The following is a 144,179-nucleotide window of genomic DNA, read 5'->3' as shown; positions in this document are numbered from 1 at the left end:
TTATGAACACTGTCATCAACTTCTATTTTTCTTCCCAAAGAATAGTCTGAATGCCCCATTTCAACCTTGCTGCACATCAGGAGAGATGCTTCTGCAGAGTTTGCCCTTACGTTCTTGTCCAGGTGTGCAGCCACGTGTAGGTGAGACAGAGAAGGTAGATCCATTGCATTGCAGAGGATCAAGTATTAGCAGCTAAGATTTTTGTTTAACACACTGTTGGTAACTGCCTTGTGCCGCTCAGCATCTCGCTAACTCTCCATGATAATCGCTGAGGGAGAAAGAGCAGTTCCCATGCTGCACCAATGCAAAATGCAAGCTCAATTAGGCAACCTACTTCCAGCTACTGCCTCCAGACCTCTCCTTTGGGGCAAGTTATTTCTGTGCCTGAAAGGGGAAGCTGAGTCATGGTGCCTTTGATCTGCTTTTGACCAGGGCAGCTGGATTGCCAGTCACATTTTAAAGACAATGGCAGAGGATAAAGTCCTGCTTCAGACTCAGAAATCTCTTTTCTGCACTGCAGGGAGTGCAGAAAGCTGGTAGGTTCCTGATGAAGGAAGAATCAGTGCAAGAGAGGAAAATAATTTCAGATCATTGTTCTGTCTCAGCCGTCCCCCTGTTTTACAAAATCTGCTGCTTTAAAATGGGATGTGTCACAATCCAAGCTCTGTTTCTTTGTCTCCCAATCTAAGGTTCTGGTGAGACAGACCAAATTTCACAGACTACTTTGATTTTCATGGAAGCTCCTGTCAAATACCAGATGTCCAAATTACCCCGCCTTATTCTACTTTAGGACTGGGACATGAGAGTTACACGTTGTGCTTTTCAGCAGTTGTGTACAGGGTCCTGCGTTTTGTTTGAATTGGCCTTGAAAAAATCCTGACTCTTATAAATATTTTGACCTGCTGCTGGCCTATAGAAATCTATTCTTAGCAGCAAATGGTGCTATAGCAACTGTCCCTGCAATATTACACAGTAGCAAGAATTCTGTCTTCTTTTAATCCAGAACTCCCAAAATACCTTTTGTATATCCCAAACCACTTGGCTTTCCCCACTCTCTTCAGAACTGGGGAAGCAGCTCCTTCCCAGTTTATTTTTCTAGTTCAATCTGAGGTAAAGCTATCTTGAACCAATTTAAGTAGATCTGAAATAACATATTCAGTCCCAGCTGTCATAACCTATATTGCAGGATATTCCCCTTGCTTTCTTATGACAGTCTTATGATTTCTTTTCCCTGCAGGACTTGCTGAATAATTCTTTGACATGGGCTCTATCAGACAGTATATCCTGCCAAAGGTGAGCTCTCAACTTGAAATCTTCTGTTTACACATTTTTAATCAATACAGTATATTATTTATTCAGAGGTTAACATTTCTATACAAAACCTCCTCTGACAAGACAACCTCAGGTTTAATTAATTAAATTATGTCCATTAATATGGCTAGACTTTTGGGAGCCTATATGTGTCAGGAGTGTGTTTTGGTTGGGACCTATATATGCCCGTGCTAAGAGATGGGCTGTGCCTTAAAGAGCTGAAGACTTGTTAATGGAAACAGGCTCAGAATGAGCCTTCACACTTTCAGATCTGTTAGTGATATGCTAACAGAAAAATCTGAAATGTTTCAACTCTCACGATACACTCTGTCTGTTAATTTCTCAAGTACACTCTGGGCTTGTACACAGCATCCTGCTAGTAACCCGGAGCTGCAAGCACTGTTTGCTCGAGTACTGAGCCACATACAAATTTCACAATACTTGGTGAATAACTGAAGGATTTATGTGTTCAGTACATTCCATATGCCATGAATGTCTTCAAGTGGCAACAAAGTGATAGCAACAACACAGTTATTGAAAAGTTCTGCAGATAACAGCTAAATTCATCCCTGATGTGACCCTACGGGCTTCAGCATAGTGACAACCGCCCTACAGGTGCAAAAGCAATGCGCAGGGCTGTAGGATGTAACGTGGCTCTTTCTGCTACCCTGCTCAGGCTCTCCATGTGCTGTTGCCCTGCCAGTGTGCCACTTGTGCGTAAGTGGAACCTGTGTGCTGAGGCATAACTGATAATACCATTTACAGCTCTTCAGCAGGGTCCCACAGGCATTAGAAAAATAAATTGTCATTGCCAGAACGTGAGTATGAATAAAAATACTTGCCCTGGTTTCTCTGCCATAATAATAATGATTTCTAATAAAAATTATGTTAACCTTCTACTCTCATAAAAGATGTTTTAACCCTTAAGTGAGAAAGACTGGTAACAGACTAAGTATAATACATTGTGTTTTAAAATGAAGCACTGCTCCTCAAATTCTTTCTTCTTACTCAGTTTTACTGATCCTGAAAGCACTTTAAGGTGACTATTTTCCTTCTATGAAATGCAATTTACTGAGACTTGTATCTTATCTAACTTTTCCCTACTAGAAGATAAAACCTCTAAAATATATGCTGTTTACACTCTGCATCTTTCTTCCAGCTTCCCAGTCATCTTGCCATTCCACAGGACAAACGATCAAAATGTTGAAGTTTAGAAGGCAAAAGGGAGGGAAGGGTGGGAGGATCACAGTGCAGAGTCCTCCTCTGCCCCAGCTGCAGGATGAGGGACCTGAGCTTCACCCTCAGCCTCTGCAGCAGAGCAGTTTCACTCTTTGTTGGCACCTGTTAATTGGGACACAGGTATGAACTTGATGCTCGTACCTCAGGTGAATGCCCTGAGCCATCCATCTGCCCAGCCTGCCAAGCTGCCCTCCAGCAAGTACTGAATCATCTGTGCAGCAAGGAGCATCTCCAGGAGGAAAAACTATGAGAGCTGAACACACTCAGAGGAAGAATCTGGTCCTTCAGTCCCTGAGGCCAGTGGTCTGTCTGATGGAATCTGGGGCAAGCTTCTTCAGCTGAGCAGCCCTGGGGTTAATCGAGCTATATCTTAATCTAGCTTTTTTAAAAAATAAATAATAATTAAAAAAAGACAAAGCTACTTCCCTGGTAGAAAATGCCCTTCCACGTTAGTGCACCCTGGGCCCATGTTTTCAGCAAAAACCCTGTGGGCAGGCTGCAGCCCCCATGGACATGTCATGGCCATGCCCCGGTAGGTCCCACTCTGACGGCAGTGCTCATGTCATTGCGAAAACTCCCTCCCGCTGCGCCTATATAAATATCTCTTCATTGTGCGTCTGCATTTACGTAGTCAACCTGAGTGTTCTGAAGTCTCTGAAGGTGCGGGGTGGGTGCAGAACTGTAAGCCACACAGGGATTAACCCCTTCTGGCAGTGTACAGCGCTGCCTTCATGTGTTTTCCCAACCTGCTCCTCCTCTGCCTCCTCTCAAGCTCTGGTCTTTTCTCTGTCTCACACCCACCAGCAGACATGAGCTGTCCTGGCCGTGACTAACTGTGTCAGCTCAGTGGCAGGACGGCAGCTCCCTCCCCCACCAGGCACTTTTTGCACTCAAAATTGCAGTTTTTCTGAGTTTTTGTGGTTGGGCTCATGCCTGCCTCCCAGAGTTGCCAGCAGCTGGCTATCCATGCACAGACAGCAGGCAGTGTCCGAGCTCACTGCGGCACCCGAGTGATGATAAATCAGGTGAAAGCTGTGGAGGCAGTCCACATCACCACCTCCCCAGGACTTACGTTTAGTCAATCTGTTGTGCTTTGCATCATGCCTTTTCGTTGTTACTGTCAATCATGCATTTAGCACACATATTTCACTGGGGATTATTTTATCCTTATGCTAAACATATACTCCCGTACCTGTCATTAGCAGCACCACATGTTCAGTTCATGCCACGTAACTTTGATTACTGTATTTGGATGTCTTTGTCATAAAATACCACAGGTGTTTTGTGAAGGCCTCAGATAGTCCTCTGATGGACTCCAGACGTCCTTCTCATTGACCTATTATCTAGTTGTTTACCAGTTGCACTCTCATTCCCACTATTATATTAATTGCAATGTTCTAGTAATTAGGTTTCCTGTTTTTCAGGCCTGTACACTATTATTTCAGTCTGCAACACACCAGACCAGGAGTGAGTGCTGCCAATTTGTATCATGTACCAACAGACACAGCAAACTTCCTGAGAGAGCAGAGATCGATATCTGCGAGGACATCAGGCACTGCAGGGCAGCAGTCTCATTACTTCACCTTTACTGCACAGACTTCCCCACTGAAGGAAAGATTTGGCTTCCAATTCCACTTTAACATGCAAGACTTGAGAATTCCCAAACCACCAGCCAACCACATCATGGACACCACCAGTAGTGGTTTTGTCTCATCTTTAGAACTTTTAGCATTTATTTTCCAAATGCAGGAAAATACTCCTGGAAACTTCATCTGTATTTTTTTTAATTTCAGTAAATCATGCAGTTCAATTATTTGGAGTATAATTTTATTCCTATAGAAATGCATTTATTTCCTATAGGAGCCATTTGCAATAAACACATTTTATACTGCTGCATTCGCCACATTGTCTCTCTCAGGCTTAGGCATTTTCCAGTCCTTGTGCAAATATACATGACCTGGTTCAGGTTCTGAAAATGCTGAAGGATCTGCTTGACACTAAATAAAGACTATCTACTTCCAGACCGCCTCCCTGAACCACATCCTGTCACCCTGCCACCCTCACCCTCTCCATTACAAGGCTTCCCACACCTTGAGTGTTTATGCCAGTTAAGTCAGTGGAGGAATCCTTTCTGCCAAATTAAGTCTTACTCATCAAACAGCAATTTGTTGTTATATTTAGCACTGGTTTCCTCACTGAGCAGACTCTACAATGTATCCGAGAAAGTACCTGTGGTTTCTGAGGGAGCTTCACATTGGTTGCCTATGAAATTCTACCTGTTGCGCGTGTTCTCCACCAAGGACCGAGCTGGAGCAGAGATGTTTCCAGTTAAACTATTGGGTCAGCTGATATTGAGGTTATTTCAGCTCTGGCAAAGAAACAGCAGCATTGGTAGGCAGTCTGGGAACACCAACACAGTTGACACAAGAAAGCACCAGCCCCTAAAACTGACAAGGACACTGCAAGGGGGCCAGAGCCAGGGCGTGCGGGACACTCGCAGAGGTGATGGCGTGCAAAGGCCTGCCCAGCACTGTGAGAGCTAGGACCCTCCAAACCTAGGCAGCTCAGCTGGGGCTAATCATCAGCCTGCCCAGAAAAATCCTTTTTCAGACCTGGTCTGTACTGATTTCTCAAGGCCATGCTGTGCTCTGGCATAAGAGGGAAGGTTTGCACAACACATGCCGGGGTCAGCATGAGGCAGCACTGGGTAAAGGAGGGGTAGGACAGGCTGTGCTGGCACATTGAAGTCACTCTTCGTAGGAGATGCCAGTTTTATAGTTACTTCGCAGTCTTAAGACTTATTCAGTGCTAGCAAGAGTTTAAAAAAAAAAATATTGCAATGATAGTGCCTGCTTTAGTTCTTTTTCAGGGAAAATGAAAGGTTGGATGGATTTTTAGGTTGACTACACTCCCTGTTCTTGTCAAATATGCAGAACGTTTCCTACTCCACATATCTTCTCCAGCATTTTTTAGTTCTTTTTCAAATATTCCTCCTGATGAAGTGCAAAAGAACATCTGATTAATTGTGTCATGGTAACATTCCTCAACAGCTACACAAATAGTTCCTTCTTCTCCTCTTTCTCCTACTTTCCCAGATTAAGTGACATTTACTATATGTGTTGCTGGATTTGAGGCTCAAGTACCACTGAGGACTCAACTGCGATCTAATGCAACATTTTCACTGTTCTGAGAAACTGGGAGCCATAATTCCGTGTTTCTACTTTGTTCCACAAAGGACAACACTGTAAATGGCAGGGAGCTACTGGCCATAAACCACTCCGTCTTGCCTGCAATATGAGTCATGTTCCTGAGGAGTTTTTTTTTCCCCTGGAAAAAGATGATAAAGCAAATCTTCTATGTCAGTAGAAAATCCCATGCATTTCTGTTCTTATTAACCACAGCAAACACTTATCTTTCTCCTGCAGTGCAGCTTGGACACAATATAGCCACACTGTTGAGAGAACACTCAACTGGTGGAATGACAGAAAAGTCACAGCAGAACACAGAAAATTATTACAGCTCCTTGGGAACCAGCTACTAAATGGTTTTCTGAAAAAAATATGTACATCAGTATTGAGCACAGACCAATTCCTTATTTCAAAAAGGCATTAATGTAGAGTCCCAGAATAAACATTTCATGAGTGCATTGCTTTTTAGTATAACAATTATGCAGCCTAAATGTACTTCAGAAGCAATTATCTCTTGTAATTTGAGCTCTGGATATAATGGAGACAGAAAAAATGTATCTGTAGTTAATGACAACTTAAAATCTTCTGCATCAAAAGCCCTTTGCCTGTGAGTCTTTTCACACTTAACTATGTCAGTGGGGATGTGTTTTTCATGTTTTCACATGCTTCAGTGCAGGTTTGGCAAACAGGGTACGTGGCTGCTGACTTCCGAGGCTGAATTCCAGGACCGCCGTGGCAGGGGCTGCGGCTGGGGCATCTCCCCTTCCTGCAGCTCGGATGCTTTTCCATCAGGATCTGTATGCTGGCACAAAACCACTGGTGTCTTTATCCCCAGCAATGGTCTTGAACAGGGAAGCTCTGATTTCAAGCCCTACTCCTGCCCTTCTAGGACAGGAAGGCAGCAAAATTGTGGTTTTGTCGACATGATCTTGTTATTGAACCCTCATCCGACAGAGATCTGAAACTGCAATGGTAAAGCACATGGGGAAACCTAGGCCCTTTGTGGCCAGCTAACTTGGTGTCAAGTATCCAGCCTTCATAACAAGCTTGTTAATAGGGATTAGGACTGTTTCTGCTGCAGTTTCACAGAGCTAATGTGGCTAGAAAAACAAGCCCTTTTTGGCCATCACGGAAAGATGTCTGGGGAAGTTGAGAACCTATGCATATCAACTAAAATTAGGTTTTTATAAAGATTGTGGCTCCCCCTGTGCTAAAAGGGCTAACTTCCTATACACCAGCTTAGAAACACTGATTTTTTTTTTCCCTGTGGATCAGACAAAATGTTTGAATGTTCCTTATGTGACATATGTAGGGCTGCTAAAGTTGCCGATCACCACCAACACTTTTCCAGCTAATGTTCCTGTGTGGAAGCAACATCCATGTCTGCTGCCCAGTACACAGGCCTACCAGAACTCAAAGCCAGAGCACCTGTTTTTTCACCCCATACAACGTCTGAGTAGCTCAGGAATTATACCCAGCCACCCTTGCACTGAGTTCAGTATTTCTTATTTGCACAGAGCATATCTAGCACACACTGGTGTGGTAAACTTTGAGGCTGCACAGAGGCTAAGGCTCTCACACACTGCTTAGCAGGACAGAGAGATGTACCTGTCACACAAGGTGTGCAAAGAGTCATCAGCTAATTTGGAAGAATTTTACATATGCATGTACAAACTTTCTTTCCAGAAGGATAAAACTGGAACTGGTAATTATGGTTTGTTTTTTTTTTTTTCTCACTAAAACTGTTGATTTCAAAGTTATTTTACATAAAACAGTGCACTGAGTCCCTGCTTTTGCAAAAGTATAATGTTATTCTTCACGCTATTTTATGGCTGAGAATTTCTGGTTAACCAAATTAGCGCTTGCAGGCACAAGGGAGGAATGCAATGGGCCTTTGATGTAACAGAGATCCACTGGAGCTGGAACAATCTGTTTTGATCTATAAAATTCCTACAGGGAAGTTCTAAAAGCCATAAAGGTCTCAGAGCTACTTACTGAAGTAAATACTTGGTCACCATATATCTAGCAATGATAACATAAACTGCAGAAATAATGCAGAGTAGGAAAAAACCTTCCTACAAGTTACTATAGAGGGGAAAATAGAAGGAGATTTGCCTAAATGTATTCTCAGTCGCTTCTCTTTGAACAGATAAATAAGTGAATGCCCCGTTGTACTTTCTGTGCTCTAGGAGGTCAGAATGCTCAGAGGAGGTTTACAATTATTTCACTCAATCTTCCCTCTGTGGAGGGAGCTGAAAAACAACTGCAGCAATTGCACTGAAAAGTTCTCTTCTTCTGTCTTCCTCTGCCACCTGGTTGGTGGAATAATACTGTGTGGCTTACAGGCTTCTGCAGCATGGCAAGGTGGTACTCTATAATTAGATGACTGGGCATTTATCTGCTTCAGCAGTGGATCTCATCTCTAATGGTGAGGTGAAATCAGAAAAGATGCCTCTTGGAGATTTTCTTAGGGCTTCTTTGATCTGCTGTACAGTCTCACTTTTGCTGAAGAGCGAAGAAGGTCAAGGCCAGACATGTTCTGAAGACAGATAAATGACTCTGATTGCCAGAGGATGCTACCCTGTACCAAGCAGATGCGAACTTTAGTTACATACATGGAGTAGTTCACAGCTCATGTCTTTGTAGATATTTTCTTATGGTGAAGAGTACTTTAAGTCCTTGGACCCCGAGAGTCAAAAGGTTCAGGCACTTCCATTACATGCTTTCATAAGTAGAGATGATTTCCAGCTGCTTGCCAGGTTGCCCCCTGGGTGCTTTAAAAAGGCTTCTTTTTGGGATAAAAAGATGTCTACCACACAGTATCTAGGCTATGCAGTTTTCTGATATGATTAACTGTGCTGCAGCACTGTAGCAGAGCTCAAGCTCATCTGACAGGTGTGGGTTCTTTTTTCAGTGAAGCCTTTTCCTGATGGCATGCAAGACCTCCTGAAACCCAGCTGGTACTAGTACTGCATCCAGTGACGACAAGAACATCAGAGTTAAATAATAAATGAGCAGAAACCTAGAGATTTTGCAGAGCATCATGGTATGAGCAGGAATACCAGGTATAGACCACCTAAAATCTCCCGCTAGGTGGTGGTTCACCGAAACTGGGGGACAACAAGTGAATTTACATGAAATATGCTGGTCTGGTTTGTCATTATATGTCTCTTGACACCCAGAGCATTGGCGTGTCTCTGTGTCCTGAACAGGTCCTGGCTGAACACAGGAGACATCTGAGCAGATGAAGGTGTTTCCATACTGTGCTGGTCTGGGCTGGGATAGGTTAATCTTTTTCACAGTAGCTGGCATGGAGCTCTGTCTTGGATTTGTGCTGGAAACAGTGATAATAACACCAATGTTTTAGTTATTGCTGAACAGGACTTACACAGAATCAAGGACTTTTCTGCTTCTCACACAACCCCACCAGTGGGTTGGCTGGGGGTGCGGAAGAACCTAGGAAGGGACACAGCTGAGACAGCTGACCCCAACTGACCAAAGACATATTCCATACCATACGGCACCTCACTCATTATATGAAGCTGAGGGAAGAAGGAGGAAGGGGGTAACATTCAGAGTGATGGTGTTTGACTTCCCAAGTAACCATTACATGTGATGCAGCCCAGCTGTCCTGGAGATGGCTGAACACCTGCCTGCCCATGGGAAGGAGTAAAAGAATCCTTTGTTTTGCTTTGCTTGCATGCGCGGCTTTTCACAGTATCACAGTATGTTTTGCTTTACTTATTAAACTCACTTTTACCCTTTCAATTCTTTCCACCATCCCACCAGGGAAGAGTGAGCAAACAGCTGTATGGTGATTTGTTGCTGGCTGGGATTATACCATGGCACTTTTGGATGGTGTTTTTCTGTTTCTCTTCTAAATATTTGGCCTTCCTTAACTATATCACGCTGTTGGAATTGCAATACTCAAGCTTTTCTTAATTTATCTCAGCTACTTGCCAGCTTCTCTGACCAGTACATAGTGTAGATTCATTCTTCTGTGACTCTCCCCAGTTGATCTAATTATAGCTTATTTATTTGTTTGTTTGTTTATTGTGACACAGCACTCCTCTACTACAGAGTCCTCCACACAGCATTGCCATGAGATTTCTTCCATTAGAAGCTCTAGAACTTTTCTCTCACTCTTTTGGTACTTTACCTCTATTGTTCAATCTCATTGGTTCATTGGTTGTTAACATTGCAAGTCATGGCAATGCAGCAATGAAAGCTCTTCCAGCTCTCACATTCTCCTTAGTGGTGACACTTAATGTTTGCATTTTAAATAGCTGTTGTTGTCTTTATCTCATTGCACTGAGCTTGTTATATTGATCTCTTATCACTGTTGCGTCAAAACTTGTCCTAACACTCATACAGTGGAAATCTCTTAGTTATTTCCTTTCAAAGTAGTTGTTTCTTTTTTCAAATTAATTCATTACACTAATATTTTTGCTTACTGTCTGTGTTAACTTCAGCATTCCTCCCTCTTTTTCTGATTGGTGATTTCACTACCTTCTGCACCACCGAAGGCATATTCTGCAGAAAGCAGGAGGTAATGCTTCCTGTCTCACCATCCACTCTCACGCTCAAAACTGCACCTGATGACAAACCATGCCAGTGCTCTCTAACATCCTGTGCTATTCCCTTGGTCTAGTTTTGTAATGAAACTCCAGTGAGTAAACATCTCCCATAAGTGTCCCGTTGCATCTTCAGCAAAACATTGCAATCCTTACTGACTTTGTGCAGTTTGCTCCAGTGTGCAGAGTTTCATCCAAACAACACCAATATAAAAGCATCCGTGAAGATTTGGAAGTTACTTGTTACACAGAGCCTCCCCTGAACACAACGATGACTTGCAAGGAATGGGATGAAAAAAGGGTGAAGAGTTCTTCCACATGGAAAGATACTGTCAAGTTCTGGTTCAGATGGCTACAATGCACACGCTGGGTACTTCTCAAGCAGTCTCTTAATGCGGATGTTCTGCTTCAAGAAGTTTTGTTTCCTTTTGACTGCTGACACATTTCTTTTGCAAGGCGGGATGTTTTCTAGATGCATCGTATTAGGGAGCTGCTGAATTTAAACACTGACCTTTAGCTTTCCTAACGCCTCCACTGATGCACAATTTAGTTTTACTCATAGTGAAATTTGCAGAATTACTCCGGGTAAGAACAGAAAACATTTCCATCAGTCACGAATCTAGCAAACTGCCTGATTTGTTCAGTTTCGCTTGATGTATTTTAACAGGAACAAACCCCACTATGGCCAGCTTGGGGAAAATTTGTCAGCTACTCTTGTTTGCTAAAAGTTACTTCCCAAGAAGCTCTATGAGTTTGAGTTATCACATGTGCTTACTGAGGTTCACATTATTTCTCTTCATATTATGGAAAATATAAATGTTAAGAATGTTAAAACTAAATGTTTTGATCTAGCTTTCTGTGGTTCACAGGAAAAGACATATTTAGGTTTTAACTGAGTAAGTTTAATCTGTATTACACAAAATAGCCAAAAGCAAATAAGCTAGAGGTAAGTTTAACATTTGACTAATTACAATAACGTTCCAGAGATTAGGCAGGACTTTAGTGCTCTGGTATTTCTACTCTGAGAATATGGGTATGAATGATAACTAGAGGTTCAGCTTTGACTCTAATAATTCTTATTAATAGATGGCTGCACAAATCTCCAAGATGTGACAGCAGAGTAAGTCACTGATGCTTTGTCACTAAATGTGATGAGTTTATTTGCTTCATTAACTTAAACCCCCATTATTTGCTTTTTAACAATCCTTTCTTCAAAATACCAGTACTAGTGCATCAGAGAAAGTTTGGGAACTCTGTGCAGTTTTTCACCTCCAGAGTGATGCTGGACTGGTGCTGTCAGCTCTCTGCCAATGCATCCTCCCCTCCTGTGTGGGTTTCAAACTGGAAGTCCCTGAGCACAATCCACAGTGAGCCCTGGGAAGCAACGCCATGGGAAAAGAAATAGCAATAAACCAAAGACACTACTGAAGAGTAGCCTATGGTTTTAATCGGCTTTAATGAATACACCCAGAGAAGAATACCATTAAGGCCTACATTTTGAATCTGAATAACACGTAAATTCATTAGACAAGGCATCAACAAGTAAGACACTCAAATAGGGTCTGTCTATTAGTGGGGAGAAATCTCAGCATCATTATTGTGTCATAGCAGTTCGGAAAGGATTACTTAAATCTGTTCTGCAGATCTCCTGAGCTGCTCTAATACCTGTAATTTTTGTATTTGTTAACATTTTGTTACCTTCCTCCACACAAGGTTAACCCTAGAATCACAGAGCCATTTCAGTTGGAAGAGACCCTCAGGATCATCAAGTCCAGCCATAACCTAACTCTAGCACTAAACCATGTCCCCAAGAACCTTGTCTAAATGCTTTTTAAACACCCCCAGGGATGGTGACTCCACCAGTTCCCTGGGCAGCCTTTTCCAATGCCTGACAACCATTTCCTTGAAGAAATTTTTCCTAATAACCAATCTAAACCTCTCCTGGTGCAACTTGAGGCTATTTCCTCTCATCCTATCACTTGCTACTTGGGAGAAGAGACCAACACCCTCCATGCTACAACCTCCTTTCAGGTAGGTGTAGACAGCAACAAGGGCTCCCCTCAGCCTGCTTTTCTCCAGGGTAAACAGCCCCAGTTCCCTCAGCTGCTCCTCATCAGACTCGTGCTCCAGGCCCCTCACCAGCTTCGTTGCACCCACTGCACTCTCTCCAAACACCTCAATGTCCTTCTTAAGATTAGAGGCCCAAAAGTGAACCCAGTGTTCAAGGTGTGGCCTCACCAGTGCCAAGTGCAGTGGCACAATAGTTTATCTAAGTCCTGCTGGCCACACTATTCCTGATACAAGCCAGGATGGTGCTGGCCTTTTTGACCACCTGAGCACACTTCTGGCTCATATACAGCTGGCTGCCAGTCAACACCCCCAGAACCCTTTCCACCAGGCAGCTTTCCAGCCACTCTTCCCGAGCCTGTAGCGCTGCCTGGGGTTGTTGTGACACAAGTGCAGGACCCGGCACTTGGCCTTGTTGAACCTTATGCAATTGGCCTCAGCCCAGCCATCCAACCAGTCCACATCCCTCTCTCTGTATGGCCTTCCCACTACCCAATAGATCAACACTCCCACCCAATTTGGTGTTATCTACAAGCTTACTAGGGTGCACTCAATTTCCTGATCCAGATAATTGATAAAGAGATTAAACAGAACTGTCCCCAATACTGAGCCCTGGGGAATACCACTTGTGACTAGCCACCAACTGAATTTGGCTCTGTTCATCACAATTCTTTGGGCCCGGCCATCCAGCCAGTTCTTTATCCATTGCAGAGTACACCCATCCAGGCCATGAGCTGCCAGTTTCTCCAGGAGAATGCTGTGGGATATGGTGTCAACCCTAACATCATTAATCCTCTGAATTCTTGATAGTATTGAATGGTTGTTTCTTCATCAACTGCTGAAAAATAAGGATGAGCTATTGTATTAAGTAAATATCTTACTCATAACCAGGAAATACCTGCTGAATTTGTCACAGTTCTGTAATGCTTTTTATCTTGTAGATCAAATCCTTATGGCTGGATCTGACTTTGGCAAGTCTCTAACATCACATGTTTTCCCTCTCAGTTCCTTACACATTCTGGATACTTGAATCTCAAAGTTGTAGAAGCACTTCTTTTCATGTTACAGCAAACTAAAAGCTGGCTGCCTTCCCACTAGGTACACAACTGTGGCACAAAGGTCCATGTTTTTGTGTCCTATGGGCTTGATGCTTGCAATGCCCCACACCTGGAAATGAACCCACGGTCACTGGATGGCGAACTGTGGTGGCACCCTCCAGTCTCAGCTGTCGGGAGCAACATGGGAGTATCAGCCTAGTGCTTTGTTTCTTCGTGCTGTTGAAGGCAAAGTCTGGATTTCCAAGGCCCAAATAGTTTGGCTTCAGGTGTTGGAGGGGCTGAAATTGACAACCATTATGTCTAGCCCCCTGGGTTTGGATAAAAACCTATCCTGGTGCCTTATTCTTTCATGGAAGAGTAATCCCATAAACCAGCTTTTGAGTCTCACAGAAGAGCCAATCTAACTGAGCAGTCTGATGGTTACTTGGCTGGTTGTGAGATGGACCTGCAGTCTTGGGATATGCCACGTATGTGACCTGCCTGTGGCTACAGAACCCTGTCCACTGGGACAGGACTGAAACCTGAGTGCATCCAAATCTCCTCTCTCTGTTGTTTCTTGTGCAGCTTCTGTGCAATGCATCCTTCCGCTTAGACATGTTTGCCGTGCTTTTGGAAGAGTTAGATTTTTCTGGGAACATATTAGCAGGCTAACAGTACATTAAATTTCAAAAACAACAGTCAGCCTATAAATGCAGCTTATAAATAAATAAATAAATAAATCAAGCATGTCTTTGTTGCTGCTTTAGAAGAGCTCTGGGACCACATTAGCCTGGGTGAAACATGAAAGAGCAAACAACAAAGGTAAAAAGCAAGCTGATATATGTAGGTGGCTAAATGGAATTAAACATGTGATTATGTGGCAGGGGGTACAGGTATGAATCACCAACTGTGCTGCCATTTTTAAAATGAGCGCTGCAGTGAAATAGACCACGCTATCATTTTAAATGACATAAATGGGGCCTAACCTTGTTTCTTTCTATCAATCTTGTTTTATTATAACTTTTTAAAGAAGTATTTAATTGTTAGGAATGCATTTTGCTCTGTTTTTCAGAGCATACTGCTGATGAAGTGTATGATGAGTCACCTAATTGAACAGAGATTTGTGTCAGTATGTAAGGAGAAAAACAGATTAAAAGTACCAGCCAAATGCCAATGTGTATTCTGATTTTGATTACAGTAAATAGACTGGGGAATATTTTGTTTTATTATTAATAATAAAAAAATTAAATAGGTTGTAAATTGGTTTAGTCTGGAAGATGAGGAACATTAGTTTAAAAATAAACAAACAAAAAACCACAAAAGATATTCTTGCATCTACTGATCCACTGAAAATTTTTATGTCTTCTGTTACTTCTGGTATGAAAAAGAAGAAAATTCTCCTCTTTTCTGAGCCACTAAAGAATCTGGTATTTCCATAACAACCCCTAGGAAGAAGATGCTTGGAAAGCAAGTGATGTTTCCAGTACAAGTTCCAGACACTAAAGCAGTGGATGGTTTAAAAAATGTGGACTGCAGTCCCAAGATGAAGAGGGAGGCCATGCAAGCGCTTGCATTACGTGACTGGGTCTGGATGCGTCATGGAGTTAGCACTAAAGGCAGTGGCAAACAACAGCCCATTATCCTTTTGGCAGTGATGTCAGAGCCATTAGAGATAATGAGCTGCTCATATCTCACAAAGTGTTTTGGGTAGATGTGAAACCCCTTATGCAGGATTTCCTGGAGAGGCAGGAGGAGCAAGCAAAGCTTTTTCCCTAACACGGGGACCATGTGAACATAGGCACAGGCCCCTGGCGTGGCCTTACTCCTGTGCTGTTAGCTGGTAGCAGACCACTGGTACCGCCAAGGATTTCCTCCTGTGAAGCTGTCCTGACAGAAAGCTCAGCCTGGTGTTACTTAAGTCGGACCTCTTTGTGCTGGACTGCAGTGCCCTGGCATTGCCCAGCACACTACCGGTCTGGTGCAGATGGAAAGCATACAGAGGTTTAGGACAGATCATCACTATGGCTCTACTTGGAGTTAGGTCCATGTATGGTGGGCTCAAACCACCGCTCATGGTGACCTTCCTAACCAAACCTTGCTCAGGGTGACTCCTCAAGACAAAAAAACTGTGTGAAAACTGCAAGTTTTAGCGCATAAGTATTACAGTTATCCCTGCTTCCCACTCCCCAAGCCAGCAGTAACTGCTTTTGTAGGTTGTTGCTGCTGCTTTACACTCTGCTCACACTGGACCGTCCCAGACCTTTTCAGGACCCAGATGAATAAGTGGTGGCACAGTGCCTGGCCAATGGACTATGGTCTGTGCACCAGTGGGGCAAGGAGGTGGGGGAAGGATAAGGGTGGGCAGGAGGGCAGAGGTTAGCAGGGAAGGAGATGTCTCCAGTTGTCACCTGCCATGCCTCTCCTCCAGCCAGAGTCTTGGCTCTGGAGGAGATCCCCAGGTCCCCCAGTCCCACTGGGTGCTTTGCAGGTGACGGCACTTCTGTCCCATGGTGGTACGGGTTGGGTTCCCCCTGCCTCGGGAAGCATCTGCACTGTGGAAGGCCAGCAGAAACAAAAGTAAATGGTGGACAGGGCTGGTGTGTGGGTCCAGCTTTCTGCCTCCTATGGCTGCTTCTCAAGAATTTGTTTTCCTTCTCATAAGAGACTCAGTCCTGCCCCTCCTCCCACCATGCTTTCCCCCATTGGAATAAATGTCCCAGAGAGTTTCCGCTTGCCAGGCTTCAGGAGGACACAGATCTGGTCTAATATAGCTTGGGCTGCTGTAGACCACTTTTCTATTAATATATCTTCAGTTGCTCCAAGACTTATGACTCCTTGTACTTCTCAGTAAGTTATATTTATATGGTACTTCTATGACGCAGCAAGTTTGTAAAAAAAAAAAAACCAGCTGCATAAACAGAGTCTGTTGGGATCAACTGATTGAATTCAACCAAGCTCCTCAGTCTGCTTTCCAATCAGACTGTACTTGTTTACACAGACTATTGTTCTCATGCCATGAAGCAAAACTTACCTTACAGTGTACCACATTTAATAAACAGATAAGGACATCATACAGGGGTTCCTGGGCAAAACTGCACCCATAGCTTGATTTATACCAACATAGGTACTCAAGCACCTGCGAGAAACATTCAGAAAAGACATGAGCTGAAAGCCATACTGAAAAATCCATGCAGTAATCGAGGCTATGTGCAAGTTGGGGTTATATCGGTGTGAGGCATTTGCACACAAGCACTTGCATGCAAACATAGAGGATCAGTTGTGCACAGGCTTCATACAGCTCCTGTAGGGCTCACCTTTTATATTAGCTGGGCTTATACATCTGAAGATCAGGATCTAACTTTTACATTAATGATAAACAGTTGCTTGTTTTAGAATGAGGCTAGATGGATCAGTTAATTAAAAATAATAATAGATTGACAGCTGCTAATTAGGAAATTAATTAGTCACACAGTAAAGTGTCACTTCTTCATGTGAAGGAGCTGACTTCAAGTTGTCTTAGAGGAGACTGGCTTTCTGCCAGCACCAGTAAGTATATTCACAGAAAAAATAAACTCTGATTATTGATGAGTACTTTTCATTTGAATAACAGGAGGTCTGTTATTCAACGAATACCCTCAAGGAAATAATGAAGTGCAGTCACTTCATAAGAGCGTTATCCTCCCTCTTTTGGCAGAAAAGAGCTTTTGTGAGCTTCTAATGATAAATACTAAAAATCAAATACATGAGAATGATATTCTTCAGGGTAAGGAAAGCTAGTCCTTTGTTGATGTAAGGTGTTGGTTTAATCCACTTAGTTTCTGATGTAGTAAATAGTTGCCTGAAACCACTGCTCTTTGGGCCATAAGTGAAACACTAAAATTGAAGACTCTTATAAATAACTTCCCACCTGTATCATCCCAACAGCAAGCTGTATTTAGCAAAAATGTCAACACCCTTAGAGCCTCCTCCTACCAGACTTTGCTCTTCTCCAGCTCCCAAAAAACCACGTTCCTCATAGTATTGTGGGGAAAGCAACCACTATGCTTGCGAGTAGGTTAAAAAATGTGTCTGAAAATGTTCAAAGTTGGGAACAGACTGTCTAAATATCAGTACAATTTTAGGCAGCCTCAAGTTAATTGCCTAGCTAAGAAACAACATAACCTCATAAAAAGCCATGTTACCACAAAGAAAATAGCTCGTAGGAGCTGGGAGTTGCAAGATACCAAGTACAGCCTGTGTGTGACAATAGGTGTCTTAATTACAATATCTGGAACACAAATACAAAGGCCATCATATTGAAGGCCCAGGAAAACAGATGGTCTTGTGATGCCGGAGCTGAAATCATGGTAGATTTATGGGATCTGACTAGAATAAAAGACAGCCTTCAGAATTCAGCTAGGCATATATATTACTCATCTGCATCAGAAGCTCACCACCAGAACGGTGTGCCTCTGTAAGCACACAAGTGTAGTGTGATGCCATAAACCTAAGTCAGCAGGGAGCACACGTGTGTGCAAGCGAGTACCTCAGAAGAACTGCTGTGCCTGCCACAGTACCCACGATCGCCTCTTGTCTGAAATGCTGCAAGTGCCTCTCTGTGGACAGTAAACCTGCTTTAACTACTGGAACAGAGGGAGAGAAATCATACTTAATTAAAACCATGGAAGACAGCATTTAGACAGGCAGAATATAATCTTTCAGTCCGGAATGACGGACGATGGTGATGGTTCATTCGTTATCTTCATGGAAAGTCTCAAGGGATAGCGACGTGGTCAGCATCTCCCACACCACCTCTCACATGAAAACCCATGCTACAGACTTACATGGTGGATGCAGAGCCAGGACTGGATGGGAGGGAAGTACACTTGTCATGCCTGCAGAACTGTTTTTAAAGCACATATCTTTAACAATGTGAACACAGTCCTGACTATGGCTGACACATACCAAATGAGACTATCCATACAGATAGTCACCACTCAGAGTTTTCCACAGATCTATTTAAAAGTCATGTTTCACAAATTTGAAGGGCCTATATGAAAGTACAATTACCATGATAATTCCAGGTCTTATTAGAAGCATGTTGCTTTTAAAATAAAATTTAACAACATTATCTGTGAATAAGTTTCAAAGAACCTCCATATCCTACTGATGTTGTAGGGACTCAAAACCTTCAGAGGTCAGGCAACAAAATATTAATGTTATGAGTATTTTGATATTTGACATTGGTGTATTCCTGTACTTTGAAGATGCAAGCATGTGCTGTGAAAGCACCAGCCAATGCCACCTGCCTTTCTCCTCTTCTCCCAGCATATTCTCTGAAGCAGTGGCAAGGGATTACCCAGTATTTTAGTCACTAGGACAATAATAGAAAATGTTACATCATGGCATTTCAGATAGAAGAGGAGCAGAGGATGTATCCTGTAATTATAATAAAGCAAGAGACATACTGTTGAGCAAAATAAAATTAACCCACTCAATGACTTGTGCTTCTGTAAGGTAACTGTTGTGGACAGAAACATACCCACACAGAGCTGAAAGGAAGTGTTTTATTTCCAAGTTGTTACCTGAGCTGGCACCAGTTTGTTAGGAGACAGGCTAATCTCATGCCCTCATTTGAGACATCCTGTCTTTGACTCTTTAGTAGAAGAGCAAGAGAACCTGTATTAAAAATAACAGGACATCAAATTTCCAGCCGTCCAAGCCAGAAGCAATAGTAGTGGATTGATGACGACAGACAGAGATAACGCCATGACAGGTGTATGTTTGCAGTAGCCTGACACATTCCTGACCTCCAAGGCACGTCACTCCTTGCAGTGGCTGCCAGAGCAGCTTGCTGCAAATTGCTTGTTTTGAGATGAGCATTGCTTTCTTCCTGAAGTGATAACAGTTTAGGTGATTGTACCTATCAGTGGGATGGCAATGGGTGCTTGCTGTGCCAGTCAGGCAAAATGGAGAACTTAGATGTCAGGATGGATGGGTACCAACCTTGAACCCTTTGTGCCAGCTTTGCAAAGCAGGCACAGCCCATACTGATGTAGTAAAAAGGTGACAGGTGGCAGCATGTTGACATTGGAAGATCAAATTGTGGAAATGTAGAGTAATAGAAGTCCCAGGGATGAGAGGATTGCTATATTACTTTTTGTAATTGATTAATTTTTTCATTCTCAGTTGTGACTGAGTCCTGGGAGGCTGTAGAACAGAGTTCAGAGACATTTCTTCTTCTTACAGACAGCATGATGTCTTCACAAGTATGTGTGGTTTTTAGATGGCATGTGAATTTGGATGGACAAAACTGGTGCTAAGGTTCTTCTACAGTCCTTGCCAAGGTAGAGAGAGAAGTTACATTGGTCTCACTATTTCTACCAGGCTTTCTTGGCACCTTATGCAAGTAAAGTCTTCAAAATAATTGTTTTATAGTCTATCTTGGTGTTAATTCCAGGTAAAGTTGTCACTATATACCTCTGAGCACTCTGCTGAGAACAGAGAGGACAATGAAAGGGCTTCTGTAGTCTGTGGTGCAGCCTTGGGATTAGGCTGTGGAGGACACAGGCAACATCTTTCTGTATATAGCTTTTTGTGATCATTTGATGTTATAGTCTCAGCAGATATTCTTTTAACCATGTAGTTCTCCAGTTCCATCCCCAAAACAAGGGAGCTCCAACTCAAACCACTGCCCAAAGCCCATGTTGCACAAGCAAGGCACCCAAGGCAGATGTGTGGGGTCTGTAGTGAAACTCCAGCAGTGCAATGGAGAAAATATGTGCCGTGGTTTCATCCCTTGCTGCTCCAAACTAGTCCACCACACTGGCAGAACTCAGGACTGTTGTGCAACACTAGTAAGGAGGTGGTAAATCTTTACGTGCATACTGCTGGCTGGGATTGAGACATGGATAGGCTTACTGGCAGAGTTAAGTCTGAAGATGATGAAAGGAAATGTTTTAGGTGTTGAAAGTATTGCACGCCTTGCACTAGTGTTCAGGTATGATGGTCCATTCTCATTGTCCAGCAAAAACACATGAAAACTGCATGTACTGCAGGAGTACCACAAGGTCTCTTTTCTCAGTGGATCAGAATGATGTAGAGCTTCCAGCTTCACCCCTCAAAGACCCCTCATACTGCATATAACACATCAGGTCACACAAACATCAAATAGCACATACAAATAACTCTGAATAAAGCCAGAATCATACTGCCAACAAGGCAGCACAGACACAGATGTCCTGTTCCCCAGTTGCACAGCAGCAGGGGTGAGGCCATGCAGGAGCCCTGTGTGTTCACAGCCACACGATGTGCAGAACTTCATTAGCCACCTGGGTGAAACCTGACACAACAGGACCCTACCGATCTTTAAGCAGGGTTGAGCTCCCTTCCAGCCATGGGCTGGCATGCCCTGCAGGGTTATCTGAGGCTACCTTGCCAAGCAGATAGCTTGCAATATATATCTGAGTATGTGGTGCCTGAGATGATAATCAAGTCAGTCCAGATACTCTTCTCCCTTTGCTATAAAGCACTTGCATGCTTTCCAGTTCATCTGATTTTGTTCAATTAATTCTCAGGCAAAACTGGTTGAAGTTTTTCAGGTAGCAGGGTCAGTCCCACAGAGTTAAGTATGTCAGCTCTTGCAGTCATCCTGTATCTTTTGAAAAGGAGCAAAGCTATGACCTTTTTGTGCAGCTGACAAACATACCCAACATACTTCGCCCACCTGGAGCAACACAGATACGGAACCCAACAACTCTGCACCTGAACATGTGTTCTTGTGCCCCATTCACCCTGCCCAAACCGTAATTTCAGGTACTGATTTCCTAATCAGGTCCCTGTGTTGTCACGTAAAGAACAACCATGCTTTGCTTGCATGCTCTCTGTGAGTCACAGTGAGGCACAAATTCTCAAGGTCTGTCTTTCAGCCATGGTAAGGGAGCCAGGGAGAGTTGCCTGTGCATGTTTGAGGTACACTTTCTGCAGGCAGCACAGGATTGGGTATTATTAATGCTGGTCAGAAGATATTTGGCTTCAACAATCAAGTAAATAACTTTTTTTTTTTTGGCAGAAAATTGAATATTTCACATTAGGAGTACTCCCAAATACCTTACAGAAAATGTGTGTTGTGTCCTCCATCCTCCCATTCTTCCTTAGTTTACAAATTCCTAGTAAAACTATATCTCCTATCATGTATTAGCTCTCACTTCCCTTTCCTCTACTTCACACCAAAGGAACACTCAGGCCAGATGGTATTTATCTTATAAATATGCTTTCTTCAGAATAATTTTTTCCATTGAAACTACCAGCCCTATCTTGAGCTTAATAATGGTTTCAAACAACTTTAAGTGCTACTGTGACCTTTTGTTTTTCTGTGGGCAAATAAATTTTCCCCTAAAACCTCATGCTGGCTAGACAAAGACAACTTCATTCCAATATGCCTCCAATGGCTTTTGCTCAGGTTGATATAAGATTATGCTGAATAAGGAATTTCTGATTATGCAAGCTCTCCTACTATGCAGGAACCCAGGGAAATTTCCTCATCACTCTCTCTGTCACAGCAGAAGACAAGAACATCTCCCACATATAAAAAACAACACCACCACCACCAACAAACAAACAAACAAACAAACACCAAGCAAACCAAAACCCCACAACTCTGTAATAATAATATGTAGCAGAACTGAGAGAGATAGACAGGATCTTCTCAGACACGCAACAGTTTCAAGAGCCCCAGATTCCAGCAGTTGAGATGTAGGCAGTGTGCCCCTGGCAGAAGAGCAAGTGCTGCCTCTGGGAAAAACAAAGGATGGAAGCTGGTGACTTCTGGCACCAAGTGGAAGACTCCTGCTCTACCCAAGGACTGTAACTACAACACAGGTTCACTGCCCTCAATGCTGAAGAAACCAATTGTACTTTCAAGTGAATCATCTGGGCCAGCTGACCCTCACCCGTGCAAAGTCACCCTGAGGAAGCACTGAGTGACAGTGGTGAGGTGATTCCCTCCTGCAGGGGACAAAGGCACTCACCTGCTGACCTGACCAGTTGTCTACAGAAGTTTGCTGCTTGCTAGGGTCCCAGATCTGGGATGTTGTGGGGAGACCACCGAGGCTTTCCAACACTCTGACTAGTACCCCATGATGTTCTTACTTGCGGGCACCAATGATACTGCTGGGGCAACATGGGGAGTCTCAAAGGGAACTACAGAGCTCTGGGGGTGACAGTCAGGGGCATGGAGACCAGGTGGTATTCTCAGTCCTGTCAGAGAGGGTAGAGGATGTGAGGGAGAGTACTGGTACTGTCTGTCAACAACTGCTGAGGGAGGTGGTTCCAGCAACAGGGTTTGGTTTCAGACCATGGGACCCTGTCTGGAGATCACTATCTGCTTGGGAGAGATGGGATCCACCGCACTAAGTGGGGAAAATATATCTTTGCCATAATGATGGCTGCCTTAGTAAGGAGAAAAATATTACAATCTTTGGTCAAAGGCATAAATATCTATTTAAATTAACAAATATAATTTCTGAGAAAGAAGGGAGATATATTTTGCAGAACAGGGGGCTGAATGCTAAACAGAACACCTTGAAAATCAAAGTTCACTACTATTAAATCTGGCAGAAGCTCCCCAGACAGTGCTGGCACATATACGCTCTGGTGTGACACAGAGGGCTGATATGATCTGGAGTCTCAAAGTTTAGAGTCCAAGGACCAGAGGAAATGTCCCCAGCTCCCATTCAGATGTTTGCACATGCAGCCCCTGGCACCAGCCCCGGTGGGTGCCCACAGGATTGGGGTGACCCCTGTTTGGGGCAGGCACCTTCTCCCGAGGCGCAGGACATCCTTCTGCCTGAGCAGCAGGTGCCAAGCCAGAGTTTGTCTCCATGTCCTTCTCCCCATTACATAGGTCCTGCACTGAGGGCTTCCAACATGCCCAAAAAAAAGGGAGCTGGAAGACGAAATTACCCCCCATGGGGTACATTGCCAGGATGGCACCCATGTCCAACAGCCTCAGCCCTTAGCCTAAAGCATTTCAACAGGCAAGGACTAAAACCTCCACTTGTGTGATGGCTCCCGACAGCTGCTCTGCCTTTCCACGAAGGGTGCTGGCACTCAGCCTGCTCAAAGACTTGCTGGCATCTCTGGCACGTCCATCACAGTGCAGCAGTGCAGTGGGTTGGGCACACCGAGGAATCCTGCATGTCCCAGGAGCCACCAGCTGTGCCCGCTGGCAGCCTTCTCCCAGCACAGCAGGCCCCCCACGCACCATGGCCCCACTCTTGGCAGCAGAACTGGTTGCTGAGTCCTTAAGAATAAAGGTGGCAGCTAGTGCACACATTACTCTTTTTCACAGGGGTCAGCACTCAGCAATGGTACTTGCAAATTAACTTCTTTGAGAAAACACCAGTTGTCATGCTCTGTTATTCTCCAGCCAGCCTGGGGCTCTTACCTGGTATCTCTATTCCTGCCAAGTTTTCTGCTCCTTCCTGCACCTTTAGTCATGTGTACATTTATGCCTCTACATAAAAGAGGTAAAAAAAAAAAAAAAAAAGTTTATGTGACAAATTACTGTTTGGTGTAATTTTGGTCTAGCGATAAAAAAGAAAATATAATATCACAACTGATATCTAGTATTTTGCATAATATTAATAACACGGCATAACCCAAGTAATGGTGTTGTTACTATCAAGTGTGACTAATTAGATAGGTGAAAACAGCTTTTCTCATCTCTAGAGCACATTTAACTTCCTAAAATGCAAGTTTTATTTAAGATTTTTATTTTTGCCTGCTGAACATGTGACTCAGAGTTTGACAGCTAAAAGGATTGCTTGTCAGTGATGATAATTTTTTGCAGAGCTATGGGTATGACAAGGAGGTAAAGGAGGTATTCTGCAGCCTGAGTCCCCAGTACAGTACTTGTGCAGTGCCTAGGGGATTGAGCCCTCTTGGCATAGGGTTTGTTACCACTGCCAAAATGCAAACATGAAGTCATTAAGCTGCATGACCTCCCCAGGAGCAACAGCACTGCAGAACAGCACTCACTGTACAAGCAGGCAGTGACACCAACACCAAAAGCGATGATCACCCTGGTTAATAGTTAACAGTGGCATCTGTCTCTTTTATTGTGCCTCTGCTTTCAGGGTCTCCCAGGGCAGGCCAGAAAACCCCTGCTCCCTTTTGCTCGCTGTGGGACGTACAAAATGAGATGGTCAGTTCCAGGGGAAAAAAGGCTCAGTAGGTATGAAATGAGACAGGTACATTGATTTCAACAGAACTATGCCAGTTTGTACCAGCAGACCAATTGTCTCACTGTCTCATCCAATTTAGCCTTACAGGGCTGATGCTGTTAACAGTGTTGTTGAAATGTCTGATAACAGACAGAAAAATGTGTTTAGTTTCAAATATGTGTATATATGTCTAGAAAGTGATGGGGGGAGGAATAAACAGACATAGCAAAAACACCCAGGCTTCAAATTCCCTTTCCTTTTTCACTCTGACAGCCTTTTTCTGATGCCTTCTTTTCTTTTTTTTTAAGTGACAGTAAATTATTTCTGGCTGTCACCACAACAGGTAATTGGTATGCGGTATGTGCTGGGGAGTGCAGAAGCGGTGGGTGACATAATTTCAGTGTTGTGCATAATTCTGAACTGGAGCAGAGCACGTTGCTGGAGAGCTGTTGTGGGTCTGAAAATGCCCTGCTCCCTCCCCTGTCCTCCAGCCTTCTTCTAGCCCTCCTGTTATTCTGGGGTTGCTCTGGGCTCGCTTCTGGGCTCTCCCAACCCCTTATCAAACCTCTGTCTAAAAAGTAACTTTCACATCATATCCTTCGCTGTAAAGTCTCCTAAATGAAAAATCTCCTAAACCATGTGCTAAGAGGGGCAATTATTTCCTTGGTGCAGAGTGGTAATTATTACCAATTTAAACCCACTCAGCACTTTGGATAAGCTGGGCACTGGGTATCAATTTCTCTTTTTGCAGCAGGTATGAGCTCTTTCAAACTGCATCTGTTAATTTTTTTCAAGGTATAGTTTTTCACATGCTGTGGCAGAGTCAAAAGTGAATAGGGCCTTTTTTTCCCTCTACCTTCTGGAGATTTGTTTTTCAGTGCAGGTTAAAGTTTTCTTCCCCCAAAAGCACCGCACTCTACTATTGGCTGACTCAGCTGTTACTGATAGCAGCAGCTGTCACAAAGTTTTTAATCCTTTAAAGTTTTTTCAAAGCCATTCAGCGTAATAAATTACTGTAATTTCATATAATAAACGGGAATCTGTTTTGTACATTTCATGAGCACGCTCACCTCCCTCTCAAGACTACAAAAATTGTTTTATTAAATGAGAGGTAGCAAAAGATAATCTAAAATTTAACTTTACCTGTCAGCCTCTTCCTGTATGAGGGTAAAGTTTATTCTTGCGAGGTGTCATGCTGACTCCAGGGATGTTTATTTGCCTGGGCAAAAAGCATCCAGTTCAATAAAGGAGACTGTGTCCGTGTGTTGCTGCCTCTTTGGCTTCTTGTTTTTCCACTGAGGATGAAGTTTCTGAATGTTTGAAGGGCGGACTGCAGGATCAGGAGCTGGCCATTTAATTGTGACACTTTCTTAATTTTCCCACAGTCCTGTGCGAAGTAATGGGACTTATTTTCACTAGGCATATGGCTAAAACGAAGGACCGCCCATGGCTTGGTAGTACAGACCTATAGCATCTGCTGCACTAGGAGGAGTGGATTTAAGCTTTATGCAGTACTTTTCTTTCACACTCTTCACAAAATGATAACAAGTAAGTTCAGTACAATGGCTTTAAAGGCCACTGTGTACCAAATATTGTTTACATGCAGTAGGGTAATGCAGGCTGTTTCAGTGAATGGGGGTAAGGTGGCTGAAAAGAAACATCCTCTTGAAATAAAATAAGAATTATTTGCCTTCATGATCACTTTGGTTGCTGCCCACTGTGACCTCCTTTCCCCAGTACTGTAGTCACTACCAACTGAAGGAATGAGTTCTGTCAGCAATTACTAACCTAAGGATGTGTAGGCAATATGCATCCTGTCAGCAATTGCTAATCTATATAAATGTAAGTAGTGTGGATAAGGTGTGCTAGCTTTGTGGTTTTATCACCTAGCGCCTGACATTGCTCAATCTCCTAATAAAATGATATCTCTACTCTGTGTGTGTATTTGGCTGCTTGCACGCTGGGTAGAAAACCCTGGTTTTGGGACAACAGTGCTGCTTAGCTCATGTACTTGGGAATACCTCTGCCCTGGGAGCGCTGAGAGCTTGTAGGAGGGAATCTAAGCAAGACCCCAGGCCCACTTTCCTTCCATGTGGGCAGCCTGCCTTCCAGAGCTGAAGAAAAAGTGAAGTTTTTTCTGTTTGTACTCAAAATCCTGCTACAATGAAAAAGCTGCACTGCCTTCTTTGCAACACTCGGGCAGGGCTGGGCTGGTCTCTGGGCTTGGACCTGAAGATAGCGCATTCTCCAACTCATGGAGGGTCTCTGGTGCACCCCCTGAAGCTCTGCCCTGCTCTGCAGGCTGCCAGCCAAGCCAGTGCCCAGCGCTGCTCATTTGGAATGCCAGCCTAGGACAAAATGAGCACGTTTACGCAATGGCCTGTTCATTTTTCTTTCCATCATACTGAATTCATCCTCCTCCTGCCTTCAACACAGGTACAGCCTAGTCTTCAGCAGTGATGAGACTTCCTCCATCCTGTAAACTATTTCTTACTGAAAATGCCTTGACAAGTTTTCTTATCATCTGAAAATAGCTATTCCTGCAGCTTTGGGAGCCCCTCTTGCTTAGCTAGCTCCCATCTGCAGCAAACCCTGCATCTGGTTGAACATCTTTGTAAATCCGATTCTGTGACCATTTTTTTCACAAACATCGCTGCCCTGAAACTTTCAGCACAGCATGCTGTCAAGCAGAAAGAGGACACATACATCTTTCTTCGGTGCAGAAACTTCTCTGTCGGACTCAATAATGCCAACCTGCAATGCCAGTAATGCCAGTAAAGCCAGCACTTCTGTCCCTGGGACAGCTGCAGCATGTTACATCAGTGCCTTCTCCACTGCCCCACTCTGCAGAGGAGGGTCCCTACTACATTCTACAGGGTGGTTCAAAAGCCTAAGAAAACACAAATTTCAGTGAAATCCTATAGGACTTCCCTAGGTATACAATTTCTGGAGTGTCTGAAATGTCTCAGTATGGACCCCAACTTGAGGGTAGATAACATCACACAGTGGAACGTGTGGTAGCTTTATTTTTGGTGGCTTTAATCACAACTCTTTAAATATATCAAGCAGCACATAAGAACGATGCTCATACACAAGTACAGTCCTCTTCTGAGTCTGAGAGTAAATTTGCCTCACTACACATCCTAATTGGGTGTCCTTTAATGACAGCGAAACTTTAGTGAAAAAGGTCAGTGAATAGCTGCACAGCTCAGAATATTTACACATCATCATCCCAGTCCTTGAACTTCCCTCTTCCCCATGCTGTGCACTGTTCATCCCCAAACAGGAGAATGTTACAGATTTCCACCTCCTGTTCTCTTCCTGCTGTTCTCAAATAAAAGCAAAACAGTCTCCCTCTTGCTTAATTGAGCTTGGCTCCTACGATGCTGAGTATGTCGCATGCTGTCAGAGTGTTTATAGTTATCGACAATTATTTTATTAGAAAGAAACCTTTGAAACAAAATTAATGCATTATTTGTGCAAGAAACAGTAAAGTTGTTTTGGACAGCATGATGGTTTTGTCTGCAGCCTACACCTCTTTCCAGCTGTGAAAGCCCAGCTGGTTGCTGCAGACTCTGAAAGGTATGGTTAGCGAGAAGATAGGAGAAACAAAGGAACAAATACATCTGCATCAGAAAAGACAAGATGGACAATGTTTCTCTTCCATTATGTGGATAGCCTGTCATCTCAGTTCATGATACCACAGTACAGGTGCTTGGGTTTTTACTTGGAAAGTTGAGGAATTGTAAGAAGGGTTTGAGAGCACAAGTGATAGTGCTCTGCTACAAAGGTGACCCGGCAGACATGGCAAGCAAGAAGGGCATTTCCTACCCCTCTCAGAATTCAATCCTGAATCTCACCTTATTCATGACAAGGCAAGGGATTACATAATGTCAGTGTCATTTTCTTTCTCTTTTTGAAAAACTATTTCTACTCATCATAGATGTGAATAAAAGCTAAAAAATACAACTTGAATGTTCCTCTAAAGGTCTAAAAATGAGACAGCAACCACAAAGAGCCCAACCTTTATTTTAATCTCTTGATATTTTTTCTAGCTAATTGTATTATTCTGCTAGGTCCTGCAATTTTTAAACATCTGGTGACAGCAGTGCTCATTTGCACTAGTCACAAGGCTACACTACCACTCATCCCCCTCCTTCAAGCTTTGCTCAGGGGTCAGCTCCTGAGAAGATGCTCATGTGAGAGCAGAAAGTGAGGCAACCCAGTTCACATGCAGCTTCTAGCTCTACTTGCACCTTTTGGGACACCAGCTGTGGAGAGATGTGGCGAGAAGGATGACACCGAAAGAGTCTTGGCTCCCTGGCTTCATCTCTCCTGATGCCACAGGAACAGTGCCTTGAAGCAGTACCAACGTTGTGTCTTTTCACACTGGAAAGATGCCGCGGTTCCTGCCAGCATCCTCAGAAGCATTTCTGCCTAGTTTTCTTGTGGGTTTCTGTGGTGAACCACTGACAGACAAGCGAAGTCCTTCAGGGGCTGTTGGGTTGCACTTCATACCAAGGTCTCAACACACACCTCAAACCGTGCTGTCAGATGTGGTGGACTGTAGAAATGGATAAATGATGAAACAGTTGAGACCACCCTTCAATTCAGGGCCATTTTTCCTTTCTCCTGGCTGACGAAGTAAGAGAAAGCACTGAACAATGACAAGAAATAGTTGGAAACACCCTGAAATGAGGGAAATCATCTTCAATAGACATCGGGCCTCCTGCTGTATCTATTGAAAGTGTTCTGGGACACAAAAAGCCATCCCCCAGGTCCTGAAACTGCTCACCTGCAGAGGAGTGCCAGAGTGGTCTGATGTCAAATGCACTCCTGTCAGCCACCTCCAGCTGAAGCTGGTGCTCTTCTCAGAAATGAAGAATTTCTTCTCTGCAACACAATTAACATTAACAGGAGTTTCTTGGCCATGCTATTCCTTAGGTACTGTTGTTTCAAAAGTAGAGCTTGGCAGTTTCTCTCACTGAGCACTACACACCCAGGAGCGGAATTGGTCCCAACACAGGATGTTAAAGTGGATTTCCACAACAGGTCATTTTGTGAGTCTTAAGTGATGCAGTGGCTAAGCCAAGCAAATTTCCTTGGGCAACTATTAATCATTTTTGGATAATTTCACATTTTAGTGCAGCTCCTAGGTGTCAGTGTCCACCCCAGCTGCTGGAGCTTGTCACTGGAATGAGTACTGACGAAGGAAGTCCTGGCTTTGCAGTGTGAACCTCTGTTTTATTCTTCTGCAAATCTAGTAGAACATAGCCCAGAGAAGCGAAAATCATCAGACATCTCTGCCTCCCAGAATAATGGGATTCACTCTAATTACAATTGCAAAGGTGTATTCTATCTCCTTGTAAATTCCCACGTCTCAGCAAATGCCTATGTTTATCTCGCACTGGGGAGGTCTAGCAAGTAATTGTTTGGGACTGAAAATATATCTGTGGCAAATGTGAACCATGCAGGCCAAAGTCGGGCACCCGCAGAGCTCACAAGTATGTGCATGCAGTCCCACATGTACAGCGAGTGCATCCTGTGGGCAACACTTTAAAACAAGGAATACAACTCTCTCTTACACTGATTATCATTAAGATTTTGCACTTGTTCTTGTTTCTTTTATTTTCCTAATTCTAAAAATAAACCGTGGAGACTAATACACAGCTTCTTAGCCCCATTTTTTTCCCCTTCCCACTATGCCTAAGGTTTTCTCTGCACTTCGTTGTTCATTGAAATAACAATGCTCGATTATATATAACTATATATCTCTCTATATATATGCATAAATATGCATGCATATATGTAAAGCGAGCAACAGAACAAAAAGCATTAAACAATCTTTGATTGGTTAAACAAAACAGATCAAAAGGAGCCAGTTATCCATACTATTTACCTAAAAGTTTCTTCCCGTTCTTACTCATAATGCAAGCATCCTGCTGCAATGGAAAGGTCCAAACAGAAACATTTTTCCTAGCACTTCCGCAGTTCTCATTTCTGAGTGGCAGCAGATATACTGTAGTGAAAACGCACAGGGACATTTTCCTTTTTTTGTTCTTTTGAGATTACTTCTTAGTATTTCAGTATTTTCACTCCAGGACAGCTCATTTTTTGCCTAAACACCTAATTACAATTTCTTTCTTATTACTAGTAGGCATGAACTAGCAACCTGCAAGAAAATAAGTCCAATCTCAAGCTGTTTGCAATCAATATCTCATCTTGAGATATGATCCAGGTTTTTGGTGACAAATAATGGGTCTGTGATTCATCCTTGTGATTTTAAGAGGCCAAAATTACACCTACAGATGAAAATCCTGTTAAGAACTAGAGCTTGAGACAAGGATCTATATTTTGCAGTGTGGGTTCCATTTTGACATTTTAAATATTCTTACAGTAGCTTATCTGAGTGAGAAAATAAGTCCCTTGGACAAGTAAAACTATATGGATAATTTGGTCTAGCTTTTTACAAGATGAGTTGCCCGTGTGTGTGTTCTCTGTTTCCTTGGATACTAGCGATTTCATGCCACAGTTCAGCCACATGTACATTTTGTGTTCCATTACAGCACTGGGAATATAAATGAAAAATCCTTAGAAATTGTTAAGACATGAACCAGACTGTAGGTGTAACCCCAAGCAGAAACCTCCTAGACAGGGTCCGGTAGGAGTGGACAGGTAAGCAGGACAATCATCATCTGTGTAGGCTTCTCAGTGGTGCTCTCTCTGATTTTCTAAGCAGGTAAGACTTGCATGAGAATATTCTCTTTCCTTCACCATTCTGAAGCTGCAGTTGTTTTTGCTTTTGGCATCCACCTGACTGGCAGACAGCTCAAAATACAATGAATTAGATGATGTGTGTTGTTTGGACTAAAGGCCAGTCCAATGCATTTTCAAACCAGTTTTCATAAGCCCTTGTGCAACCATGATTGTGTGATACAAATCAGAAGCTACATCCTCAAAGCTACACTTCAGTGTGCAGATTGACTTAATAATCTTATGAATCAGTTCACAAACTCACTCTTTCTGTTCCCTTGTGTGATTATTCAATCTCTGAATATTTGCCTAGCACTTTCTAAGTCTTTTGCAGGTCATGAATATCTTCCCCAAAATGGACAGATATAAATGGACCAAGTTATATGATAATAATAACAACAAAGCTGGTTTAAACAGTCTTACAAAATTTTATACCAGAAAACCTTTAGTGAGACTTATTTTTTCTGGGCAGTGAAGACCTAGAAAAATCTGTTGACTACTTTCCAAAGAGTTCTTCCATCTTTATGTGGTGATTTCTTTGTGTTTGGTAAACCTAGATGGACTTTTCTCATTAACTTGTTTGGTTACTTTAAAAACCCAAACAACTTTTATCATTTACAATGTCTTGCAGCAAGGAGTGATGCAACTTCATTGTGTGCTTTTTGAAGAGTCATGTCCATGTCCTTGTCCTTGTCTGGAACCTACCTGTTTATTTTGGTCAATTACCCTGAGGGTTTTTTTTTGTCAGAAGAGCCCATGAAAAACAGTCACCTAAGTCACTCAAGATTTTACAGACCCTTGATTTCCGCTCCTTTCCAGACTGAAGTGTTATAAATTGTTTTATTTTTTTATTGTAGGAAAGTTGTTGTCTAGCTTCACAAATCTTGCCATTCGTCTCTGTAACTTCTGATTTCTTCAACTTTTTCTGAGCTTTTTCAAACCAAATGCAGTGTACAAGATGCAGGTATACCATAGAGTTGATGTTTTCACTGGATGCACCTCAACTTCTACAAGCCCTTCCCTTTTCCTGTTGCCAAAAAAAGAGGAGACACAATTCTTAATTTAACAGCCTCAGTTCAGTCTCTAAATTAACATGATTAATTTGATATTTAAACCTCGTCTGAGAGAACCTGTAAAGAGAATTTTAGGCAGAATATAGCAGAATGTTTACTTTCAAATCCTGCCAAGGCACTGAATATTTGGTGCTGTTCCCTGAACACTTTTGTTTTCTCTTCCAACTGCAAGTTCAGATGCACAAAACTTTCTATCTACCTCTTTGCATTTCCAGCTTTCTTCAGAGGGAGGGGAATGTGCATGAGCTGTGGGATGCCAAGGCTCTGCACTGGTCACTGAATAGGAAGAGCAAAACGCCCTTACAGGTGACACAGGATTTCACTGAAGTGCTGAGGTAAGTCTTATCTCCTTTCTCACATCGGTGATGGTTGATGCTTGATGTCAGTGTTTTCACCAAGAGTCCACTGCTGAGACCTGCTTGTCCCTTATGCCACTCAAAGATATTCCCTGGGATGCAATCTGGCAGATTTGGAGCCACTTTGCAACGGCAACATCTGCCTAATGGGGTAAAGGCCACCGTGAATCAAGCCATCATAGTGAAAGGCCACGGCAAATCTTTCTAGCTGGATTGCCAGTGTGTTCTTGCCCACGATGTAGGAAGGTGGGCTGGGAGGGACCTACCAGCCACTAGGGCAGGCTTCTTGTTTCCAAAAAGCATCTAGGGGTAATACTACTCCAAGGCTCACAGTGTAGCGGTATCCTAGAAAATTTGTTAGGAATCCCTTCATAACGAGCCTTGCAAACTTTATTTTTATCAGTAACACAGCAGAAGTAGTACTAACAAGGATGATGGCACCTGCTGTAATAGAAGAATACAGTCTTGTGGTTAGAGAGGGTTCCTGCATTGGGAAGCCCATTTGAAGGCAGGATCATCATCTCCAGTTCCCTCGCACGAGGGTGGCTTGCTTCATGACTAACGCTCTGCACAGTTAAGTGGCACAGTTATGAGCTCTTGGCAAAGAAATATATGGTGTTTTCAAGCATTGTAGAAGTTTCATTGCTTATGTTTCCCACTTTGTTACCTTGTGACACTTTAGGGCACATCTTGGCTGTTTATCATTGCTGTGCTAGTCCTTTTTACTTTTGTTTTCAAATGTTAATTATTTACAGTATCGACATTAGAAATTCATAATTCTAAGATTATGTATACACAACTTTGGGGGTTTCTTGTAACAGAGATTCCAAACTATGCAAAAACTTTTTGATGCCAGACTGTACCACTACTTTCCATCATATTGTACATGCTACTCATGAGGTGGGAACTCCTTGTGCAAAGCACTGAGGTCTTGGCTTTCTGCCAGCTATAAACTCAATACAGTTTTTGACTGCTTGGCATGTGTCCTTTGGAATAACAGCATTTTCATTTGCACAAGTGGCCTTTACATAAATAAACTTGGTTCTGAGGCAGCCAGAAAGATATGTACACAGAGCAATAAAGCACAGTCATGCCAGGGAGGCTTACCAGTTAGTACAGTGTGTTTATTCAGGGAACCACGTTTGCCTTCTCTGGAAAAGCCATTGTGATATTTTCTTGAGAGTCTAATGAGCCAGTCCCAGAACAATCTTTATGAGTCATCAGTTTCCATTTGCACAAGCCTAGTGTTAAATGAAATGAGAGAGAGGCAGATAATCTGTTTATGTTCACAGGACTGATGACAGAGTGAAATGCAATGCTTCAGAAGGAACCTGCTGGGGGGTGCAAACTGCGCTAGCCTGGGCTGCTGAGAATGGAGGTGGACTCACCAAAGAAGCCAGGTGGCTGTAACTTCAGTTCTCTTCCCAGCTCTGTGTCTTATTTATTTCTTGAGTATACACTAAGGAACAAGGAAGGGTTGTGTTGTTTTTTTTTTTTTTTTTTTTCCTGGGGTCTTCTTGAATCTACCAGACTTTCCATCCCCTGAATATTCAAGGAAACAGTTTGTCATATAAACCAAAGAGGAGTCTATGATAGCAGTGCTAATGTCAAGAGGCACCCTGTCCTGGAGTAAATGAGGACCTTTGTTTTTTTCAACAGGATGTGGCCAAATCATTGACAAGTGATTCATGCACAGTAAGAAATCTGGCATGATAAATGTAAATACATGTAGGGCACCACTCTGTGCTGTCAGCTAGCTGTTCCACCCTGTTTCAGCACTGTCACCCCAGCTCAGAGCAGCAGTGTGGCACCTCATCTGCAGAAAGCCCCAATATTACCTTTGCCACAATGTTCTTGCTCCCTGCAGAGATCATTTCACACACAGGGGCCAGAACCAAGGCACTCTTTTCCCAGAAATCTTCAAGATGCCGAAACTGTCCCAGGATGGCCCTGCTGCCAGCCATAATGCACAGAGACCTTGAGTCTGATGTGCATTTTGGTGGGGTGAGACATAACCTACAGTGAAAAGAAAGCAAAATTTGTCCAGCATAATATTGGTCTCTGAGTTTTATAGCAGGTATCCTGGATATCAAACCTTAAGGCTTCTTGTGAGAGGACAGTAAACCCAGGAGCTCCATGACCTTGTGAAAGTCAGGATAGTGACTGTCTAAGTCTCCACTGCTGTGGCATGCAAGGAGCTGTGGCTCCTCTCTAATCCTTGTAGGGGTCTGGCTGAATAGTACCCCAAACCTGGAGAAGTCTGAGTGGTTTTCAGCCCCTCTTCTGATGACTTTTAAATCTCTCAGAATAAAATAGAGCAAGCAAACACTCACAAATGAGCTAAACTAAACTAAACTAAACTAAACTAAACTAAACTAAACTAAAATAAAATTACCTGTTGTAAAGTGTTGTAATGCATCACCCAAGTCATATATTGACTTCTACAAATGGGAGAACAGCTGACAAGTAAATCAAAGGCAAGTATATCAATTGAATCAAGTGCAGTAAGATAGCACTTTTGCTGATTCAGAGTCAAACTGACCTGTAACTTTAGACTGCTCAAAAAACCCCACACAGGCCTATTTCATTCACACTTCTTCCCTTCTTTGCTGAATTTGCAAATATAGAAAAGGCATAATCTAGATCGCTTAGTCACCACAGTATGTGTTTCTGAAGTTTACGTTTTTTCTTGGTTCATCTTCATGTTTGCAATGGTTTGTGGGTTTAAAAAAATCCTGCTTCTTGATGTGGGTTTGATGTGGACTGCAGCAGTTTGCCACAGAGGAAATAAAAGCTATAAAATTTATTTTACTTTAAGCTGATATGAACAAGTCCAGTGCCTTGCTTGTGTTCCCTGATATTTGACCAAAGTTCATTTACTGATCAGGCAACACTTTGTGTCAACCACTTGCTTCACTCACTTAGATAAACTTGGCAAATGATGTGATATGATCAAAGGAAAGTAAATCGGGCAGTGGCACTGTTCAATGCACATTCTCTCTAATAAACATGTATTTGTACTTCTGTGAAGCCCATTTTCTGCAAATTTGAGCTTGATAGCCTAATGGTACTTCATTCTCCCTCCTCACAGGCTGTCCTGCCTTTATATGCATAAATAAGGAATGCTTATGTGATATAAACAAAATCAAGAATTAGGTCACAAGCATGTTCATTTGGAGCAAATGGTGATCCCTGTTTTGACTTTGGAGTGGGAAACTTAGAGTAGCAGGTCTGCAGGGAATACACCAGCGGTTCAGATTACTCTGGAGCCTATTTCTGGGAAAGATTAGCTGCATATGTGTCCATCTTACGCCATAAATGTGTTAATGGTTTACCCAATAATAATAACAATACCATAATAGTTATAATGATACCACATTAATAATAATACTATGTAATGATAGTAATGCCACATAAATAACTTCTACCCTATTTTAGAAAAGTCCTTTTCTGGATGGAAATGCTGGAAAATACATACTTAAAACACTAAACATGTGCTTCAGATTTTCTCTTGTGGCAAATCCTCATATGTTCCCCATTAGCTGAGAATGTTTCTTCTGCTGGAAAATTAGTTTTTAATTTGTTCATTTTTCAGTAAGAAATAAAAGATCTACTGATGAGTGAATATGTAGTAATATGGGTAGACCCATGAAATGTTATTTATGGAGCTGTAAGCCTCTTCAGAACATGGACAGGCCAGACTGCAGAGCCATACCTACCTACCTCATGGGGACCATCCATGGGGCTCCCAGAGGTAAGCTGTGTGCCACTTTAAAGGTAGATCATGAAAATACCTTTCTCATGAGATTTCAACATTCAACCCTTAGAAATGTTGTAAGACTAAAGTGCCAATGCAGTTATCATAGAGTCACAGAATGGTTGGGGTTGGAAGGGACCTCTGGAGATCATCTAGTCCAACCCACCTGCTAAACCAGGTACACCTGGAGTAGATTGCACGGGAATGCATCCAGCTGGGCTTTGAATGTCTCCAGAGAGTCTCCACAACCTCTCTGGGCAGCCTGTTCCAGGGCTCTGTCACCCTCAAAGTATAGAAGTCTCTCCTCATATTCAGGTGGAACCTCCTGTGCTTCAGTCTGTGTCCCTTGCCCCTCACCCTATTGTTGGGCATGGCTGAAAGGAGTCTGGTCCCATCCTCTTGACACCCACCCTTGAGATATCTATAAACATTGATAAGATCCCCATTCAGCCTTCTCTTCTCCAGGCTGAACAGATCCAGATCTCTCAGTCTCTTCTCATCAGAAAGATGCTCCACATCCCCAATCATCTTTGTAGCTCTCCACTGGACTCCCTCCAGTTATTCCTTATCCCTCTTACACTGGGGAGCCCAGAACCGGACACAGTACTTCAGATGCAGCCTCACCAGGGCAGAGTAGAGGGGGAGGAGAACCTCCTTTGACCTGCTGGCCACACTCTTTCTAATGCACCCCAGGAAACTGTTGACCTTGTTGGCCACAAGGGCACAGTGCTGACTGATGGTCAACCTGTTGTTGACAAGAGCTCCCAAGCCCTTCTCCACAATGCTGCTTTCCAGCAGGTCATCCCCTGACCTGTACTGGTGTCTGGGGTTATCCCTCCCCAGGTGCAGGACCCACACTTGCCCTTGTTGAACTTCATCAGGTTCTTCTCTGCCTAGTCCTCAAGCCTGTCCAGGACTTGCTGAGTGTCAGCCCTTCCTCCCAGTTTGGTATCACAAGCAGACATGCTGAGGCTGCACTCAGTCTGTTCATCCAGGTCATTGATGAACAGGTTAAACAGGACTGGACCCTGTACTGACCCCTGGGGAACCCCACTGACTACAGGCCCCCAACCAGACCCTGCACTGTTGACCACAACCCTCTGAGCTCTGCCATCCAGCCAGTTCATGATCCATCTCACTCTTAGCAATTTGAAATTAACTCACAAGTATTTTCAAAACCATTTTGAACTGTCTTTCCGTTAGAAACAGTATAGAACAGGATGTTGCTTTGCATTTAGGTATCTGAAGGAAAACTTAATTTGTTTTTATGCTGTCTCATCAGACTTCTTGTGAAAAAGAAAGTGAAATCTTCTGATGAGAAAAAGTAATATGCAAAATCAGGAAAGAAACTATCATAACAATACACATGTGCATTGGCAAATATATTTCATTTCAAACTGCTTTACAAATCCCAGCTTCTGTTCAGACTTAGTCTTTGTATGAGCATGTCTAAAGCTCATGTACATATTTCCAATAAGGTTCCATGAACTTCATAGGAGATGCAAAATCACAGGTGTTTTTAGGCAGCACTGAAATCACAACTGTACCTGGAGAAACCTACTGTGAAAAGGAATGGATTATTATTATTGTCAAAGTAATGTTTCTCAAACACCTTCCAGCTATTACTTGTGTCTAAGGATCTGTTGCAGGAAAGCCATGAAATAACCATCACTGAGTCCAGAGCATGCTGGATCAGGCCCTCCTGATATGTTCTCCTGCACCACAACACTTAAAGAAGCATTTGAGTAGCCCTGGCTCTTCTTTCTGTATGTGTGTGTGTCATTGACACTGGATCTGCCTATATAATCATCAGCTCTCTTTGTGGCTGCAGTCTATGATTTCCCAGCTAACATTAAACTAGCTCTAAACTAAGCAGAGAGAAATTAATTAGTGTAACACCTCAGAATTCAGCAGCTCTGTCTTTAAGTAGGGTTTCTGGAAGATTTCTGCTTGCTGGGGATGCATCCTGCTGCAGCTGTGCTGCTGTAGGGAGCAGAGCCCTTAATTGTATTGTTGCTAGCTGGTTGCTACCAGACCAACTGTGTAGAAGTCAGCAGGAGAACAACAGCCAAAAAAGCTGTTGATTAAATTAGAATTAGCTCACTGTGTGCAGGAAAGGCTGGGAGACCAGAGAAGTGGAATGTATACCCAACAATTAAAACTGATATTGGCTGGTCAAGCTGGAGGAAAATACTCAGCACATCTGCAGTTTAGCAGGCCAGTAAAAACTGAGCAGGAGTAAATAATTATGTCTGCTGTGAACTGCACTCAATCCAAGGAAATAAAAATAATCCATATGAACCTAATGGCTTTTTTTTTTTTAATTTGCCATAAGCAATCTATGTTTTACTTAGGAAAGTTAGGTTTGGCCTTTAGCTTTTTACTCTGCTGGCACTCAGGCTCTGAGCTTAAAGAGACAACCTGGGCTGTTGCCACTAGCAGTGGACAGACCCTCTGTGTATGAGTTCCTCTTGATACAAAAATCCATTTCTCCCTGCCACTTCTTTTCAGAAATTGAATTGTCTCTTGATTTAGTTTCTTTTTTTGCTCTTTCTGAGAAACAAAGCAGAAAACCTGCCCACTTTTTCCCTTTCCTTCCAGATGTTTGAAAATCCTCAGTATTTACAAATTCTGGCTTTCACAGTTCCTCTGGTAATGCTCAAAATCGCATAGGAACAAGAAAAACAAGAATTCTTCTTGCTTCCCTTACAACAGTTTTAAATGCATCAGGCCTTTTGTTACTGCAGTGGTGCTACAAGTCACTTGTTAGCTGGTTAGCCAAGTCCTTGTAGAAAGCAAGAGTTAAAAAATATTTGCTGTTTGGAACGGTGTAAAAAATTTTTTTTTTTTATCACAATCTTTTCCCACAGAAGCACTGGTGAAAGAAACACTCTTCGAAGTGCAAAGGGTTTGTTCTGAGTAGATTTGTTATTTTTAAAGTTTCAGAGCTCTGGTTTCCCTTGGTGAAATTGTCATTTTTGCAGATTAACTAACCTGTATACTTCATCTGCAAACTCAGTCCAACCCCCATTGAAGTTTCAAGATTTACTACTAACATTAGAAGACACACGGGATCCAGTGCCTGGGCTGGAGTTGGGTGAGGATAGCCTGAATGTCTCCCTTGGTTTCCCACAGAGAGCACTTGGGACAGCCCTCATATTTTTAGGTTATTTCAAGACCTAAGTTTTGAAGGCTTTCGCTTGTCCAATACCTGTGCCTTGTCTCCCTCAGGAAGTTCCACGATCCAAATGTAACTACTGGCATTTATTTCTCTCTGTTTGCCCAGACGAAGAAATCTGAAAATGTCCTACCAGCAAAAATCCTTCAGACAATCAAGGGTAAGTTGAACAGGGTCTAATTTAAAGAAAAATTCCTATGCAACTACATTTTTTACTGTTTTTATTATTTTGTGCCCACAAAATAAAGTATTGGAAGTAGATGAGGGCATTGACAAGTTTACCCATTTGGAGAACAGTATTTCCCAGAAGAACAAAGCTTAAAAACACAAGATGGTAAAATAAAAGCTAGATCTTTTTCTGTTAAAAGAGATCAACAAGCTAAATTAAAAGATGCCATTCATAGTAGAAGTCGCACAATGCAGAGGGCAACAATGGAGTCCTGTTCTGCAAACATCTGTCAGATGCATTGGCCTGTAAGGGGATACCTAGCAAGAACATGTACTTAGGATGTCTGCAGTCCATTCGTCAGCTTTGGCAGCTATTTTGGGCCTTGCAGGGGGGCAGCCATGTGTCTACAGGTGGTCACCATTCCAAAACAGATCCCCACCAAAATGTCATTACTGCAGCCCTTCAGCAGCCTCTGGGGCAATTTCTGGATTTGTGCTGGTGTGAGCTTCCAGGCAATGGTGGGCACCCTGCTGCTCGGTGGTCATTCCCCTGTGAGCTTTGGCTGTGTTTTACCTTTCCCTTTTCTATTTCCCTTTCAGCTCATTCATTACCATTAAGGGGTCTGCTATATGCAAAAGCAGAATGCAAGTCTTCTCTACAAACTGCCTCATGTGACTCTAATATCATCCTGCTGGGAGAGTAACTTCTGTTGTTGACTCATTTAATGCATTTAATGTTTTACTGTATATTTATATTTATTTTAGTGTATTTTAAACTGCGACAGAAAAAGTAAATAAAAAGTAGACTACAGAGGTCCATGTATATATTTAGATAATCTGAACTGCTGCTCAAGTACTGCAATGTTTGATGTATTTTATAGCAGACACTATAGCACCACATTGATTTTTGTCTAGATATCATGGAAGAATGGAAGTGTGATAATGTTCTTCTTTAAGAAAAGTTTCTGGGAGACATTAAATATATTGAAAAAATCCAAGACAATAATAATGCCCTCAAGAATAATGAAGCAGATGCCTGGGACAGCAGAATTTAATTTTTCTCTTCCTGATTCACATCATACTACTCCAGGTTTTCATTCTTACTTTTATATAGACAGAACTTTAAAATGTATTTAGAAATCAGACTTTCACTGATTTTGGCAAGACTTAGAGGCCTGTACATTTCTGGGTTGTGAACAGAACCTTCATAAAATGAAAATATAATCTATTGGTCCAATTCAACATTAGATCATTTTATTAATTTCTCTATCAATATTACATTACTTCTTACATTTATTTTCCAAAAGAGAGCTAAAAGCATTAATTTTTTTTTAATGTTAATCTTTATGTTGGATTGTATTTTATTCAAAACAAAAATATTGTTGTGCTCTGGTCTGCTAATAATTTAGGCAATTATGAAGAAAACAGCAGTTAAGGCCCCTAATTTCATATGCACTAAAACTGTTTACTATCTGGTTTATGGCTATGTAATTAATATTTTTGGAGTACACAGTTTTCTGGAGCAGTTCTGCAAGCAATGCGTAAAATCTGTAATACCGATCCATCTCTGGTGTTTAGACAACTGGCTTTTGCTCAGTCATTTAAAATGAAAAGCTAACAACCACTATAAACCAGCTTTTCAACAATATACACTAGGAGTAGTGGTGCAGAGGTAGGGAAATATATCAACACTGCTATTACTAGTCTTTATAACCAGGAGAGCATCTATTTTAGTTTAAATGGGGATAAATCTGCTTTGGAACAAAAGAGCCTAAGCTGGTTGTACCCTCCACAGTGCAGGTTTGGGTAGAAATGACACCTAGGATTTATTCCCAGATTAATGGGGTCTTTCAGAAGATTTGTGCGAAACAATGTGCCCAAACCCACTTAAAAATTGTATTTCTGTACTTGATAAGGATATTAATTGCCTAAGTATTTTGATCCTCATATGTTCTTAGCATGGAATGGCATATCTGAGACTCAGTGGGTGCTGTCTCTATTTTGCAAGTAAACAGTGACTACTTCTTTCTGAAGTCCAAAATTTTACTTCCCAATGTCTTTTAATCACTGTAATAAAAGGTATTTGAATTTAATTAGGTCTTACTTTCAGTAGCAGGCTAGCTTTACAGAACAATGTAACACACTGAATTGTACATAACATAAACACAGGTTTGTAAAGAGAGATGTTACTTCTAGGCAAACGTCGAGAGTTCAGTGCAATCACTTGACAAACAGGGAAGCTTAAAAGTCTGTTCATTTTTTTTGAGTTCTTTGTGCCTAGTTTTACAATCTGGAACAGGAAATATGTCCGAATATTCAGGGTATCCATCTCTGTGCAGCCAGCTGTCACATTGCTGTACCAGCGGTGTGAAGGGTTGCCCCAAGCCAGGACAGCCTGGAGGAACTGCCAAGACAGTGTTCCTGCCTCCCAGTCAGTACTTGGAGGATAGCATACATGTGGGCAGACAGTCAGAATGACAGTGTCCTCAGGGATTAAGCATGAGAGAAAACGTCATCTACTAACAGAAAATGGTAGGTTTGATGCTTTTGAGTGAGCTCAGACAGCAGCTGCCATCTCAGGTCCTTCCCAGAGAAACCTTTCCACACATGAAGAGACCACTAAGACCACTCTGTCCTGCGCATGTCACGTAAGGTAGCTACAACATAGGTCTAAGGTCTGGCCATTCAGTACAACGTGATATCACATTTACTTGCAGACACCGTATTTTACACAGCATCTTCTTGGACAGCTGGAGGCTAATTCAGAAGTACACACTGGGACGTGTGGCCTGATTCATTAATAAGCACACTAAAGCATGTTACGATTGAAATCTTTGACATTTTCATGTTATGAATTAAAAGAATTTGAAGAACTTGGTGCTTATGCTTTGGATTAAGATTAATTCCTGTGCATTAAATCTCGGGAACTGCACTGGTGTTATATACAAGCATCTGTAGATTATCTTATGTCTGTTCCTTTCTCTAATTGCTGATCGTGACGCAAGCACTTATCTTTCTTTTCCCTGCTTTCTCCTGTGGGACTTTTGCAGAGAGGATTTCAATCCTTCTGGCACACCAGACCTAGGAAAGTACCTTGATATTGTACAATGAAGAGAGATAAGGTAGAGCTGTTAGATAAGGAATGATAGCTAAGCTTATTTTCAAAAATGTTTAAAACCAGAACATGTGTATATACCAGTATGTATCACAAGAATGTGTCTTGAGGCTGGTAACCAGTTCTGGGACTGGGATTGTGTAACATATTCCTCAGTACTTTGGAATCTGAGACCACAAATATTTCTTTCATGGGGGACCTACTCAACCATGTCAAGTTATCTAAGCATGTACCTGGTTAAGAGATTTGGCACTTGGACTAGAATTTAATTCTGGTGGCAACTGCATGTGACATGACACAGCAGACAGGCAGAGGCTCAATCTGAATGGGTGTCTCCAGGGCCATCAAGCAGCTCCTATTCCCACAGCTCTCCCAGCAGCAGTGGTAGGGTCCTGCCAGCATCTGCAAAGCTATGTAAAAGCTGTATGAAATTAAAAGGTTAAAATACATTTTGGACACTTCTCCTTCAGATATTTCTGAGACTAAGCTGTGACATGATATTTGAAGCCAGATTTGAAAGGTGCAGTGATCCCTTTTGGCTTCATGGCTGTGCACATACCACTGCACCTGCCTCTATACCCTTGCAGGAACTTGAATTAGCGCAAACATGACAGGAGCAATCATGATGTGAAAAATAACCTGGCAGTCAGATGCTCACATCACATTGACTGCACCCAAAAAGAGACTGAGGGCAGGAAGGAGAACCACAGATGCTGATCTGAAGGTAAATCACGATCCCCATGGGGGTAACTCATCAAGCCTGATACACATCAAACCCAGCTGCTTCCAGCTATGTGGCCTCCTACACTTCCAAACAACCTTCTCCTCCAGCCATGTGCCCTAACCTCATAGCTGGGTAACCGAAGAGACACAATGTCAGCTCATTGCTTCCTGGGACATGGGCACATTGGGAAAATCCTTCTGGGTCATTTTAGATGGCTTCAGGAGAAGACACAAAGTGATCTTTATGCATGACAGGATCTAATGCCATGGGCACAAAAGTAGGACTAGAAGGATTACTTTTGTTTTGAATAGGTACTGAAATGCTAGTATGTATAGACTGATGTCTTAATGGATGCCTCCAACACAAAGATCATGTTAAAGCCATGCATCTCCCTGCAGTGGAGTTCACAAGTGGTAGAACTGTCAAGATCTCCTTACATCAGCATTGTCAGAGAGTCAGTGCACCTAATCACATGCTTATTTGTCACAGGAGTTATCCCTGTGTCCCAGCAAACGGTGCACTCATTTAAGTGCTCAGTGTATTCCCGTGATAGAAAATCACAAGCAAACTAACAAACAAAAGCCAAAAAATTCCTCTTATGTACTGCAGCAGTCAGACAACTCATAGTATCCTCTCATAACATCAATTCTTCTCAGTGCTGCAGGATACGATGGGGATACTGAAGGTTCTCAATAGTGTGGCACACCCTGATAAGTATACTCTGACTTGCAGGAATGGTCAGATCCAGAACTGCTCTCCCTGAAAGAAAATATAATTAATGGCAATAGCTCTTGACAGATGTCAGAAGGAGAAGGATGGAAGAGAAAGAGCATATCAGTTCTACTGGAGTTTTCCAATAGAACAAAAATTTACATTGGGGAAAAAAATATGAACTTACCTTATACATAGAGAAAATTGCCTGAGAAGGTCTGTCTGAGCATACAACAGTTTGCTTGATTGTGTGGTTGTGCAGAGGAATTGTTTCCAAGGGGAATGTGGAGCTTGAGGGATGTTTTCCAGCTTTATCATGTATGAATCTAGAATATACTACCAAATGGACTATTGTACATCCAGGAGTTTAATAACTCTCTCAACACAGATTCAGCTAAATGTCTGTAAAGGATGCCAATCTGTATTTTGTTTTGCTTGGATAGTAATTCCCATCTGTTTATTTACAGAGCACTGAAATTGTGTGTTCATCACTTCACAGACAAGTGCCTTTAGACAAGAGAAAAGCCCTGGTGCCCTGTAGCTCCTTGTGTGTCACCCATCCTGTGGGTCCTGAAGCTGTCACTCAGCCAGAAGGCAAGGAGAAGACTGGTAAGGGCAAAAGTGGCTTTAAGCAATCTTTTGTGTTGACTCTGATCTGGGGATTACGCATGTTGTTCTGTGAATATTTATGTGTGAAGCAGATGGTGCCGGTGACTAGTACCAATGGAAAACACAGGAAAAAGTGCAAAGCTGTGGATATTATCATTGGCAGTGCTACAGAGCAGCCAACACCATCACACACCTATTTGGCAGCTGGCTTTGTGAACATACTACTCTCACCAGCACATAAACCACTTGTAATTTCACCCTGACTTTGAGATTGTGGTCCACGCTCTGACACAACTAAAACCATCTAATTATCCTGGCCTATGAGCTGATGAATTGTCCTTGCAAATTCCCCTACTAACGGTCCTATCTGCTTGTATTATTCTGAAACTATGCAATATATTGCATATTTTTCCCCAACCTGCCAGAGAGATCTGCAACATTTAGCCAGGGCTCTCAGTTTCCTCAAAGCCCTCATCTTCCACAAGGATGTGCGGCAGCCTATCTTCTCTCCCAGGTGTAATCAGCAGCATTACCCTTACTTACACATTTCACTAAGGGGAAAAGCTCATTTTATGGCTGCCTGCATTTCCTTTACAATTTTCTGAAGTGTGGATCAGCCTGGTACAAGAGCTTGTTTGTGAAGGCAAAGCAAGAATATCTCACTCTCTCTGTTGTGCCCCACAATGCTGGATTTTTTCAGCCAAACCTATTTCTGTGGGTTATCTAAGGGTTGTTGTGACCTGCAGGGTTGCAGTTGGTGCTTCGTACCAAGGACAGGATACTATACACACACACACTACATGTTTGCATGTTATTTTTTCTAAATCGGGTATTATTTTAAAGGCTAAAAGTAGGACAAGTACAAATGCAGATGTGACTTTGATCTTGTGTGCTACAAAGTGAATGGTTAACCGAATGCTGACATACAGTTCCCACACCATCATTCCAGCAGTGTGTGGCAATGCCACAGCGCCATCCACCCAAGTTCCCCAAGCACTACATACCGCAGCATGTGTCCCAGTGTCGGGATGGGTGGTGCCTTTGTGACTTGCCTCAGGTCCCTGGAGCGGCTGTGCTGCAGGCAGGAGTGACATCCTCTGCATCCCTGTCACTGTCCCAGGCCCACTGCATTGCCATGCCTCCAGAATGAGCTATTCCACTCCAGTCATCCCCAGCACCTTACACATTTGCTATCACATTATGCATGTAAAGAAATTCTGCACCTATATGCACATGACCGTGTTTTATACATCTTGATAGCCTGTTCTGCCCTGCTGTGTTGTCCCTCCAACAGATACTGGGGTGGCTGAAATCACACATGAGGACCAGGTTTTGTGACCATGAGGCTGCTCCTGTCTGTCTCTAGAGGGCCTCATCCTCCTGGTTGGGTGGCCTGTAGCAGACCCCCACGACAATGTCACCTGTCCCTTCCCTCCCTTTAATCCTTACCCGTAAGCTCTTGGTTGGCTCCTCATCCATCCTCAGGTGGAGCTTCACGCAGTTCAACTTGTCATGGACACAGAGAGCAACACCCCCTCCTTATCTCCCCTGTCTATCCTTCCTAAAGGCCCTGCATTCTTCCATTCCAACACTCCAGTCATAGGGGCCATCCCACCACATCTCCCTGATGTCAATAACACAGCCCTGCAGGTGTGTGCATGTCTCTAACTCCTCTTGTTTATTCCCCATGCAACATGTGTTTGCATAGAGGCATTTCAGCTGGGCCCATGAGAAAGCTGACTTACTGGATGGAGTGGCTGGAATTCCTTTATGCTGTTCTACAGGTGCTCTACTGCTGATCTGTGACCCTCCTCCAGGCTCTGGGCATCTATTGCTGGCACTGGCATCGAACTGGTAGGAGTAGGATGGACTAAGGTTCCTGTCCCCCAGCAGCTTTAAAGCCCTCTTCACCAGCCTATGACCAAAGATGCTCTCCCATGCTAACTAGAAGTGAGTGTGTCTTCCATCTTTCAGCCATATATCCAGAATAATGGAGGTGAAAATTGTGACTGTGATTGACATATGTGTGTTGCTCTACCGGGTTATGCTGTTACAGTCCCAAGTCACACACATGCTCAGTTAGCTGCTTAAGCACAAGGACCTATAGTAACTATAAATAAAAAATGCAGAAGTACAACATTAAAAAAGGTAGCTTTTTAATTCTGATTTAAAAAATTAATCCTGATTACGAATTTAACCACTCAACTCTCATAGCTACCACAGCAAGCTGTAGGGACTTAAACTGAGAAAAATAAAAGTAATCACAAAACCTTAGAGCTTTAATGTATCCATTGTGAAATCAGTGTCAAAACTCTGAAACATTTCCATCTGTATCAATGCCAGGACATGCAGCTGTCACAGATCAAGTGATTTTCTTTATCTGTGTATGGCAGTTTTGCTTTCCTTCACAAATATCCTTGCACTTGCCCCTAGTATAGGTCAGCTTTGCCAGCCAACCATTTTCCTCACACATTCTCTTTTCTGTAGGACACAGTTCCCTAGAGTATCCTCATTATATTGGTAATGCATTCTTATTTGTCTGCCTCTGATTTATTTGAGGTTTTTGGAGTGCTGCTGAGCATGGCTTGAGTAACTAGACTCTTGGTCTATATGTTACCGGAGGAGGAAAAGCTCCTGACATCCCAAAGCAGGCAGCCACTTTTTCACAGAAGCCACAGAAAAGGCCAAAGAAAGAGAAGGCATAAGAAAGTTCATCACACTTGACTGCATTTAAAAACAGTTACAGAAAAGTAGCATAGGACTTGATAAATTAAAAACTCACGATGACAAAGAAGTGGCAGAGACAGCTGCTGAGTAAGGTCTTTAAGCCCCAGCATGACTGATGCAGTCAGCACTGTGACCTATGCAGTGTGCCAGTTTCAAACACAAGCAGCTGCTAAGGTTGTTGATTGAATATACAAATGTGTACCAGGGAAAGCATCCAACTTTTTGCTGTATTGAAGTTTGGCCAGCCCTAAAACTTGCTGTAATTTTGCCAGAGCACATTTCTGTCCTCTGCTTACTGGGTCTAAGAAGGGAGGTATTTTGGAAGACTGGTACTTGAACTGAGGACTATCACCTTCATCAGATTCAAAATCATTTTAAGAAAACCTTTAAGGTCTAAGTAACACGTTAGGAAATGTTTGTGTTTTACTGGCATGCCTGCTATCTCTTTTTGTTTATTCCAAGTACAGTTGAGGGATACACGTTCTTTTTCCTTTTATAATGGGAAACAGAGGTGAACAAGGAGAGAATTACAAAAGAATCTGAAAATATATGAATAAATTTTAGAGAATTTAAAAAAAAAAAAGGAAGAAGAAGGAAAGAATTGGAGGAAAAAAGGAAGGAACAGGATGAATTATTAAGAGATCAGATTCAGTTGTTGTTTGCACAGTTATAAATCATGAGAGTAAAGAACACTAAAATGACATGCTCCTGTTCATTTTGGACCCTTGGATTTGTCACATGGATTTGTTCAGCTTTTTTAATTTCCCTTTTGGTCTTCCACACTTTTAGTGTGAAATCCACACTTTTAGTGTGAAATCTAGGCTTCAATCAGGGCTCAAATAAAGGTTTATTTTATTGAAATATATAAGCTGTGTTTTACAGAAAGGGAAGGAAGCTACAGACTGCTTGCCTCTTTCTATACCTTGTGCTTTCAGTTTCTTTGAAGACACCTTCTACACAGAATAAAACATGAAAGCCAAGCCACCGTTACTCACCATCATGTCACCATGCAAGGTCCCTTCCATCTAAAGCACTGCTTTACGCAAAAATGAGTTAGGGTGAGTGGGGAACAGAAAACTGCCACTGTCTAGCCTGGAGCTCCTTGATTTCTGGGGCAAGTTAAGCACTGGCAGGACAAGATACTGGGGGACACTGACACTGATTTCAGGCTGCAGAGCAACAAACCTTTGTTTGCCCAGGCTGTCAGGTCTGCTAGCACTCCACGACAGGTCTCACAGGGAGAAATGATGACTGCTCTTGTCAAAACAAGGGGAGCTGACAGTGCCAGTAAGGGGGCAGGTCAGGTCATCCTGTGAAGAGGAATGGGGACAGCCAAAGGGCTGAATGCAGGTTATGTGACCTATAGACAGCAGAAGTTGCTGTTGGTTTCCTGGAAGAACAAATGCAAAAGCTATGTCTTTATTATTAATAGCCATCAGGTGCTTCTCAGATGACACCTGGTGGACAAAAACAAAGAGATGGAAGCATCCTGCCTTCACAATGCGGAACAGTTCCATCCCCACTGCATCTGCACTGCTGCACTTGCTGGGGGTGTGTGCCCTCCCTACTCTGCTTATCCCCTCCCAGAGTGTATTCTTGCAGCGCTCCAGAAGAAGCACATACCATCCATCAATCTGTAACAGCTTTTTTGTGTACCTGCTTCCATTTTTTTTTTTTTTTCCATATTCTGGCAGAGTTCGTTTAACTCTGACTTGTGATCTTGAGGCTAGATTAGAGACATTGGTTTCAGAAATTAAAATACAAGGAAAGCCCATGTTGTTAGCAGCAAATGTGTGCTTTTATAGTCTAAGATAGCCAGACAATTTTACAAATGTCTTCGCAAGTGGATAGTTGAACACATAGGGATAAACACTTTGATTTCTTCTGATCATTAATTTACACTTTCTCTTTCAAACTATTTTCAGTTTGCATCTCCAACACTGGCTGTCTTTTCTGCTTGACACTTTACAACTGCGCTAATGCATTCTTTTTGACTTCCCAGAGATATGGCACCAATAAAAAACCTCACTCTGAGTTCACCTGAAAAGAAACAAGAACTTAGAGAAGTCTTTCTTCTGGGGATCTGCATCCACTGAGTGGATGCTTATGCCTCCTGGTAAGATGGGTGGTTTCCTCAAGGATCTCATGAATGTGAATACAACATTGACATCCAGTCCTTTTTCTCTATTTGGCTTGAAGGATTTCAGTAGAATGTCACTGAACCAACACTGTGACAGATTAGGCCTTTTCCATAAAGTGGCTGTGACCAGTTCTTTGCTGCCATTGTATCTTCCAGATTAGCAGTTTTTTTCTGTTATATAGGCTTTTTTGTCCTATGTGTACACAGTTCCTTTAAATTTTAACAGCTTTATTTTTTCTCCATGGATTCCCATGCTTTATATTTGTGCAAAACCTTGAAAGCTTTTATGAAGCAAAACACACACAGGAATCAGGGACTTGCCAAATTCGAACACGAAACTGAGAGAGTGTGGGAGAGGTCAGAATGTAATTGCCCTGTGGAACTACCTAGCTTGTTTTTTCTGGATCTGGATTACCTGTTTACAAAAAGTACACAGAGGCCACCCAAGAGCTGTGGTATTGTATTCGGTCTGGCTGGGACAGAGTTGATATTCCCCACTGCAGGCCATGTAGAGCTGTGCTTATGTTTGCAGCTATGTTTGTGTCTGGACATCGCATACTGATGGGAAGAATAAATCTTCTTGCTTTCCTTTGTTTCTAAGTCTGGCCTTTCCTTTTATTAATTAAACTGCCTTTATCTCAGTCCATGAGTTTTTAATCTTATATTCGCTCCCTGCCCTGCTGAGGAGGGGGAGGGACAGAGAAGCTTGGTGAGCACCTGGTGTTCAGCTAAGGCCAACCCGTCACACGTGTGTCTTGGCTTAGATCGGTTCTGCTCCATAGAGCTAATAAAGTCACGTCCTGGCACAGCCAAAAGCCAGAGTTCATCTTTATATACCAGCATCACAACTTTATGCCTGAGTTCTGGGTGCTTAGAGCCAGATCTAGCTAAGCCTAGCTCTGCTCAAATACCTGAAATACCTGTGCACGTACTTTCCAGAGCACCTTTATACAGTTCTCTGGGTTTTGAGTAATTCGTGAGTAAAGTGCGTGGCAAGCAATAACATAGGTTGACCATCCAGAAATAGGTGAAATACCAAACAGTCTCTGAATTACGCTATGACCAGCTTGCTGAAAACAGGTGCTTGCTGCGGAGCAGTTCCTGGTGAGCTATCAGTTTGCTTGTCCGGATACAGAAACCTTGGACGGGCTCACAGTCACCAAATGAAAGCAAATACAAACATCTTTCAGAAGACGCACTTCTTTCTCTTACATCCAATAGCGAAGGATGAAGACTTTGAAACACTGCTGTGGAGAGAATACTTTTACAAGCCATTTCAGGTAGCAATGTGTGAGAACAATCCTTAATTCATGCTGGTAACTATTTTCAGGTTTTGAAATGTTCTCCTTTACTAGTTAAATTCCTATTCAGCAAATACAAAGAAGTCAAATGTAAGTGTAGTCATGAAACATAAAGAGGAAAATATATCAGGAAAGCACTCTTAAAAACATCAATTAGGCAATAAAATGTCTTCAGCTTAGGCCATTTGGTTAGCATCTGTGAATACTTTTGTGTTCTGCAGCTGGGAAAACACCAGTTTGTAAAAATCTCTTTAGCTAGCAAAGCTACTGCATGAATAGATTATTTCTATTCTGCAGAAATGCTAATTGGCAACTCATTAAAAGTATGACTGGTGTATGTGAGTGAAAAACAAGTTCTTTAGAGTCCCAAAAATTTACTTAGTAATAGGAAACTTTTATTTTCTGTCAGGATACACTCTGGTCTTCCTGAAGGAAGTTATCAACACAAAACCTTACAGTCTGACCTAAATGAAACCAGAGCCAGTAACAAGCAGACTGCATGAGTCGAGAAAGCAAAATAAATAAAAATTGAAGTGTTATATATGCAAGAGAGTTCATCAGTCATGGTCAAATTACAGCCACACGTGGATTTCCCCCATTAACCGCAGCCTCTGAGGAAAGAGCGGGACACAGTGAAACCCTGCCGCAAGCACCACCTGCAGCCATGCACTTAATGGATCTCCAGACCGAGGACTCCTGAGGAGCCCACAGGTCAGGCCAGTGCTGCCTACCGGGTCTGCAGCACGTCGCTCTGACGGGACACCTACTTGTGACACCCAGACTACAGCCCTAGCTCCTCAGGCCGCCTCGAACAGCACCGCAGCTCGGGGCCTCTCGGGGCCGTTGTCCCTTCCAACCGCTCACTCCCTGGGAGCGGGCCCGCGGAGCTCTCGGCGCTGCCGCTACTCTAGGTGGCACCTTACCCCTCGAAGTGGCCGTCACGCCACACACGGACACCACTCGGTTCAGACAACTGGCACCAGAACCTCTGCGCAGAAACCCCGCTTCGTTTCTGCCGAAATCCTGTGATTTTGGGGGGCTCGAACCGCCGATAAGGCGGGCGCGGCCCGGGGCGGTCCCTCCCTCAGCGCCGCCGGCGGGGCAGGGCGGGGCGGCGCCGACATGGCTGCTCTGGCAACGGCTGTGGCTGCGGCGGCCGCTCGGCAGCAACAGGTAAAGGCCGCACCGGCCCTGCCCGCTGCCTTTCCCGCCGGCCCGGGAGCCGCTCTCTGCTGGCCGTTGGGGGGTTCCAGCCCGGTGCAAGGTGTTGGGATAAATGCTGAGACGTGTAGGAGGCAGTGTGGATTTGCCGGGCTGGTCTCTAAGTGGTAGCTCTGTAACCTGAACTGGTGGTTTTGTAATCTGCATTCCTAACGGTGGTTTTGTGAAGGATGTTCAGGGTTACTGTGGATGAGAGTTGGCAATTTGCAAGGAATATTAACCAGATTTCAGAAGTTAAGCCAGTTCTTTTCTTGAATAAGGTGTAATGCAGGTAATCTGCCTGGTGTGAATCCCATGTTTACACTCGGGTAGGTAGTTGCTCTGACTTGTCAGAAACTGCCATGAGACACATGGTACTTGGCTTGATTTAGTGATGTAGTGTGGCGAGCAGCCTCTGTTAAAGCAAGCTGATGTTGCAGTCTTCCTGGTTTGGTATACGGTCGTGAGCTTGCCATCACTCATTGCTCCAGTTTTATACTTGTGCAACTTAAGATTAGTTGAATTGTGCCAGTATAAAACTGAAATGATGCTGTTACTCTGCACTGCGGTATTGCCTGCTTAAAAGTAACGAATAAACATTTAAAAAAATAAATCCTGGTTTTGAATAATATTTGATTTTGTTACATACAGAGTGACAGCTGTTCCAGTACTGCAGGTGTTGGTCAACCATTTCAGAACCGGAAGATGAAAGCTGAAAAAGCTAAGAAAGTTGAATTCATAAGAACTGCAGAAAGGCTAAAAGCTCAGTAAGTTAAACACTTCATCATAAATGTATTTTCATACTGTTCTGGAGGTAACAAAACTTGAGGATCAAGGTAAGAATTTATGGTAAAGAAATCTTTAGGCTAAGAATTCCTTTTTAGGGGCTCAGGCAGATTAATGTTACTCTTACTCAGGCTCATGAGCTCAGGCTCATGAGCTCCAAAATGCCCTGTTGTTCTAATTAGCATTTGTATTTTGGTCAGTCATTTTCTTTGGTAAGCTATTGCTGCACTAAATGAAGAAAAAAAAAAGAGCCTGGGGCATAATTGAGTTCTCAGTTTTCCTACTCAGCTGTGCTTTTCTAAGGGCCTGAAGTCCTTAAGACATACCAACAAAAGAAGAATTGCAGCAACATTACAACAGCTTCCTCAGACAAGACTGAAAGCACTTCATGGAGAATATCTAGGCCACTGCTTTGGAAAATGGGGGTCCAAGGCAGCTTGGCATGGAAGTTACTTGAATCTGTTTCTTCACGTCTTGAGTAAGTGCTGTAACAGCTACACTGGCATCTGAAAGAACAGGGAGGTTTCTTCTTGCATGGATAAGCTTTATGAGGAAGAACTGACATAGCCCCCTAGCTGAAGGAGAGGTTTGTAGTTGTGAATCCTGAACAGTGACACTGAAGTCTCACAGGAGTGTTTTACACTGTCTGAACACCTCCTCTTTGGTTGTTCTTGATGCTAGGTTATGGCTCAAAAAGTTACTACTAGGTAAAACAGACTTCCCAAGCAGCTTCAAACAAGGCATGCCATTTAACTGCAGCACATTGTCCTTCTGTACTTGTGTGCTGAAGGCTTTTTAGGGCGATGTATGGGGAGATTGGGTACTTGGATCTGGTTTGTGAATTTCAGTGGACAGCAAACCATTTAAATTGTGAAACATAAACTGCACTCTGTAGGGATTTGAACTACATAACGGCAAAAGTCTGCTGAACAACCAAGTTGCTACGGAGAAACAAGAATTTCTTGCATTGTTGCTAGTGTTGCTTAACATTGGGAATCTCACCAGATCATAGAATCATTTTGGTTGGAAGAGACCCTCAGAATCATCAAGACCAACTGTAACCTAAATCTTGTACTAAACCATGTCCCTGTGAGCCTCATGTGTATGTGTTTTAACCCCTCTGGGGAAGGTGACTCAACCACTTCCCTGGGTAGCCTGTTTCAATGCTTCACAACCCTTTCCATGAATAAATGTTTCATAAGGATGTCTCTGTACTGTGTGGCACCACTGTCCTGCTGTTCTGATCTCTAATGTGGTGGCAGCAAACTTCACAGATGTGCTCAGGACTGCAGTATCAGCAGTCCTTTTACACCCACCATTCTGAAGGTCAAACACCAGTGTACTTATACTGCCTGGTTGTATTAAGGCAAAGCACATCCCACTCCGAGTTGTACTCTAAAGCTTCTGACTGTAGTAAGAAAGCAAAAGTCACGTACAGCTCTCTGTACTATACATAAAGCATAGTCAGTAAGTAAAGTAGCAGCTTTAGTTAAGTTATTTAAATGCTAATAAACTTGAATATTCAGTTGCAGTAGTACTATCGCTAGTGTTAAGGCTAAGGGAGTGTACTTCTTTTGTCTATGCTGCGGCTCCATCTATGTGTACAACTGCATTAATACAGTCTGTCTGTGTCCCTTTGCTTTCCAATGAGAATTCTCATAAGGCTCCCTGTTAGTGAGCATACAGATACAATTTCAGGCCATTTCAGTATGTGAAGCACTGCCTGTCAGTGTGGTAATTTCCTGGTTAACTTCTTTCTCTTGTTCAAGTTCTTGGGTTACTTTGGCATGTAGTCTTATAAGTGCAAAAAGATGTTCCTTGAAAACAGCTGTAGCAACAAACCAGTGATTTGTATAAAATCTAAGACAGTCCTGTTGACACAGCCTCAGCTGGATACTAACCTTGGAAACCTTGGGGCTTTGTGAAGCATTTGTGTCTTGCTCAGTGTGGCTGCCTTTTTTTCCAGGCTTGCAAATATAGAAAAAGACAAAAATGGACACCTTTACAATAGGAAGAGTGATTTCAGGGTAGAATATAGCATACTAGAGGAACTGGAACGTAGCATGACTATCAGCAGGAAAACTGAAAGTAAGTGGGGTTGTTGTGTGTGGGTTTTTTTGGGTTTGTGTATATGTGTGTTCTGGTGGGGGGGAGGGGGAGATTTACTCTAATTTTGTTTGGTTAAATGGTTTAGTAATTGGTAGTACAGTGAGAATAGTTCAACTGGAAGCTAGATGCTGATAAATGTGTGGTATTTCGCCATGTGTACTGCCTACAAAGAAGACTTCCATAATTCCCTTGCAATTTAGAGGCATAAACAGTTTGGACCTTCTGTGTTATTGTTACCTTTTAATCTTGAATGTAGCAGATAGCACCTACAACAGCCTCAGTGGAAAGTTACTGTTTCAGAAACCGGAATCAATTTTGTGTGCATAGTGTAAAATCTAATGTAGTCTAGTTGAGGTACAATAAATACATACCCACTGCAAGTTTTCACATGATTGCTGCCTTTATACTTTTAAACAGTTCTGTGTCTGTCTTTTTCGAATTTGTGCATATTGAATATTCATAGTCTCAATAGTGGTGTGAGATAGTACACAATCTGTCCTACAATATCTGTTCCACTTAACAGACCAATTAAATGTTTCAGAAAAAAACCCTGACTCCCTGGTCACAGTACCCAGATTCTTTCAGAAGTAATCTAATCATGTTGTGCCTTCTGATACAGAAAAAAAAAAAACAACAGAATAGGATGACTAATGAAAGGGACACATAGAGACAACTAAAAATACACTTACCTTACAAATTTGCATGTGTTTTAATGTGCATCTTTTAATTAAGGAAACTTATATCCTTAAGATATCTTGCAATCCTTAAGAAATGTAAATAGTTTCAAGGAATGACTAAGCTAGAAAGTTCAGAAAATTTTTCAGGGGTAAGAAGAGAGCATGGAAGTATGGATGGAGATAGTGTTGTGAGATAATAAAGAGGACAAAGATGAGAGGTGTAAGGACCTACATATGAAGTGTGAAGGAGTGTTAAGAGTATGATCTTTTAGGGTGTGTACTAGAACCCCTGAACTTGCAATTTTGATGTGTTCAGGTCTTTCAGCATGATCTATGTGCTTTTACTTTTCATGTCGTCTCAGCAGGAACTAGTAGTCGTGTTGTAAGTACATTTTCTTATGTTTAGGTCTTGAACTCTGTTATCCCTTCCTTGGACCAAATCTTTTAGGATAGAAGATACACCTCCTTATTACCTAAGATGTGTCCAGAACTTCATCCTCATCAGTATTGTATTTATGGACTCATGAGGATTCAAGTGGTAACAAAGCAAATAAGTGGAGTACACAAATACAGTGATTCTACTTTAGTTAACACAGCAAATAAATAAATAAATCTCACCTAAGCAGCACATTCACATATGCTTTCCAAGTTTGCTTTCATTGCTGAGTGTTTTGAGGCCTAGGTCAAATTCTCCATCAAAATTCCACAGGAGGAGTCATCTGCATAGGCAACGTTCTCCAAACTCCAGTTACCTGACAAGAGGTTTGCAAAAAAAAAAAAAAAAATCTAGATATGACTATCCCACTGACCCCTTTACAAATAGGAGCTACTAATTTTAAAATCTGTTGGCACTGTGTGAGGAGACATAATGGCCTGTACAGTCACCTACATGCAGTTGCAGTCATGTTAAAATGCTTAGTATTCTGGTAGTTTCTTATGATGGAACAGAATTTATGTCCCTGCTTAAATTAAATTCCCATTTTATTTTGGACACTTCTTGTTCTTGTGTTGAATATAATGTGCAAAGAAACTGTTAGACCTATCAGCCTCTTATTTTGTTTAACAGAAACTAAAATCCTGCAGCAGCTAACAAAAATACAAAATAATGTGAAAAGACTTCAGCAACAATTAAAAGATGTGAAGCCTACACCAGAATGTAAGTTGCGATTATGGATTTAAAAACATATTCCTCCACAGTCAGGTTTCTTGCATGGGCCTGTGATTCTCCTGCAGACTTGGGATACTCCTTCTCCAATGTGTCTGCTTTTCCAGAAATCTCAGAAGGGAAAAATGCAGAAATGTGAGAAATGGTGAAATATCATGCAGCTCTGTGTGGAAACAGAGAAACTTAGGTCTTAGAATTGCTATGGGTTTGTTTCTTTAGGCTGTTGAAAGCCATGTGTTTTCTATGTGTAACTCTTTGCCTTATTTAAAATAAAGTTATTATTCTAGTGCTGTTTAGATTCAGCTCCCTTTCATCAGGGAACTCATTTCTAGCCATCCGCATGGCTTGAAGTGCAAGTTGGAATATTCTGTGGAAAATGCTGGAACAACTTGTTCAGTTTGGATGATTTGGAACTTTGGAAATACACACTGAAAGAACCACTCTCCTGTGATACTTTAGTACTTTGTGTAGAGCACAGATTAAAGCCCTCCTACTAGCTGAGGGCTTTCCGGTGCTAGATAACATGCATCTCATCTCATTTATTCAGTGTCTCTTCTATAAAAAAAGGCATTATTTTCTTAATCTGTCAGCAAAGATGCCAAGAAATAACAAGTCATGAAAGCTGAACTAAGAGTTTTAGATTATGTAACTGTGCCAATTAAATTATATTTTTTTATAGTCAGGTTAGTTAAGCTATGTGTTCAGTAAGTGTCTATAGAGTTGTTGTGCTATTTTAAAACTGATTTCAAACTTTTTTCTACCATTGGAAAATAGAAATTCTCTAAACAGCTGTCAGTTACTGTCTTTCTCCATATCAGGACTACAGCAAGCTGACAGTACAGGATACAAAGTCTAACTTTAATGTTTTGTTGTCAGCTTTGTAAAAGTAGTGAGTTGTGGGTTAAATAGAATTGCTACAGTCTGGTATAAACCAAAGATTTGAGTGTGCATCTTAAGTCACTAACTGCATTGTTAAAAAAACAGAAGTGGGAATTTTTTAGGATAAGATTTGTCTTACTCAGATTCAATTGAAGGTTACTCAGAATGAGACTCTTGTTTAATTATAATGGGATTTGCGTCCAGTTGACTAAATCACTGTGAAATCACACTTTTTGAATACATGACAGTTTGTCTTTTAAGACTGTTTGAGATAGAAATGCATGCTTTTTAGTACACTGAAATAAATGTGTCCCCAAATTCTCTGCAAGTGCCTGCATTTCTGAATAGTGCTGAATTACTGATAAATACTCTAGATTTCTTAAGTGATGTGCTTTTTTCTCCTTTCCCTTTTTAGTTATTGACAAGCTCAAGGAAATGATGGAAGAAGTTGAAAATGCAATCAATGCTTTTAAAGAGGAACAGAGGCAAATGTGTGTCTATACATACTTCAGCTATAAGAAAAAGTTCTTCCATAAGACACAATGAAAACTTTGCTTTAATAGAGCAAACTATTCTTTTTACTCTTTAGCTAGTGATTCCTCTGATATGTAAACCAAACTCAAGCTATCAACATTAGCGTTGTGATAAATACCCTTTTAGAGAGGCTGTTTATATAGATTTTGCAGTGATCCAGTGACAATGATTTGCCTATGAAAAGCCTTTTCAAAGAAAGGCTGCAGAAGAAGCTGCTGGGGTTTTTAACTGGTGTCAGGAGGGGACTGAGTTTGTTGTTAGAGTACCATAAATGTGTGCTTTCACAAAACAGGTAACTTATTTCTGATATGTAGTGCTTTCTTATAAGATCATTACAAAGTGCTGTCATCTGTGTTACCATTTCAGTTCTTAATCTTTGAAGCATAGCTTTTGTGTGTCATTGAACAATTCCAAAATTAGTTTTTGGTGAATGAACAATTGAATACTGAATTTTTTTTCTTACATCTCAATCTTTGTTCTTTTATTTTTTTTAGATTTGAACAGCTTTTGAAGGAGGAAAGAACTGCTATTATTGAGCTCAGTGTCTTTGAGAGAAAAGTGGATCTGTGGGCATTAGGCAGCTCAACAACAGATAAAGTTTTGAAATTACCATCAGCCAAAGTCTCAGTTGATAAAAGAATAGAAAATCATCTACCTGAAGAAGTAGTAGAGTTTGAAGGGGTTCTACAGTGAACAGGAGGGTGGCAAGGAGGCTGGGATGATTATGATCATCAAAATTTTCTGAAAATATAGACAAAACACAAAGGAAGGCAATCTTACTTGGATGAAGTCCTTCAGTATCTCTGTGGAAGAACAAAGGAAGATATTGAACAGCATGATAAATGGTATCAAGAATTTCTGATTTTACATAGAAGAAACAGGTAAAACAACCCCTCTAGGGATTTTGTAGCTTTAAGAGAAAGTAAGTACTTCTAAAATGCATGCATTTCTTACATTTGTATTTGTCTCTCTGGTGGTAATGCTAGGTGGATTTCTGTTATAGCTGACGCTATGTAACTAAAGTCTTTAGCATCCTCAACTTGCCCAAAATATTTGTCTTAAAGAATTACCAGTAAGTGTAGACTTAACAACATATTGAAGTGGGCTGTGTATTGCCAAATTATATTATAAATGGTTTTCATGGCAGGAGTCCAGCAAGTTAGATGCCAATTCCAGAGCAGTAAGTGATCCCATCTGAAATTGAAGTTCTTGTTACATCTATCCCTAAGAAGGTCTGTCCCACTGTATAGGCAATATACCTATGCCACACTGACATACAGAACTATGATTTCTTCAAGAACTATCCATCTAACATAAAAAATGAAATATAAAATAGAAGGTGGAATTATTAATTCGAATTAAAAAAATTAAGACCTGAAATACATTTGCACTTAAAAAAAGCATATTATGGCAACATTTATTGATATACTGTATAGTCAGCCAATTACTATATAGCCAGCAACGTATTCTGTAGTGTAAGGATTTAACAACTTAACTAACAAAGATAAGGGCCCAGTTGCATCCTTGGTGGACGAGATAACGGGAATCTTCAGCATGAAGGAGGAGGACGATCCAGTTATAACCAACTCAGCAGTTTGGGCTTCGGCCAGCTCAGCATACCAGACCAAAGGTAAAAAGTGCACTGCGAGGAAGACTGCAAACTTTCATCCAAAAGACCCCAGCCCATGACCACCAGCTGTCAGCGCACGTGCACCAAGAGGAAGAGCTCTGTGATTATAATAGCCACTCCTATTTCTGGGACTAATTGTACTAAACCAACCCCTATTCTGAATATGTATGATATGTTAACATAAAAATGGGTACCTTATGAAACAAAGCATGCTTTGGAAAAGATTCCCATGCCTGCTGATGCCAGAATAAACATACCTGCTTTATAACTCATCTCGAGTTGTAGAGGTTTATTCTGCATGTCATTGTAAGTAGCCAAAGTTAATATGAATGCTGTAACTTAAATAATTTTAGCAGACACATATTAAACTTGCCTTTGTGATCCATAACATTGGAAAAAAACAAACCCGTGAGAACAGACAGGGGTCTTCTTTGCTTTAAGTTTTGACTTTAGTAGACTTTATTTCCTATATGCAGTTCATATCCTTGGAGCGTATGTTTTCCTCACAACAAGTCAATGGGAATGTGCAAAATTTTCATGGAAACATTACTTTTTTTTTTCTCCCGATGTGCTATTGCAGCCAATTAAGAAGCGGGAATAAAAGCAGCAGCAAGAAGGAAACTTGAAAGAGAAAGAGAAATCAGAAAAAATGCTCAAGGAAGAATAGCTACAGTGTGAAGAAGCTCTGAAGCAAAGCAGTGATTGAAGCATGGAAAAAAATATAAAAGAAAGCATTAGCATTTGCAATGGAACAAGCATCACAGCTAAAGCTAGCAGAAGAGAAAAAGCAACAAAAAGAATGCCAACACCACATGAAGTTACTGTCAGAAACCTATGCCTTGCAGAAGATAAAAAAGGAGGAACTTGAAAATCTTGAGAAGAGAGAGGAGGCTGAAAAGGAGGAAAGGAAGAGAACTGCAGAAGAAATTACTAAGTTTCAAGAGCATGTACGTAATTATGCTCCATTTATACATTTTGTTGTTTTAAATTCACCTATTTCCTTCTACAATATAATCTGTTAAACACTTTTTTAAAATCGAAGTTTCATTCATTTAAATCTAGTTTTGATTCACTATGAATAACAGCATCTGTTACATACAAGAAACAGGATGAAACATTATTTTAGACAAAGATGTTCATTTTACTCAATATCTAAGTTCTACAGGATTCTTCAAGCCCGTATTTCTTTCTACAAATAGAAGTAGTTTTATTTACTTCAGTGTGAGATTGTTTGGGAAAAAACACTTGGGCTGCATTGCTTGCCATGCCATAGAAAACTTCGTAAGACCTGATTGTTGTATGCAGATATGAAATTAAAAAGAGGGTTTTGAGTGTCATCATAGAATCATAGAATGCTAGGGATTGGAAGGGACCTTGAAAGATCATCTAGTCCACTCCCCGTGCTGGAGCAGGAACACCTAGATGAGGTTACACAGGAATGTGTCCAGGCAGGTTTTGAATGTCTCCAGAGAAGGAGACTCCACAACCCCCCTGGGCAGCCTGTTCCAGTGCTCTGTCACCCTCACTGAGAAGAAGTTTCTTCTCAAGTTTAAGTGGAACCTCTTATGTTTCAGCTTAAACCCATTACCCCTTGTCCTACCATTGTTTGTCACCCCTTGTCCTACCATTGTCCTGGAGGTTTCAGTTGCTGTAAGGTCAAGTTAGATCCCGTATCAATGTAAATCTGGTTACTGGAGAACTGATGTTTTTGTCATCGTTTATGCCAGTGTTCATTTTTCTAAACAGAGATTAAACTACTACAATTCATATTTTCTCAAAACTGTGTGATTATAATTTGTTTGTGCAGGACAAGGTATAGCAAGTAGCTACCTAGTATAACTTTATTCTGTACTATTCTATTCTAATTTCAAAACAAACAAACAAAAAAACTGTGAAAAAGTTGCATATATTTTTTCATATAATTTGTTTGCTTTTCTATTTGTTTTATGTTCCGAGATCTACATAAACTGGAGCAAAGGATTCTATGAAAACAAGCTAAAGAAGCAGAGAAACATGAAAAAGAAAAAAGGTAGGCAAAGTTAAGGGAGGAGGTAACTCATCATTTTTTGTTTTAATTTGAGGTGTGTGCAGCTGGGTTGTTTCAACAACCTTTTTCCTCATTGATGTAAAAAGGAATTTTTACTTACCTAAATGGTTGATAAAGGAAAGAATACATACTGAGTCATGGTTGTTATCAGGAGACAAAAAGGCAGCAGGCATAGTTGTTTTTATGTTTAAAAATTTTTTTTTAAAAGGCAAGAGAAGAATGTACTTATCTCCTGGCAATATTTGTTCTGAGTAAAGCCTATAGCTCATATAAATGAGCTGCAATGTGGGTGGTGTTTTTTATTTTTGGAGTGGTTTTCTGCCATCAGTTAAAGAAGTAGGCTGGTTTCCAGAAGAGTTTTGGGAACATTGCCTGTTGGGGTTTTTGTTTGTTTGTTTGTTTGGTTTTGTTTTTGTTGTGTTTTTTTTTGTTGTTGTTGTTTTTGGGTTTTTTTTTAGTTTAACCTTTTAAATTACTAAAACATAAATGAGAGCAAGCAGTTGTTGCCCCTATTACTGATTTCACAGTTCTGCCATGTCCTCTGATAGTGAGGAGGGAAAGGTCTCTTTCTGGATAGCCAGCTGTGTACTGTTTACTGTGCATCTGTCCTATGAGGATGGCCTAGTGCAGGCATGTAACTCATTCTGTGATCAATGAAAAGGCCAATTTGTTTGTTTCACTCTGGGGTGGAGATTCAGGTAACCATGGGTAACCAGAGACTGGTCCAGGCAGGGAGGACCACATGAAAGGATGCACCAACAGCTTCAGACCACTGTCACGGACCCCGTGTAGATGAGAGTGACAGATATCCTGTTTTGCCTTATTTTAGGAGCTACCCCCGCCTGGAGACAAGGGTTGTAGATGAGCACCTGCCCGTCCCTGTCGCGGGATGATGAAGCTTGTGAAGCGGCCAGCAGTCCTCGGGAGTTGTCACAAAATCTGCTTGACACAGGGACGTGTTTTACCTTTGTGAGTGGTGTATTTTAAACACCACCTGTAAGACTGACAGGCTTTGCGTGATGACGTAGACGTGCGTTTGCGTTAAAGCGGCGCTCGCCGGCCGGCTGCCACCCGCCTCAGCGACACAGGACGCGGCCACCGCCCGCTCGCCGGTCCCGCGCTGCCGTGACGTCACGCAGAGGGGTGGAGTTCCTGGTGTGCGTGACGCAGTCCGTGCGCGCCGGGCGCGGGCGGCGGCAAGATGGCGGCAGCGGGGCCGGGGGAGGTGGAGCGGCTGGACTTCCTGCGGGAGCGGCATGTGCGTTTCTTCCAGCGCTGCCTGCAGATCCTGCCCGAGCGCTACTCGTCCCTGGAGACCAGCAGGTGGTGGGCCGGGCTCGTTCGCCCGCGGAGGGCCTGTGGGCGGGCGGGCGCCCCATGCCCGGCCTTCGGGGCCCGGCGCTCGGGCTGGTGGCCGGGGTCTTGGCGCGTCCCCGTACCTGGGGCCGCGCTGTGCGTAGGCGGGACTGACCCTTTCTCCCGGCGCTGCCCGCCCGTGCCGGAGAGGCGGCGGCGCGTCCCTCTCCGGCGGGCAGTGGCGTGGTGGGGAGTCTCTCCGGGAGAGCTGCCCGCCAGGACCGGCTCCCGCGGCTGCGGGTAGGGTGCAGCACCGCCCCGGCCACCTGAAGGGCCAGGCGCCGCGGCGGGCGGAAGGCAAGCGCTCCCAGAGCCCCCACACCAGCAGACGGCCGCCAGAAAATAGGAATTGGTATAGGAGTTAATTCTGTCACGTAAACTCCCCGGTATACATGAAGGACGTTTTGTTGATCCTTCTAATCTATTTTCAGCCCTGTGCTTCTCTTTTTTAATCCACCCTGGAAGCCGATTTTAAATGACTTAAGCCTTTCATAGCTCAAAGTCAGCATGCAGCACCCTCTTATTTATGTAACAGAAATAATTTAAACCTTTATTAGCTAGTATGAAAGTTAAAATACTAGTGAAATATGTTTCTCACCTTGAATTAGAGGGACACTGGTCCCTTTAATGATTCAGAACACATTTAGTTCAGATTCTTAAAGTCTTCACGTAAGTTAGTTACACCTGAGGCACAAGAGACACACATAACTTGATTGTCAAGCTGAACTTGATAAAAGCTTGGAGGCAGGTAGAGGGTTTGATAGCTTATTCAACCAATAAGATTGTCAGATAGTTTTCACTTTGTGATTTTTTGCAGGGCACATTTTGAAGAATGCTTAATGACTTAGATCAAGTCTTTCTGCTAAAGCAAGTGTTATTTCAGTTGAGAGTACAAACACATGTAGGGGCTAATATGGGTAGTGCTGAGCAGTATGTGAAATAACACATAACTTTATATTGAAAAGGAAAGTTGAAAATGTTTATTTCAGAGATGTAAATAATTTATTCATTATGAATTACCTGATGTTTCACTGTACTTTGTCAATTATTTTAAATGACAGCAAAAGGAAATCTAGGCATGCTGTGTTTCTACGTCTTTCTAGGCATTAAAGTTACAATAGCATGCAGATGCATTAGAATTGTAACCAAAGGGCTAACCTTAGTCACATTGACCTACAGAGAAAGGCTGAAGCAATGGGGTTTGTTCAGTCTAGAGGAGGGAGTATCTGATCACAGTCTTCCCTTACTGAGAAACTAGTTACAGAGAAAGACAGAGGTGCACTATTCACAGGAGAACAGCGTGATCGGGCAGAGGGGTATGGGAATGAGTTACATCAGGGAAAATGGTCTGAATGTAGGAAAAATGTTCACCATTAGAGCAGTTAACCACCAAGAGGTTGCCCAGTTAAGTGCTTCAGTCTCCCTTGAAGACTTGGCTCGTCAGGATGCTGGGTCACTTCCCCTAAGGCTCAGAGTTGTGCAGAAGGTGGGACTAGTGGTCTCCAGGGGCCCTTGGAAACCTGGACATTTCTGTTCTGATTACATTGCCAAGCTGTCGCAGTTTACCATTGAGCTGAAACAGGCTCTAGTTTACATGGGGACTGCCCTGATCTCACTGAATAGTACTACTAATAATAATGCTAATTGGCTTGAGAGCTGTTGAGAAATTAATGAGCTGTCCGAAATTTAATGTGTGGTTACAGTAGCTACAATACATTAAAAAAACAGTGCCCAGTTCTTTGTACATAATGACTGTGCAAGACTGAAAAAACACTCCTTTTTTGAAAATTGGAACTGTCAATTTGAAACTATTTCAGGATGTCTTAATTTTTGACTAATGAGCACAGTCTCAGCCTCCAATTAGAACAGAAATTGTGGTCATCTAAATTCATGTGTTGTTTTGAAGCTGCAAAGTTTTTACTCAGCCAGAAGCTTTCCACTTCTCTGGAAGAATTATACTGATATTTAGATCAGTGTTCTGCAGATATACATACGTGTTTGTTAATAAATTCTGAGCGGGAGATTGAACCATAAATGCATCTTCCCCAGTTTGCCCTTGAGGGTACTTGATTTGCCTTTTTGACATGTTCAAGGTCACTGAGTTCAGCAAGCCTCCTGACCTGGTACTGCTGCAGAAAGAGATGTTGTAACCCTTTTATTTTTACCTCCCTTTTTCTTACAGTTTTCTGGTTCCATGGTGAATTAGATGGGGAAAGTCAAATTAAAAAGAAGCTTGTAAAAAAAAAAAAAAAAAAAAAAAAGAAAAAACCATTTTCAGTGAGTTGGTTTTGTTTCACTGCACTGCAGCAGAAGCAACTGCATTTGTTGTCACCAGGCAGGGTGGTAGAAGATGAAATTTTACACACAGTGGTCCTTCATTCTAACTTAAGCTGTAGTTTGTCAAGTACTAAGAAACTGCATACAATGATAAATTTGATTTCACATTCTTAACTTAATGGCTCAAAACCTTCATAATTATTTGTATCTGTGATTATTGCATGCAACATCAGCAACAGTAGTTTTTAAGTAATCTGGTTGATAGTGTTTCTGCGTGATCAGTCAGTACTGTGAGGTTTTGCAGGAAAAGTCTTTCAGATTGTGGTACTTTATGGTGCTCTTTGTAGCATGTGTATTCAGTTTCTCACATCATTCGCTTTAGAAGTGCATTCTGAATTCTGCTGAGATACTGTAGTCTTTGTCCATGTCTGAAGATAAAAACCTCTGAATCTGTCATCAGGATTGTCTTTACTTACTTGTCTTGGAGGGGAATTTAAGATTACTGATACCTGTTTGTAAGCTTTCAGTAGGTCAGTTAACAAATTCACCTGTCAAGCTTTGATGCTTGACTTAATAGATTAATATGCGTACAGTAACTAAAGTTGTAGAAGGCATGAAGATGCCAAATTTGGGGGTTGTCTTATAAAGGGCTACCTTCAGTGGAAATTGCTGTATATAAAGTTTTTACACTTCATGCTGTGTGTCAGCTAAGGTCCTACTAAGAATTGTCTTTGCTAGTCTTCGAATGTGTTTGTGAGACAGGATAGCATATGGAGTAAGGATGCGGTATCTAGACGGTGGCATCAGGACACCAGGTTCCAGTATGAGTTGGGGAATGACCTGTTGGAGAGCAGTGTAGGGGAAAGGGACCTGGGGGTCCTGGTGGACAGCAGGATAACCGTGAGCCAGCACTGTGCCCTTGTGGCCAAGAGGGCCAGTGGCATCCTGGGGTATATTAGAAGGAGGGTGGTTAGTAGGTCAAGAGAGGTTCTCCTCCCCCTCTACTCTGCCCTGGTGAGACCACATCTGGAATATTGTGTCCAGTTCTGGGCCCCTCAGTTCAAGAAGGACAGGGAACTGCTGGAGAGAGTCCAGCGCAGAGCCACAAAGATGATCAACAGAGTGGAGTATCCCCCATATGAGGAAAGAGTGAGGGAGCTGGGTCTCTTTAGCTTGGAGGAAACTGAGGGGTGACCTCATGAGTGTTAATAAATATGTAAAGGGTGAGTGTCACGAGGACGGAGCCAGGCTCTTCTCAGTGACAGCCAATGATAAGACAAGGGGCAATGGGTATAAACTGGAACACGAGAGGTTCCACTTAAATTTGAGAAGAAACTTCTTCTCAGTGGTGATGACAGAGCACTGGAACAGGGCTGCCCAGGGAAGTTGTGGAGTCTCCTTCTCTGGGGACATTCAAAACCCGCCTGGACACATTCCTGTGTAACCTCATCTAGGTGTTCCTGCTCTGGTGAGGGGATTGGACTGGATGATCTTTTGAGGTCCCTTCCAGTCCCTAACATTCTGTGATTTTGTGTGACCTGTCTATGTCCAGTGGTACCAGATGTTCTTACCTATCATATATGGATTCTAGCACACTGTACGGACTGTTCCTTAGTAATGCTGATAATATTAACACAGAGAATCAGCTCTCAATAAGTGAAGTGAAACTTAACTATGTAAAACCACTTTCTACATTCATTTATCTGATAAATATATTTTTAAGTATAGATGATATTTATTGTCTGTCTTTTGTGTACAGCCTTGTGGTTTTGGACATAGTTTGCAGTAGTTTCTAGTGCTGAAGTTGGCATTTTTTTTTGCCTCATTGGAAGTAGCTTATCTGGGTAACAGAGTGTGAAAATGTCTAAGTAGTTTCAGTGAAAGACTGTCAAACTTAGTATTTGTGAAAATCAGAAAATACATGCAAGATTTCAAAGAAATCATTTACTGTAACAGAACAGTAAATTCCTTGTTTCTTTATAGAAATAGTGGGTTATTATTATTCAGAGTCGTATTTTGAGTTACACAGATCTGATTAATGGCAAGAGTTGACATAGGTCTTGAAGTGTTAATTTTGCAATTTGAAAGACGTTTCTTTAGTCATTAAATGGCTTAAAATTACTTAAAAGATACTCATGTTCCACGTAGAAATAACTTTTATTGCAACATATTTTTTTGTTTCTCTGTAGTCAAAAACTTTTGTGTAATAACAATAATAAAGAGACATATTTTAGAATCAAGTTATTATAGACTAAATCTGCATTTTCTTTTGTGTCATGAATACTTGCCATAATGGAGCTGTATGCTATTCTCTACTTGATTTTTTGTTTTGTTTTGTTTATGTGAGGACCCTAGTGTCGCATGGAGGGGTTTTTTGAAAAGGGAATGTTCATGTTGATATCCAAGAAGATTATAGATGAAAACCTTTTGTTTGTAAGAGGGGTATGAAAAGCAATGCAAAAGCTGAGGGTCAGAGTAAAAGATAGTGTAAAATCGAGTATCCTCAGCTTAACAAGTCTCCACTATTCAACTAAATTGTGGCCACCAGTTGCGTTATGTAATCCTAGATGATAACAGCTTTGAAGCAGAAGTTTTTGACTTAAATTCTGTGAATGGCCACATGATGACTCTAGGAGCTGGTCAGCCCACTGGTAGGAATGTCATCCTTTGAAGTTGTGCCATTTTATTGAGATCAGTGTCTGCTGCATCGTAACTTGAGTGTCATGTTTTAATTAGAATTCTTTTGGAGGTGACTCATATTACCATTTTTCCTTCGGTCTTACTGTTTGTGGTTTGGTGCAAAACCACATGCAGAAGTTAAGTACCTGTGGAGGCTTCTGTCCACATCCGTCTCATCGTCAGAGGTACCTACTATTGATGGCCAAGTTGGCTTACTAGCTTGTGAGGTAATTCCAAATTATAACTTAGTCTGCTAAGGAAGGGTGGCATTAACTTTTGGTTCTCCTTAGCATTCTGAACTACTTCCTGCCTGTGTAGTGGCTGTTTCACAATCCATCATTTTATCTGGTGAAAGGGGAGCAGGAATTTCCACAATAAGGATAGGCAGGTGCAAGTGTGGGTGGCAAAATATACATCCAGCTAATTTTGATCTGCGTCAGAACTTCCAAAGTCCCATTAAATGAACATTTTGTCTTATAGCAAGCTATCTCAAATTCCTAACCCAGTGCTGTTGCTTTCATGCTCTGTCAGAGCAAGTAATGCAACTGTTGGAAGAGCCATGCTGTAACTAGGTGACTGCAATGGTTTGAGGTGAAAACAAAACCACAGAATTGACTGGGTTGGAAAAGACCTCAGAGATCATCAAGTCCAACCCTTGGTCCAACTCCAGTCCATTTACTGGATCATGGCATTAAGTGCCATGTCCAGTCTCAGTTTAAAAACCTCCAGGGACGGTGAGTCCACCACCTCCCTGAGCAGACCATTCCAATGCCTGACCACTCTCTCTGTAAAGAATTTCTTTCTAATATCCAGCCTCAAGTTCCCCTGGCAGAGTTTAAGCCCATGCCCCCTTGTCCTATTGGTGACTGCCTGGGAGAAGAGACCAGTCCCCACCTGGCTATAACTTCCCTTCAGGTAGTTAGAGAGAGTGATGACGTCACCTCTAAGCTGCCTCTTCTCCAGACTAAACAACCCCAGCTCCCTCAGCCTCTCCCTGTAGCTCTTGTGCTCAAGTCCCTTCACCAGTCTTGTTGCTCTTCTCTGGACCCGCTCCAGCACTTCTATGTCTTTCCTGGACTGAGGGGCCCAGAACTGAACACAATACTCCAGGTGTGGCCTCACCAATGCAGAATACAGGGGAAGGATCACTTCCCTTGTCCTGCTGACCATGCTGTTTTTGATACAGGACAGGATACCATTGGCCTTCTTGGCCACCTGGGCACACTGTTGGCTCATGTTGAGCTTCCTGTCAATTAGTGCCCCCAGGTCTCTCTGTCTGACTGCTCTCCAGCCACTCTGTGCCCAGCCTGTAGCGCTGCAGGGGATTGTTGTGGCCAAAGTGCAGGACCTGGCATTTGGCCTTGTTGAGCTTCATCCCATTGGAATCAGCCCATTTTTCCAGTCTATCCAGATCCCTCTGCAGAGCCCTCCAGCCTTCCAGCAGGTCGACACCCCCTCCCAACTTGGTGTCATCCGCAAATTTGCTGTGATGGTCTCAGTCCCCTCATCTAAATCATCAATAAAGATGTTAAACAGGACTGGACCCAACACTGACGCCTGGGGGACACCACTAGTGACTGGCCAACAGCTAGATGCAGCCCCATTCACCAGCACTCTCTGGGCCCGGCCCTCCAGCCAGTTCTTAACCCAGCAGAGAGTGCACTTGTCCAAACCATGGGCTACCAGGATTTGCAGGAGTATATTATGGGAGACAGTGTCAAAGGCTTTGCTGAAGTCTAGCTAGACCACATCTACAGCTTTCCCCTCATCCACCAGGTGGCTCACCTGATCGTAAAAGGAGATCAGGTTGGTCAGACAGGACCTGCCCCTCCTAAACCCATGCTACTGAGTCTTATCCCTTGTCCATCCTGAAGGTGCTGTGTGATTGCATTCAGCATGATCTGCTCCATAACCTTGCCAGGCACCGAGGTCAGGCTGACAGGCCTGTAGTTGCCAGGGTCAGCTTTGCAGCCCTTTTTGTGGATTGGAGTAACAAATAACCCTCAAAGAAGGTGTTGGTTAACAGGTATAGTAGCACACGTTTATGGAAGGAAACGAGCTTTGGGCAAGAAAGACATTCAGCATGCTAGCTACTCTACTCCTGTATTCGATACTTGGATTTGACATGATTAATTTTAGATGTTTAACTGAGTTAGTCATCTAGGCTCCTTTATACCAAAGGACAAGAAATAAGTACGTCTAGAGGGTAATTAATCCTGTGTGACTATTTATACATGGATTGGTTACAAAGGAAGCCTTGCTGTTTAACACCTGACTGCTAAGCATCTGAGACTGGGTTTGGGAGACAATGAGAGACAGTTTACTGCAGTTCACAGTTAGCTTGCACTTAGTGCATATTTAGGGAATTGTTTATATAAGAGGTCATCACAGAGAACTTGTGTTCCATATGTTAATAACCTAGCTTACAATGGTGTGTGTTTGTTTTTTTCAGATAAGCAGGCCCTTAGGTTAACATCTGAATCAATATATCATTCCTATATAAAAGGAGGGGTGGCTTATATGAAAAGCCTTGTTGAGAAAGAGAAGTGTTTACAGTACAAAGAACATAATTTTGTCCAGTAGATAAATTTCATGCTTTCTGAGTTAGGCTCTATGTGTTGCACCACTGTCAAAGGCTGAGAATTCGTAGATATTTCTGTTTCTGCAACGGTTTGTTAATTTCCCCATGATATTTACGGTGGGAAGTGTAAGTCTTATCTTTTTCTTTTAGGTTGACAATTGCATTTTTCGCACTCTCTGGTCTGGATATGTTGGATTCCTTAGATGTGGTGAACAAAGATGATATAATAGAATGGATTTATTCCCTGCAGGTCCTTCCCACAGAAGACAGTGAGTGAGTTTTTAGTTTTTTTTTTTAATTGATATTAACATCTTTACTTTTGCTTTTCACCTGGGGAGTACTGGGATGGCTCTTGTTTTTTATGAAATACAAAGTTGACCTTCCTGAAGTGCTGTCCTCATAATTTCAAGTAGTAATATCATGCAAATTGTAGAAATAGATCCTTCTAAATTAATAAAGCTAGAAAAACTGATTAGTTTGCCTTTTTGTGTATGCAAGTTGAAGCCATGAAATTCATTTGAAGACCATATAGAATGGTAATGAAGTTGCACCTTTAAGCATTTCAGAGGAATGTGTCATCTGGTTCTAAAATAAATGCATATGTTACATAAGTATTAAAAGTCTGATAATGATCATCTTGACTTCCACTAATTGTAGCTTTACCAGGAACTCTGAGCACAAGTGTGGTTATTTGAAACAGCTTTTAGAAAATGGGAGGTGTGAGTGTAAGATGAAAAAGGGATAAACACAGTTCCTGCTTTACAATGAAAGATCTGTCCTTGGATCTCTGAAGATTGAACTTACTCGAGATTTTTAGAAACAGTTACTGCATCCCAGCTGCCGTAAGATGGGAAGGTACATAGCAGATCCAGCATGGGGAGGGAGCACACAAGTGTCCCTTTCCTGGTGACTTTGCAGAAGTCAGGGAGGTGCAGTTTCTGTGGGCTAGGTGGAATTGGCCATTTTTTTCTGTGGCAGGGCAGGTGAATGGCTAATAGCAGTGGGGGGGATGGAAGGGAGGGACATGTGGGCAAAGCACTGCTGTTTGTGATAGGACGTGCTGGTGTGTTAAGTGCATGTTAAGTGCTGGTGTGGGGATAGCTCTAGACTGGTCTCTAGAGAAGAGATAGTTCCAGGTGCCCATCCATAAAATCACTAACATGTCCTTTGTATGTTGGATAGTTGTAGAAAGAAAATTGTGCATTTCCTCATAATATCTAGTCTATTTATGTACTACAAATTAAGTATCTTCCCTACAAACAGTATTATGGAAATAAAAGCAATTTTATGAAGTAAAAATATGAAAGTCAAGATTGCTGATGCTTGATGTTTGCAGTAAAAGTGATGTTTGCAAGAAGAGAGATTACAATAGACATTTTTTTTGTTTCTTTGATAGTATGCACTAATTCTCAGTAAGATTTTTTTTTCTACCTAGCTGATGTTTGTAATAGTCCCATTGTCACAAGCCTCCTAGGGAGGGCTTTGTAAATCTCACTATCCACATGTGGAGGCTAACAGAACAGAGCACAGCTGAGATGTGCTTCTTGTCTAGCTATCATTCCATCAGAAGATTACAGGACAGTAGTTTTGCAGAGGGTACTTTTGGCAGTGTACTCTGTGCTTTTAAATAATAAATTTGTCCTTTTTACCAAAAGAACAGACTTCCCTCCAATACTGTATTGCATTGTAAAAACTCTGTTCATCTTAAGTTCTCTTGCTTTTGGTAATAACACTATGCTGTGTGGTCATTTAACCCCTTAAACTTCAGCATTATTTTTATCCCATTTTTACTTCATCTGATGGACAACAGATAATGCAAGATGTAAATTATACCAACAGCAGCAAGTTGAATACTGGATGACTAAATGTTCAGAAGGGAATATATATGCCACAGTAGTGTCTACTTGCAATAAAACCCCAGGCAAATCTACAGGCTTGGGAAAGAATGGCTGGAAAGCTGCCTGGCAGGAAAAGATCTGGGGTTGTTGATTGACAGCTGGCTGAATATGAGTCAACAGTGTGCCCAGGTGGCCAAAAAGGCCAACAGCATCTTGGCATGTATCAGGAATAGTGTGGCCAGCAGGGCTAAAGAAGTGGTTGTGCCACTGTACTTGGCGGTGGTGAGGCCCCATCTCGAGTACTGTGTTCACTGTTCGGCCCCTCATCATAAGAAAGACATTGAGGTACTAGAGAGAGTGCAGAGGAGGCAATGCAGCTGTTGAGGGGCCTGGAGCATGAATCTGATGAGCAGTAGCTGAGGGAACTGGGGTCTGTTTACCCTGGAGGAAAGGAGGCTGAGGGGAGACCGTATCACTGTCTACAACTACCCAAAAGGAGATTGCAGCATGGAGGGTGTTGGTCTCTTCTCCCAAGTAGCGAGTAATAGGACAAGAGGAAATGGCCTCAAGCTGCACCAGGGAAGGTTTAGATTGGATATTAGGAAAGGGAGGTTTAGATTTGGTATCATGGAAAGGGTTGTCAGGCATTGGAAAAGGCTGCCCAGGGAACTGGTGGAGTCACCATCCCTGGATGTGTTTAAAAGGCATTTAGATGAGGTTCTTAGGGACATGGTTTAGTGCTAGAGTTAGGTTATGGCTGGACTCGATGATCCTGAGGGTCTCTTCCAACTGAAATGGTTCTATGACTTTCTGGCTTTTCGATCCTGGGCGTGTGTAGAATTTGTTAATGGACAGCCTCCTAGCAGTAGAGCTCTGACTCCCTCTTTTGGCCTGTTTGAAGAAGTAGCTGAACTCTGGTAGGCTGTAGCAGTGACGCTTTTAGTTTCAAAATGTTTGTGGATCTCTGGTTAAAAGATTGATAGCTTGATGCATCAGAATCTTTCCATGTTAAAAAATATCTATCTATCTATCTATCTATCTATCTATCTATCTATCTATCTATCTATCTATCTATCTTTCTTTACTCTGCTTTCAAAGAAGCATTCCATTGCAACTTCTCTGACATGCTTCTGATAAACCGCTCTTTCCAGGGAAAATTTATTTTCAAACGTTTATATTATAACGCTCTTTTATTATGTAGTTTCTGGAATGTTGAATTCCTATAGTCTTGCCCTAAGTAACTGTATTGTACTTGATGTAAGTCTTCATTGCTTTTGGCTCTGGGACTGAAAATCTATTTAAAGCTTGTATTTTAAATTGGAACATATTGTTACAGAATCTTGGTTGTTTGTTTTTGATTGCGTCACTGGTTGAATTCCTAAAATGAGCAAAAAGAGAATTCCTGTAATTCTTATCAGAAAAGTAGGTTCCTCTGCTGTTCATTTTTGTCCCTCCAAAGCTTTCATATCCATAGCATTTAATTTGATTTTTTATACAAAGACTTTTTTCTAAGATGGCAAATTGAAATTATTTTGAGAACTACTACTACTTTACAGTATTTTTTTTTTCCCAGTAGATGGGAGACAGAACAGTCAATGTTAATATCTGTTTATTTTTATCAATAACTGTTAATACAGAAATGCTGGCTGGGATAGAATTTTTTTTTTTTCCATAATAGCTCGTGTGCTGCTGTGTTTTGGGTTCGTGACTAAAACAGTGTTGGTAACCCACCAGCGTTTTAGCTGTGACTGCACAACATCAGGGGTGTCTCTTTTTACCCCTGTGCACCCTTTCTTCTCCTGCAGATGCAGCCAGGACAGCCGACTCAGGAGATGCTCAATACTATCTGACACCATGTTAATCAGTAAAAGCTTGAGGAAAGTAGGAGAAAGGGGATGATATTTATGGCAGTGGCATTTGTTTTCCTGAGTAACCCTTAGGCATGCTTTCTGGGACATGGCTGAACACCACCTGCCTGGCCAGTGGGAAGTAGTGAATGAATTCAAAGTGAATTAATTCAAATTCGTGCCTCGCTTTGGTTTTGCCTGCAGCTTTTGCTTCTCCTATCAAACTGTTGCTGTCTCGATCCATGAGTCTTCTCACCTTCCCACAGAAGCGAGAAGTGAATGGGTGGCTGTGTGGGTGTGTAGCTGCTGATCAGGGTGAGCCCACCTCAGCAGGGTGTTACAGAACTTGGTAGAAAATTCAGAATGTAGTGGTTTAGAATTCTTCTTAGAATCTCACAGTATACTAGGATAGTTTTAGGTAACATGTTTGTATTTACTGGTATGTGATATGTCTGATGGCTAATCAAAGTGTCAGTTCAGCGGTTTGTAACCTTTGACGTTTTTGTGCGAAACTAAAGAAAGCTCATGAATGCAAAGCGGTGATATTTTGATCTTGCTGAGCAAGAAAGCCAATATATACTCTGTGAGTCGAATCGAAATGCACTGAAGTAAACTAAAGATTAAGATCTGTCAGGACAGACTGTGTTCTTCTGTGAGTTGATTGTAGTTGTGATTCAAATAATGTCCTTTAAGTACCATAATTACAGCTCGAGTGTTTTAGAGACTGACTGAACACCAATTCTAATTAGGGAATAGCATCTCACTCGCTGCGAGCTGACCCTCATATACACCTTGCTGTATTCTGTTTTTTTGAAGGGCCCCTATTCTCTTAACTCAATAGTGTGGCTTTATATTCCATAGATTTTGGCCATTATTACTTTTCCTTCACTTCTAGTAAGTGCTCTGCTTAGGTGCGTGACTAATACATTTGTTTTGTTTGTGTGTTCACTGCAGAAACACCTTGCTGATTTCTTTTAGAAAAAAGTTGAAATCTTGAAAAGAAAAACCTTTTTTTTTTTTTATTTTGAGGAGGATATTGCTCTTTTAAAAGCCATATCAGAAACTGTGTGTATTTAGGCTGAGACCTGCTTTTTAAAGTGCCGGTGAAACTGGAAAAAGGTTGACAGAAGACCCTGTTTTAACTGCTTATTCTTATGATTCTTGCCATGTTAAAGCTTTGCAGTTTTTCCTCTCATAAACCAGCTCCTAGACAGAATTTCAAGTTTATCTCAACTATTGTAAAGTGGAGCTCTTAGTAATGTGAGAAAGATATATCCCAGTTTCTTGCAGCTGACGTTTGGAAACAGTTCAGCACTTTTGAAAGACAGTGAATCCAGAGCTCTGTACACAAGTAATGCTAATTACAAACAGCACAGGCACACTTCTTGGCCATATTTGTCCTTTGCCATATTCATTCACCATCCGCCCCTATGGCAACTCTGGCACTTATTTGACCCTGCTTGAGAGTTGGTTTAGCTTGTTTAAGTGGCAGAAAAGCATGCGTTAATTTATCTAAAGCACACATCTGTTTATCTAACGTTAGCTTTGTGTTGCGCGGGTGAATTGTTTTGACTGGGAGCACTGGTGCCATCCCGGCAAGGGAGAGGGAAGAAGGTTGTACTTATTGACAGGGGGATGCCTCACTGGCTTTGCTGTATTAAGAAATGTCAACAAAAGGAGAGCTGAGTCAGATTTCGTTTGCTGGTCTGAACTCAAAGACCCCATGCATAGCAGGCTGAATATCATTGCACTACATCAGGGACCTAAAACTTTCTTCTGTCAAAGTCTAAACTTATATTTGTAGTAATGCTTCTTTCTTTTTAACTTGTGTATCAGTACTGAAAAATAAAGGATAAAGCGTCATTGACTGTTTTGAGGTCATGGTTACATGTAAGCTTCCTTATCACGAGTTTCTTCAGCAGAAATACAAATTTTTCTCCAACATGACCTTCTTTAATGGCTAATTTTGATGTATTTATCTGAATGTATAAAGGACTTCTGTTTTAGAGAATGCAACTTTGCATTTTATGGCATATTCTAATGCTTTGATTTATAAGAAATATTTTTTAGCACTAGTTCAGTAAGAATTGCTTATGCTTACTTTTTCTAGATGTATTGGCTGTGTCAGCCTATGTTAAAGCTGTGATTTTTTTTTTTTTTCATAGTAGAATTTTAATGATGTATGTAAACTTCCTTTCATACTTGGCAAAATGAGAAAAGCCTGGGAACCAGAGGAATGCATAGGAAAACATGAATGGGAAGAATTAGTTGTAAAAGTTATCAGTCTTCCCATGGAAGTCAAATCATAAAAGATAAATAATAAGCATGTCCCGTTTGTAATAAATGAGCTCCAAGGATGAGCCGTCTATGGTCATCGCTTGGAGCTCTGTTACATGTCTTAAGGACTTCCTGGCTTACCTACAAGTAAGTAACACGGTTTTCTTCACAGGAAACTCTAAGTTCTTGAGTTAAGTATGGAGTCTTTTTGTTTGGGGAGAGGGTCAGTTTTCTTTATCATAGAATCATAGAATGTCCTTAGTTGGGAAGGACCCACAAAGACCATAGATTCCAACTCCTGTCCCTGCATATGACAACCCCACAGCTCACACCATGTGTCTGAGGGCATGTCCGGTCTCTTCTTGAACACTGTCAGGCTTGGGGCCGTGACACCTCCCTGGGGAGCCTGTTCCAGTGCTCCACCACCCTCTGGGGGAAGAACCTTTTCCTAATGTCCAACCTAAACCACCCTTGGCACATCTTCCTGCCATTTCCTTGGGTTCTGTCGTTGGTCACTAAAGAGAAGAGATCAGAGCCTGTCCATCCTCCTCCCCTTGTGAGGAAGCTGTAGACCGCGATGAGCTCTCCCCTCAGTCTCCTTCAGGCTGAACAAACCCAGTGACTTTAGCCTCATACAGCTTCCCCTCCAAACCCTTCACCAACTTTAGTTCTGTTATCAGAGTTTTGAAAACTTGTGAAAAGTTTTTCGAGGTGTGTTTTGTTCAGGTTGTAATGGTCATGCAGCGATTGATGAAACATTTATTTGGTTTTGCTCTGTTTTAAGGTCTTTGAGAAAGTGTTTAAATATACTGAATTATCAAAGTGAACACTAGGTGGTACCATTTCATAGCTGCAGTTGTACTTCGTGCTTCAAGGGACTTAGCTGGCGCTGAACTAGTCACTCCAGCTGTTTTTTACAAGGCGTATGAACTATGATCATAGCCTTTTAATTAGGGTGGGTTTAATTTTTAATTCTTTTTGATCCTGATGTGCTGCTGGTGGTTCAGGAAAGTAGGCAAGAGTTTGATTATCCCTCCTAAGCTATTATGTAAGACAAGCATGAGTACTTTGCAACAAAATAGTAAAACCAACTTCACAGAAGGTGAGGTGATGTTCGTAAACTGAAAGACAGTGTTTTTTTTCCAATTCCCCTTTAATTCCCATTTAGTTTTGAAGTTGTGTGTTCACAGGAAGCTAAAAAAAAATTGAGACATGGCGTCAATGTGCCAGTCATCTGATTAGAAATGAGCTGTTTTCACTTCCTGTTTTGACACTTCCACAGCTCAGCAGTCTGTTTTTTAATTCAAGAACTGTAACTAGAAATTTAGCAATTCACTTGTAATACTGAAGGTCTAGGAAGCAGCTGTTACATGCACATTAATGACACGGTTTTTTTGTTTGGAGGAGGGAATAAAATTCCCTTGAACGATTTTGCAGTGGTAAGGACATTGAGGAGCTGTGCTGTTCTTCTGTTTTTCCTAGGAGCCTCTGCGTAAAGTCTAGGATAGGAGATCAGAAGTCACTGACGTAAAGCATCGGAATAGATTTTGAGTCAAAATAGATTTTGAGTCACTGATAGCAGTACAGTTAAAAATCCAGCATTTTAAAATTACTAATGCTTGTTTTTATTTGGTAGCAGTTTAATAGTACAAGAAAAGTTTAAAAATATTACATGAAAATTGAACAACTAAAGGGAATAACCAGTCCTGATTTCATTCATGTACTTTATTTTTAATCTTTCTTTTTAATAGTAGCTGTCAACTCAGAAGCCAGTTGAAGTGACCGCCTAAGAGCACACTGCACTTGGGTTTCATACTGTTATTTCTACCTTGGTAATGAATTATGAACTGCAGTCTGAAAGGCTGTGACGAGGATCAGTCTTTCTGGGATCAGTCTCTCCATCTAGCAACTAGCAGATGAGTTCTGTTTGACTGCAGAGCTGTCCTTATTGTATCACTTTTTCATTTGCAGCCAGCCAGAACAGCTGTGTGCTGGTAGGCTAGCAAATGTTTTCTGGATGAAGGGTTTCCACCTTAGTGCCATTTCAAAGTGAATTTTTTAGTTCACTTAAGCACTTTAAAACACAGATTCATTTTTACTGAAAATTGGCCAAGTGAATGATGGTTTTTCCACAGTGTCACTTAGGAAATCTGTTTCTCCTTGTACTGATTTGTTCACATTGTGTCATTTTTCAAATCATGGTGCTTTTTGGGCAGTGTCCTTCAGGACCTTAGATTAGTCCATGAGACTGATATTTATTGTGCTTTCCAGAACATGTTGCAACATGAAATACAAGTCTTTGACTCCAGGAGCTAGTGTTCTCCGCTGAAGTTTATATTATATAAAAATATAAGTTACGCACTTTTTTGTCTACAAATCCACATGCTTTTTCTGTTTCCTCTTTGTGAATATGACTGTACGTAGTAGTTTTTAGTGAAATGAACTTCATTACATTTGAGTAATGTAATAAAAAAGTACTTCTGATTGGTACATGGAGGAAGTTGAGAATTGCAGATTTTTTTTCTGTTAAATAATTCATTCTGTCTAAATTAAATCCAAAGACTTGTCTGTTAGAGAAACTTGCATACTTTAAGTACTTAAGACTGATGAAAGCTTCTAGTTTCAATGTTGCATACATGCAGAATGTATTTAAAATTACAAGCTAATGTGCTGATAAATGACACCAGACCTGGTAGACCACATTGCATAGTGGTCTTTTTTAGGACTTTCAGTTTTATAGCTATTCTTCTTTGACTAGTCTGGTGTAATTTTCCCTAATCTCACGCAGATTTTTAGATTGAAGGCTGAAGAGTTTAAAAAAAAAAAAAAGAGAGAATTTAAGAAAACTCAAGTGCTGTTTAAGTTCAGGGCGGCACTCGGCCCTCATTAGATCATTCACTTTCAGAGGCTGAGCGAAGTAATTGAATTTTTGACCTGCAGAAGCAGATGTGAGTGCTGCAAACCTGTAGTGAGCTCTAGACAGTGTCTGGTGCACACGTCTGTATACTGTGTGCTGAGGCACTGTCTCAAATTAAAACTTTGCCTTTCACTCAATTTCAACTATTTCACTCTGACAGTATTGTGTTAGATTGGTGCTAGCTTAAAATTGCAGGCAGTTTGTTTGTCCTTGTACATGTTGCAAAGTGTCTTAAAACAATTCTGCTTGGGAACAGACGGCATTCCCAGGCAGGAATCCAGAGAGGAAAAAAATCTGTTAACTCTAGGCACTTTTCCAGGGGAGCAATCTTTTTTTTTTTCTGTTTTTTTGTTTTGGTGAGCATAGAAGACAATTCTGTGCTGATATGAACACTATATTTCCACCAAATAAAAAAAAAATCTGTTGCCTTGTTATTACAGCCGGATCAAGTTTGCATGTGCTTTTTTTTTTTTTAATAATCAGATTGATTAGAAACGGAGGTTAGGAACGTAGTGAAAGACATATGCAAACTCTAGTAATACTGTTGAACTAACAGGTCTTGATCTGGACTAGAGAATTATGGTTTATAATGCCTGTTTCAGCAAGCAAGTTAGTTGAGTCTTTATTTTTTTTATCTTTCCAGGGTCAAACTTGGATCGCTGTGGCTTCAGAGGCTCTTCATATTTAGGGATGCCATTCAATCCCTCCAAGGTCAGTTAACTGTGTATGTGTGAGGGGGAAATATTTGCAATTAGGCAATAAAGGATCTTGTGTCTTTTGTATAATATTAACTGCATAATTATGGAATATCTGGAAAACAAAGATTTTTGCACTGCTAGTAGACTGAAACCTTTGCGGAACTTCTAGAAACATGAAAGAAACTTGCTCAAATGGTATTGCTTGAGTTTCCAGGGCAGTGAAGAAACTGCCATACAAATTGTGGCTTGTATTTGATTGCATTTGGTACCCACTCAAACATAGGCAAGGCTCTCCTCATCCCCCCTAGTCATGACCATAACAGAGGATGCTTTGAAGCCCATGAAACTGATGTTCAAGAGAGTTATATCTGTATACAAAAATAGAGTGTCCCTAGTACTAGAGAGACAGGAGGTTTGCAGAGGCTGCTAAAGATGGTATGGAAGGATTGATGTGGTTGGAAGAGGGAAGCAGAGGCCAGGTTGCAGGAAGGAACTGTGAAGGAGGTACAGTAGTTCCGTGTTTGATGGACGAAAAATCCAGAAGAGCTCTAAATCATCACCAAGTATTTGATTTTTGTAGTGGACAGATAACAAGTTTTTAAATATAAATGAATTAATTAATCTTGGAGTCTGAAACTGAAAGCAAGGAGGGACATCTGAAACAATTATGACTGTAGTTGAGTGTAAAAATGCTTGAACTAACTTGAGTACAAAGAGAGTACAGCAGCCTAATTTGTGCTTAGTTTTGTTTACTCTTAACAGCTTAACTTCATGCTTCTGAATAACTTGTGGGAATGTTAATCTACATTCGAGTAATAACTGCGTAAGCCTTTTGCATAGCAAGTCAACCAGATACTCATAGTAGTAGTATTCAGAGGTTGCACTTTCTAACAAGTGAAAAATAATAGTGAAGAGGGTGTTTTTACATCTCTGCACAGGGTGCTGCAGCAGCATGTGACAGGAAAGGTAATTTGTCTCTTGACTTTTTTGGTATTCTATTTTACACTACAGATGGTGTCTGCAGAGGGCTTGAACTGTAGTAGCAAGATGAATTCATCAGCTCTTTTAATTGGAATTAACCTCAGTGACAATCCAGCCACCTGCTGAGCATGAAGGAAAAAAAGAAAACTTCGCTTAAAACCTAAAACAATTCGGGATATCTAGTGGTGACTCACTAGGATACTTTGTTAAAAATAAAGTTTAAAAACAAAGCAATATACAATAATTTCAGTACAGTTGTATAGACAAAAGGCTGGTTTTACTCGGAAGATGGTTGTCTTTGGTAAGTCACCTAAAGTGGTTGACGTTGTCATGCTGTTATTGTGACATTGACAGCATTATAAAATGAATAAAGACATAATTTTACCAAATTGAGATAGTAAAAATGCAACAGTTGTGTTTCCTGAAAGGCTTGGATCACTACCATGTGGTATAGTACATTAAATCAGTGCATACTTTTTAGAACCTTTTTCAAATCCTTCCCAGTGTACAAAGCATGATGAGTGAGTTCGGGATATACTTCTGAGATCTTGTAAAGGCCCCTAAAGAAAAGAAGTCTGTTAAGATCGGCAAAGCATCATTGTTCCTTCACAGTCCTTTCTAGTTTTTTAATTTAACTTTCAAATTCCAATAGTGCATGCTTCATACTTAAAATTCTCTTTTCAGGAAATGTGTTGTGACCCATCTTGGCCTCATAATGTGTTAGTCAATCTGCAGAAAGGACAAAGGGGTGGAATCATGTAACCTGTGGAAATCAGTTACAGATCATTTTCTGTAGAAAACTGTTTGCACATGGATGTGCTTTTCATTCAAGCATTGCAGTACGTTTTTCAGTGCATCTGCATTAGAGGAAACAGGTCAGCTTGTTTAAATGGCATACAAAGGTTTAGAGTATTTCCAGCACTGTTGCCCTAAAATGTTCTGAAATAACTCAGAAAAAAAGGCTGGAAATGCACTGCGATGACTTTGAATTATGTGTAAGTTCTTGCCATTTTTCTTTATTTGTCATTTTAAATGTTCTACTAAATCTTTGTCTTGATAACTTTTGAAAAAGCTTGTACATGTTTAAGATTTGCATTGACAGTTACTATTTATTACATGCCAATACAATGGTTTCATTGTTGAACTCTGAGACAAAGTGCAATACTGGAAGTAGCCATGTCTCTTTTGTCGCTAGAGACCCTTCAATATAATAGAATAAAGCAAGTGATATGTTATAATTTCCAACTTTACTAAATGTTATCAGGATAGCTCATTTGTTTTTGGCGTGGGGTTTGGTTTTTTTTAGCTGTTAACCCTTCCAGTGTTTGATGGTAGCGTCTGTGCAGCATTTGGGCCTGTAGCAAAAGTGAAGCAAAACCCTTTCCACTTGACCAGCTTACCACAAAGAACCTTAACAAGCCTCAACAGTCTTAACCATAAGTGAAGGCTAAAAGTGCTGCTTCTATCACTGCATTTAAGTGTGAACATTTAAAATTAGATAATTATTTTTTGTAAATGGCTCAAGCTTCTTCAGTCTCTCTGGTGTTATTTGAGTTTAAATTAGCCTTTTAATTTAGGGGTGAACAGTTTGCTTAGAATTTCAGATTAACCTAGATCTTTTAAACCTCTTTAAAGTGTTACATATCAGTTTGAGACGCTAGATTTAAAGCCAATACCCAAAACTTTAATGTAAGATAGAGGTAAATAACACGTGCTTTCACTTGATTAAAAAAAGATCTGTTTTGTCTTCCTGACACAATATTGTACTTTCTCAAGGCTGAGACAATCCATGTTTGTAACACTGATGTCAGGTGTGTGAAGATTTTTTTGAAAGTAGGACTCTTGCCTGCCTTCGTAGGAGTATGTTTAGTAGCATTCTTTATTAGTGTTCGAGAGATCTTGCCCATGCTTTGCAGCAGAGAGTTTCTTAGCCCTCTCTGCGGTCATCAGGAGGAGTTGTCAGTGACCATGAGTTATGTTTAAGTAGCTGTTCTGGATAATGTGATAGGGAACATTATCGTGTCACTGAACCAGGTTTTAATGTTTGAAACCTTCCCCTCACCTTTCATCTTCAAGTGTTAATTCTTTTAAGGAAGTCTCAGATGGTGCGTACAATGATGGTAGCAGCCATAGAGCAGAACTGTTTTACTCCATTGCTAAGAGCCAAGTGAATCTGTTTTCTGTTTCACAAAATGTGAAGTGTGTAGAGAGAACAGGACCTGGCCATATTCCCACTGTTGTCTTCTCAGAATATGTCTGTACCACTGTATTAGTTCAGGTCAGTAATGGGCTTGCTCCAAAAGAGCATGCCATACAGACTGGACTCCTTTTGAATGAAATTGAACCAAAAGTTGCACTCTGAATGAACTTCCCCATTAGTGGGCCATTAGTCCATGAGGCCAGACTGCAGCTTGCACAAATTGTGAAATGCACATAGTGTGGCACTGGTTCTGCAGGACCTGCTATTCTTTCCTCCAGACCCCCTCCTTTTGCATTACTCCTTTATGGAGACAGCTTTACAGGATTAAGTGTATTTCTTCTGGTTGTTTAGTCTTAAGTGTTTAACAATCCATCCATAGTTCAACAGCTTTCATGTTGCTAGCTTTTGAAATGAAACTCCTGCCATTCTCAAAATAACTTCATTCTGTTAATCTTTGTGTCCTTTGTCCATGAAGCTTACAGTTTGAGGTGATGACAGTAGTGGGTTTTTTGTGCTTAAACTGACAGTTTCCTTAGTTGCTGCTGGTGCTTTAGTCTGCAGTGTCTGTGAGGCAGAAACACTTTTATTTCACTAAAAGTAAGCTTTGTTCATAATACAGAACTTTAATAGTAGTTTCTTTCCCAAGCCTGAGGTTGCCAGTTAAAAACCAGGTGCTGTGACTACAGTGTCTTTGATAAATTTGGGACAGACTTCTACACGATGACTGACTTACTTTGTCCTTCAAGACAGAGGCAGTCTAGCCACACTTCCTCCAGCCATGCAAATTTTAGAGGTATTAGCAATTATCTCATGAAACTTTTGAGACTTGCTGTAATTTTTTGCCTTTGGAGAAGCCATTCCAGTCCTGCTTTGTGATATGAAATTACCACATGACCATTTTTTACACGTTTCATTAATTCTCAATTTTCTGCAAAAAAAGTATTGTTTCTGTGGGTGTTGGGTGGGGTTTTGTTTGTTTTAATAGTTTTGTTTTAATTTTTTGTGTTTGTTTTGTTTTATCTGAAGTGTCCAGTTATTCTGATTGTTGTCCCCTCAAAGAAATCCTGTTACTTGGGTTCAGGTGTTTTACTGCATTAGTCTGTGTAGTATATATTAGTGTGTGTAGGTACAACATAAATTTTGTTAAGTACTATCACAGTTAGCTTGAAATACTTACGTGGAGCTTAAAAGATAAAGTTAATTGTAGTACACTTCTGATTTGAACAGTTATGATTAGCATACAGAATTCTTCTGGTGAACATCTATTTTCTTTATGCTTTTTTAAGTCACATGTGATGAACAAAGATCTGTTAGGCTCTGAAAAGCTTCCAAAATCCCACAGTAATTACCTATATGAAACATAATTTTGGACTTTGTGAGTAAACTTTGTGGTAATTCCTGTATGATCTCCTATTTGATTCTGATGCTTCTCTGTTTAATTTAGTTTTGTTGAAATATTGGCTGTATTTGTTGGGATTTTTGGCCCTAAATCAAATGTTATCAGGATATTGACTGAATACCAGTATGTTGGACCCTCTGTTACTTTCACTGGCTTTTTAGTAATTACATATCAAGATGTCTAGCAGGATATCAGCTTACCATAGAAAGAATTTAATTACTTGCCACATGATAATCCTGTGATGAAAGAGAACTATTAGTAGTAAAGGTAGTTGTGCGATCTACAAGCAACTATTTTTGAATGCTAAGACCATCTCCCCAAATTCCCACATAATGATGTTTCAAAACCATGTATCCTAACAGTCTTTTCTGCATTACTTGTACCTAAATATTTGTTTGATGTTCAAGGACAGAAGTAGATGGCCGTGCTAATTTAACTGTGAACTTCATGGTTGGATGTAGAGGCAGCAGACACTACTGTTTGGTTTATATGCATCATACAAGTATAGTTTGTGCTCTTTGCTCAAACTATCAACTTGCAAAATTTTATACAGCTCTAGTGTTGCTGAAACCCTGCGTTTGAACAAGCAGTGTGCTCCTGCTACTTGTTGAAATTTCTGCATAGAAAAAGAAGTACAGATAGAATTTATACATTGTCCAGGTACTGTAGTGAGTGATAATGTTTGTTTGATGAGGATGGTATTATTTAATTTCATAAGTGTAGAGTATATCTGCTTAGAACACTTTGTCTGCAGCATGTTTTTGCTGCAGAGAGTGATGGTATAACAAATACCTGTATTCACTAAAAATAAGGGCCCAGTTATTTAGACATGTTTGTAGGCTACAAAAACTTTACAGGCAATGTGGAATTAACATGAGTATAGAAAATTACGATTTCGAAGAATCTTGTAAAGCAGAAATTTTCAGTTACTCTATGTTGACACTGTGTGAAAAATTGTCACTTGAAGGAGAATATTGTTTGAGAATTATAGATGTCTTAGAAAATTTCCTTAATATTCAGGTGTGTTTGTAGCAGTTAAAACATTTGGGTGGTTTTCACTGAAATGGTTATAAAAAGCAAATCTGAATATCCTTAGAGTAAACCTTCTTTGCTTAGTGCATGTAGTCTTCCTCTGGAAATACTTTGAAAAGTAAAGTTGAACCATTTCACTATATCTATTACTGTTCAGTATTCCTGATGACAACATTAATTTGGAGATGGACTACCTATAGAAGTGTGTAAACAGAGCAGTGGTGAACTCACAGACTGCGGCATTTTCAGTGTATTTGTGTGAAATGAGCATGGGCAACTTCTGCAGTTGCCCTGCTCTAATTTATGCCAGGTACGGAGAAATTAAGTGTTCCTCTCATTCCAGTTTAACTTCAATCACATAGATTTTTGGAAACTTAATTTTCTTTGTTGTTGCTCCTGGTAACTGCTGGGACATTTTGTAAACAGGTGGTCCTAATATCAGAGAACATTTCCAGATATTTTTCATTGGCAAATCTGTGTCTTGGACATTGAGAATCCTTTTAGGGCAAGAACTGGTTCAGTTTTTGTCTTTTAGAATAGAGACCTGCTGTAAGTAAATTGTAAAATAAATTCATCAGTTATTTTAAACTGAATGCTTCTTTGTGTCAGAGCAGATTTGTATCACCCTGTATGTCTGCATTTTTGGAGCAGAATTCTACATTTGAAGTAAATTGATGTGTCAGAAGAGTTAAGCTGTTGATAATAAAACTTCTAAGGGAAAGGTATTCTGAGAAGAATATTTTTGGTTCTGCTAGATTTAAAATGCCTATAATTGGTATGATAGGCCATGTTATTCTTTCTGGGATTAAACCCTGTCATCCACTCAAATTAGAACATGTTTCATGACTGCAGTAGCATTTTCTAACCTGTTTGAGGGCACAGCTGTCTTTCGTCTGTGGTGTGCTCCATGGGGAAGTCAGCCTCTAGGACTGGAACATCTCTCACATGAGGAAAGGCTGGGTGAGCTGGGACTGTTCATCCTGGAGAAGGTTCAGGAGAATCTCATCAACATAAATACATACCTGCAGGGGGGGTGCAAAGATGACAGAACCAGGCTCTTTGAGGTGGTACCCAGTGACAGGACCAGAGGCAGTGGGAACAGGCTTGATACACAGGAGGTTCCCTCTGAACATCAGGGAACACTTTTTCACTGTGAGGGTGGCCAAACACTGGCAGAGGAGGTGGTGGAATCTCCATCCTTGGAGATAACTCAAAAGCCATCTGGACTTCGTTCTGGGCATCCAAATCTAGGTTGACCCTGCTTGAGCAGGAGGTTGGACCAGATGACATTCAGAGGTCTCTGCCAGCCCTTGCCACTCTGTGTGCGACTGGGAGATGTGGAGGGCAAGAGACAGATGGGGGCACTGGCAGCTCAGGGGTAGGACTGGGAGCTGTTGAGATTTGTGCCCTCTTCTCAACAGGGGGTCCAGGGCTGGAGATAGGAGAGAGGCGTTGCAGCTCTCAGCACTCAATTTCTTTTTCCCTTTTCTCTGTTGCATAGCTAGAGTTTTTTCAGTGCTTCTGCAGCCACTTTAATCTTGTTTTCTGCCTCTCTTTCCCAACTGTGTTTGATTCCCTAGGGTGAGAACAGTTTCTTGCTGTCTAGTGGGTAGTAAGTATTTTTCCTTGCAGTTTCTTATTAGATTTTTGGCTTTGAAAAGAGGCGTAAGTTGGCTGAAAAATACCAATTACACGTAACATAGTCTTACTTAGTTTGTTTTTTGCATGTGTTTTTAGCATGAATTGCAAAATAAAATGGCGGCTAGGCAATAATGCTAGTAAAATGTGATTTTTAAAACTTAATTGTCTGTGTTACTCAGTATTGAAATAGCTTTTATCCTGTTTGAAATCGTTGTCTTCCAGTTGCTCCATCCCAGGTATCTGAAGTTATCTTGTTGCTTGTGGCTTCTGTTTTCATTAAGTGGTAGAGTCCAGGATGTACCTATAAAATATCAAAAGGAAAAATAATAATTTTAGTACAGCTATATCAATCCCTGCCCATTATTGTAATTTGTGTTGTGTGACTAGTCAGCATTTAACTCCCATTTTAGCTTCTCAGTTGACATCATTTAGTATGTAAATACTGTGTTTAAATTCTGATTATTTTAGAGTAGAGATTAAAGTAGATGAGAAGCTAATTTGGTATTGCTTCAATTCACAGATTGCTAGTCATCCCTCACACTGCTCTCTACTTGTAGATCATTAGTTTCCAAAGTCTTTGTGCAAAGGACCTCCAGAGATCTGGCCGTTTAACAGTGCTTAACCAGCTGCCAGGAAGCTGATGCCTGGTGGTGCATCAGGATAAACTTAGGTACAATTAAGCACATCCCATCTTTTTGCTGAACTCTTACATAAATATTACTCCTGGCAAAGGTTTTTTCCAAAGCTTCTTTCTGACCAACTGTTTACAAGAGCAGCAGAGCTGTTCAGTAGCCTATTTGATTATAAAAGTTGGGTGAGATGCCTTCAGTTTAACCATAATGAGTGAAAGGAACAGAAATTCATTTAGCTCTTAGTGGGGTTTTTTGTTTGTTTTTTAATGAATGCTTGACTGTAATATAAGGTCTTACGATGTTTCAGTATTTTTGTCTTTTCCCCCTTTTTTCTAGGGCCCAGGTATGTCTCATCCCTATGATAGTGGGCACATAGCAATGACTTACACAGGTCTGTCGTGTCTGGTTATTCTCGGAGATGATTTAAGTCGAATAAATAAAGATGCCATATTGGCAGGACTGAGAGCTCTGCAGCTGGAGGATGGAAGGTAAGAGATAATTTATGTTCTGTAACTCTCTGGAAGGTTAATAGAAAACCCAGATGTGGAATGAAACATAAGAAACATAGTTTTTACAAAGTAGCTATAAAATCTTTTCTTTCTATTAGAAAATTCTTTGGTGGGTAATCAATAAATAAATTAAATTAAATAAAATAAATAAATTAAATTTGAGAAAAAACTTCTTGTCAGTGAGGGTGACGGAGCACTGGAACAGGTTGCCCAGGGGGGTTGTGGAGTCTCCTTCCCTGGAAACATTCAAAACCCACCTGGACATGTTCCTGTGTGACCTCACCTAGGCGTTCTTGCTCCAGCAAGGGGATTGGGCTAGATGATCTTTTGAGGTCCCTTCCAATCCCAAACATACTGTGATACTGTAATACCAGCCGTAGAACACATGCCAGTTTAAAGGACTCAATAGCACTTTGTGTATAGATTTGCTTTTGTATTGGAGAATGAGGATACTTGCTTACGAGATGAGATACTTACTACTGGAAAGTTAATTGATTGGTTTTTGTCCTGGGGATAGTAGTTTTTCTGCTCTGCCCTTCAGATAAGTACAGTTTTCTGTATTTATATTCTCCATTTTTTGCAGCACCCCGAAACACTATTACGATGTTTGTTTTGCTTTTTGGGAGGATGGGCTTTATTTAGTTTTGAGAGATCCAAAATACCGATATACAGGATGAATTAGCTTGTATATTTTTTGAAATAGGAGATAATATTACTAAACTTTGTTGTGAGATCTGTCCTTTTTGAGAACGTTTTTAATAGGTGGTATATACTCCTTGATCTACTTCTGTTGGTGGGTTTGTTTGCTTTTTTTAAAGCAGGCTGAAACTGGTAGCTAATGAGAACTTCTGCTAGGGCTCATGATCTGTCTATGTTGTTAAGTTTTACTGACTGCCATTTTTAAATAGTACTTTAAGAAATGCAGAATTATCCAAATGTTGTTTCTGAAGGAATTATCTTTCACTTCACAATGAAATTGCTGTCACCTTTTGTGAGTTAAGCAAGGTATTGTTTTGGTCTAATGGCTTTATATCACTTAGACACGTTCTATAATTAAAACTTTTTTCGTGGGAGTAACACAGCTGTTAAAATGCAGTGTTGAGTGTGTTTTTAGAAAGTGAAAAAACCAAAACCAAACACAAACTCCAGAATGTAAGCGGTGAATATGGACTGTATGATATGTAGTTTTCTGTTATAAATAACAGTAGAGTGTGCTTAATGGGCCAGCTCCTGAAGTATGTATACAGATATATACCGATGTATTTGTTGATCTTCTGTAGTTTGCAGTTTCGTCAAGCATATGGAGGTACCAGTTCCATTGCTTAAAGCATTTCTTGTATATGTTGGGCTATTTTTGTTTTTAAAGTACATCTGAGAGGCAGGAGTTGCTTCCTACCCACTAGCATCTTCAAGTGGTTACTTGCCACCTTACCTGATTGCAGTAATAAGCTACATGCAATTAACCTCTTCTACATGTTTGTATCAAGTGTGGTTTTAGTGTACAGACTGAGAATTCTTATGTGTGATACTAAGTTTTGTATTCTCTGTTGAAGAGTGCCAGCTAACCCCTACAAGGGAGTGCTTTGCATGTCTCTGGTATAGAACTGTTACTTGGGCAGGAGTCAATTTCCAGTGTGACAGACATTTTTATACCTAGGAAAACCACTTTTACTGTCCCAAACGGGTAGGACATGTGAAGGCCAGAGCTTGAGCTAATATCTTGTCCAGATGGATATGCTCACTGAAGGAAAGAGACATTTTTCTGGTGTCACCCTTGTATGAGTATGCTGCTTTCTAGTTAATAAAGGACAGGTGTGAATAAAAAGAAACAAGGAAAAGAATTGAAATTGTATTGTGTCTTTTTTCATTACAAATAAATGTGTGTATTTTAATTTCTGCCTTAGTTTAGCTGAATGTGATTTGAAGCATTTGGATAATAATGCAGTTGTCACCTGAGAATGGGGCAAGATTGTAAACCACAGTACTCGCACATCTTAAGAAGTGTTTTGATTTCTCAGAATGTCCTGTGCCATATCCAGAGAGCAATGGAATTCATCCCTAACTGTGCTGCAGAGAGGAAGGCCTGGCACCTTTGCAGTTAGGAGAGATGAAAATATCTCCCAGTAAATGTTGAGGGCTTTGCTATGCAGGAAGATAATGGAATACATACTTGAATTACAGGGTCAGGGAGGGAGCATCATGTTGGTGATAGTCATGTTTAAAAGACTCTTTTTAAAGTCAGAAGTACCTATTTTTCTTCTTTTAGAAGAGATCTGTCAGGAGGACTTATCAATATTCTGTTGTGCTGGCTTTTTGCAAATAGTTGAGTGATCAGAATATACTGACTAGCTTTTTGAACCAAGTGGAGGCTTGTCAGGCAGCAAATCAGATCTTCATTTTAAGGGTCTCTGAAAGAGCACAGGGTTGTACCTACATAACCTGGATACAACAAGTTTCAAATGTTGGTAGAGTTTGGAAAGAATGTAGCCATAGGAAATAAAAAACTGGATTGAGGATGATTTTCACCATTTGCATTAGGAAAGGTAATAATAATGATTACATTTATGCATATATGAGAAACTGATCTTGAAGTTGCAGTCAGGAAAGAAATCGTTGTGAGATATTAAGATTTCTAGAAAGGCAAAGAATTCTGCCCCAAACAGTAAATGTTAAAATAATAACTCATCCATCAGTATATACTGTGATCAGTGAAAGAATTTACGCGTTAACATCTTTGAATAAATAAATATCAGTGTCATTACATTGCTGGGAGTAAAGTCATTCAGACTCCTAAATGTTAATAGTTCTATTCATTTTCCTCGACTTAGTTAGAATCACATCATCTAAAAAGAAAATGTAGCATTGCTTTGGGTTATAGTTATGTGAATACTGTAAATAGAAGTAACTAATTTTTAAAGGAAAAATTACACAGTGCTCAAACTGCTTTTTGTACTTTCTGATATAATAGGCTATACAGTGTATAATAACAGAAATGTTTCTTTCAGTTTCTGTGCAGTGCTGGAAGGAAGTGAGAATGACATGAGGTTTGTGTATTGTGCTTCCTGCATCTGCTACATGCTTGATAACTGGTCAGGCATGGATATGAAAAAAACGATAGACTACATTAGAAGAAGTATGGTGAGTACTCACGAAGTGGCGTTTCCTGCTCAATTTTGAAGTTACTAGCTTTATTTCTTAACTATAACTAAAAGGCCTCCATCCAAATTGAAGTATTGTGGTAATCTCTTTTCTGTTCCTCCTTTAGCAAGTTGAAATGAAAAGGTACATTGTCTTTTGTATTTGTATTTTCATTGTAATGTGTGTACTAGGAAGGTAATTTTATTTGGCATGTATGTTAAATTTGCGTTCTTTTTTCCTATTAAAACTCAAAATTGAGAGCAAGTTCTTGCAAACTGGAGCCTGATATTCCTGTAACTTAGAAAAAGTGTATACGTAAAGCACCACATCAATAAAATCCTCACATTTTGATGAACTGTAGTGCTGGTTTTTAAATTATATACAGAAACAAAGAAAAAACTAATTATTGACATCAGTTCAAGCTGATTAAGTGTTTCCAGTGATACACTTCATTATTTATTAATTAGGTATTTGGAATGAAGGAAGATATTCGTATATACATGTTTTTCTCTGTGTCTGTGCCAAGTTGTCTTCACATTTGGTTGGAGAAAAGAGTTTTCAGGTTTTTTCATGATGTTTTCGTTAGTTTAGTTGAGTTTCATTTTCCGATATTAAAATAAATGTTTTTCAAAGAAGCTGAGTAAGCTTGAAAACTACAGTTTCCTGAATGTAAGCGAACGTAAATAGTAAACTCTTCAGGTCCACAAAAAAGAACCAAATTTATGATGACATACAACTTCTCATGTAAACCAGCACATTTTAGTAATTGCTGCCAACAGTGAGATTGTAAAATTCAAGTGAGAAACAAGTAAAAAAGACTTAATCTCCTGCTTCAGACCAAAATGGGGTTTATTTTTTGTTTATTTCTTAAAGAGGTAGGTAGATACATCACAAGAAGCTTTCTAGCACAGTGCCATAGACTGATTAGTCACATAATTTTCTTCATGTTCTTTTCAAAAAAATTTAAAATCATCTAATTCATAGTTGGCACGTTCATTACATTAGCCTGCACCCTGGAATTCAGAGTATGAACAAAACTTTATGCTATCACACCCACATTGCTTTTAATGCCTTTTAATATGTTTCTTCTCTGCTTACTCCCCCAACACCCCTCAGCAAGACAAGGGAGAGAGTAGGAAGAGCAAAAGCAAGAAAACTCATGTATCAAGGTAAAGACAGTTAGCTAAGTGAACAAAAGACTTAAGAACAAGTGATGAAAAGGCAGTCAGGCTTTTACCACCTCTCACAGGCATACCAATGCCCAGCCAGTCTCCAAGCATCAGCTGCCTTGGAAGACACCTTGCTCCTCCCCACCCCTTCTTCTGCTATCCCAGTTTTATTGCTGAGCATGAGGTTAAAACATACAGAATATCCCTTTGGCCAGTTAGGTTCAGTTATTCTGACAGTGTCCCCTCCCAACCTCTTGACCCCCAGCCTTCTTGCTGAGGGGTGGTGAAGTGGAAGAAAAGAGAAAGCCTTGATGCTGTACTTGTAGCTGTCCCCTAGAGCCCACGTCTCCCCCATTTCTGACAGGTCAGCCTACGAGCCCATGAGGTTCGTGATCTTACTCCAGTTGGTACTCAGACCCCTTGTGTAAATGGGGTATTTAATATAGTAGGGCTCTTCGTACTGGCAATGAGATGGTTAAGCAAAGTGTGACAGAGGTATGTAAAGTAGTAAGTAGCACTGAGAAGGTGAAGTGAGCAGGAAACAGTTGTTCCTCTCTAGAACAGGAAGTAGAGATCATCATATGAGGCCATTGATGGTGCAGGCAAGTGGATTTTTTTTTTTTTTTTGAATGTTTGGAGCTTTGAAATGACACTGGAGGTTTACTGTCTACAGTGATATTGAACCGAATTCATAGTTTGCTTCTAAAGCCTTAGCATTAGTCCTTGTACCTGAAAATTCCAAATGTTATGTTCCTACTGCGAAAATTGACACCAAAAAAAAAAAATAAAAAATGAAGCCTGAACAGAACAAGACCTCTTGGAAGGGCCCGTAGTTATACTTCAGTTGACCAGTGAAGTGAAACTGGAGTCTGGACACGGTCAGAGTCCAGAAGGTACTGTGGCTTATCACAAAGACTAGGTCTTTTCTCAGCTAGCTCAGACAGTAACTCACAGAGATCCTGTAAGCAGTGTTCTGTAGACAGCAGTCTCCTTAGGACATGCTAAGGTGTAACAAGAAATACTATATTTTTGTCCAGGTTTACTGTGAATTTGTAGAATGACTACACACTGCGTTCAGTAGGACATCTTCCTGGAAAGTGTTGGTTTGCTATGAATGAGTACCCTGCAGAGTTGGTACACACAGGTAAACTAGTTGTGTCCAGGTTTTCTGTGTGTGCACTGCTTGGCCAGACCAGCAGCATTTCAGTGTGGTCACTGTCGAGGGTTAGGATTGCGGGGTGACAATCAAACCCTGGCAGATGTATTGTTAACCTCCTCTCCCCCCCACTTCCCCCTTTTTCCCCTCCCTCTCCCCTCTTCCCACTCAGGACAGGCGATTGGGAGGGAAAAAAGGACAGAGAGAAGAGAGTTGGAAAAGTTAAAGATGTTTTACTAACGCCACTAATAAGAATAGAGAAAATAATACAAAATATACGAAACCAATCTTGTAAGTGTCAGCAACTGCAGAGCCAGCACCCGAAGTCCTGGATTAGACTCTGTAGCCAACCGGAGCTGGATTCAGTCTGTCACTAGGCCTCAGTTCGCAGGGACGACCAGCAAGGTCCTCTCCTAATGTCAGCCATGAGGAAAAAAGGGAAAAGGCAAAGGGCCGAGATCCTCGTGATCTCCCACTTTTATATGAAGTATTCACGTGAATGGAATGTTATACACCGTTGGTCAGTCTCTCGGACATCAGTTTTCTCGTTGCCCCTCTCGCGAGATGTCCATCCGTGCTTATCAATAAGTTTGCATTCCATTGCTAGGTTTAACCAAAACATGTGTTGGGTTCTCCAGGAAAATGCAGCTAACATGAAGGCTTTAGCTGACAGGCAAATTCACTAAAGAAGAAACTTGTTTTTAACAAAACCAGGACATTCCACCCCTTATAATATGACATTCACTGAATACTTCAACCTTATCAATACAATCTATCAATACAATCTAATTAATCACTACTACTATATATATATATACATATGTACATATATACACAGGAGTAATTAATCGGTGGACCATCCTTTGAAAAGTTCATTAAGTTCATTTTGTCACAACAGTCTCCCAGGGCAGGAAAAATGGTACAAATGCATCTCCTGACCACTGTTTGTGGGTTAAGAACACCAACTTCGAAGAAGGTGTCGGGCGCCACTCGAAGAAGCTAGCTCTAGTTTCATCACCATTGTCTTGATCTGAAAGACACTTATTAAACATTGTTAGTGCGGCAATTCACATCATACAGTTCAGCATTGCATATTTTCACCTAAAATCAAATCTCCTTGAGGTACACACCGAACTGCTCCATCCTTAAGCATCACCCACCAGGTGCTGCCAGGTCCCTGGGCAAAAACAATCCCACGAATAGGTTTGCCTTTGCCTGAGGCAGGAGTAACCCATACTGCCTTTCCTAAGATATTTTTCATGTGTACTACAGGGACTTTATCTCCTTCTACAGTCCGTAGAATTTCTGATTGGGCAGGCCCGGCTCGATTGGTTGATCCCCTAGTGTTGACCAACCAAGTGGCTTTTGCTAAATGTGAATCCCAGTTTTTAAAGGTTCCACCACCAAGTGCCTTTAGTGTAGTTTTTAACAAACCATTGTACCTTTCAATTTTCCCAGAGGCTGGTGCATGATATGGAGTATGATATACCCACTCAATACCATGTTCTTTAGCCCAATTGTCTATAATACTGTTTTTGAAATGAGTACCATTGTCTGATTCAATTCTTTCTGGCGTACCGTGCCGCCAAAGGACTTGCTTCTCAAGGCCCAAGATAGTATTTCGGGCTGTAGCATGAGGTACGGCATATGTTTCCAACCATCCAGTGGTTGCTTCCACCATTGTAAGTACATAGCGCTTACCTTGATGTGTTTGTGGAAGTGTAATATAATCAATCTGCCAAGCTTCTCCATACTTATACTTTAACCATCGCCCCCCATACCATACAGGTTTTAACCGTTTTGCTTGTTTGATTTCGGCGCAAGTTTCACATTCATGAATAACCTGTGAAATAGTGTCCATAGTTAAATCCACCCCTCGATCACGAGCCCATTTGTATGTTGCATCTCTACCTTGATGCCCTGAAGCATCATGGGCCCACCGAGCTAGGAAAAGTTCACCTTTATGTTGCCAGTCCAAGTCCACCTCAGCTACTTTAATCTTAGCAGCTTGATCCGCTTGTTGGTTGTTTAGGTGTTCCTCGGTGGCTCGACTTTTAGGCACATGAGCATCTACATGACGAACTTTCACAGGCAGGCTCTCTAGCCGAGCAGCAATGTCTTGCCACAGTGTGGCAGCCCAAATGGGTTTACCTCTGTGCTGCCAGTTGCTTTTCTTCCATTGCTGTAGCCACCCCCACAAGGCATTTGCTACCATCCATGAGTCAGTATAGAGATAAAGTATTGGCCACTTCTCTCGTTCAGCAATGTCCAAAGCCAGCTGGATGGCTTTCACTTCTGCAAACTGACTGGATTCACCTTGTCCTTCAGTGGCTTCTGTAACTTGTCGTGTGGGACTCCACACAGCAGCTTTCCACCTTCGATGTTTTCCTACAAGACGGCAGGATCCATCTGTGAACAGTGCATACTGCTTATCAGTCTCTGAAAGCGTATTATATGGTGGTGCTTCTTCAGCACGTTTTACTTCCTCCTCATCTGGAGACATCCCAAAGTCTTTGCTTTCTGGCCAGTCTGTAATAACTTCTAATATCCCTGGGTGGTTGGGACTTCCAGTTTGAGCTCGTTGCGTGATCAGTGCAATCCATTTACTCCATGTAACATCGGTTGCATGATGTGGAGAGGGAACCGTCCCTTTGAACATCCAGCTCAGCACCGGCAGTCGAGGTGCCAGGAGGAGCTGTGCTTCAGTGCCGATCACTTCTGAAGCAGCTCGAACTCCTTCATATGCTGCTAGTATCTCCTTTTCAGTTGGAGTATAGTTGGCCTCAGATCCTTTGTATCCTCGACTCCAAAAACCTAAGGGTCGACCTCGGGTTTCTCCTGGTGCTTTCTGCCAGAGGCTCCAGGTAAGTCCACTATCTCCAGCTGCAGTGTAGAGCACATTTTTAACATCTAGTCCAGTTCGGACCGGTCCAAGGGCCACCGCATGAGTTATCTCACGCTTAATTTGTTCAAAGGTTTGTCGTTGTTCAGGGCCCCTCTCAAATTGGTTCTTTTTACGAGTCACTCGATAGAGAGGGCTCACAATGTGGCTGTAGTCAGGAATATGCATTCTCCAAAAACCTACAACGCCCAAGAAAGTCTGTGTCTCCTTTTTATTAGTAGGTGGAGACATTGCTGCAGTTTTGTTGATCACCTCCATTGGGATTTGACGACTGCCATCTTGCCATTTTATTCCTAAAAACTGGATCTCTCGTGCAGGTCCCTTGACCTTGCTTCGTTTTATGGCAAAACCAGCATCCAAAAGAATATGAATTATTCTCTCACCTTTCTCGAAGACTTCATTCGCTGTGTCGCCCCATACGATGATGTCGTCAATATATTGCAAGTGTTCTGGAGCTTCACCTTGCTCCAGCGTGGTCTGGATCAGTCCATGGCAGATGGTAGGACTGTGTTTCCACCCCTGGGGCAAGCGATTCCATGTATACTGGATGCCCCTCTAGGTGAAAGCAAACTGCGGCCTGCACTCTGCTGCTACAGGAATAGAGAAAAATGCATTAGCAATGTCAATTGTAGCATACCACTTGGCTGCCTTTGACTCCAGTTCAAATTGCAGTTCTAGCATGTCAGGCACAGCAGCACTCAGTGGCGGTGTAACTTCATTCAGGCCACGATAGTCTGCAGTTAGTCTCCACTCGTCACTAGACTTACGCACTGGCCAGATTGGGCTGTTAAAAGGTGAGCGAGTCTTGCTGATCACGCCCTGGCTTTCCAATTGACGGATCAGCTTCTGGATAGGAATCAAAGAGTCTCGATTGGTGCGATATTGCCGGCGATGCACCGTCGTGGTAGCAATTGGCACCTGCTGATCGTCAACCCTCAGCAGTCCTACAACAGAAGGGTCATCTGAAAGACCAGGCAAATCAGACAGCTGTTCCATTTTCTCAGTGTCCACAGCTGCTATACCAAATGCCCACCTATACCCTTTTGGGTCCTTAAAATAACCTCTCCTGAGGTAGTCTATACCAAGGATGCACGGAGCATCTGGACCAGTCACAATGGGATGCTTTTGCCAGTTTTTTCCAGTTAGGCTCATTTCCGCCTCTACAACAGTCAGCTCCTGGGATCCCCCAGTCACTCCAACAATATTGGTGGATTGCGTTCCTTTATAGTTAGAAGGATTTATTGTGCACTGAGCACCAGTGTCCACTAAAGCTTTGTACTCCTGGGGTTGTGTTGTACCAGGCCATAGTATTTGTACAGTCCAATAAACTCTGTTATCCCTTTCCTCCACCTGGTTGGAGGCAGGGCACCTCTAATTCCTGTTTTGCACAGTCTCTGGGTGTGAATTAGAGGTTCCTTCAAGAGCATCAGAATCTCTTCTGCTCCTTTTGTAAACTGGAGCAGCCACCTTCCTAGGAGTTTTTCCTCTTATCTCACGTACTCGTTCTTGAAGTTCTGAGGTAGGCCTTCCATGCCACTTATTCATGTTTTCTCCCTGCTCATGTAGGAAGAACCACAGTGAACCTCTTTTTGTGGGCTGTCTCTGCCCTCTCTCTCGAGATTGGAAACGCCTTCTCCTAACAGCTGAAACATAGGTTTGTGCAGGTCGTGAACGGTACGAGTCTTCTCTGAGCTCTTTGATTTCTTGCAACAGCTTTTCAAACCGGTCATCAGATTTTTCACACGGTTTCTCCACAGCGGAGACACAAGCCCGTAGAGAACCAGCAAGGCTGTCCTCAAAGTACCGGAGCTGCTCAATTACTTCATTAATTTCTTGTACACCTCTAGCTGACCAGACCATTCCTGCCAATGACTTAGCATATGCAGGTGGTGCACTTTGTACAAATCTGCGCCACATAGATTTTGTACAATTGATTCTATCTGGGTCTGTCCCCTCTTGGCTGTTTGGTCCTAGATAGATGATCTGTCGCACAGCTAATTCTCTCAGGAACTAGATACCTCTCTCCATAGTATTCCATTTCCCTAACTTGCATATATACAGTCTTCCTTGTAGGGAAATCTGGCTTTCATAGCTGCCAGGAGTCGGGTCCAGAGAGTAGTGGCATTAGACTCTCTTGAAATTGCCCTATCAATGGTGGAATCTTTTGTCAGAGATCCCAGCTGCCTGGCTTCACCACCTTCTAATTCAATTGTTTCTGCCCCATTGTCCCAGCATCGGAGCAGCCAGGTTAAAATATTCTCGCCTTCACGACGACTGAAGTCTTTTCGCAGATCTCTCAGCTCACCTGGAGAAAAGGACCGAGTGGTGGTCACTTCATCTCCACCCTGTCCTGATGATGCCTCTTGGGTTGATGTTGGCCCTGTGCCATCACCTGCTGCACGGGTAGTCTTTCTAGTGACTTTCTTACAACCAGCAACTGATGCTGATATGGGTTCACCATCATTTGATTCATTTTCAGAGTCTGAATGACTGTCACGGTGATTGCTGTGGTTACAGCAGCAACAGTGCCCAGTGTGTGAAGACGGGGGGGCTGCCTTGTTAGCCTTTGAGGCTGGAGAAGTAACGTTATCTGCAGCGACCTTGGCAGAGGAGCTCTGCTGAGGAGCTGTAGCTTCAGCCTGTGAAGCCGCGGTTGGGGGGGCAGTGGCTGCAGTGGCAGTTTTGGCTGTTTTGCCTTTTCTCGAGCGGCTAGGAGTGCTTTTTGCTAAAGCTTCTGAAGACGCACCGCAAATTTCAGGACTAAGAAGAGACGCAAACCTCCTATTGAACCTCATTTCTCTTAACAGTAGCACAAACTGACACACATTCAGCAAACCAGATAACACCATCACCGTTCTATCAAAGCTCCAAGGATATTCAAAGTTCTCTAAAACATTTGCAAACTCTCCTAGCGAAAACACAACAGTATTGTTAGTCAGCCTTTCTAAAAATTCGCTTGACCAATTTGCAAATATAGAGCCATTCTGCTCTTTAATCTGTCCTGGAGGTTTTTCAAGGTAAAGCAGAAGCGAGTAGAAATTCATTAGCGGCTGCAGTATAATGAAATAAACCAATGCCAAACCACACAGAATCATCATGACCGCTGTCCAGTTTCTTGTTGTTATATAATGAATACTTCGATTCAGAAAGAAACACCAACACAGATATGGGATCAGCGAGCACAATGTAGAAAATAACTGATACAACTTTTGCCATAACATCTTTAAATCAATGTAATTCACTTTGCCTTAATATCACTAAATAATATCCGAAGCAAACAGACGCGCGAGTATCACAACTCTATGAGTTGGCACCGTGCCAAGAAAATTGAAAGGTACGTCAGAGCAGTAGAAAAGCCAAAAATCTCCAAATTTACCCCTTTCTCTTGCCCCACGTTGGGCGCCAATTATCTGTCGAGGGTTAAGATTGCGGGGTGACAATCAAACCCTGGCAGATGTATTGTTAACCTCCTCTCCCCCCCACTTCCCCCTTTTTCCCCTCCCTCTCCCCCCTTCCCACTCAGGACAGGCGATTGGGAGGGAAAGAAGGAACGAGAGAAGAGAGTTGGAAAAGTTAAAGATGTTTTACTAATGCTACTAATAAGAATAGAGAAAATAATACAAAATATACAAAACCAATCTTGTAAGTGTCAGCAACTGCAGAGCCAGCACCCAAAGTCCTGGATTAGACTCTGTAGCCAACCGGAGCTGGATTCAGTCTCTCACTAGGCCTCAGTTAGCAGGGACGACCAGCAAGGTCCTCTCCTAATGTCAGCCATGAGGGAAAAAGGGAAAGAGGGCAAAGGGCCGAGATCCTCGTGATCTCCCACTTTTATATGAAGTATTCACGTGAATGGAATGTTATACACCGTTGGTCAGTCTCTCGGACATCAGTTTTCTCGTTGCCCCTCTCGCGAGATGTCCATCCGTGCTTATCAATAAGTTTGCATTCCATTGCTAGGTTTAACCTAAACATGTGTTGGGTTCTCCAGGAAAATGCAGCTAACATGAAGGCTTTAGCTGACAGGCAAATTCACTAAAAAAGAAACTTGTTTTTAACAAAACCAGGACAGTCACTCACTTGCAAGGTGTCTGGTACTTCTAGGCAAATACATGCATCCTGCTGGGTCATATTGTATTGTTGAAGATGTGTTTGGAGAAGTTTCAAATGCTTAGAGAGAAGCCCGTTGTGAAAATAATTTGAGAGTGGTGGTTGTTCCTTCCTCTCATTTGTCTCTTTCCATGACCATCCTTGAGATGTATTCCAGTTCAGTTACCTATTATAAGAACCAAGTATTAATGTGTATTTCTTAAACAAATGCAATTAATGTGAAATGTGGTGTCCAAGAATATTAGTGTCGAGGGTTAGGATTGCGGGGTGACAATCAAACCCTGGCAGATGTATTGTTAACCTCCTCTCCCCTCCACTTCCCCCTTTTTGCCCCTCCCTCTCCCCCCTTCCCACTCAGGACAGGCGATTGGGAGGGAAAAAGGACAGAGAGAAGAGAGTTGGAAAAGTTAAAGATGTTTTACTAACGCTACTAATAAGAATAGAGAAAATAATACAAAATATACAAAACCAATCTTGTAAGTGTCAGCAACTGCAGAGCCAGCACCCAAAGTCCTGGATTAGACTCTGTAGCCAACCGGAGCTGGATTCAGTCTCTCACTAGGCCTCAGTTCGCAGGGACGACCAGCAAGGTCCTCTCCTAATGTCAGCCATGAGGGAAAAAGGGAAAGAGGGCAAAGGGCCGAGATCCTCGTGATCTCCCACTTTTATATGAAGTATTCACGTGAATGGAATGTTATACACCGTTCGTCAGTCTCTCGGACATCAGTTTTCTCGTTGCCCCTCTCGCGAGATGTCCATCCGTGCTTATCAATAAGTTTGCATTCCATTGCTAGGTTTAACCAAAACATGTGTTGGGTTCTCCAGGAAAATGCAGCTAACATGAAGGCTTTAGCTGACAGGCAAATTCACTAAAGAAGAAACTTGTTTTTAACAAAACCAGGACATTCCACCCCTTATAATATGACATTCACTGAATACTTAAACCTTATCAATACAATCTATCAATACAATCTGATTAATCACTACTACTATATATATATATACATATGTACATATATACACAGGAGTAATTAATCAGTGGACCATCCTTTGAAAAGTTCATTAAGTTCATTTTGTCACAACAGTCTCCCAGGGCAAGAAAAATCATATAAGTGTATCTCATGACCACTGTTTGTGGGTTAAGAACACCAACTTCGAAGAAGGTGTCGGGCGCCACTCGAAGAAGCTAGCTCTAGTTTCATCACCATTGTCTTGATCTGAAAGACACTTATTAAACATTGTTAGTGCGGCAATTCACATCATACAGTTCAGCATTGCATATTTTCACCTAAAATCAAATCTCCTTGAGGTACACACCGAACTGCTCCATCCTTAAGCATCACCCACCAGGTGCTGCCAGGTCCCTGGGCAAAAACAATCCCACGAATAGGTTTGCCTTTGCCTGAGGCAGGAGTAACCCATACTGCCTTTCCTAAGATATTTTTCATGTGTACTACAGGGACTTTATCTCCTTCTACAGTCCGTAGAATTTCTGATTGGGCAGGCCCGGCTCGATTGGTTGATCCCCTAGTGTTGACCAACCAAGTGGCTTTTGCTAAATGTGAATCCCAGTTTTTAAAGGTTCCACCACCAAGTGCCTTTAGTGTAGTTTTTAACAAACCATTGTACCTTTCAATTTTCCCAGAGGCTGGTGCATGATATGGAGTATGATATACCCACTCAATACCATGTTCTTTAGCCCAATTGTCTATAATACTGTTTTTGAAATGAGTACCATTGTCTGATTCAATTCTTTCTGGCGTACCGTGCCGCCAAAGGACTTGCTTCTCAAGGCCCAAGATAGTATTTCGGGCTGTAGCATGAGGTACGGCATATGTTTCCAACCATCCAGTGGTTGCTTCCACCATTGTAAGTACATAGCGCTTACCTTGATGTGTTTGTGGAAGTGTAATATAATCAATCTGCCAAGCTTCTCCATACTTATACTTTAACCATCGCCCCCCATACCATACAGGTTTTAACCGTTTTGCTTGTTTGATTTCGGCGCAAGTTTCACATTCATGAATAACCTGTGAAATAGTGTCCATAGTTAAATCCACCCCTCGATCACGAGCCCATTTGTATGTTGCATCTCTACCTTGATGCCCTGAAGCATCATGGGCCCACCGAGCTAGGAAAAGTTCACCTTTATGTTGCCAGTCCAAGTCCACCTCAGCTACTTTAATCTTAGCAGCTTGATCCGCTTGTTGGTTGTTTAGGTGTTCCTCGGTGGCTCGACTTTTAGGCACATGAGCATCTACATGACGAACTTTCACAGGCAGGCTCTCTAGCCGAGCAGCAATGTCTTGCCACAGTGTGGCAGCCCAAATGGGTTTACCTCTGTGCTGCCAGTTGCTTTTCTTCCATTGCTGTAGCCACCCCCACAAGGCATTTGCTACCATCCATGAGTCAGTATAGAGATAAAGTATTGGCCACTTCTCTCGTTCAGCAATGTCCAAAGCCAGCTGGATGGCTTTCACTTCTGCAAACTGACTGGATTCACCTTGTCCTTCAGTGGCTTCTGTAACTTGTCGTGTGGGACTCCACACAGCAGCTTTCCACCTTCGATGTTTTCCTACAAGACGGCAGGATCCATCTGTGAACAGTGCATACTGCTTATCAGTCTCTGAAAGCGTATTATATGGTGGTGCTTCTTCAGCACGTTTTACTTCCTCCTCATCTGGAGACATCCCAAAGTCTTTGCTTTCTGGCCAGTCTGTAATAACTTCTAATATCCCTGGGTGGTTGGGACTTCCAGTTTGAGCTCGTTGCGTGATCAGTGCAATCCATTTACTCCATGTAACATCGGTTGCATGATGTGGAGAGGGAACCGTCCCTTTGAACATCCAGCTCAGCACCGGCAGTCGAGGTGCCAGGAGGAGCTGTGCTTCAGTGCCGATCACTTCTGAAGCAGCTCGAACTCCTTCATATGCTGCTAGTATCTCCTTTTCAGTTGGAGTATAGTTGGCCTCAGATCCTTTGTATCCTCGACTCCAAAAACCTAAGGGTCGACCTCGGGTTTCTCCTGGTGCTTTCTGCCAGAGGCTCCAGGTAAGTCCACTATCTCCGGCTGCAGTGTAGAGCACATTTTTAACATCTAGTCCAGTTCGGACCGGTCCAAGGGCCACCGCATGAGTTATCTCACGCTTAATTTGTTCAAAGGTTTGTCGTTGTTCAGGGCCCCTCTCAAATTGGTTCTTTTTACGAGTCACTCGATAGAGAGGGCTCACAATGTGGCTGTAGTCAGGAATATGCATTCTCCAAAAACCTACAACGCCCAAGAAAGTCTGTGTCTCCTTTTTATTAGTAGGTGGAGACATTGCTGCAATTTTGTTGATCACCTCCATTGGGATTTGACGACTGCCATCTTGCCATTTTATTCCTAAAAACTGGATCTCTCGTGCAGGTCCCTTGACCTTGCTTCGTTTTATGGCAAAACCAGCATCCAAAAGAATATGAATTATTCTCTCACCTTTCTCGAAGACTTCATTCGCTGTGTCGCCCCATACGATGATGTCGTCAATATATTGCAAGTGTTCTGGAGCTTCACCTTGCTCCAGCGTGGTCTGGATCAGTCCATGGCAGATGGTAGGACTGTGTTTCCACCCCTGGGGCAAGCGATTCCATGTATACTGGATGCCCCTCTAGGTGAAAGCAAACTGCGGCCTGCACTCTGCTGCTACAGGAATAGAGAAAAATGCATTAGCAATGTCAATTGTAGCATACCACTTGGCTGCCTTTGACTCCAGTTCAAATTGCAGTTCTAGCATGTCAGGCACAGCAGCACTCAGTGGCGGTGTAACTTCATTCAGGCCACGATAGTCTGCAGTTAGTCTCCACTCGTCACTAGACTTACGCACTGGCCAGATTGGGCTGTTAAAAGGTGAGCGAGTCTTGCTGATCACGCCCTGGCTTTCCAATTGACGGATCAGCTTCTGGATAGGAATCAAAGAGTCTCGATTGGTGCGATATTGCCGGCGATGCACCGTCGTGGTAGCAATTGGCACCTGCTGATCGTCAACCCTCAGCAGTCCTACAACAGAAGGGTCATCTGAAAGACCAGGCAAATCAGACAGCTGTTCCATTTTCTCAGTGTCCACAGCTGCTATACCAAATGCCCACCTATACCCTTTTGGGTCCTTAAAATAACCTCTCCTGAGGTAGTCTATACCAAGGATGCACGGAGCATCTGGACCAGTCACAATGGGATGCTTTTGCCAGTTTTTTCCAGTTAGGCTCATTTCCGCCTCTACAACAGTCAGCTCCTGGGATCCCCCAGTCACTCCAACAATATTGGTGGATTGCGTTCCTTTATAGTTAGAAGGATTTATTGTGCACTGAGCACCAGTGTCCACTAAAGCTTTGTACTCCTGGGGTTGTGTTGTACCAGGCCATAGTATTTGTACAGTCCAATAAACTCTGTTATCCCTTTCCTCCACCTGGTTGGAGGCAGGGCACCTCTAATTCCTGTTTTGCACAGTCTCTGGGTGTGAATTAGAGGTTCCTTCAAGAGCATCAGAATCTCTTCTGCTCCTTTTGTAAACTGGAGCAGCCACCTTCCTAGGAGTTTTTCCTCTTATCTCACGTACTCGTTCTTGAAGTTCTGAGGTAGGCCTTCCATGCCACTTATTCATGTTTTCTCCCTGCTCATGTAGGAAGAACCACAGTGAACCTCTTTTTGTGGGCTGTCTCTGCCCTCTCTCTCGAGATTGGAAACGCCTTCTCCTAACAGCTGAAACATAGGTTTGTGCAGGTCGTGAACGGTACGAGTCTTCTCTGAGCTCTTTGATTTCTTGCAACAGCTTTTCAAACCGGTCATCAGATTTTTCACACGGTTTCTCCACAGCGGAGACACAAGCCCGTAGAGAACCAGCAAGGCTGTCCTCAAAGTACCGGAGCTGCTCAATTACTTCATTAATTTCTTGTACACCTCTAGCTGACCAGACCATTCCTGCCAATGACTTAGCATATGCAGGTGGTGCACTTTGTACAAATCTGCGCCACATAGATTTTGTACAATTGATTCTATCTGGGTCTGTCCCCTCTTGGCTGTTTGGTCCTAGATAGATGATCTGTCGCACAGCTAATTCTCTCAGGAACTAGATACCTCTCTCCATAGTATTCCATTTCCCTAACTTGCATATATACAGTCTTCCTTGTAGGGAAATCTGGCTTTCATAGCTGCCAGGAGTCGGGTCCAGAGAGTAGTGGCATTAGACTCTCTTGAAATTGCCCTATCAATGGTGGAATCTTTTGTCAGAGATCCCAGCTGCCTGGCTTCACCACCTTCTAATTCAATTGTTTCTGCCCCATTGTCCCAGCATCGGAGCAGCCAGGTTAAAATATTCTCGCCTTCACGACGACTGAAGTCTTTTCGCAGATCTCTCAGCTCACCTGGAGAAAAGGACCGAGTGGTGGTCACTTCATCTCCACCCTGTCCTGATGATGCCTCTTGGGTTGATGTTGGCCCTGTGCCATCACCTGCTGCATGGGTAGTCTTTCTAGTGACTTTCTTACAACCAGCAACTGATGCTGATATGGGTTCACCATCATTTGATTCATTTTCAGAGTCTGAATGACTGTCACGGTGATTGCTGTGGTTACAGCAGCAACAGTGCCCAGTGTGTGAAGACGGGGGGGCTGCCTTGTTAGCCTTTGAGGCTGGAGAAGTAACGTTATCTGCAGCGACCTTGGCAGAGGAGCTCTGCTGAGGAGCTGTAGCTTCAGCCTGTGAAGCCGCGGTTGGGGGGGCAGTGGCTGCAGTGGCAGTTTTGGCTGTTTTGCCTTTTCTCGAGCGGCTAGGAGTGCTTTTTGCTAAAGCTTCTGAAGACGCACCGCAAATTTCAGGACTAAGAAGAGACGCAAACCTCCTATTGAACCTCATTTCTCTTAACAGTAGCACAAACTGACACACATTCAGCAAACCAGATAACACCATCACCGTTCTATCAAAGCTCCAAGGATATTCAAAGTTCTCTAAAACATTTGCAAACTCTCCTAGCGAAAACACAACAGTATTGTTAGTCAGCCTTTCTAAAAATTCGCTTGACCAATTTGCAAATATAGAGCCATTCTGCTCTTTAATCTGTCCTGGAGGTTTTTCAAGGTAAAGCAGAAGCGAGTAGAAATTCATTAGCGGCTGCAGTATAATGAAATAAACCAATGCCAAACCACACAGAATCATCATGACCGCTGTCCAGTTTCTTGTTGTTATATAATGAATACTTCGATTCAGAAAGAAACACCAACACAGATATGGGATCAGCGAGCACAATGTAGAAAATAACTGATACAACTTTTGCCATAACATCTTTAAATCAATGTAATTCACTTTGCCTTAATATCACTAAATAATATCCGAAGCAAACAGACGCGCGAGTATCACAACTCTATGAGTTGGCACCGTGCCAAGAAAATTGAAAGGTACGTCAGAGCAGTAGAAAAGCCAAAAATCTCCAAATTTACCCCTTTCTCTTGCCCCACGTTGGGCGCCAATTATCTGTCGAGGGTTAAGATTGCGGGGTGACAATCAAACCCTGGCAGATGTATTGTTAACCTCCTCTCCCCCCCACTTCCCCCTTTTTCCCCTCCCTCTCCCCCCTTCCCACTCAGGACAGGCGATTGGGAGGGAAAGAAGGAACGAGAGAAGAGAGTTGGAAAAGTTAAAGATGTTTTACTAATGCTACTAATAAGAATAGAGAAAATAATACAAAATATACAAAACCAATCTTGTAAGTGTCAGCAACTGCAGAGCCAGCACCCAAAGTCCTGGATTAGACTCTGTAGCCAACCGGAGCTGGATTCAGTCTCTCACTAGGCCTCAGTTAGCAGGGACGACCAGCAAGGTCCTCTCCTAATGTCAGCCATGAGGGAAAAAGGGAAAGAGGGCAAAGGGCCGAGATCCTCGTGATCTCCCACTTTTATATGAAGTATTCACGTGAATGGAATGTTATACACCGTTGGTCAGTCTCTCGGACATCAGTTTTCTCGTTGCCCCTCTCGCGAGATGTCCATCCGTGCTTATCAATAAGTTTGCATTCCATTGCTAGGTTTAACCTAAACATGTGTTGGGTTCTCCAGGAAAATGCAGCTAACATGAAGGCTTTAGCTGACAGGCAAATTCACTAAAAAAGAAACTTGTTTTTAACAAAACCAGGACAGTCACTCACTTGCAAGGTGTCTGGTACTTCTAGGCAAATACATGCATCCTGCTGGGTCATATTGTATTGTTGAAGATGTGTTTGGAGAAGTTTCAAATGCTTAGAGAGAAGCCCGTTGTGAAAATAATTTGAGAGTGGTGGTTGTTCCTTCCTCTCATTTGTCTCTTTCCATGACCATCCTTGAGATGTATTCCAGTTCAGTTACCTATTATAAGAACCAAGTATTAATGTGTATTTCTTAAACAAATGCAATTAATGTGAAATGTGGTGTCCAAGAATATTAGTGTCGAGGGTTAGGATTGCGGGGTGACAATCAAACCCTGGCAGATGTATTGTTAACCTCCTCTCCCCTCCACTTCCCCCTTTTTGCCCCTCCCTCTCCCCCCTTCCCACTCAGGACAGGCGATTGGGAGGGAAAAAGGACAGAGAGAAGAGAGTTGGAAAAGTTAAAGATGTTTTACTAACGCTACTAATAAGAATAGAGAAAATAATACAAAATATACAAAACCAATCTTGTAAGTGTCAGCAACTGCAGAGCCAGCACCCAAAGTCCTGGATTAGACTCTGTAGCCAACCGGAGCTGGATTCAGTCTCTCACTAGGCCTCAGTTCGCAGGGACGACCAGCAAGGTCCTCTCCTAATGTCAGCCATGAGGGAAAAAGGGAAAGAGGGCAAAGGGCCGAGATCCTCGTGATCTCCCACTTTTATATGAAGTATTCACGTGAATGGAATGTTATACACCGTTCGTCAGTCTCTCGGACATCAGTTTTCTCGTTGCCCCTCTCGCGAGATGTCCATCCGTGCTTATCAATAAGTTTGCATTCCATTGCTAGGTTTAACCAAAACATGTGTTGGGTTCTCCAGGAAAATGCAGCTAACATGAAGGCTTTAGCTGACAGGCAAATTCACTAAAGAAGAAACTTGTTTTTAACAAAACCAGGACATTCCACCCCTTATAATATGACATTCACTGAATACTTAAACCTTATCAATACAATCTATCAATACAATCTGATTAATCACTACTACTATATATATATATACATATGTACATATATACACAGGAGTAATTAATCAGTGGACCATCCTTTGAAAAGTTCATTAAGTTCATTTTGTCACAACAGTCTCCCAGGGCAAGAAAAATCATATAAGTGTATCTCATGACCACTGTTTGTGGGTTAAGAACACCAACTTCGAAGAAGGTGTCGGGCGCCACTCGAAGAAGCTAGCTCTAGTTTCATCACCATTGTCTTGATCTGAAAGACACTTATTAAACATTGTTAGTGCGGCAATTCACATCATACAGTTCAGCATTGCATATTTTCACCTAAAATCAAATCTCCTTGAGGTACACACCGAACTGCTCCATCCTTAAGCATCACCCACCAGGTGCTGCCAGGTCCCTGGGCAAAAACAATCCCACGAATAGGTTTGCCTTTGCCTGAGGCAGGAGTAACCCATACTGCCTTTCCTAAGATATTTTTCATGTGTACTACAGGGACTTTATCTCCTTCTACAGTCCGTAGAATTTCTGATTGGGCAGGCCCGGCTCGATTGGTTGATCCCCTAGTGTTGACCAACCAAGTGGCTTTTGCTAAATGTGAATCCCAGTTTTTAAAGGTTCCACCACCAAGTGCCTTTAGTGTAGTTTTTAACAAACCATTGTACCTTTCAATTTTCCCAGAGGCTGGTGCATGATATGGAGTATGATATACCCACTCAATACCATGTTCTTTAGCCCAATTGTCTATAATACTGTTTTTGAAATGAGTACCATTGTCTGATTCAATTCTTTCTGGCGTACCGTGCCGCCAAAGGACTTGCTTCTCAAGGCCCAAGATAGTATTTCGGGCTGTAGCATGAGGTACGGCATATGTTTCCAACCATCCAGTGGTTGCTTCCACCATTGTAAGTACATAGCGCTTACCTTGATGTGTTTGTGGAAGTGTAATATAATCAATCTGCCAAGCTTCTCCATACTTATACTTTAACCATCGCCCCCCATACCATACAGGTTTTAACCGTTTTGCTTGTTTGATTTCGGCGCAAGTTTCACATTCATGAATAACCTGTGAAATAGTGTCCATAGTTAAATCCACCCCTCGATCACGAGCCCATTTGTATGTTGCATCTCTACCTTGATGCCCTGAAGCATCATGGGCCCACCGAGCTAGGAAAAGTTCACCTTTATGTTGCCAGTCCAAGTCCACCTCAGCTACTTTAATCTTAGCAGCTTGATCCGCTTGTTGGTTGTTTAGGTGTTCCTCGGTGGCTCGACTTTTAGGCACATGAGCATCTACATGACGAACTTTCACAGGCAGGCTCTCTAGCCGAGCAGCAATGTCTTGCCACAGTGTGGCAGCCCAAATGGGTTTACCTCTGTGCTGCCAGTTGCTTTTCTTCCATTGCTGTAGCCACCCCCACAAGGCATTTGCTACCATCCATGAGTCAGTATAGAGATAAAGTATTGGCCACTTCTCTCGTTCAGCAATGTCCAAAGCCAGCTGGATGGCTTTCACTTCTGCAAACTGACTGGATTCACCTTGTCCTTCAGTGGCTTCTGTAACTTGTCGTGTGGGACTCCACACAGCAGCTTTCCACCTTCGATGTTTTCCTACAAGACGGCAGGATCCATCTGTGAACAGTGCATACTGCTTATCAGTCTCTGAAAGCGTATTATATGGTGGTGCTTCTTCAGCACGTTTTACTTCCTCCTCATCTGGAGACATCCCAAAGTCTTTGCTTTCTGGCCAGTCTGTAATAACTTCTAATATCCCTGGGTGGTTGGGACTTCCAGTTTGAGCTCGTTGCGTGATCAGTGCAATCCATTTACTCCATGTAACATCGGTTGCATGATGTGGAGAGGGAACCGTCCCTTTGAACATCCAGCTCAGCACCGGCAGTCGAGGTGCCAGGAGGAGCTGTGCTTCAGTGCCGATCACTTCTGAAGCAGCTCGAACTCCTTCATATGCTGCTAGTATCTCCTTTTCAGTTGGAGTATAGTTGGCCTCAGATCCTTTGTATCCTCGACTCCAAAAACCTAAGGGTCGACCTCGGGTTTCTCCTGGTGCTTTCTGCCAGAGGCTCCAGGTAAGTCCACTATCTCCGGCTGCAGTGTAGAGCACATTTTTAACATCTAGTCCAGTTCGGACCGGTCCAAGGGCCACCGCATGAGTTATCTCACGCTTAATTTGTTCAAAGGTTTGTCGTTGTTCAGGGCCCCTCTCAAATTGGTTCTTTTTACGAGTCACTCGATAGAGAGGGCTCACAATGTGGCTGTAGTCAGGAATATGCATTCTCCAAAAACCTACAACGCCCAAGAAAGTCTGTGTCTCCTTTTTATTAGTAGGTGGAGACATTGCTGCAATTTTGTTGATCACCTCCATTGGGATTTGACGACTGCCATCTTGCCATTTTATTCCTAAAAACTGGATCTCTCGTGCAGGTCCCTTGACCTTGCTTCGTTTTATGGCAAAACCAGCATCCAAAAGAATATGAATTATTCTCTCACCTTTCTCGAAGACTTCATTCGCTGTGTCGCCCCATACGATGATGTCGTCAATATATTGCAAGTGTTCTGGAGCTTCACCTTGCTCCAGCGTGGTCTGGATCAGTCCATGGCAGATGGTAGGACTGTGTTTCCACCCCTGGGGCAAGCGATTCCATGTATACTGGATGCCCCTCTAGGTGAAAGCAAACTGCGGCCTGCACTCTGCTGCTACAGGAATAGAGAAAAATGCATTAGCAATGTCAATTGTAGCATACCACTTGGCTGCCTTTGACTCCAGTTCAAATTGCAGTTCTAGCATGTCAGGCACAGCAGCACTCAGTGGCGGTGTAACTTCATTCAGGCCACGATAGTCTGCAGTTAGTCTCCACTCGTCACTAGACTTACGCACTGGCCAGATTGGGCTGTTAAAAGGTGAGCGAGTCTTGCTGATCACGCCCTGGCTTTCCAATTGACGGATCAGCTTCTGGATAGGAATCAAAGAGTCTCGATTGGTGCGATATTGCCGGCGATGCACCGTCGTGGTAGCAATTGGCACCTGCTGATCGTCAACCCTCAGCAGTCCTACAACAGAAGGGTCATCTGAAAGACCAGGCAAATCAGACAGCTGTTCCATTTTCTCAGTGTCCACAGCTGCTATACCAAATGCCCACCTATACCCTTTTGGGTCCTTAAAATAACCTCTCCTGAGGTAGTCTATACCAAGGATGCACGGAGCATCTGGACCAGTCACAATGGGATGCTTTTGCCAGTTTTTTCCAGTTAGGCTCATTTCCGCCTCTACAACAGTCAGCTCCTGGGATCCCCCAGTCACTCCAACAATATTGGTGGATTGCGTTCCTTTATAGTTAGAAGGATTTATTGTGCACTGAGCACCAGTGTCCACTAAAGCTTTGTACTCCTGGGGTTGTGTTGTACCAGGCCATAGTATTTGTACAGTCCAATAAACTCTGTTATCCCTTTCCTCCACCTGGTTGGAGGCAGGGCACCTCTAATTCCTGTTTTGCACAGTCTCTGGGTGTGAATTAGAGGTTCCTTCAAGAGCATCAGAATCTCTTCTGCTCCTTTTGTAAACTGGAGCAGCCACCTTCCTAGGAGTTTTTCCTCTTATCTCACGTACTCGTTCTTGAAGTTCTGAGGTAGGCCTTCCATGCCACTTATTCATGTTTTCTCCCTGCTCATGTAGGAAGAACCACAGTGAACCTCTTTTTGTGGGCTGTCTCTGCCCTCTCTCTCGAGATTGGAAACGCCTTCTCCTAACAGCTGAAACATAGGTTTGTGCAGGTCGTGAACGGTACGAGTCTTCTCTGAGCTCTTTGATTTCTTGCAACAGCTTTTCAAACCGGTCATCAGATTTTTCACACGGTTTCTCCACAGCGGAGACACAAGCCCGTAGAGAACCAGCAAGGCTGTCCTCAAAGTACCGGAGCTGCTCAATTACTTCATTAATTTCTTGTACACCTCTAGCTGACCAGACCATTCCTGCCAATGACTTAGCATATGCAGGTGGTGCACTTTGTACAAATCTGCGCCACATAGATTTTGTACAATTGATTCTATCTGGGTCTGTCCCCTCTTGGCTGTTTGGTCCTAGATAGATGATCTGTCGCACAGCTAATTCTCTCAGGAACTAGATACCTCTCTCCATAGTATTCCATTTCCCTAACTTGCATATATACAGTCTTCCTTGTAGGGAAATCTGGCTTTCATAGCTGCCAGGAGTCGGGTCCAGAGAGTAGTGGCATTAGACTCTCTTGAAATTGCCCTATCAATGGTGGAATCTTTTGTCAGAGATCCCAGCTGCCTGGCTTCACCACCTTCTAATTCAATTGTTTCTGCCCCATTGTCCCAGCATCGGAGCAGCCAGGTTAAAATATTCTCGCCTTCACGACGACTGAAGTCTTTTCGCAGATCTCTCAGCTCACCTGGAGAAAAGGACCGAGTGGTGGTCACTTCATCTCCACCCTGTCCTGATGATGCCTCTTGGGTTGATGTTGGCCCTGTGCCATCACCTGCTGCACGGGTAGTCTTTCTAGTGACTTTCTTACAACCAGCAACTGATGCTGATATGGGTTCACCATCATTTGATTCATTTTCAGAGTCTGAATGACTGTCACGGTGATTGCTGTGGTTACAGCAGCAACAGTGCCCAGTGTGTGAAGACGGGGGGGGTGCCTTGTTAGCCTTTGAGGCTGGAGAAGTAACGTTATCTGTAGCGACCTTGGCAGAGGAGCTCTGCTGAGGAGCTGTAGCTTCAGCCTGTGAAGCCGCGGTTGGGGGGGCAGTGGCTGCAGTGGCAGTTTTGGCTGTTTTGCCTTTTCTCGAGCGGCTAGGAGTGCTTTTTGCTAAAGCTTCCGAAGACGCACCGCAAATTTCAGGACTAAGAAGAGACGCAAACCTCCTATTGAACCTCATTTCTCTTAACAGTAACACAAACTGACACACATTCAGCAAACCAGATAACACCATCACCGTTCTATCAAAGCTCCAAGGATATTCAAAGTTATCTAACACATTTGCAAACTGTCCCAGCGAAATCACGAAAGAATTGTTAGTCAGCCTTTCTAAAGATTCGCTTGACCAATTTGCAAATATAGAGCCATTCTGCTCTTTAATCTGTCCTGGAGGTTTTTCAAGGTAAAGCAGAAGCGAGTAGAAATTCATTAGCGGCTGCAGTATAATGAAATAAACCAGTGCCATACCACACAGAATCATCATGACCGCTGTCCAGTTTCTTGTTGTTATATAATGAATACTTCGATTCAGAAAGAAACACCAACACAGATATGGGATCAGCGAGCACAATGTAGAAAATAACTGATACAACTTTTGCCGTAACATCTTTAAATCAATGTAATTCACTTTGCCTTAATATCACTAAATAATATCCGAAGCAAACAGTCGCGCGAGTATCACAACTCTATGAGTTGGCACCGTGCCAAGAAAATTGAAAGGTACGTCAGAGCAGTAGAAAAGCCAAAAATCTCCAAATTTACCCCTTTCTCTTGCCCCACGTTGGGCGCCAATTATCTGTCGAGGGTTAAGATTGCGGGGTGACAATCAAACCCTGGCAGATGTATTGTTAACCTCCTCTCCCCCCCACTTCTCCCTTTTTCCCCTCCCTCTCCCCCCTTCCCACTCAGGACAGGCGATTGGGAGGGAAAGAAGGACAGAGAGAAGAGAGTTGGAAAAGTTAAAGATGTTTTACTAATGCTACTAATAAGAATAGAGAAAATAATACAAAATATACAAAACCAATCTTGTAAGTGTCAGCAACTGCAGAGCCAGCACCCAAAGTCCTGGATTAGACTCTGTAGCCAACCGGAGCTGGATTCAGTCTCTCACTAGGCCTCAGTTCGCAGGGACGACCAGCAAGGTCCTCTCCTAATGTCAGCCATGAGGGAAAAAGGGAAAGAGGGCAAAGGGCCGAGATCCTCGTGATCTCCCACTTTTATATGAAGTATTCACGTGAATGGAATGTTATACACCGTTGGTCAGTCTCTCGGACATCAGTTTTCTCGTTGCCCCTCTCGCGAGATGTCCATCCGTGCTTATCAATAAGTTTGCATTCCATTGCTAGGTTTAACCTAAACATGTGTTGGGTTCTCCAGGAAAATGCAGCTAACATGAAGGCTTTAGCTGACAGGCAAATTCACTAAAAAAGAAACTTGTTTTTAACAAAAGCAGGACAATTAGCCTGGTTTCTCTTGTTCAGATTTTGTAGATGGTGCTAAAAATAGCGGGTATATTATGTTCAAAGTAAATTCTCTTTGAGATTATTTCATTTGTTACTCCTTGTATAGCTAAGTATACAATGAATATTGCTATAGACTTTCTTGCTAATGCTTATTCCTGTTTTGCTACGTTACCTCATTCTAGTCTTTCCATTAATTATAAAACAAAACAGATTGTTGCTCAATAGTAAACATCTGTGACAGAAAGATGTGGTTTTGCTTGACTACCATAAGTCCTCATTTGCCCGTAGATGAAGCGAGTGAGAGGTAACTTTTCTTCAGTTACTCAAATCGGCATCCATGAGAACTGCAACTAACCTGAATGAAGAGTAACATAAGTGGTTAAAAACAGTAATCTCTGTAATAAGCTCCTGGATTTTAAACATATTCTTTGGAATTTGTTCTCTGTAATGGTGCAGTATCAGAATTGTTGCAGATATAATTCAATACAGCTGAAGTCGGGAAGGGGTTTATGTAGTTAAGCTTGTTAACAATAGCAGAAGTTTGGAACGTGAAACAATGGTGTTGCTTTGTGCAAACAAGTAGCTGTGTTAGAAATAATTTAATCTTCATAAAGACTAGTTGGCCCTTCACCACTTGACTAAAAGGTGTTTATACGCCACCGATCGCAAAAATAATTCTGGATCAGATTTATTGTCAGTAGGATAGTCAGGTTCCAATCACACAGTTTTTATCAGCCTGGGCTGATTTTTGGCTTTCTCATTTAGAAGTCAAATGCATCACTAATCAAAAGCAACAGACACTAAGATTATGAAATTTGGAATGACTTAAGCAAACACAGACTCCAAAGTACTACTTCTTGCAACATTGCTTTTTTTACTGCAAACTTGATTTTTAGGTAGAAATATTCCTAGAAGTTTTAAGTCTGTTTATTCTTGTATCATAGAGTCCTCTTGAAATGCAGCCATATGAACCTGTTGATATGATTAAGCTTGTTATGCAACTTTTAAAGTGTGAAGCAAAGATTGTACCCAGATGGATTTACTCATTTCTGAGGACAGTATTTAAGTATGCAGCTTTCATGTTGCAGTAACCTAGAGCCTCTTTTGCATATAATTTCTTAGGCCTTTTCAAAAGGACGAAGAAAATAAAATATTTCCCCAGTTTTTTAATGCACACAGGTCTCCAAAGAGCAGCTGCTGTGTGTTAGTAGATAGGCATCAGTCAGCCGAAGGTCAGCTATTGTCTATTCAAATTTCAAGCGAATTGTACAGCCCAGCATAGTACACTGTCTGGGATGCACACTTAATAGCCTTTCTCCAGAGCTAATTACTTTGTCATACATAAAGCAAACCACCTCCTCTTACAATTTCTGTTTGTAGAGTTAATTAGCTTTGCCAGCATAGCTTTGCTAATCAGCTTTGCTTTGCTTAGCAATTAATGGGCCTGTGGAGTATGGTACCACATTTGGATTGCTTTCTCAAAATGCAGTGCACAGAGTTTACAGTGTGTGTTTTTAATATTCAGATATTCATAGGAATTACTTAAAATTGACCGGTTCAAAATTCAGAAAGTCAAGCTGCAGCATGAAGTGTAAAAGATGTTACTGGGTTTAGTTGCTCCAGTTTGCAGAAACAACTCAAAAACTGGGAAATATAGTCTAAATGTAGCTTCTGTGTCTGCTTCTGTTTCCCTATTTTGTTCTCAATGTCAGCTTTAAAAACAGATCTAAAAAATAATCCTTAGGTTATTCCTAAAGACATGCTAGCTCTTGTAGTAATTCTTTGGTTAGGACTGTGGGAGTCATGAGTGGTCTGTCAAGGTGTCTTTCATCTGCTAACCTCTTTTAAGTGTTTGTAGAAAACATGAGAAATTCGTGGTCAGCACCTAGTGGAGGGGAAGGGTAAATTGCTTTCTAACTGTCTGACCAGATATTGAACTAATAGTTAATTGAGCAGCCGATGTAGAGAGATTAGTGTCTGCAATTTAACTTTGAAAGTTAAAAGGTTGAGTCATTTTTTGTTCCTGCTAAACAGGTTGGTATTTGTCCAGTGATAATTAAGTAAGTGTTCTATGAACTATTGTAAAATAAATGTTTTCCATTTTGTGAATAACTTACTCTGTTCTCTTGTTCCTTATCATACAAAATCATTTAATAATTTTTTATGGAAGAAAGATTGTTATTCTTACATATACAATATCACCTGCTCTATCACCTCCTCCTAGACTGCGTATAACAGACCTGTACTGTAATATTCTTGGTGCTTTGTTCATCAGGCTCAAGTTTCTCCTTTTTCTCTTACTTAACAAAGTAATTTTTTTGCATTGTTAAGATCTTTTTAATAGTAGCATTTTATAGGGCGAGTTAAGCTTAGCCCAATAGCATGCTTTATTATGTTGTTACTTCTGGTTCATTTGTTCCCCAGTTCCCCCTCCCCGCCCCAGGCCAAATCTTCATGTTTTTTAAGCCTAACTTTCTTACTCCTTACTAAAGCGTTTCTTGTACTTTGGTATTATATACACAGTAGTACCTTGCATTTTGACTTTATATGTGTTAACCAGCTTTTGGGTTAGAGACAAATTTAGTTTATCCATTTAATTTTGTTCAGAATTTTGTATCAATTTTCTCTCTCTTTTAGAGACTTTTTTTTTTTTTCCTATAGTGGTTATCTGCGTCACATGCTTTCTTTCTTTTTGGCAGAGACGTATTTACGCATTTTCAGACTTTTAATATATGCCATAACTAAAATGAACTCTGTGTAAGTCATAAAAGCTGCCTGCATTGGAACAAGGCTGATTTGTTAACTGTTTTGTGCCAAGAGCTTTTTGAGATTTAGGTTCAGAATTTAATCAGGTTAAATGGTGGTTATGGTCTGATGGTGATTTTGCTAGTAGACTGAGAAATTGCAATGTCTATGGAAATGATTTTGTTCTAAAGTAACTGATTTATGGGTTTTTTTCTTCAGTCTTATGATAATGGCCTAGCGCAAGGACCTGGACTCGAATCTCATGGTAAGGATGATAAAATGTTCTATGCCTTTTTTTAAGATTGGGATTGGAAATGCTGGAAGAGATGCTGTGTATGTCATGCCTTTCCTTCTTTTCTGATTTTAAGGAAGTGGGATAAGAAGCAAATGCAAAACATGCCTCAGAATATTATCTGCCTTCTTCCCTTAGTTCCAGCTTGAATCTCAGACCAGATGGGCTCTTAATATATTAACTCCGTTAATCTTACCTTATGAATGTTTTATTGAAAGGTGTTGGCAGTTGTTCTCATCTCTTGCTGACAGAGCAAACTTTTCCACATGTAGCATTGCTACTCTGGATTTATCTGCAAGAGATTTTGTGTGATGCACCTGATAATCTCCAATTTCTGCAACTATTAGTAAAACCTAGAAACGTTTCCTCTGATATATCGCAGCATCCACTGAGGCTCAAATCTTGAAGCAGCAGTTAATTTTTGTAAACAGTTGGTAGTTGTGAAGATAGGAATTCCCAAGGGACTGATATTTTTAGGCCAAATGTTTTCCTATGCCATGAAGTAGTGGTCTGCTTGTGAAGGAGAAGCTGTTGAGTTCTGTGTGGCTGATACTACGTCTATCAAATGTTCGCTAGCTCTATCCTTAGTATTGAGCTTTGATAGTATTCCATCATTTTTCTTGCTGCAGGAGGGATAAAGTTGAAAAACTTAAATTTATACCATTACATATTTTAAAAATTAAATAAGTTAACAGTAGATTACAGTGATTACAGATTACAGTGATAACAGCATTACGTCAGCATCCTTCTCCCGCATTTTGGCATCAGAATGAAAACAACCTCAGAGTTTCTGCGGTCTTCTAGCACCAGGATAGCGTAAGGGAGTTTGGGCCCCACGTCTTTGATCAACAGCTGGCTTAGTCTTTCCCAGGCTTTAATTTATCATATCAGGTGATAGTCTCAGAATGACTTTTGATAGGCTTTAAAAAGTGGCCATGATAAACAAAGAGCATGAGTTCTTCTTCTAATTCCAAATTTTATTTGTAGCTTCCTTGACAACAAAAAAATCCTCAGAAGTGTAGAAGTGTAATTTGTGTTTATTACAACTGTGAGAATCCACCAATATTTTCATAGTATTAACCATGTCTTTTTTTTTTTTTTTTTTTTTGTACTGTCTGCTATTTTTTTACACTTCTGGCTATTTATAACCTCTGGGGAACTTTGTCTGAGACTGTCTTTGGCATCTCTGTCTCAGTTTGATTACTGGCATCCCAATAGTTTTCTTTTTAAAGCTACATGAGAAGAAATGTTTTCTGTTGCACTGGAATTTACTTATTTCTGGACTACTGTGTAATGTAAATTGTACAGCATTGAGAGGCAATCCAGCTTTAAGAAAATGAGTTAAGGTTTATTTGTGCAAGAGTTTGGTTGGGTTTTTTCTGCCTTTGACATACATACTGAACTATAGTGGGCTTATTTATCTGGCTTTTGGACTTAAATGGATTTTTGACAGTATGGAAGTGTTATTTAATTGTTACTACCCTAGTTACAAGTCCTGACTGAAATCATGTGTGCTTCAGTGAAAAACTGGATATCAAAACATTGCAAGAACAACTGTCTCTTCACAGGTGGCTCTACATTCTGTGGCATTGCATCGCTGTGTTTGATGGGTAAACTGGAGGAAGTTTTTTCAGAAAAAGAATTGAACAGAATAAGAAGGTGGTGTATAATGAGACAACAGAATGGCTACCATGGACGACCCAACAAACCTGTAGACACGTGCTATTCCTTTTGGGTGGGAGCAACATTGAAGGTAGTGTACAGAACAGCTACAGGATGGTTACTGACTTGTTTGATTTCTTTAAGCATCGTATCTTTTCTTCGCTTGGAACAGTTACATATTTGGCACAAGTACCTGAATATGCACAGATCATTATGAAGGCCTTTCATCTTGCAAAAATGCAGAATACGTAGGTTTACGAGATTAGTGCTATCTCTGCTATCACTACTTATCTCATAAATAGGTTATTATATTTTAGTATTAACAGTGTAATAATATTTAGTATATTACTGTAACGGTCTGATTTCTTTTCAGCTCTTGAACATATTCCAATATACAGATTTTGAGAAAAACCGAAATTACATCCTGTCAACTCAAGATCGCCTTGTTGGTGGATTTGCGAAGTGGCCAGATAGCCATCCAGGTAGATTTACTTTTCAAAATTATGGTGAGTGTGTTCTAAGCTAGAAATACATTCCAGCAGTCAGACATCTGAGAGAAGTAAAGGAAGATTTTCCTCTTACCTTCCTCAAAAAATGGGAAAAACCCTTGAAATCTAATGAGATGTTTGTAATTTAAAGGGAAAGATGAGGAATACAATATAGTTTTCACTTGTATAGCCACAGTGTAAATGAGCTATCGTTTAAACTGTCACTGAGAGAAAATCACTGTCTGTTTAGAGCTGGGGAAGCTTTTCTCTGTGTGTTTAAGTGCTCTAATTAAAGGGAATATTGTGCAGTGGGCATCTTTGTAAATGGCCTGAGTAAAATATTTCAAAACGTTTCCTTCTTTAAAGGAATTCTTTAAGCTTATTTAGAAATCATTTATGTATTTAAAACCAGCCAAAGTTGACATAGTTACATATTATTTATAGATTATAGTTATACATAGCAATTATATGTAGTATATATGAGAATTAATTATTATCCATTCAGAAATGGATAATTTAATGAAAAAACTGAAAATATACTAAAAACTTAAATTTGAAATAATTTTAGAGTATGGTAGAATTCAATGAAAGTATAGGAAACTTAGAACAATAAGCCTCATGCCAGTAGCGTTGCACAGTGGCATTTCTTTACAGAAAAGATAAGCAGTCTGTAAACTGACCAAATAAGATAAAATTTAGTCCTAATAAAAGAAGAGTCTCTTCAGAATCTGTGCCCTGATATTTCATCTTTTCATTTTGAGCAACAAATGAGCGTTTTTCAAGGCAGACCCACACCGAAAACACAGTGCTTGTGATAGATGTGCTCTCCCTGTTTCCCTGAAAACCAGCTTAGGATTCATGACAACTTAGCTGTATTTACTGTGCTTCATATAGATCAGTCAGTATCACTTGGAGGAAATATTTCTTATATATCTTTATGAATCATTTACTTAGTGAGCTGGCAAATAAAGAATCTGTTTAAAACTCCAGTCATGTGAAGTTCTTTAATGTGTCTTTTAGCATAGCTGTGAGTGTTTGAGATGATAAAAATTGAGAAAAGCAAGGCTCATAATAAGGCTGTTTTGCTTTGATTTGTGTGGTGTTCCAGTCTGAGCCCTGTTGGTTCCTATAAAGCGAGCTTTTTACTGTCTCTTTTCTTTTCCTGTGGTAGATGGGCTTGTTGCGGCACTTTCCTCAGGCAGATTGTGACATAAGTCTGTGTTCATATTTTGAAGGAAAGAGTAAAAAGTTAATGCAGTTCAAATGTGAAGAATGACTATAAATGCAGCATTGCAGAGATTGTTGGTGTAGAATTGAGATTTCAATGTTGTACATACACAGCTGAGCTTACTACAAACTCAATCTGGTATTGGAAAGGCAAGCTGTCTTTTGATCATTGTATGTCTCCACAACAAAGATTTCACACTTTACTAACATAAAGTATCTGTGCAGCTCGACTGTTCTCAAAAGCCTGCTTTTGGTTAAATGTAGAGTCTTCTGACTTCAGTGTAAATGCAAAATGTGAAGGTAATAAGAATGCTATGGATCACCTTGCAAATGAGTTAATTGTTCTATTGGGGGTCAATATGGACAGAAATTATTCCTGGAACATTTAGCATTTGTAAAGCTGATAACAATTTGGTTTTGATGAAAAGCTCAGATGTGACAGAATATTCTAAGGAAAGTTTGCAAAGTGAGAATATGCAATTTTTTCAAATGTGCTTTCTAAGATAGACTCAGAATTTGAATTTCCTTAGCTACTACTTAATAAAAACTATTTAAATTTGAATAGTAAACCAGTCTTTGATGTGCAGTAATGTTTTTAGGAAGAAGACTAAAAGAAGTTTCAGAAAACAGTCAACTGCTTGTGATAATCTGTGTATTACATGGAATTCTAAAGTTGCAAGCATCTCTGCCCAACTGTTGATTCAGGGAAATATTATTTTGTAGTCCTGTTGTTCCAATGCTAACAGACATCAATACATTGTTGGTTCTGGAGGCCAGTAGCATTGTTTAACAATTATTCTTGATTTAAAGTAGTGTTTGGACCAGTGTGCTTATTAAGTAATGAACTTAAAAACCTACTTGCCTTTGAAAATAAATGTAAAAAGTCAAAAGACTCTTTAAGTGCTAGTAATCCTCTGGAAACATGAGCATAACAAAGTGATTCAGGATATGACTTGTTTTTTTTATAGAGATATACAGTGTGGTCTATGGGTTGTAAAATATAGGAAGGGGTTGCCTCTGAAAAATCTTTAAGTATCATAGTAGTGATATTACTGTTTCATAAAGCAGTCATGGACAGCAGCTTAGTAGGGAGATTCATACTTGAAAACAGAACTGAACACCTACTCTGATTGTTCTGTTCTTTGTTTACAAGTGACTGATAGTTTGTTGGTTTTTTCCCCAAGGCTTTCAGGTTGAGCAGTTTGATCTGCTACTTTGTGTTAGTACTACTTGTTACAAACATTAAACCACACTATTGTGGTTTAATGGAGTTTAGTTTTTTTCCCTAGCAGCCCTCATGGTGCTGTGTTTTGGATTCATTACCAAAACAGTGTTGATAACACAGGGATGTTTCAGCTGTTGCGGAGCAGTGTTTATACACTGTTAAAGCCTTTTGTGTTTCTCGTGCTGCCCTGGTAGCAAGCACACTGAGGGTTCACAGGAGGTTGGGATGGGCACAGCCAGGGCAGCTGACCCCAATGACCACAGGGCTACCCCAGACCACATGTCATTGTGCTCAGCAGTGAAAGATGGGGAAGAAGAAGGACGGGAAGGACTTTTGGAGTTACAGCGTTTGTCTTCCCAACTAACCACTACGTGTGATAAAGCCCTGCTTTCCTGAAGTAGCTAAACACTTGCTTCCTGTTGGGACATAATGAATGAATTCCTTATTTTGCTTTGCTTCTGCCAGTGGCTTTTGCTTTCCCTATAAAGTGTCATTATTGTGAGCTACAAGCTTTCTCGCTTTTTCTCTTCCTTTCTTCTTCTCGTACTGGGGGTGGTGGGGGCAAGTGAGTTAACAGCTATGCAGTGCTTAGTTCTCTGTCAGGGTTAATCCACAATGTTTTGTTGAATACATATCTAAGCTATTGGTTTTTTTTTTTCCAGGCTTCTCCATAAGTCATGACTAGATGTAAATAAGATTTTCTTTTAAATTAAGTGGATGTGCTGCTGCATGCCCCAGGAATTATTGTGCACTGGGCACCAGTGTCCACTAAAGCTTTGTACTCCTGGGGTTGTGTTGTACCAGGCCATAGAATTTGTACAGTCCAATAGACTCTGTTATCCCTTTCCTCCACCTGGTTGGAGGCAGGGCACCTCTAATTCCTGTTTTGCACAGTCTCTGGGTGTGAATTAGAGGTTCCTTCAAGAGCATCAGAATCTCTTCTGCTCCTTTTGTAAACTGGAGCAGCCACCTTCCTAGGAGTTTTTCCTTTTATCTCACGTACTCGTTCTTGAAGTTCTGAGGTAGGCCTTCCACACCACTTACTCATGTTTTCTCCCTGCTCATGTAGGAAGAACCACAGTGAACCTCTTTTTGTGGGCTGTCTCTGCCCTCTCTCTCGAGACTGGAAACGCCTTCTCCTAACAGCTGAAACATAGGTTTGTGCAGGTCGTGAACGGTACGAGTCTTCTCTGAGCTCTTTGATTTCTTGCAGCAGCTTTTCAAACCGGTCATCAGATTTTTCACACAGTTTCTCCACAGCGGAGACACAAGCCCTTAGAGAACCAGCAAGGCTGTCCTCAAAGTACCGGAGCTGCTCAATCACTTCATTAATTTCTTGTACACCTCTAGCTGACCAGACCATTCCTGCCAATGACTTAGCATATGCAGGTGGTGCACTTTGTACAAATCTGCGCCACATAGATTTTGTACAATTGATTCTATCTGGGTCTGTCCCCTCTTGGCTGTTTGGTCCTAGATAGATGATCTCTCGCACAGCTAATTCTCTCAGGAACTGGATACCTCACTCCATAGTATTCCATTTCCCTAACTTGGATATACAATCTTCCTTGTAGGGAAATCTGACTTTCATAGCTGCCAGGAGTCGGGTCCAGAGAGTAGTGGCATTAGACTCTCTTGAAATTGCCCTATCAATGGTGGAATCTTTTGACAGAGATCCCAGCTGCCTGGCTTCACCACCTTCTAATTCAATTGTTTCTGCCCCATTGTCCCAGCATCGCAGCAGGCAGGTTAAAATATTCTCGCCTTCACGACGACTAAAGTCTTTTCGCAGATCTCTCAGCTCACCTGGAGAAAAGGACCGAGTGGTGGTCACTTCATCTCCACCCTGTCCTGATGATGCCTCTTGGGTTGATGTTGGCCCTGTGCCATCACCTGCTGCACGGGTAGTCTTTCTAGTGACTTTCTTACAACCAGCAACTGATGCTGATATGGGTTCACCATCATTTGATTCATTTTCAGAGTCTGAATGACTGTCACAGTGATTGCTGTGGTTACAGCAGCAACAGTGCCCAGTGTGTGAAGACGGGGGGGCTGCCTTGTTAGCCTTTGAGGCTGGGGAAGTAACGTTATCTGCAGCGACCTTGGCAGAGGAGCTCTGCGGAGGAGCTGTAGCTTCAGCCTGTGAAGCCGCGGTTGGGGGGGCAGTGGCTGCAGCAGCAGCTTTGGCTGTTTTGCCTTTTCTCGAGCGGCTAGGAGTGCTTTTTGCTAAAGCTTCCGAAGACGCACCGCAAATTTCAGGACTAAGAAGAGGCGCAAACCTCCTATTGAACCTCATTTCTCTTAACAGTAACACAAACTGACACACATTCAGCAAACCAGATAACACCATCACAGTTCTATCAAAGCTCCAAGGATATTCAAAGTTCTCTAAAACATTTGCAAACTGTCCTAGCGAAAACACAAAAGTATTGTTAGTCAGCCTTTCTGAAGATTCACTTGACCAATTAGCAAATATAGAGCCATTCTGCTCTTTAATCTCTCCTGGAGGTTTTTCAAGGTAAAGCAGAAGCGAGTAGAAATTCATTAGCGGCTGCAGTATAATGAAATAAACCAGTGCCATACCACACAGGATCATCATGACCGCTGTCCAGTTTCTTGTTGTTATATAATGAATACTTCGATTCAGAAAGCAACAGCAACACAGATATGGGATCAGCGAGCACAATGTAGAAAATAACTGATACAAATTTTGCCATAACATCTTTAAGTCAATGTAATTCACTTTGCCTTAATATCACTAAAAAATATCCGAAGCAAACAGACGCGCGAGTATCACAACTCTATGAGTTGGCACCGTGCCAAGAAAATTCAAAGGTACGTCAGAGCAGTAGAAAAGCCAAAAATCTCCAGATTTACCCCTTTCTCTTGCCCCACGTTGGGCGCCAATTATCTGTCGAAGGTTAAGATTGCGGGGTGACAATCAAACCCTGGCAGATGTATTGTTAACCTCCTCTCCCCCCCACTTCTCCCTTTTTCCCCTCCCTCTCCCCCCTTCCCACTCAGGACAGGCGATCGGGAGGGAAAGAAGGACAGAGAGAAGAGAGTTGGAAAAGTTAAAGATGTTTTACTAACGCTACTAATAAGAATAGAGAAAATAATACAAAATATACAAAACCAATCTTGTAAGTCTCAGCAACTGCAGAGCCAGCACCCAAAGTCCTGGATTAGACTCTGTAGCCAACCGGAGCTGGATTCAGTCTCTCACTAGGCCTCAGTTCGCAGGGACGACCAGCAAGGTCCTCTCCTAATGTCAACCACGAGGAAAAAAGGGAAAAAGGGCAAAAAAGGGCCGAGATCCTTGTGATCTCCCACTTTATATAAGTATTCACGTGAATGGAATGTTATACACCGTTGGTCAGTCTCTCGGACATCAGTTTTGTCGTTGCCCCTCTCGCGAGATGTCCATCCGTGCTTATCAATAAGTTTGCATTCCATTGCTAGGTTTAACCAAAACATGTGTCGGGTTCTCCAGGAAAATGCAGCTAACATGAAGGCTTTAGCTGACAGGCAAAAATTCACTAAAAGAGAAACTTGTTTTTTAACAAAACCAGGACAATGTGCTTGCCCAAATGACAGCTGAAATCTTTTTGTGTATCTTGCAGCTTGCTCAGGGATAGGGACCAGGTGGTTACCATCTCATTAATGAGTTCTTAGGCCTCCTCCTCTTCTCATGATGACCGTGGTTCTTCACTCCTCAAATCTCTTACTAAGTGTGCTGACTTTTGCTTCCAAGATTTCCTTTTTGTGTATAGGCGCAACTGGTACTGCAACAGGTGGGTTCTCTGGTTCAGCTGCATTGCCTGTTGCAGGGGCTAGAATACCTGCACTACCTGTCACTTTGTCATCAGACCAGAGGCCATCTCTTCCCCTTGAGAGTACTCAATACTGTTAAACAGGTCTCAGTAGCCATGCACCAAGCCCCTGCATGTTGCAGTGATTTTTGTCTTCCCAGAACTGCCAGGGTGACAGCATACTTCTTCCCAATTTTTCACTAGTTTTTCAGGATTCTGCAGTTGTACAGGGATGAAGTTCCAAAACACTGGTGGTGTGCACTATCCTAGGCATTTGCCCATGCTATCCCACACACCATGCCACTCATAACTATCCAGCGTCGGGCCAGATCTCTGGGTGGTATTCTTAATTAGTTGTTTAACTTTAAACAAGACTTGAAACACATTCAGGAGGCATAGGAATAGGAACATCCTAGTTTGAACATCCCAAGTGTATTCAAAATTCTCAAGACCTGTTGTAACTAGCCCGGAGGAGAAGAGGAAGGTGAAGGAGCAGGGAAAAGTGTTCCCCGTTGCCTCCCCCATAGATTGGCTGTCCAAGGAGAAAAGGTAGAGAGTGTAATTATTAATAGTTTCCAAGAAATTACTCCTGAAGTAGAGAGATGATGGCGATGCTGAGTGGAAATTCCAGGTTGGTCTCCCAGCCCCCTCATAATCCAATGTAACCTGACACAACAGAATGATAACCTTGGTCCAGCTCCCAGAGGTGCAACAGGGAACATATGCAGACAGTAAGGTGTTACATACCACAACTCTGAGAACGAGCACAACAGCTCTGAGAGCAAATAAATCAACATTGTGACCAGCAACTATCAAATTACTGTAATGAATGCTTATCACAAATTTACTTTACCACGCTCTGGTCAAATCTGTCATTATCTCAACCCTTTGTGCTCCACGTTGGGCACCAAAAAGCACTGTTGTTGTTTAACCCAGCGAGCACCTGAACACCACACAGCGGTTTGCTCACTTGCCCCCACAGTGGGATTGGGTAGAGAATGGGGAAAAAAGTGAAAGTTGTGGATTGAGATAAAGACAGTTTAATAGGACAGAAAAGGAAGGGAAAATAATCATTATAATGATGATGAATATACAAATTAAGTGGTGTCCAGTGCAATTGCTCACCTCCCACTGGTGGCCAGCCAGTTTCTGAGCTGCAGCCACCAGACAGCTTTCCCCCTAGCTTATATACTGAGCATGATGTCACCCTGTCCCACTCTGCTGAAGGGTGTTCAGCAAGCTATAGTGTTGGTATAAGGTGTGCAGCAGGAGCAGTGTGGGACAGGGGAATCAGAGCATCCCTTTTTGGTGGCAGTCATCTGTTATGGCTGATGAAGCCAACTCATGAATTCCTATCCTTAGCTTATTCCCTCAGGAGGGGGAGAAGCTAGGTAATGATTTTTTTCATACTTCTAAATCTTGGCAGTTTGGCAGTTATTGGCACTAATTTTGATGTTTCAGTAATCATCTGTTCATCAAGTAATCAACTAAATATTTTTTCATGCTTTGGGAAAAAAAATCTGCTTTGTGGACAGAAATTATTTCCATCTCGTCAAACTCCTTTGTTCTTTGGCCTGAGCATTCGGAAGAAATAAAGTAGTTGGCAAGATTTGTTATAAAACAAAACCAGACTCTAGTTTTAGAGATTGCAGACTGTCAGTTCACACTGATGGCTTTGGGTAGAAATTGATTTTTTCTGATCAAAATTCAAGTTTAAAACGTAACACCTGTTTGTTTCCCTTGGCTTTAATAATTCAGGGAGGTTGGAAACCAGGAACACTTGGCTGTTACAGCCTGACATAATTTTGTTTTTCCTTTTCTGTCCTTATTTCAGATGCTTTACATGCCTACTTTGGGATCTGTGGTTTGTCATTAATTGGAGAATCTGGTATTTGCAAAGTTCATCCTGCCTTGAATGTAAGCACAAGAACCTCAGAGCGCCTTCACCACCTTCATCAGATCTGGAAAACAAGGACTCTAAATAGTGTTCAGAAGACACACACCTCTCTACATGACTGATTTAGACTTGATTTTAGTTCTGGTAGCATAATTGTAGCCCAAGGTTAAAAGCCATGTGTAACCAATGTGCTCTTTTAAGTGCTGGAGTCATATAATCGGATCTGTGTTGCTGGCTTCACTTTCATAGGAGTTGCCTTCAGCAGTTTATTCTGCATTGTGAAATGGGGGATTATTTTGATTATATAGAAGCTTGTCACCACAGACTGTAAATGGCTCTTCAAATGGCTTTACTTCTACAAAATCCCTTGAGGCATATAAACTTCATTTTTATTTTATATTTTAAAATTTGTGCATACTGTGTCAAAATATATAATGGGGAGATACTTTCAAAATCTGTTTACATATCATACAGTATAGCACAGATCCTTGGAGTTCTTTATGATCTTAATGTTTGACATATTTTAGTAAGTCTCAGTTAAAAGTTACCTTTTATCGTCTACTTTCAGGTTCCATAAACTTTGTTAAAAAAAAAAAAAAGAAGTAAATACAAATAAAATTATTTTATTCAATATATTTGATTTCCAAAGTTGTGTGACCTTACTAAATGGATTTCATAATTCTTATGTGTTGCTCTACACAGATGCATTGGATCATTAGCCAGACAAAACGTTTTCATCAGAAATATTCTGTTTGTGTGGAATTCAATGAGAGTGTCGCATATTGATGTGTGTCAAGAGGAGATACTCAACACAGTCTTCTTGAAGAGTAGCTCTGTGTGAGAGTAGCATTAGAACCTATTTTTGAAGTCTAGACATTGCAGTACATTAAAATTGTACAACTTCACTCTGATTAATTTTTATACGTTTTCCTTTTAGCGTGAAATAATTTTGAGGTTTTTAGCCATTCTGTGTAAAGAATGAAACATTGGATTTTAAGCAGCAGAGTTTCATTGTTAGAGCAATGTTGTACATTCTCAGCTTATTTAGTAGTTGTGCTTACTTCCTATGCTTAAAATGCTGCTCAGAAAGCAAATAACTTTGCAGCTGTTGGTGTTTGTGACAGGTCATTTTTTGCATTTCAGGCATGCAGTAGACACCAGGATGTCTTCCTACTTACCAGTCACTAAGGCACATTCTTTTCTTCTAAAGGATTTCCAAACACAGATCAATGAAGATCTCTTAAGCTAGATTAAGCACACCATTTGGCACCACTGAGCCCAAAGAGACAGGATATAGACCCTTTCAGTCAGCAAAAAGAGCTTTGGGAGTAGCCGTGGTTCTGATTTTGCAATGCAGTGCAAGTGGAAAGGGTAGAGTAGTTGTACCCCTATCTCACATCAGAGAGATCCAATGGGCATCGTCAGGCTACCAGGACAATCCTGGTGTCCAAACCTGTAGCAGCCTTCCTGCTTAAAGAAATTGTTTTTATTTCTATGAGCAGATTAATTTCCCTGGCATTATTAGGAATATCACCAGTGGTGGTGGTGGTCTGCTTGAAAAAGCAGAGAAGGAGCATGGGGGAGGACCTGGAAGTAAGACGTGATCTAGGCATGTCCCAGCAGATAGTTTCCTTGCAGGAGAAGAGGCTATATAGCTGGAAGAACTGCACAAGTCTGGAGTGGTGGAAGCAAGAGGACTGTGGGGCTAGAATTGGGGAGGAAGAATGAGGTGCTTGAGTAGGACTGGTACAAAGTAAGAGGGTATGAAAACTCAGAGATACAGAGGGTGGAGGCAAGGGAAAAATAGGGAAGGGAATATGGAGTAAGAGTGGAACTAAAATGGTGGAAAGGATCTGAGCTGCTTTGGGTAAGTACGTAGATGGGGGGGCAAGAGCAAGAGGGAGGTACGAATATGAGGGAATGAAGTGAGGAGGATAGGGCTTGGGAATTTTAGTTGCCACATCCGGAGATGGTGTGAAATTTGGCTGCAAATAAAAGAAATAGTGGAGATACATAAAAGAGATCTTCCAAGCTGGGGCTGTATAACAGCAGTTCCCATAGGAGTCCATTTTCATAGAGGGGCTTAATGGTATATTGGTCAGCTTCCCTGAACAGAAGACTGTGAGGTCATGCGGATCTACCTAGCGGAGAACCCATTAAAAACAAAACCTTCGGGTAGAAGTCATTCAAAATAGCACAGTATTTGCTGTCGGATGGTGGCCACAAATTGACCCATGGTAGAGTGGGCTGGATTTTTGGAACGTGGTGAAGTTGCAATGAAAATGTGATGTAATTGTAGCTACCCATCTCTGCTTATACCTCTCTGCCTTGCTGGAGAACTGTCTACCAGTTTTTTAGTGTTTAGTATATCCCCTTTTAGAGTAAGTAGCTTTGAATTTCAGAAGAGTTTAATAAGGTACTCTGAGCCTCTGCTTGGAACAGCCCAAATATTGATACTTGCTTACTTGGCTTCATGAGCAATGATGTATTTAATTGTCGTGGGGCAACTCTGTACTTGCAAAATCCTAGCCTATGGCTCATATGTTTCCCTGTGACCAAATTCTCATCCGTGAGAGACATCACAGTAGAGAAGCAGAAGCAAAGGGACAACAGTGAAAAATCGTTTTTTGTGAACAGCTAGTTAATTTCTCACGGCAAGTAATTTAACAATGTTCTGCTTCAAAAGGCATCTGATATTTCTTGCTTTGTTTTCTGTACCTGTAAGCTACCTTGGGTTGTTTATACAGATTTTACATTTCACATCACTTTGGGCCCCAGTTATTCTACAGCTTGCCCCCACCCCTGGCTAAATAACAGTATCTTTTCAGGATGAATGTTGTCAGCAAAGGTATCCTTTTCTAAAGGTTGCAGGAGTCATATTTGTTTCTCTTTAACTACCATGGTTTGTTCTGTAGCTGGCAAAATGTGTATGCCTTCACCCACACTGAGAATGTAATTACTTTAATTGATTTGAAATCTTTAATCTTTTTAGGTTGACAAAAATCTGTGCTAATAACCACCTCTGTATGGATGATTTGCCATTCTTAACATCACAACTGATGTCAAGCAAACAAATGGTGAACACCGAATATTGTTGTGTAGCAGGCGTTTTGATTTTGACCATGTAGTTAATGCTAGATTGCGGTGCCTCTCCCATTTTGTGGTTACATGTCTTCTGACTAGAAAAATTTTAAATGATAAATTGATGAACAACAATTTCATTGATAAGAAGTCCATAACCTAAAATCTCTTTTAAAACAGAGACGTCCAAATGCAGCTAAAATGTAAACGTTAACTGTGAAGCTTAAATGTAGCTAGAAAAAGCAAACTGTGCCATCACTATCCACCTGTAAAAATTTTTTGTTAACCACAGCTTTACATTGCTGAGGCTGAACCTAAAGAAGAAATTAAATTAAATGACTTTACCATCTGCTTGAGGACGTCAGAAACATCTTGGCTATGAGCTTGCGCTATGCAGAACAGCTACACTGCCACAACCTTTTGGTGTTCCAGCATTGTTGGTGTACAACAGACCTACTCCTTTGTTCTTTCTGTTTATCAAGAATGTATTTATAAAATTAATGCCTGACATAGTCCTCAGCAGCACTCAAAGCTTGCTGATGTTGGCTTGGGCTGACAAATGCATGCCAGCTCGATACTCCTGCCTTATCTGAAAGGCTCACAAACTGTCTGTGATTCTGCCTCCTTTTCCAGAAAAACGGCTTTAAACTGGCTTGCTGAACAAGGGAAGTTAAATGTATCCTTTCAATAGGGTCTGAGGACTGAGGTTTTAGACATTGTCTTTAGGGCTTTCACAGCGACTTGCTTTGTACATAGCTGCTGGCAGATATGGTAACAGCATTGTGGAAGACTGTTGCTACATAGGTTTGTATTTATGAACTTCTTGAGAAATTTTGTTCTAAATGGAGCAATCGTCAGCTGTGGAAAAAACAAACAAAAAACAACAAGTAAATTGGGCATTGGATGAATATGTGAAATACGTCTGTTGAAGCACATAGTAAGTCTACCTTACTCCATGCTCAGATGCCCCATAACAAAGCCAAAGACCACCTAAAGAGGAGCTTCGTCAGCTGCATCAAATCTACTGTTCTCCATGCAAGCCAGTATCAAAAACGGAATATCCCTTAGAAACAATAGTGTTCCCAGACAAGTACATGTCACCTTTGTAGCGAGTCCTCAGCCATTCAGTTTGGTGTTAATTTCTATAGAGGGGAAGGAGCAATGATTCCCAAAGTTGGAGCCTTTGTAGACAGCCCATCTTGCATTTTGGAAGAACCCTGCTGCTGGCACCCCTGCAAGACTGAAGACATGTTGTCAGAACGTAAGCAGGAGAGAGATGCCCCCAGGTAAGCAGATCCTATTGCTGCAACTACAATGTGAAATGGTTCTGAAATTCATCAGTTGCGTGAGAATATTGGTCTGGTTAGGGTAATGTTAGATACTGTGGTTGTTCTGAAAAGCTCTTGTTTTGCAAGTTGCCACCACTTACTAGGTTTTCTTCACTTTATACAAGGACTGGGCGAAAGAGAAGATGTCATCGTCTTTATACTAAATGACCATTAAATTACTGCATGGAATGGTTACAGTATGTGATAGATTTACCCTTTCAGCCCATCATTTGAAAGCTTTTGTCTTTCTGGCCTCTATTTGCCCAATTAGTTTCTGAACTTAATAAAAGTCAATTAACTGTTGCTTTGGTAAGCAGGGAGAAATCTACTATTCCTTGTGAGCTGTAGCTCTCATGAGGTGGGTGTTTTTGCAAGCCAGTCAGATGTTCTGAGTGAAGAACTGCCCATACAGCGTCCTCTCAGTGCCTTGTTTGATAACTGCAGTGTGAGAACATCCTTGAAGATATACACCTGTAGCTACAGGCTCTCTCCTTGGGAATGGACTGAACAGAAGTGGCTGTTACCACTGGAGAGTGAACAGGATCCTGAGTAAGGAAACAGTCCTGCCTGAATAAAAAGGGGAAGGTCACAGAGAAGGAGAGAATCTGTGTGAGAACAACCTGTAGCCTCTCACTTTTAGAATTTTAAAATGTCCTTGGGAGGGGAAATATTTGCAGTAAGGGAAGAACTTTCAGCTTGCCAGATTAGGTTGTTATGAAAATGAAAGGAGGAAAGTGTGTGTGTGTAAGCCTGTGTTTAGACAGTTTTAGTCATGTGTGCATGTGGAGGTGGCTTCTGTGTTAACTCGTAACAGTGATGATAGCCCAGCTCCGGTACGAGGACCAGGAGACACCCTGTGTGCCAGTTAAACGTGCCCCCTCACATGCTTGCACTCAGAGTGCAGAGCCCCTCATGCAGCTATTTCTGCAAGAACCATGCCAGGGTTTCCATCCAGATCTCTCCCCATGTCCCCTTTGCTACAGCACAAAGAACAGATGCCCTGCCTCACCGTGTGAGGGAGGTTCCACCTAATCCTTTTATGGGAAATCTGCAAAAGGACAATATGATGTGCAAACAACAGAAGAGAAGTCAAGGCACAGCTTTCTGTTATTCTTCACCCTTCGTGAGTGTTTGTGGGAAAAGAGTGGTGCTTATGCTTCCTAGAAAGCTAAATATGTAGGTCTGCTGCTGAAATTGCATGCTGCCTTTGGATAATTTTAAGGTTTTCCCTAAGCACAGAGCTATAGTTATTTGCTGTTATGCTGTCCAGGAGTTTTCATTTAGCAACTTTCTTTAAATTACAACTATGTCTTACTTAAATAGGCTCACTTTACAAAATTGTGTTTTAATCTTGGACCCAGCCTTTGTACTGCTTGTACCATTAAAAGTTTCCTTAGCTGCTTAGACCATTAAAGTCTCCTTTAACTTTGGACCCACAGACGAGCATCACACCAGAAGACATCTGTGTAAACCTATTGTCTGGGGACCTTTAGTCAGAGGTCCTCTTTCACAGCAGGTTAGACTGACAGTTGTCGGCAATGATGTGGGGGCAGCTGATCCTGCCTTGGGGCAGTTTGATGGGCTCTTAAGGACCCTCCTGGACTATTTTTTACAGTTCTTCAGTTCTACTTTAAAATTCTCATTTTTTTTTTAATCTCCCCGAAAACCTGTAAATTCTTAAATTAAGGAGAGTTCTGTTGGCAGGACTATTTTACATAGTGCTGGTCTGCAAGGTACATAAATGGGAATGGCGAGGAGGTTGGGATGTCTCTAGCACACAGGTATGCTAGAGGAAATCAGAAATCCTAGAAGGACTGGACATATTTGCACTCTGGTCTGTATGCTCATACTTTATAGATCAGCTACCGCGGGGAAGGCAGTGCTGGCTGCCCAACACCCTTCTGAAATACACAGTTCTCTGATGAGGCTAAGGACAGAATTCTGCTAGTGATGTGTCTGGATGAGGCTTTCCCATACAGCCACAGGGCTCTTTGGTATTTTTGTATATGGCTCTATATATAACTCCCTATATATGGCCAGACAGAGTGTGTTCTGCAGAGTGGTGATAACATGTGCCCTCTGTGGCTTCCCAGTTGCTATAGATAGCTTCCAACACAGACCATGGAAACAGCTACTACCACCAAACTTCTTTGATGGCTCCTTGCCTCTGACATTTGTTCTCAGAGTAAATAAACTCCAGCTTCAAGCAACTTCCTCTTGCAGAATGAGGAGCAGCTGGTACGAGTGAGGACTGCGATGGTGGACTTCTAAAGAAAAGGTGTAAGCTGTGGTAGCGAGGTGAGCTTCCCCAGCCACATGTCAAAGCCTGTCCCCTTCCCCTCTGCTGCCACAGGCTTATCCTTGTTTTTATTAAACCCAGATACAAGGGAACAGCAGAGGCATGTGTTTTATCCTGCTCTACCTGAGATGCACACTTCTTCCCGCTGAGGGGTGTTCCTGGCTCTGAGAACAAGTTGGGAATGGCAGGGAATGGGTGGGAAAGCTGCTGTACCAGCTGCAGGGTGCTCCTGCGCTCAGTGGCCCTTGGCACAGGATCCAGGTGGGCCTTGCAGAGCCCTATGCATAGCAGGAGGTAGCTTCCAAACACATTTCTCCTCCTGCTCCCAGGTGCCCCTAACTCTGCATATCCCTTACCACCTCCCTCCGGACTGTTGCAGGCTTTCGTACCTCCTGTGACTCCAAGTCATGGTACAGGAGCCACAGAACAGGGAGGCTTCACAGGTCCCTGCACAAGGCAAAGGCAACCACACTGCTTTTGGCAGCAGCAGAAACCTGAGCAAACATGCAGACCAGCATTTGAGATGTTACGCAGTGTCTGGCCCGCAGGGAGAGCAGTTTTTTAAACTGGGGACTCCACAGGCTATGAAGATCAACAGTTCCCACGATCTCCCTTCTATAAAAGGCAATTAAAGTCTGCAGCAGCTGTTGATCTGATAGCCAGTCTGGACTGGATCTCCCTCCCAGCCCCTTGCTGGCTGCCCAGTCTATTCCAGCTACACACAGACAACTTCTGCCATCAGAATAAGCTGAGCCTTCCGGTGCTTGTTGATGCTAGTGAGATTTGGAACAGACAAGAATGTTGAAGAAAGTGTTTTTTCTTTTTTTTTTTGGCCTTTCAAAAATAAGTGCTTGGATATCAGTCACTGCAGTGAAGGTCTGTGCACTGCAAACCCTGGCAATGGAAGAGTCAGACACTTCAGATGTGCTTTGCCTTGTGGTCTCAGACAGCTCTAGCCTGCACACTTGTAGTCATCTGCTAGTGTCAGTCAGGAACAGGTTGTTCTTGATTGCTTTAATGTTAAAAAATAGATAAATAGAATCAAACCAGGCTAAAATGTCATTTTGCCAATATAGTTTATTTCAGCCACCCCAGCTCTACGTGAAAACTGTAAAAAAGGTAATAAATAATACAATATTCCTACATAGTAGGGGTAGGGTTTGTCTTGTCTTTAACCAGCTTGAAACCCTTGGCTAGCAAGTTATTTGGGGAGGACTCTGGGAGGAGCCACCATTGGCAGACCAGCATGTGTTTGACTTTCCCCTCCTTCACAGCAGGGCAAAGCAAACATGCATCCATGAAGCTGGTGTGTTATAGCTGAATCAGGGGGAAATCCATTCCACTCAGACTGCTGTGTCAGGCAGCCTGTTCTATGTGCTGAGGAGAACTGCTAAAGTTGCCAAGAGAGCTGTAGAAGTCAAATGAGAAGAAACTTGCGTGGAAAACAGGGAAGATTTCCTTTCCTAGAAACTCCAAAACGGTGCATAAGTGCTTCTCTGTCCATGTTAAGGCCTGGACTCCCATCGCCAGGGAACGTGCTTCTGTATATCCGCTGTGTGATAAAAGTGACCAGGTTCACGCAGCAAGGTTTGTATGAGCTCACTCTGCACTGCAGTGTGTGTGGGACAGGAACGTCTTCCAGAGCAACAGCCAAGCACCCAGGGATGCAGCTCTCTTACAGATCACCCTGCGGCTGACTGCACCTTGTAGTGCTCAGCTTGACTTGGCATTGCAACAGATTCAGGGAACCAGCTGGAACCATGATTTGGGGGCGTGGCCCCAAACAGTGCTCTCGCTCCTCCCCAGATCCCTGGCAAGCCTTGGCATCTCTCTGACATCCAGGACAAATTGCTGTCCCAGGTCCTATCTGTGTTCCATACAATGAGACCAGGAGCATGAGTGTCACCGTACTTCACCCTTGGTTTTTTAACAGTACAAGTAACAATTAGCTTTATTATGACTTCAAATAAACTCACCTAAGTCGCATTTTTGGCCTTTTGCTCTGCACTGCACATCCCTTCATCTACATAAGCCAACTTTGTTTAAGCCACTGGTTCTGTGAGGGGTCACCAGCACCTTTGTCAACCTTCAGAGAGGGAAGGCGACACAGGAGCCCCCCATCATCAACCTGGTGCTGCCAGTACCCCAACAGTGCAACCCCTGCCTATGTGCTGATCCCAACCAGACGCTGGTGCGAGAGGCAGGTGCTTGGTGTTGGGATCTGGGGAGCCTCAGACAGCCAGAGGGAACACAGGGACAGGGCAGGCTCATCCTGGTGTGGTGTGAGGCCAGGGGAGCGACGGTGGCCCGGCTCACGCAGAGACCTCTGCTCTCTGCAAACTCAATCTGCAGGGACCTTAATCCACTTTCAGTGGGGATTAAGAACTGTATTAACCCATGGGTAAATGCCAGGGAAGAATTGCATCGCAGGAACATGGGGCGTGCTATTTTGAAAAAGGAAAGTTAACTCAAACCTAATCCTGGTGTGGTTAAGCTGAAAGAAAAGTGCAGGAGCCCAGCTGATGCATTTAAACCTTGAAGACCTATATTAGACAAGCTTTGTAGAGAGGCATAATACTCTTGGAAGGCCAGCTGAGTCTGAAAAGCTTTCAGGTCTATGCCATCTTCTTCAGAGTCCTGACTGTCACAGACATAGCTCATCTGCAAAACACACAAAATCACTAAAACATGCATCGCTGCAATTGCATGCAGATAAGCTTTCCCTTATCTTTCCCTCATTTGCATGTCTCTGATTTCTTCATTAGACAAATTCTTTTAAGCAAATGAATTTAATCAGTAAATTAAGAGACTCAAGCCTGCTGTGTTTTGCTCAATCAATATTTGTTACAACTCTGGATACCCAAATTTCTCTTTATATTGTCAAACTTGATTAACTGTAATTGTAGCAAAAAATGGCAATTACATTATATATTAATGATATGCATCATTATGTACTTTAGCTGATTCCTTATAAATATCTAATAACATACTCTATATATTAAATATTTATAGTAGTCTACCTACTTAACCCATATTTCTTAAATGAGCTTGTTCCCAGGGGCATGTGATATTGTATTAATATCACATGGGACAGGATAGCAGGAAATCATACATAAATAATTTTTTACACAGTACAGTTGCAGTTTTCACTCTGTAGTTTATTTTGTGTGCTTGTACCTCCCAAATACTGCATGGATATGTTTACAGTATTTGGACAGATGTCTTTAAATGAAGCAAGACGAAAAGCATAGAGGTAGGTTTCTCTGGTGTCAAAAAGGTCTGCGCATACTAGTACAAAAGTGTGGCTCCAAAATATAGTAGCATTGAAATTCACCTTTTAATTTTACTACATTTGCCTTTGCCCAAGGGCCTAGAGCCAGGAATAAGGGAAATGTGAGGTACAGGCTACGGATGGGACTCTTCTGGACATCACCAGTGGGTGATGTTGACTTAGCCACAAAGCAGTGGCACAAATGCTTCAGTATCTCGTGTTGATTGCTGGCTGTTTGCCATATTTAGTGTTGCAGGTTTAGCGACCTTTTTGGTTTTGCCAGTATCTATTAGAACAAAGTATAAAAAAAATAAATAAAACCCTGCTTCAGTCTGTGGTGACGGCATAAAAATTTTGTCTCCAAGGAAGACTAGAGACATTTAGGAAGTAAAAATCAAATTCTCCAACAGAAAGTGAGGATGTGAATTGGCAGCTGCATTACAGAAGGACATCTGGGGATCCCAGGAAATCACAGGCTAAATCTGAGTCCTGAGTGGGATTCATTAACACGAGTGTCAGGGAGGAGGTGTGGAAGTTTGTCTGCTTGAGATGGTCTTGGTGGAATCTCAGCTGAATGTGGGAAAGACACAGAAGCATATGGTTCCCTGGCCACTCACCAAAAGATTCCAGATAGTTGTGCTCCATTTTCTTCCCCAGAGAAGCACAGATGGGACTGGGAAATTTAAAAAAAAACATAAAATCTCCCTGTGGTGCCTAAAGAACTAGAAGGAATGGGGTTTATTGCAGGGAGAGGTTTAGATCTGCATGCAGCTACTGTGAGCTTTGAAATCCAGTTTGGTATCATTTGTCCTGGTTGTAAAACCTTTACAGGCATCAGAAGGTCTCATCTATTTCACAGTAATCTTTGTTTTTCTGCTAGTGACAGTTCCAATTTATGTCACTCCCAGCAGAAGGAAGCAGTTTATATAAAATTCATAAACTATTTACATGAATTATCTTTAGAATTGCTTAAATTGGATGCAGGCCTCTGAACACTGCTAGAAGAATAAAAGCAGGTCACAGTACTTACCAGAGGCATGCACCCATGGGTGTGCATTCAAGTGGCAGGTTTTTTCATGGTTTCAAGCATTTGTTCAAATGTACAGTTTAACAATAATGTAGTTCATACTGAATACTGGCACAGTTTTCTACCACTTTTAATATCTTTCTTGCCATTGCTCTGGCATTGCAGTTGTTAGTGACATCGGAGTCCTCTGAGATGGAAGTACACAGTACACAGATCCTTTTCCCCTGCATACTGTAAAATGGAAGCACACCTTCTCTCCTCCGCACTGAATTATTTGTGCTAGCCCTTCCTGTATCACACCTGCAACTGGTTTCAAACACTAAGTGGATTTCCTCGGGTAGTGATGACCAACACATTCAAGCATGATGTACAAGTGCACAGTGGGAAAAGACCTGCACTCAGGATGCTAAAGAGTTGCCAAGGGTGCATGCCTGAGTGGATTACCCGTGTAATGGAAATGGGAAAACACCTTACCATCCTAGGGGACCAGAAAAAAAAGAACATCTGAGTAGGCTCCACTGCTCAGATTTAGTTCAGAAGTAGAAACTAAGGCAGAGAAGGACATCAACCAGAAAATCTAGAGCTGTCGCTGCTGTCCTGGGAGAATCAACATAATTCACAGGTCAGGAAACACGGATTTCATTTATATTTTAATTTCTATAGTGATGTGCCAAGACAGAGCCCTGTGTTGCATGACATTTCAAGATTTGCAATACAGGGCCAGATTTTCCACTGGTATAAAATTATACAAATGAGTTTATATCAGTGGATACTCTAGCCCAGGATCTTTGCATTTTTGAAGGTATACTTGAAGTTTAAGTTACAAAAAGCGAATTAAATTCTTCTCATAATTCATTTTAATGTAATATGACATGCTCTGATACTGATAATTTCATAACATCTCAAGGTTTGAATTCATTTTGAGACATCCCAGTTCCAAAGAAAGGAACCAACCTGAAAGACAAAATGATGAAAAGCATGAAAAGCAAACTCATATCTGCGACTGATGCAGAACAGGTGAGGAGCTCCCAGCTATTTGTGAGATGCAGCCTACCTCGGTAAAGGTTGTGTAAAACACAGCAATGGGTTACCGCGAGGGGTCAAAGTCCCTGGGCCACCAGCTGCAACATGAAGCTTCTCCATCTGTCTCTGGCCTTCCAAGTGCACATTCCCCCTGTCAGCCTGCAGCCGCTCAAGACAAAGGCTAGCACAAACTTTCTTCCATCCACAGAAATGTCAACAGGATCCCTCAGAATGGCTACAGGAATCGATACACACTGCAGAGAATAGTCCCAAATTCCTGGCTAGTCTGGATCACGGAGACAGCTCATGTTAGTGATACTGAACCGTCTGCAACGCTCTGCCCAGCCTTGCAGGACTCCGCAGAAATAAACTGTTCTGCGGGGCTGATCCCAGACAGCATACAGGGGCCAGGATCATCCCAGCAAGAGCTGCCTGGGAGGATGCCATTGCTGAAGCTGTGGAATCAATGTGAAAATGTTTTGTGGCATCCTCCTGCTTGCCTGTCACTGGCAGCCACCCAAACCTGGAGTGCTAACAGAGCTAAAGCTGAAACAAGTCTGCTCTGAGAAAAGAGCATGAAAGAACCATGAGCTTCTTCTTTCTTCTCCGTTATCCTTCTTGCCCTGGCTGACTTCCTGACTTGAGCTACATTTACCTTTCTTTACATAAACAGAGCACCCTAATGAGAACAACAGCCCTCCCTCCTCTGGTGGACAACGCAAATCAGCTGTGACTGGGGTGTTGATCAATTTATGGAAGCAGGACATGAGGAGGTGAAGGGAGTGGAATCAAGAATTTCTGTCCCAAGTCCTCAAATTTCAGCCCAGGCTGGCCATAACCTACAGCATGTAGCAGAAATGGAAATACAAAATCACACTGGTGCAGCAAAAATTCATAAGATAGCAGCCAGAAATTCAGAGCATGCAGTTCAAAATACCGGTGGGTCTCATAGCCAAAGAATGCAAGATAAAAGTCCCTCTTCAGAGCAGGCACATGGTACATGGACCAGAGGAGACCCTTGTCTCACAGGCTGTGGGTGATAGTTGTTGGAGGCCATTTAACATGAACGTAACAAAATGCAGCGGGATTCAGGTACAGACATGCCTCCAGCTGAAAGGGTGCTAGTGAAGTAAACCACTGCATGTTGTCTTCTTATGCTGTGGAACAGAAAGGGTTTTAAGTTCCTTGGCCTTTCACACAGCCTGTCATTACTGAGCAGTAAGGTCAAACGTATGTTTGCTGCTTGGCACTGGTTATTCATTTGGAGATTCACAGTGATATTGTGGTATAAGCTTCCTTGACAAGGGAGCACCGCTGTTGCTGAGACCACCACCAGCACCATGTCCTACAGTTGACTACTGGACTTGAGCAGCTTGGGAGAACTGAGGAGCTCCTTCAGGCTGTCCCTTGTCCCAACCTTGGTCAGCCCTGCTCCCTGACAGCACTCAATACTAACCCGAAGAAATCACAGCAGCAAATATTTCCTTCATGAGTGCCATTTGGTGAGCTGGGATTAGATCAGAGAAGCAAAATATCTCACATCGAGTTAAATTATGTATCAAGAACCTCTCAGATGCGTGAGTAATGACAGCTGACTGTCCCCTGTGCCACTGCCCATTGTTTGCCTTAAAGCAATATGTGGAACACTGAAAGCCTGTCTATATCCCAATAACAAGCTATTTGATTAATGAGTCATCTGATATATATAATTGTACAGTATTTAGTAACAGAAAAGTCTGGTAACTATTCATGAGTTCCATTTCCTGAGAAAGAAATGGTATATTGTTTCAGTGAGTAACCTGCAGAGAGAAACTGGGATAACATTACTACTGTGTCAGTATGCTTAGGAAATATAGCCTCTGAGGGGACACACTATACTGTTATAAAACACCCTTTGATATGTTTTCACCACACAGGGGTGATGTGCTCCATGGGCTACCCGATAGCTGCAGCCGAAGGGTGGCTTGTCCCCTTCCACCCCTCAGTTTGGGAGGGAGATGGTAAGAAAGCAGTCAATTGGCCACTCACCTCTCCCACACCCCCAGTCCTGGGGGCGGCTGGGACCTTTGGCTTTGGGGCAAACGGAGACCAGAGGAGGAAGAAATGAACCTGCTGCTGGCTGAAGTGACTTGTGGTACCTCCAGCAGAAGCTGTTGCGGTGGTGTGGAGACAGGCACAGAGCAGGGGTGTGATGTCCATAACATCTCGGACACCATTCCCCAGCCTTATTGCCCACTGTTTCTGAGTGGAGTTTTGCAGGCTCTCTCCTGGTACCTGGCCTTCTTGCCTGGTGCGAACGTTTTAGTGGGCCCTGAGGGTTGCCAGGGTTCCTCAAGCAGCACAGGGTACTTGAATTGCTGTGACCAGTTTTTCTGGCACAGTTGTATACAGGCATATTGTATCTGTCTCATCTTGAGTGGCAGCATCAGGCTGCAGAAAAACAGATAAGAAAAGTTTTCTTCCTGAGTTACCCCCACAGGCATGCCACTGGCCACATACAAACACATGAAACAGACCGTGCACACAATTATGTACATTACATTAGAAGGTGCTCTTCTCCGTAGATATTTTTGGATACCATTTTTCATCTAAATAAAAGTTTGGAATTTAAGAAAACCAGATGGAGCCTGGGGACAAATGCATCATGCTGTGCCTCAGCATGCATCCCTCTTCAAGCTGTGCTTTTAAGTGTCTTTGAAAAGAGTCATACCCTACCTTGGGTGCTGCCCTGGACAGACCTGGGCATGGCATTAGCCCCATGCCACAGTCTCAGCAAGGACCTGGGGTACTTTATACAGTAAGACTCAGATCTGGCGAGACCACAGGTGGGTATAACCTC

The 144,179-nt window shown here is 41.9% G+C and overlaps 2 protein-coding genes across 2 annotated transcripts; both read left to right on the top strand.

Annotated features, from left to right (window-relative positions):
- The first annotated feature begins 52,268 nt into the window (after nt 1-52,268).
- Nucleotides 52,269-60,484, top strand: CCDC112 (coiled-coil domain containing 112). Its single transcript, XM_065860648.2, has 6 exons — nt 52,269-52,405; nt 53,084-53,199; nt 55,185-55,306; nt 57,071-57,160; nt 58,464-58,539; nt 59,077-60,484. Exons 1-6 carry the CDS (start codon nt 52,355-52,357, stop codon nt 59,273-59,275), a joined length of 654 nt encoding a protein of 217 aa, XP_065716720.1. The 5' UTR covers nt 52,269-52,354; the 3' UTR covers nt 59,276-60,484.
- A 2,937-nt stretch (nt 60,485-63,421) lies between these two features.
- Nucleotides 63,422-129,935, top strand: PGGT1B (protein geranylgeranyltransferase type I subunit beta). Its single transcript, XM_065860646.2, has 9 exons — nt 63,422-63,582; nt 71,303-71,421; nt 80,675-80,742; nt 88,951-89,102; nt 92,129-92,261; nt 118,928-118,973; nt 120,569-120,753; nt 121,036-121,144; nt 129,249-129,935. Exons 1-9 carry the CDS (start codon nt 63,461-63,463, stop codon nt 129,431-129,433), a joined length of 1,119 nt encoding a protein of 372 aa, XP_065716718.1. The 5' UTR covers nt 63,422-63,460; the 3' UTR covers nt 129,434-129,935.
- The last annotated feature ends 14,244 nt before the right edge of the window (nt 129,936-144,179 follow it).

Source organism: Patagioenas fasciata, chromosome Z, assembly GCF_037038585.1.
Source record: "Patagioenas fasciata isolate bPatFas1 chromosome Z, bPatFas1.hap1, whole genome shotgun sequence".
In the NCBI taxonomy this organism is placed as follows: Eukaryota; Metazoa; Chordata; class Aves; order Columbiformes; family Columbidae; genus Patagioenas; species Patagioenas fasciata.
Note: the sequence above shows the minus strand (reverse complement) of the source record. Positions and strands in the feature narration are given on the sequence as shown.

What these genes read in the sequence shown, in the direction of transcription:
- CCDC112 (XM_065860648.2), top strand. Translation starts at nt 52,355, where the DNA reads ATGGCTGCTCTGGCAACGGCTGTGGCTGCGGCGGCCGCTCGGCAGCAA. An exon ending in GCAGAAAGGCTAAAAGCTCA is followed by an intron (nt 53,200 to 55,184) that starts GTAAGTTAAACA and finishes CTTTTTTTCCAG; the next exon opens with GCTTGCAAATATAGAAAAAG. An exon ending in TATCAGCAGGAAAACTGAAA is followed by an intron (nt 55,307 to 57,070) that starts GTAAGTGGGGTT and finishes TTTGTTTAACAG; the next exon opens with AAACTAAAATCCTGCAGCAG.
- PGGT1B (XM_065860646.2), top strand. Translation starts at nt 63,461, where the DNA reads ATGGCGGCAGCGGGGCCGGGGGAGGTGGAGCGGCTGGACTTCCTGCGG. An exon ending in TGCCATTCAATCCCTCCAAG is followed by an intron (nt 80,743 to 88,950) that starts GTCAGTTAACTG and finishes CCTTTTTTCTAG; the next exon opens with GGCCCAGGTATGTCTCATCC. An exon ending in ACTACATTAGAAGAAGTATG is followed by an intron (nt 92,262 to 118,927) that starts GTGAGTACTCAC and finishes TTTTTTCTTCAG; the next exon opens with TCTTATGATAATGGCCTAGC.